The 140426-nt window shown below is 47.5% G+C and overlaps 6 protein-coding genes and 1 non-coding gene across 8 annotated transcripts; 3 read left to right on the forward strand and 4 right to left on the reverse strand.

The window, feature by feature from the left end:
- Positions 1–3541: 3541 nt before the first annotated feature.
- SDE2 (SDE2 telomere maintenance homolog) lies at positions 3542–17619 on the forward strand. Its single transcript, XM_007672396.3, has 7 exons — positions 3542–3688; positions 7563–7680; positions 10134–10245; positions 12233–12402; positions 13313–13424; positions 15209–15692; positions 17279–17619. The coding sequence occupies exons 1-7, from the start codon at positions 3581–3583 to the stop codon at positions 17498–17500; spliced, it is 1326 nt and encodes a 441-aa protein (XP_007670586.1). The 5' UTR covers positions 3542–3580; the 3' UTR covers positions 17501–17619.
- Positions 17620–19470: 1851 nt separating this feature from the next.
- Positions 19471–23465, reverse strand: LOC107548055 (left-right determination factor 2-like). The gene is made up of 4 exons (XM_029047559.2): positions 23207–23465; positions 21779–22034; positions 20784–21026; positions 19471–20284 (listed from the first exon to the last, which is right to left on the reverse strand). Exons 1-4 carry the CDS (start codon positions 23457–23459, stop codon positions 19960–19962), a joined length of 1077 nt encoding a protein of 358 aa, XP_028903392.1. The 5' UTR covers positions 23460–23465; the 3' UTR covers positions 19471–19959.
- Positions 23466–29000: 5535 nt separating this feature from the next.
- LOC114805778 lies at positions 29001–29138 on the reverse strand. The gene has a single exon (XR_003753801.1). It is a non-coding gene; the product is annotated as a small nucleolar RNA SNORA7 (small nucleolar RNA).
- Positions 29139–38561: 9423 nt separating this feature from the next.
- LOC100082000 (left-right determination factor 1) lies at positions 38562–43787 on the forward strand. Of its 2 annotated transcripts, XM_001512658.4 has the most exons (4): positions 38562–39771; positions 40828–41080; positions 41325–41564; positions 43043–43787. In XM_001512658.4, the coding sequence occupies exons 1-4, from the start codon at positions 39522–39524 to the stop codon at positions 43407–43409; spliced, it is 1110 nt and encodes a 369-aa protein (XP_001512708.1). In that variant the 5' UTR covers positions 38562–39521; the 3' UTR covers positions 43410–43787. The 2 variants fall into 2 exon arrangements, with proteins under 2 accessions (XP_001512708.1, XP_039770673.1); XM_039914739.1 differs by lacking the exon at positions 43043–43787 and having other exon boundaries at positions 41325–42052.
- Positions 43788–45796: 2009 nt separating this feature from the next.
- On the forward strand, positions 45797–68920 carry TMEM63A (transmembrane protein 63A). Its single transcript, XM_001512638.4, has 24 exons — positions 45797–45911; positions 48939–49106; positions 50724–50929; positions 51734–51813; positions 53155–53221; positions 54338–54375; positions 54994–55136; positions 55719–55770; positions 56304–56412; positions 57134–57204; positions 57651–57731; positions 58129–58252; positions 59851–59984; positions 60691–60828; positions 61611–61764; positions 62778–62884; positions 63060–63146; positions 63534–63596; positions 64122–64284; positions 64447–64552; positions 65436–65603; positions 65926–66041; positions 66661–66723; positions 67877–68920. Exons 3-24 carry the CDS (start codon positions 50738–50740, stop codon positions 68024–68026), a joined length of 2406 nt encoding a protein of 801 aa, XP_001512688.2. The 5' UTR covers positions 45797–45911; positions 48939–49106; positions 50724–50737; the 3' UTR covers positions 68027–68920.
- A 1399-nt stretch (positions 68921–70319) lies between these two features.
- EPHX1 (epoxide hydrolase 1) lies at positions 70320–90723 on the reverse strand. The gene is made up of 9 exons (XM_029047572.2): positions 90589–90723; positions 80791–80978; positions 78858–79038; positions 77153–77380; positions 74384–74513; positions 73186–73397; positions 71815–71923; positions 71520–71645; positions 70320–70920 (listed from the first exon to the last, which is right to left on the reverse strand). Exons 2-9 carry the CDS (start codon positions 80971–80973, stop codon positions 70716–70718), a joined length of 1374 nt encoding a protein of 457 aa, XP_028903405.1. The 5' UTR covers positions 80974–80978; positions 90589–90723; the 3' UTR covers positions 70320–70715.
- Positions 90724–95463: 4740 nt separating this feature from the next.
- On the reverse strand, positions 95464–103858 carry SRP9 (signal recognition particle 9). The gene is made up of 3 exons (XM_001514315.6): positions 103736–103858; positions 98997–99065; positions 95464–96653 (listed from the first exon to the last, which is right to left on the reverse strand). Exons 1-3 carry the CDS (start codon positions 103805–103807, stop codon positions 96534–96536), a joined length of 261 nt encoding a protein of 86 aa, XP_001514365.1. The 5' UTR covers positions 103808–103858; the 3' UTR covers positions 95464–96533.
- Between the last annotated feature and the right edge of the window lie 36568 nt (positions 103859–140426).

A 140426-nucleotide genomic window follows, 5' to 3' on the forward strand; every position in this document is an offset into this window, starting at 1 on the left:
CCTGGAATGAAAGACACCCAATTTTTTTAAATTGTATTCGAGGCACAGAGAAATTAAGTGACTTGCCCAAGACCACACAGCAGACAAGTGGCAAAGCTGGGATTAGAACCCAGGTCCTCTGACTCCCAGGCCCATGCTCTTTCCACTAGGCCATGCTGCTTCTCCTAAATAGTTATGTAAAATGGTCAAAATTTATCAACAGTGTTAGGAGGAATTAACCAGTAATATTTGCCTAATTCTCCCATTGCCTAGTTTGAATCTCAGGTAGCTAGTTGAGCACTTTGGGGACTATTTAGTGCACTTATAGAAAATATGCATATTGTCTACAGCAATGCATACATTGGGTCTCTAGTGATGTATTATAATTGTTGCTCTTCCAAAATGCCCAACCTGCTATCAGGAAATAAATTTAGATTTTGGGAGAATTATGCTCTTTGGCTATAAATTGTGTGGTCAACAAAAGTGTTCTATAATTATTCAAAAATAAAACTAATCTCATTAGAGAAAACAATGTAGCTCTGTATTCAAAATAGAATTTTTATTGTATTTCAGTCTTTTTAGTAGCTTTTTTTTAAGGTAACATTCCACTCATATACTTCTATCTTCTGGGGATTGGGCATAATCACTAAAAGTGCCAGAAATATAATGGTATTACCTTATGAAAAGATAAGCTTTTTTCTTTGTTTTACTACCTCAAACCATGTCCTGCTCTGTTGCAGGCAGTGAAGCTGAACCAACTGGAATCACAATTTAAGACACCCTGAAAGTGCTGTCTTACTCCAGGCTCAGCATCAATCTACTCCTGAAATTTATATTTTGCCCTTTCTTATTGGAAGTAGGACTTGTGGTTTGCCAATTGCTACACCTCGTCTTCACCAGTATAGTATAATGCTTTTTGAAGGGCACAATGATGATGATGATGAAGATGATGTTCTAAGGGCTGGGATAAATAGATGTTCATCAGATTGGACACAGTCCCTGACCCACATGGGGCACGGTCTAAGAAATAGGGAGGAGAGTTTAATCCCTCTTTTACAGAAGAGGTAACTGAGACACAAAGGAAGTGAAATGACTTGAACAAGGACACAGAGCAGATACGTGGCAGAGCCGGGATTAGAACCCACATCCTCTAACTCCCAGGCCTGTGCTCTTTCCACGCACAAGATTTGTGTTTAAAATGCAAATCATTTTGAGACCAACGACTGTCATATAACCTTTGTTTTCCCGGGTGTAATTGGCATTTTTTTAGAAATAGGGCATCTTGAGCACAGTTCATGATATATCCAGATTTCTGTGTGCTCTCACGATGCGTAATTGAAAGAGGTATATAAAGTTGGTTTGCATGTACAGTGTATTGCCTTTTGTACTCAAAAGTAGATACCACTGATGTTGAAGTTTACCTCTGGATGCTTATGTGACTGAAAAGATTTGCATACACTCTTTTAGCAAAATACCACCTCTTCTTCTTCCTCTTCCACTTCCTCCCCCTCCTCAGTATTTACTGAGTGCCTGCCAAGGTTTTCAGGGTCTATTATACATGAGGTTGAAATGGTTGAGGAAATAACAGATCTAGGATCGTGGGAAGATTATCGAGACTCTGGAAATTCCTCATGAAGGAGACAGGTTTTTAGAAGGGCTTGAAGGGAAGGCAGGGATTGGAGGAAGTTGACAGGAAGAACATCAACTTTCTTCTCATCACCAACAGCATTTATTTAGTGCCACTGAATGCAGAGTCTCTTCTAGGTGCTTAGGATTTACAACACAATCAAATTATCAGACCTTTTATTATTATTCATAATAATATTTTAGTGATTACTGTGTGCTAGGCACTGTACTAAGCAGTGGGATAGATACAAGATAAACAGGTTAGACTCAATCCCTGTTCCACAGAGGGCTCACAGTCTTAATCCCCATTTTACAGAAAAGGCACTGAGGCACAGAGAAGTTAATTGACTTGCCCAAGGTCACTCAGCAGGCAAGTGGCAGACAGGATTAGAATCCAGGTCCTTCTGATTCCCAGACCCGTGCTCAAACCACTAGGCCACAAGAACCTAACAGCTCCCTCTCTCAAACTACAGACTCACACCACGGTGATTATAATTCCTTTGAATGATTTAGACTAAATGGAGATACCAGAGCAGAAAGCAAAGGATGAACTGGTAGATATAATAATAAAGAGTCAGGGTCCCGTGTGGGGAAAAAAAACAAAAATTGGGAACTGAGGAGAATGTTAAACTAATGTGGAGGAGAAAACACTGGGGTTTCTCTGAGTAGAATCTCAGGGGAATACTTTGGAGCTAGGGGAGCCACACTTGTGACTCCTCAGTTCTGGGGTCCCTATCCAGTGCCTCAAGGACTTTCCCTAAATACTGGAGACATTTCTGAGATCTGGGGATTCCTTTAGGAGCTCATACCTCACCTCCCCAGTAGTACCACACACATTGCCTCCTTGGGTCAGCCCCATACTCCGTCTCAAGTGCTAACAAGACACTTGGAGGAAAGATGTGTGGTCACACCCTCTTAGTCCTCTGTCAGAATTGGGGAAGTACCTTCTGTTACTAACTATAGTATTGAGTAAGTGCCTCCACCCCTAAGTTCTCCCCTAAAAGCTTCAGTGCCCCCAAAAATATAGACACAGTACATGACTGTCCAGCTTAAGTTTATGATGGGCAGGGGACGAGTTTAATTCTGTTCTATTCTCCCAAGAGCTTAATACAGTATATAGGTACATATTTTTCTGTTTATTTTTTAATGCTGTGTATATATCTATAAGCAGCCCGTGGCTTAGTGGAAAGAGCCCGGGCTGGGGAGTCAGAGGTCATGGGTTCTAATCCCCACTCTGCCACTTGTCAGCTGTGTGCCTTTGGGCAAGTCACTTAACTTCTCTGGGCCTCAGTTCCCTCATTTATAAAATGGGGATGAAGACTGTGAGCCCTACGTGGGACAACCTGATTACCTTGTTTCTACCGGCTCAGTGGAAAGAGCCCGGGCTGGGGAGTCAAGAGGTCACGGGTTCGAATCCCGACTCTGCCCCTTGTCGGCAGTGACTGTGGGCAAGTCACCTCTCTGTGCCTCAGTCTCGTCTGTAAAATGGGGGGGGGGTGAAGACTGTGAGCCTCACGTGGGCCCACCTCATCCCCCTGTATCTACCCCGGCGCTTAGCACAGTGCCCTGCACGTAGTAAGCGCTTAACCAATACCAACGTTATTATTGATAGAGAGTGGCGGGGCGGGGCCGGCTACGGGCTTATCTGGGGAAGCAGGAAAAGAGGGGGAAGCGACGGGGGGGGGGGCGGGCAGAGCGCGGGGCTTCCCCAAGGAGCTTGGGGAGCCCCGCCTCAGCAACCTGCCGGGGAGGCCGCGCCCTTGTCCCCGCGGCGCTTATCGGCCTCCTCCAGCGCCTTCCGGCGCCCCTCCCCCTCCCCCCCCCGCCGCCCACGTGACGCAACGCCAGCCCCCCCCCCCCCGCGAGGGCGGGGCCGGAAGTGGGGCCGCCGCCGCTCCGTGCGTCATCAGCGCGCGCCTGCGCACTGGCCCTCCCGCCGGCGCGCGGCCCGCCAGGGAGGGAAGGGAGGAGGAAAATGGCGGCGATGCGGCTCCCTGGACCCGGAACCACCCACCGGGCCGCCCCGTTTCTTCCGCCCGGGGCCTCGGTGGGAGAGCTCGTCCGCACTGTCTGGGGGCGGCAGGTAAGACGTGCAGCCGGCGTGAAGGGGAAAGGAGCGACCCTGCCCCCTCCGCTCCCCCTCCTTCACCTCCCCTCAGCTAAGCCCCCTTTCCCTCCGCGCCTCATCTCCTCCCCTCAGCACTGTGCTCATCTGTATAGATTTTTATTACCCTATTTAAGGATGAGGTGTCCCTCTCTTTGATTCCATTTATCGTCATGACGTTGTCTTGTTTTTGTCCGTCTGTCTCCCCCGATTATAATAATGTTGGTATTTGTCGGCTGTGTGACTGTGGGCAAGTCACTTAACTTCTCTGTGCCTCAGTTCCCTCATCTGTAAAATGGGGATTAAGACTGTGAGCCCCACGTGGGACAACCTGATTCCCCTATGTCTACCCCAGCGCTTAGAACAGTGCTCGGCACATAGTAAGCGCTTAACAAATACCAACATTATTCAGCGCTTACTATGTGCGGAGCACTGTGCTAAGCGCTGGGGGGAGATACGGGGGCATCAGGGTGCCCCCCGTGAGGCTCACAGTTAATCCCCATTTGACAGATGAGGGAACTGAGGCCCAGAGAAGTGAAGTGACTTGCCTAAAGTCACACAGCCGACAAGTGGCAGAGCCGGGATTCGAACCCACGACCTCTGACTCCCATGTCTAGACTGTGAGCCCGTCAATGGGCAGGGATGGTCTCTATCTGTTGCCCAATTGTACATTCCGAGCGCTTAGTCCAGTGGTCTGCACATAGTAAGCGCCCAATAAATACTATTGAATGAATGAATGACCCTGCCCCTTTCTCCCCTCGCAGCCCTTCGGCCCGGACCGTTGCGGCTGAGAAGCAGCGTGGCTCTGTGGAAAGAGCCCGGCTCGGGGAGTCCGAGGTCCTGGGTTCAAATCCCGACTCAGCCGCTTGTCATTTGTGTGACTTTGGGCCAGTCACTTCACTGGGCCTCAGTTCCCTCGTCTGTGAAATGGGGATGAAGACTGTGAGCCCCTCGTGGGACAACCTGATCACCCCGTATCCTCTGCAGCGCTTAGAACAGTGCTTTGCACATAGCGCTTAACAAATAATAATAATGTTGGTATTTGTTAAGCGCTTACTATGTGCAGAGCACAAATGCCATCACTGTTATTATCATAATTATTGTTGCTCCTGGGAGAGGCCGGACTACGCGATTTGGGGGGCACTTGGTAGTAGCCGTCGTTTCATTCATTCAGTCGCATTTATTGAGCACTGACTGTGTGCAGAGCACTGTACTGAGCGCTTGGAATGTCCAATTCGGCAACAGATTCAATAGTATTTATTGAGCGCTTACTATGTGCAGAGCACTGTACTAAGCGCTTGGGATGAACAAGTCGGCAACAGATAGAGACCATCCTTGCCCAGCAACGGGCTCACAGCCCAAAAGGGGGAGAGAGACAGCAAAACAAGTAGACAGGCATCAATACCATCAAAATAAGTAAATAGAATCATAGATATAATAATCACGTTGATATTGGTTACGCGCTTACTACTTGCCAAGCACTGTTCTAAGCGCTGGGGTAGATACAAGGTAATCGGGCTGTCTCACGTGGGCTCACGGTTTTCAGCCCCGTTTTACAGGTGAGGGAACTGAGGCCCAGAGAAGCGAAGTGACTCGTCCAAGGATACACCACTGACAAGTGGCAGAGCCAGGATCAGAACCCACGACCTCTGACTCCCAAGCCCGGTCTCCGATATTTACAAGTCGTTTCTACCCACTCTGTTGTAGCCGACTTCCCCAAGCACTTAGTACAGTACTCTAGTACAGTACTCTACACGCCGTAAGCGCTCAGTCCAGGTGATCAATCGATTGATTGATCAAACATCTGCAAGGTGATCAATGTCCCAGGATGAAAGTTGGGCTCCCCATCTTCCCCGGCCCCCAGAGGATTCATCAGAGCTGCCGCTGCCCACCCTGAGCCTCAAAGTCATCCCTGTCCCAGCCTGAGGTGACAAGTGAGGTCAGGGTAATAATAATAACAATAATAATGGTATTTGTTAAGCGCTTACTGTATGCCAAGCACTGTTCTAAGCGCTGGGGTAGATATCAGGTTGTCCCATTTGGGGCTTACGGTCTTAATCCCCATTTTACAGAGGAGGGAACTGAGACACAGAAGTTAAGAGACTTGCCCCAGAGTCATGCATCTAACAAGTGGCAGAGTGGGGATTCGAACCCACGACTTCTGACTCCCAAGCCCGTGCTCTTTCCACTAAGCCATGCTGCTTCTCAGAGAAGTGGGTGGAGACGAGCATTTATGCACCTCGGGCAAAGGGGGAAAGGGGCTGTTTGCCCCCCACCTCCCTCCCATTCCCAGTTCTCTCTGATCCACAGGGAGCCCACTCTCCTCGCGGTACTAGGACATCGTCTCTGGGTTTGAGTGAGCCAGTAGGAAGCAGAACACAGCATTTATGATCATTCATTACTGGCTTTCAGCTCACTTCCATTGTGAATGCAGTTTAAAGCCTCTACGGCCTCCTTGGTATTCTGATTCACAGGTTTTCCCGGTGGTAGTCGATGGGTTGAAATCTCGTCATTTTGTGCGATTCATACTTCCCAATTCCTGGGAATTGGTACTTCACTGCTTAGTATTTGACAAATGGTGGGTTTGCCGTCCAATTAAGCTTTAGAGAACTTGGACGATATCCATAAAGAGGAAATGTCTGTTTGCAAATATTGTGGTTTCTCAGCTTCCCCTTTTTCTTCCCACACTCAATTCAGTCTACAAAATAACAGACCTGTTCATTTGCTACCATCTGAAGTGGGGGAAGGCTTCCAAAAAAATGAAACACACTCTAACTTCATCATATCAGTGAAACTTGTTTCAAAAATTAATCCAAATGAGAAGGAAAAAAGTCAAAGCCAAATGAGAAGTACTGGTTAATTGTTAAATAGGAGACAAAACTTGGAAAACTAACACCTTGACAATAGTAGCACTTACTAAAAGCTCAGTAGATCATGGAAATGGGACCACTTAAAGTACATCCAATTGAAACACTTTGGATAACTTTGTTTCCTCCGAGGTAAAAAATTGTGACTTTTTTGTAACTGCTCAGCATCATGCAATGTAGTATGTGTCAGTGCTATTTTCCCTCATTTGCAGCTACTTTCTAAAGTATTTACTACACACTCTTTCGTGAGTTCCCAAAATACTTTCTCCTTTTTGAAGCTGGATGGAGTAAATAGATAGGTGTCCCCTCTTGAATACATGCCCTTGTCTCTGTTTACTTGTCTCTACTACTTTCAGTGAAGCTTTTGGAATTTTTTTATGGTATTTAAGCACTTACCATCTGTCAGGCACTGTACTAAGCGCTGGGATAGAAACAAGCAAATCAAGTTGAACACACATGTCCCACATGAGGCTCACATTCTTAATCCCCATTTTAGAGATGAGGTAAGAGAAATTAAGCGACCTGCCCACGGTCACACAGCAGACAAATGTTGGAGTCGAAATTAGAGCCCAGGCCCTTCTGACTTCCAGGCCCTTGCTCAGCATACTGTTTCTCAATACAGAATATGCAAAGCAGTTAGGAATTTTGCCACTTTTGAACAGAAAGGCCCAGTTTTAAGTTTCATTTGGCTAAATGGTGTGTCCTGTCAGGAACAACAGATGAGCCTTGGTTCTAGGGTTTCAGGATAGAGAACCTGTGCAGAGAAATTGATTCTAATGCTAGTCTTTTGCCTAGTGCCGCTCATCCTCATCCATGCCAGTCATCATGTTTCCTCTAGGTGAGCCAGAAGGGAACTGAAATTCTTTTTGGGGTACACTAAGCAATGTCTCATCTGTCGCATGTTTTAAAAATATGATTTCTTGATGCTATACAAAAGTAATTTCATCTGAAGGCATGTTTTAAATAACAATTTTATTTATCTTTAGGAAATTCCTGTAGAATGTTTCTATGTGAAATGTAATGGGCAGCTGGTTAGCTTTGAAGATGTGGTCCAAGATGGGGCCATTTACAGTCTGGAGCCTAGACTCTGTGGAGGGAAAGGAGGTGAGTAACTACATCTTGACAGTTGCAACCCCTTGGACTCGCTAGGTTCAGTTAAGCTTATGCTTGTTTTAGTTTGCCAGCATCTTTCGTCTGATAATCTACTTTGTCTCTCAACGCTTCTCTGCTTCCTATGCGTTTGTTTACTCATGACCACTATAAGTATTCATTTGTCTTCACATCCATTTTTCTTTTTTCCTCCCTGTGAATGATTTTTGTATCTGTCTCCTCTGCTAAAATCCCCAAGGGCAGGGATTATCTACTAATTCCTGCGCTTTCCCAAGTGTGCTTAGTACAGGGCTCTGTGTGTAGGCTATTAAGCTAATAATTGCTACTGCTTATAGATCATTGTACTGGTAATACATCTCTCTCCAGTTAACTTATTTGCCTCGTGTCTGCTTGGGGCAAAACACACATGGTCAGTTCTGCTATAATGAAAGTTTTTGGCTAGAATGCTGTTGAGGAATTAGGAAGCATTGTTCCGATGACATACATTTGTCTGGATAGAGCACAGGGTGGTTTCAGAAGAAACAGATCTATTCAACATTTACTTAGGCAGAAGTACCAGGAAGCAATGTGGCCTACTGGAAAGAGCACAATCCTGAGAGAGGACTTGGGTTCTAATCCCCGCTCACTTCTAGCCTGTTGTGTGACCTTGGGCAAATCACTGAACTTCCCTGGGCCTATTTCCTCATCTGTAAAGTAGGGGTTAAATCCTACTCCTAAATCGTACTCCCTCCTACATATACTGTGAGCCCCATTTGGGACAGGGACTGTCTGACCTGATGATCTTGTATCTACTCCAGTGCTTAGTACTCGGCACATAGTAAGCACTTAACAGATACCTTTAAAAAAAAAAGTACTGCAGTCTGATTTCTCCATAATATAAGCTTCTGCAAGAACCGCTACAGGCGAAATAATTAGAAATAAAAGGACAGGACATGAAGGGATTTTAACAGCCCAAAAGTATCTTGCCCAATAAAGAGATCAAGTACAATGTAATACAACTACAAGAAAAAAAATGACATCTACACGATGAAAAGCTCAGAGCCCTCCGACCTGACTTGAGATCTCAGAGTCATTGTTGGCTGTTCTTTTCAAGCTTTGGTCCAGTATGTAATGATAGGTCCACAAAAATTAGCCGAACCCCAGATTTCGTTTTTGTCACTTTATAAAATTATGGTGTGCCCATACTTGAACTATTGCAGGCAATCTGGTTTCCAGATTTCAGGAAGAACATAATAGAACTAGAGAAGGTACAGAGAAGAGCAACTAAGTCGATCAGCGAAATGGGGACACTTCTGGGAGAGAATTCCAGTCTGGAGAGAGGCAGAATGAGAGGGGACGTAATTGAAATCTACCAAAGTGGGAACTAGGGGAATTTAGGATTTTCTCTTCACCAAGTCCCATAGCACCACAGAATGAGGGATCACCCTTATTGAAGCTTGGAGATGGAGTTACAAACAAAATAAATCACTTCTTCAACCATTAAGTTTTAAGCAAATAACATTTGTTTCATTAAGTTGTGCAGGCTGATGTTATCAGACAGTTCAAAAAGGGATTGGACAAATTAATGGATGAGAAGGCCATAATGGTTTTCTCTAGGGAGGACTTAAGAATGCCAAGGGATAATAGTTCAGATATTAGGGTGGTTGCCAAGGAAGGCAACAACCTCGTGATTCCTCCAATTATCTTTTGCTACTGTTAGAGAGAATACTGGGCTAGATGGACTCTGAGTTTAACTCAATAATGACCTTGCTTAGATTCTTATGTTCTTAATTGGATTGGTCCGAACATCAGGTTTCACCTGTGCAAATACAAGTCATAAAAAGAACACTGTACTCTACTAGAAAAATCAGATTCACACCCTAAAGCTCATTTCCCTTAGCTATGCTATGCCTCCTGTGGTAAGTACTGTCTGAGTTCTGTTAGCAGCAAGATTAACTTCTAACCGTCCTTGTGTCCTCTCTCTGAAATGTTTTCCAAATTCTTCTAAATTTACAAGGCTTATTTGACATCTCAGAATGTTGACTTAATCAGAGCCTGTTGGAGAGCCATCTACTGCTTAGTATTCTGTTTCCTGTAAAGTCTCAGCAAAATCTAGCAGATGATTATCAGAGTGATTCATTTGGGAATCCCTAGAACTAACAAACGCTAGCAAACCTTTTTTACTGGTTTGTGGTTAACCGGGAGAGCTAAGGTGAAGTAGGGTTAGTGTTACACTGAAATTTTTCATTTTCTCCTTTTTTCAAAAACATTCTTAGTATTTTTAATCTGTATCTTTTTCTCAGAATATTTAAATTCTTTGAATAGCATTCCAAAGCATCATACAGTGTGTGACCATCTCAGTGTCAGATAGTAGTAGTTTAAGAATTCATTCCTGGGTATTTACTCTTGTTCTCTCGGGTACCAACAGGACCCATCATGGTTTGATTTCGGTTTACATTTTCCCTTAGGTTTTGGGTCTATGCTTCGAGCTCTTGGTGCGCAGATTGAAAAGACTACCAATCGAGAAGCTTGCCGAGATCTCAGTGGAAGGAGACTGCGAGATGTTAACCACGAAAAAGCGTAAGATACTTTTACGTTTTTTGAAGCCGCCTTAAAGCTGAATGTCAGCAGGCTTGTGTTCTCCGCACAGGCAGAACTATAAACCTACCATATTTCCTCTCAAAACCTTGGTGTTATCGGGTTAATTTTGCTGTTTAAATGTGGGGAAAATTAACTCTTGAATCAATTATAGGCCTGCAGTAGGGACCTAAAATGAAGTCTGGAGCTTTATCTTCTAAATGTTTTTGGCAAAAGCTACCCTAAACTCAGTTTATGTAGTTTGATTTCCTTGGGGAGAGAGGCAGTGTCATCAGTACAGCGCCAAGAAACCTCATTTTGGTAAGTCCCCTGACCTTAAGATGGGCTGAGCGTATACACTGGCCTCCTTCCCTGCCCCCACCATCACCAGCTCAATTCACTTCTGGGGAGAATTGAAATTCCCTTCCACCTGGTGAAAACAACGTCACTTTCCCAGCCCGGTGCCCGACCCCCAGCCCAGTGACCGGAAACTGAGCGGTTTCCCGTGCCTGAGCAGCAGAGTGACGATATGAGCAACCAGCCTTTTGGAAGTTGTACTAGTTGGAGAAGAATGAAATCGCAATATGGGCAGGATGTGGGGAGGAGCGGGTGACCCAGCAAAACCGCTTCAGACCCACCGCTCTGTATCTGTTGCCATTTCCCCTGCTGAAAATGGGAGTCATCTTTCCGGTTTGAACATGGCTTTCATTGGGGTCTTTCAGCACAGCAACTACTTTTGTCAGGTAGCTGAGCACAGGGGTGGTCCTTCTGTTCAAGTCTCTGCCTTAAGTGGAAAGGACTGTGAGGCTGCTGGATTTCAAACGGGAGTTGGGGAGAAAAGGCTGTCTCACTAGCCGAGACCTTGCTGAGAGAGGGCTGCAGATCTCTGGAGCAGGTGGGAGCTGGCAGGTATTCAAGGAACAGCGTTGGCTGCAGGGGTTTAAGGTTCGCCAAATGGAAGCACTTAGAGTTGCCATTTAGACTCGGATATGAGAGAAGCAAATGAAATGAGATTGTGCCTGCTTGTTTTTGTTGCTGAAGCAAATGTGTTTTGGGGTGGGGAAAGGCCTAACTTTAGCCACAGTAAATTGGCTTAAAAACAGAATCAAAAGTTGAGCTATTTTGGCTGTATGGCGTCTAAAGCCAGGTAATCGACTTTTAAGCTTTCATTGGGTTTTAACTGGGGACTCCTAGAACTCAATATTGAAGTGTGCGGGGGAGGAGAGAGAGATTGTGAATGCAGCGTTGCCTCAAAAGTCAATAGAAAACAATAAGCCATAATTTTGAGTTCTATCCATAACATCGAAATGGGAAGGGGAAGTTGGTGAGATCCTTCGCTCTTGCTGCCTGGAGAAGGAGCTAGTGGGAAGAATCAACACTTAACAGGAGGGCAGAGAGTAACACTGGGACAAAAGCAAAGAAGGTCTGGGTGTCTGTTCAGAAGTGGTGGTGGGAGGGGAGCACGGCATAAACCTTTTAAAAGGTAAAGCTGAGGCAGGATGGAAATGAACCTTGAGGTAGGTGCCATAGACTAATGTAATGATAATCCCCAGCAGTACCAAGCACTGATAGCTGTTTATTTTGTCTGCCGCTTTTTCCCAGTGAGTGATTGCAGATGGAGGTTATTTCGGGGGGTCCATATGAGGCTTTGCCTCAGTTTCTAATGTTTCTCAGTTTGAATGAAGGCGTTAAGCTGGACAATGTTATGTCCTTAGAGCATTGTGTACGGTTTTCATCATTTCTCGGTAAGGTGAAGAAGCCATAGAGTCCCCAAAAGAGCTTCCAAAATGATTAATAGGGTGGAAAATCAGAAAAATGGAGACTTAACTGTCTAACCTAGCCCCCCCTTAACTGTCCTCAAGAAAATAAAAGTGTTTTTATGAGGCAGATGCAGACGAGTTGTCCCAAATCTCCTGCTGCCTGAACAGTGCTCTGAGTTAAGCATTCCTCTCTCTTTCTCGTGCTCTTCCCCTCCTCCCCCACCTCACAGAATGGCTGACTGGGTAAAGCAGCAAGCAGAAAGAGAGGCTGAGAAGGAGCAGAAGCGCCTGGAGAAACTGCAGCGGAAGCTCTCGGAGCCGAAGCACTACTTCACCAGCCCTGAGTACCAGCAGCAGTGCCACGAGATGGCCGAGCGCCTGGAGGACTCTGTCCTGAAAGGTGAGAGGGACGAGTCCTTGGGGCCGCACTGCTGCACCTCCCCCTGCCGCCTCTGGGCCTTCCGGCTGAACCCTCCCTGAGGCATTTAGCTTGTAACAAGTGCTCCTTTCCGAATTTTCCTGAATTCTCCCTGGAAAGAAACACTCTGTTCTTCCATGATACGTGTTTTGGATAGAATACTGTTAGGGAATGCTTTTCCAACATCATGCTTCTGTTTTTACTTTCCCAAGGGCCTGTATTCTATTAAATACGACTGAAAGGTGATACTGGAATAAACGGTGGTGAGCCGGTGCGTGGCATTGATCAAGGTGCCCGTCGTCCTAACCCGAGTTGGCCTTCAGTCAGGGTTTGTTAAGGATGAACCCCTGTGTTACAAGAGAACTGAACGGCCCTTGAACCGAACATTTCCTGAGTGACAATGTCCTGAACAGTTAGCCTGACTTTTTCATGACTGTGATTGCCAGGTGCTGGGCCAGAGATTCTCCACAGCTGAGGGAAGTGGCAGCGGGGTGTGAGCGAGCCCTACCTATCTGTCTGCCTGCAAGACCCTTCCCCTAGGGAAGAGACTTCTACCTCACTGCCCACAGCAACCTCTGTGTCCCTGCCCCACACTCAGTGGTCAGATTTACATGTCCATGGCCAGAGACAGAGATCTCAAACTGTGGCACACACCAGCAAGCACTCAGTCTAGTTCAAAAGTAAACAAGAGCTAACCCAGGGAGGAAGAACAGATAACAGACTTCTGGGTGCAGACCAGGAATGTCTGCTAGGCATCATTCTGAAATCTCAAGGCGAGTTAAGTCCTGGAGCTTTTCACAGTGCTCGGTCAATGTCTTAGTCTTCCAACATGACCAGGTTTGAGAAGTATTGCTCTTGATCTAGACCACTGAATTGCCCCATCTCCCATTAGGCATGCAGGCTGCCTCCAGCAAGATGGTGTCACCAGAAACCGGGGATAGTCGGAAGCGGCCGACCGAATCCGAGACGACCGGCGCAAAGTCAGAGAAGAGGAAGTGCTTCTGGTAAGCGTCCTCCACCTAGATGCCGGTTGCAGCTTTTGGAAGTTGAGGTAGCTTAACAACATATATCTTTGGGCTAGTTTCTTCCCCATCCTCCACCCCAGCGTCAGCTGAATTTATAGTGAAGAGAGCTTCTCCATCTCAGCGTAGGCTTACACTGCAGGTAGTGGAACTTCCCGGTTTGGGCTCAGGAGGCTCCATCATCATTTCTCTTGGTACTTCTGCAGCACTCCTGCCCTTTAGTCCTTTCAAGGCAGGTGGGGGATGTGAAGGAGAGGGAATCACTAGTTTCATTGCAGTGCATATGTGTGTGTGCACTGTAGTGGGAGTGTCTGAATGAGAGTTTGTATAGGTATGTGGGGGATCCAGACCAAAGGGTGTGTGAGAAGGGTGGGAATCCTGGAGAAGCAGAATGCTAGGGGGGAGGGGAGAAGACCAAGCCAAGGGGAGATCATGAGGAGGAGTAGAGTTGCGGTGAGGGGGTGGAACCTGGTGGAGGTGAGTGAGAGAAGAGAAATGCCTAATAGGTGAAGACCAGGTGCTTCTAGAGTTTTGTGATTCTCACTTTGTGCACTACTATGCAAATTATAGTTTCAAGGCTACTGTAGAGATCTTAAGTTTTGCTGTAGGTACAAACTAAACTGTAGACAAAAATCAGTCATCAAGCTGCTACAGCGCAAGCACTTGGAGTATATATAGACAGTTGGCACTATAAAATGTTATGCAATTCTTTGTCCGCTCTTTTGTCTTTCTATGTTGTTCTGTCTCCTGAGTCTGCTGTTTGTCTTCACTGAGGTCACCACACCACCTTCTCTCCAAGTAATTGTTTTGGATATTTCAGCTTCATTTAACAGCCCTTGTCCTCCTTCCTCCTTCCTCTGTTTCCGCCTCCCGGTGTCTCCCCTTCAGTCTCTTGGGAGGGATGGGTAGGGAGCAGCTTGCTTCTAAGCAAGTAAATCCTGCTTTTCCTTCTCTTCCTTACTCTCTTTCCCCACTTCTTGTTCTGGCACTCCAACCTTCTCCATCCTGGTTGGTGTTTGAACATCACATGCTCTAAAGTCACACATCTTCCCAAGCCAAATCTGCTCATTGTCTTTCGACCTTGCTCACAGGCAGTAAGTGATGGGATCAGGACTGGAGAAATGATTAAATTATTGAAGAAAGAGTTTAGCCATCAGGGTTTGTATCTTTTGTGTGAGCCTCATCCTGAATTTTTCTATTATTTGGAAATGGGTAGATATTCAGTAGAGGAAAAATCATCTGGAGTAAATATTGGTATCACTTCCTTTTAACTTTTTCCTGGGGTCAGCCTGGTTCTCTAAAGTGGAAATTTAGTAGCTTGGTAAGAGAAGCTTTGGGAGACAGTGGGATTTAGTCAACATAATCTGGAACTGGGAACAAGGAGATATGATTCTCATCCCAGCTCTGCCATTAATCTGCTGTATGACTTTGGGCAGGTAGCTTCGTCTCTCTGTGTCTCTTCCATCATCTGTAAAATGGAGAGGATAATGCCTGCCTCTCTATGTTTTTGTGTTTTTTTCCCCAAGACGTTTCTCTATTTCGCTAAGATTCTTTCTAACTGAACTCTAGTTCCATTTAAACTATGTCCTCTTTCCCTGAGGTCCGTCCCCATCGTCTTCCTTAGCGGATCCTTAGCCACAGTGAGGAGGGGAAGGTCCCAGGGGGTCCATCCCCATGATCTCTCTCCCATTGACAGTGCCCAATGTGTGATTAGGGGTTCCAACCTGAAAACTGTCAGCATTGAAACCTCCTGTTCCCCCTGGCAGGTTGGGGATCGAAGGGCTGCAGGATGCCGGGAGCTCCGAAGATGATGAAAGTGAAGGTGACGAGTCCCCAGGCACTTCGGGAGCGAGCTGCCAGCCCGCTGGAAGCCAGATGGACCTTGCCGTGACATCAGCTGGGTGGTCCCAGGACTCTGAGGGGTCTGTGGGGCCCAGGACTGATGCGGGAGCCACAGAGGAGCCCCGGGAACCAGTGCCAGGGGGGCATGCCGAGGCGGTAGAAGCAGAGGCAGACCAAGGGCTCCGGGAAGGACCAGCTGAAAGGCCACCTGCCGAAGAAAAGGGTGAGGACCATATGGAGACAGAAGAGGGGGAAGAAACCCGTACAGGAGCAGAAGCGAAGGAAGAAACCAGAGCAGAGATTACCGAGGAATCTCTCGGTATTACGGAGGAAGGGACTGAGGCGGAAACAGAGGCCCGAGCGGTCGTGCAGGAAGAGGAGGGAAAAACTCCAGTTGCCAAGCAGGAGGTAAGCCAGTTAGAACTTCCAGTAACAGCTCTGCCGTAAACTTCCGGAGGGGGATTTATCCTTGTCCCTGTCGACCGTGGCCGGAAATGGAGTTCAGGGTACTCCATTTGTGGAAAGGCCTTTCCGTTCCAGGGATGCAGTCAACCATCTTGGCTCTGAGAGCCCCTTCGGGGAACAAAGCCCTGAAGCATTGGCTCTTCACCACTAGGTGGTGGCCGTGGACTTTCCCATCGGTGACCGGTGTTTTTGTTCCTTAAACCTACCGCTAGCCACCTCTTTCCCCTTCCGCTGCAACGGATGCCCAGCCGCCGTCTTGGAGTGGGTGACCAACTGTGTACTCCCCCTTGTTCTCTGTCTGTGATAGGGCCTGTTCCTCGAGCGGCAGTGAGAGATGACTGCGCTTCGGAGCACGTTCCAGCACTTGATCTTAGAAAGGAAGGGCTGGCCTCCAATGCGTGTAGCTTTAAAACGGCTCTGGGTGATCAGTCGCCGTCCCCCTTGGGCTGACGTGAGAGAATCTTGATCAAAGGTCACTCGTTGGTCTAACTGTTCCCTGCCCAGAACAGACAAAACCTGCCCTGCCGGTCTTTCCCACGTGGCTTTGCTCGGCATAAACACGTTCCGTCGTCGTGGCCGCTCTGCGAGCTTCTGGGGAAATGGTGGGATTCCTTTACGGGGTGAACAGCTTTGCTGAGCGCTGGCCCGCCCTGGGGTCCCACTGGGGAGGGCGGTGGCCTCTTAATGGAACCCTGGGCTCTGAGGAAGCTAGGGGCGGGGGACCGGAGCTCCCTGAATTTGAAGTGGCTTCAGACTCTTTGGAGTTGGTGGGAAGTCAGGATTGGGTGATTTCTGATGGAGTTATTGTTGGTCTTGCTCAAGGCTCTCTTCCCCAAATGGTCCTTTCCACAGTTGCGAAACAAGTGAACATAGCTACTGGTTTTTCATAAGAGGTATGCATTCAATCGTATTTATTGACCGCTTACTGTGTGCAAAGCCCTGGGAGATTACAGTATAACAGACCACATTCCTGAACACAGTGAGCTCACAGTCTAGAGGGGGAGACAGATACTAATATAAGTAGATAAATAAATTACAGATATACAGAAGAGGTAGCTGGTAATGGTGGCTGTGGAAAAAGGAGTGAAAATTTAGCAGATAGTTTAGTGAAACTTGAAAGATGAGGTGAACCAAATGGCAATTATTTTGTAAAGAGTGAAATGCAGTTGGTTAGAGGTCAAGCAGGTCTGCGTTACTAAGAAAGGGGATGTGGGGAGCAGCATGGCCTTGTGAAGAGAGCCCAGACCTGGGAGCCAGCTCTGTTGCATACCTGCTGTGTGACCTTGGGCAAATCACTTAACATCTTTGTGACTCAGTTCCCTCATTGGCAGATGAGGATTCAGTACCTCTTCTCCCTCCTACTTAGACTGTGAGCCCCATGTGAGACCTAATTATTTTGTATCTACCCCAGCAGTTAGGATAGTGCCTGGCACGTAGTGAGCACTTAGAACAATTGCCACTATTGTTATTATTTGTTTAAAGACTCTTCACTTGTTTTATCTTATTCTTTTCTCCCCTTCTCTTCTCAGGAGCCTGAGAAGAACCCCTTAGACCTGCTGGCATTTCATTCAGCTGCAGAAATGGAGGCTCTGGGTTTGGACAGACTCAAGTCTGAATTGCTGGCGCTGGGATTGAAGTGCGGAGGCACTTTGCAGGAGCGAGCAGCCAGACTCTTCTCCGTCCGAGGCCTGGCCAAGGAGCGGATAGATCCAGCCTTATTCGCCAAACCTTCTAAAGGGAAGAAGAAATGAAACCCAGAGTGGCTGGTTTCTCAGTGCTCTGTAGGCCAGCGCTTCTTGGAAGGACTTGCTCGCCTTGGAATATTTTCTTTTTTTTATTATTTAATAAAATTACTTAATGACCTTTCTAACTTTCATTTTGCATTTATTACATTAAAAGGGTATCTTACGAAGAAAGGACTGGAGCACAAAGCATTGTTGATGTACATCCAACTTTTTTAAAACAATGAGAATATTTTTGTACTCTCCACTGTACCTAATTGTGGAGGCCGATCTGTGTGACTTAGTAGTAACAGCATTTACCGAATACCCAATTGGAATGGAGTGCTATATTCCATGCTTGGGAAGTACAGAATAAGCAAGTGACACCTTTCCAGCCCATAAAGAGCTTCCACTCTAATGGGGGAACTGAACATAAACATTTTTACAACTAGAGTGATCAAAATAGAGTAGCAAAAGATATGGAATGGTTTAATCCCAAATTTGTGTCCATACATTAAAGGTAACAATTTGAGGTCTCTCCGGATGTAGGGGTAGGTTCAGGCCCAAAAGAGAAATTGGGTTTTTCTGAAGTCTCTATCTTTTCATTATATAAATATTATTTTGAAAAACTGAAATTAAAACTCTTATTCAAAGAAAGTGAAAACCAGTTTTACAAATGCAATGTATGATGTTCAAGATTGTTTTGATAGCTATTTAAATATTTATGTCTTCTAAGGATTCTTCTCTATCAAAGGGAAAGTGACCCAGACCCTCTTGAGCCAACAAACACCGAGGAACCTTTCTGATCCAGTGCACTCATAGGTAGGTTCAGGTATGTATAGATATAGCTTCTCATACAAGGCAGTTAAAACGCTCGTGAAGCGTGGGGTGCTAAGTATACACACAGGGAGTAGTTATAAAAGGAGGAAAGAGTGCAGAAAAAATGATGATGAGGCTATTCTACTTGTCTGTGAGCCCCAGGACTTAAGTGATCCACAAAGATAATTGCCCTAAAACAAGGAATGGACTGGGCTCACTGAAAAAAAAAAAAGTTGGTATTTAAGTGATTACTCTGTGCAGAGCACTGTTCTAAGCGCTGGGGTAGATACAGGGTCGTCAGGTTGACCCACGTGAGGCTCACAATCTAAATACCCATTTTACAGATGAGGTAACTGAGGCACAGAGAAGTTAAGTGACTTGCCCACAGTGTCACAGCTGACAAGTGGCAGATCCAGGATTCGAACCCATGACCTCTGACTCCCAAGCCTGTGCTCTTTCCACTGAGCCACGAAGCCACTTGCAGCATCTTGGGAATATAGAAGTTGAAGAGAATTAATTATCCCTGAGTCCAAACAAGTGGAACAAGAATGAGATTGACAGGTGAGCAGTAGGGAGGGTGTTACTCTTCCATGTTTCAGAAAGGAAAGACATGGCCTGACCAGCAGGAGTAGAGAGGCCACAAAGATTGAGAGGGAGGAGAAGGAGTTCTGACCTTGATTGGGGAATCCTTTTAGCCATAAAATGCTCATCAGTTTTCTGCCGATTGTCTTCTGAGCAAACAATCGTATTTATCAAGTGCTTACTATGTGGAGAGCACTGTATTAGGTGCTTGGGAGAGTACAATACAACAGAACTAGCAGACATTTCCTCATGTATTAACCTGCTTCCTAGCCTCTCAAAAAGCCGTTTCTTGAATCCTCCAGTGTTATTTGAAAGCACTGTTAACTCTGGGACAAGTGAAGTGACCTAATGGGTTAAAAAAAAAAAAATTTCAAGTAAATACTTTGTCCAGAGAAAAGTCACGTGAAGCCATCTCACTCCCAGGCTTATTCAAGGGTTGGTTAGATGTAAGCAGTATTGGCTTTGGTCAAATGTTAGAGATAGGTTTTTCTGTACCAGAGGGCCTACACCATTGCATATGCTGAGAAAACCCAAGTGGTCAGCCAGACAAGGCTAATGGGAGGTGCTGGGCAGGAGAGGTCAGGAAGGTGGACAGTGTGATCCCACCCCTTCCTTGCCTGCCAAAGAGGAACAGCACCTCATGCTCACTGTGGGTCTTAAGTCATATTTGCACCCACTGAATTTGTGCTCTACACTGGGTGGGGAGGGAGCAGGAAGACTTTTCTGAAGGGAAAAGATCAGTGGTCTCTGGGGTGCATATAGTGGCAAAGAGGGAAGGGCTGAGGTGGAAAAGGGACAGCTTTGGCGAGGGCTAAGGGTCCCCAAAATGTAGTCAAAAGGGGTTCCTGTGAGAACATGTGAGTGCCACAGTTGCCCAGATAGAGCCATGGACCAAGGGCCACTTTGGCCCTTAACCAACATGTGACTCCTGGGTGTTTTGGGTTACATTTATTGCCCTGAAGTGGCACATAAAGTTCACATTTTATACACACACACCCCTTTTTCCAAATTCCCCCTAGAGCCTGGGCAGGCTGAGTGCTTTGGGGGCAGCTGGGTTCTCGTCCCTCCCAGGCGGGGAACGTGACATGTCAACGTCTCCGACAGGTGCACTTCTCTACCCTCATGTCCAGTAGCTTGCCCAAGACGACCTGAACGCCCTCGCTGTCCGGCGCCTGGATGACATACAAGACGGGCACGGAAGAGGTCTCGGTGGGGACGCAATGCCAGGATGAGAGGCGGGGCAGGGACCCCGGCAGACGTTGGCAGCCCCCAACACACTCGGAGGCCTCAAAGCCAGGTGGGTGCAGGATCCAGTGGTCGTCCCAGTGCATCTCGGCCAGGTTGATGTATTTCTTCTGCCGGCAGCAGTGGGTGGAGTTGGAGTCGTCTGCAGAGTTGCAGTCTTCAGAGGTGCTAGGTGGGTGGAGGGGCAGAGAGACATTTGTGAACAGGGTTAGGTCTGAAGTGCTCTGGAGAGCATTGGTTTTCCTGATGGGTGGTACGCGGTGCCTCAGCTGTTATGTGGAATAGGTGCTAGCGTTGCCTAGTAGCAAGAGTATGGGACTGGGAGCCTGGAGGCTCACATTCCTTTCTGTCCCTTGCCTGCTTTGTGACCTTGGGTGAGCCACTGAATTTCTCTCTGAACTAGCACAGTGCTCTGCACAGAGCGCATTCAATGAGTACTGTTGATTGTGCCTCAGTTTCTTCATCTGTAAAATGGGGATCAGATACCTGTTCTCCCTCTTGGACTGTGAGCTCCGTGTTAGGTAGGGGCCAGGTCTGATCTATACTGTGTTGACCGCAGCGTCTGGCCTATAGTAAATCCTTAATAAATCCCATCATCGTGATTATTTACAGCGTAGGACAGGATCCACTGGTCCCGGCAAAACTGTCCCACCTAAATGTGGCCTACCCATAGCTGCGGAGGTCCAGGGTTTGCAACTCCAGCTGGGGCTTCTGCAGCGGATTATCGAATGGGTCCTGGGAGGCAAAGCGGACGACTTCGGTCAGGTCAGCGGACATGTGGCTGGCGCTGTCCCCGTGGACAGAGATCTCCAGCACCAGAGGCTCGTCCTCAAGGCCCTGCTGCTGCCAGTGGTGCACGGCCTCTGTTACGTCAAAGGTCACCCAGCCGGAATGGCCGACGGCCACTTGCCTGAGGGGAAAGGAGAGGTCAGTAAGTCAGCGGGCCCTGCTGGGGCACGGAGAGGGACTTGAGCCACTCCAGTTCCTGAATCCTAGTGCCGGACACGTTGCAGAAAGAAGGTGGAGAGCTGGGGGAGGGAGAGAGGGAACTGAGGCAGGAGTGGGAGACCAAGTTCTGGAGTTGGAAGCTTCCTCCAGGAGGCCTTCCCTTGTTGATTTTTCTTCTCCCTTGCTTATATCCCCATAACTACCATCCATCCTTCTACCCACATAGGCACTCACACCATCCCAGAGCCCTTCTGTACCTAGAGACTTACACACCCCATTATCTGATCTGGAAACCTCATATCTGCCTTGACCACAACGTTTAGTGCATAGTGCTCTCTAGACCCATTGTTGCCACTGTAGAACTGTCATTCTACTCTCCCAAGGCCTTAGTATAGTGCTCTGCACACAGTAAGTGCTCAGAAAATACCATTGATTGGTAGTAAGTGTGTAATAAACACCACAATTATTACTATTTAAGCATCCATCTACATAACCATTTTTCCTTTCTCTTCTGAGTAAATTTTGTGCTCCCTCCCCCTCTAAGCTCCTTGAGGGCAGGGGTTGTGTCCTCTAATTCTACGGTGCTCTCCCAAGTGCTTATCAAAGCACTCTTCATGCAGTAGATGCTGGATAAATGTGATTGATTGAGTTCGCTACTGGAGTGGCTCTTCCCAGTAAGCCACCCTGCCTTTCCGCTAGCAGAGCCTGAATCACCTGGAGTCGATCAGCGAAGTGCGGTTGGCCCCATCCACTTGCAGGCGCAGCCAGTAGACGGTGACCCGGGCGTGGGAGACGGAAGAGCTCGGGTGGAGCTGCTGCAGCACCTGGCCGAGGGCTGCCCTGGGGGAAGGTTTCTGGAAGAGCTTGATCATGGCCTGGCTCACCTCACTGTCCTGGGGAATCTGGGCCGTCAGGTTGAACACCAGCAGCTGGTTGAAGGTGGCCGTGTGCAGGAAAGAGCCTGAGATTTCTGTTCCATAGTAATAATAATAATTATGGTATTTGTTAAGCATTTACTATGGGCCAAGCACTGGGGTAATCAGGTTGTTCCATGTGGGGCTCCCAGTCTTAATCCCTGTTTTACAGATGAAGTAACTGAGGCACAGAGAAGTTAAGTGGCTTGCCCAAGGTCACACAGCAGACAAGTGGTGGAGCCAGTATTAAAACCCACATCCTCTGACTCCTAAGCCTGCGCTCTTGTCACTAAGTCATGCTGCTGTTTTAGCAACTCGGTCAGCACCCCTTCACATAAGAGATGCCCTGGGCTGGGGCTGGACCCTCCCCTGTGGGTCCCCTCTGGCCCCTTGAGGAAGGATGAGCAGGCAGTTGCTCCCTATTTTACAGATGAGGAAACAGACACGGAGAGGTGAAATGACTTGCCCCAGGTCACACAGCAGCTCTGGGACTAGAATTTAGGTCTCCTGGCTCTCAGTCCCAAGCATTTTTCCACCGGCATACTGATTCCTACTAGGGAGGGGTTCAAGGGCTCCCCCTCCCACTCCATCCCCCCTACCCAGAGTTTTTGGGGAAAGCAGTATGGGTAGAAGACCCTCTATGCCAACTTGGCCCCTCCTGGGAAGCACAGGAGAAAGCAGCCAGAGTTCCAGGGACTTGGGACCAACTCTCCCTCCCTCTGCACAGTGGGAAGTCAGAAGTCCATCTGAGGGTGGAGTGCAGTCTGGACCAGGACCCAGCCCCTGCCCCTTGGGGAGAGGCCAGAAAGGGGTCTCTTGTGGAGCGGGTCTGAATTTGAAGGAGCTGCCTCAGACCAGCAATAATAGTAAGTGTTGTATTTGATAAACACTTTACCATGTGCAAGCACTAGGCTAAACTGGGGCAGATACGGTACAAACAGATCAGCCACAGTCCTTGTCCCCCATGTAGTTTAAGGGGAAGGAAGGACAGGTACTTAATCCCCATTTTATGGATGAGGAACTGAGGCAGAGAGAAAAGTGACTTGCCTAAGGTCACATAATAAGTAATGGAAAGAGGAGCTCCCTTTCCTTGCCACGCGCCTCCTGGCATGCAGGGCCCCATCCCTGGCGAGCAGAGCAGCTCCAGCCCACCTGTGTCCGTCACCTTTCCCAGTCCTGATTGGCCCCAGATGAGCAAGCAACCGAGGGACCAGAACTTCCGAGTTACCTGCGATGTTCTCGCTGTTGTCCGCCACATTCCTCTTTCTCCTCCTGGTCAGGGCTTGCCTCCCCCAGTACTGCTTCACCAGGCCCACGTACTCATCCTTCAGGGCGTTGGGGACCACCACGGCCCTCCTCGGGTCGGCCTCCCACTGGGCAGCACCCTCTCTGAGGCTCTTCTGGAGCTTCTCTGCCTGGTGTGTCCCGGCACAGGCCAAGAGCAGCGCACCCAAGGCACAGCTGAGCCATATGGTGCTCATCGTGATGGTGCTCCTGTGCTCTGCCCCAGGTGGGTTTGGGAAGGAAGCCCCTTGGGCCCCAGCTGGCTGCTGCAGAGAGAGAGAGAGGGAGGCTGCAGGCCTGCCTTTATACAGCCAGCCAGCTACCACCATGGAGGGGAGGCCCCAGAGGAAGAAGAGAGGAGGAGCAGTCACACTGGGGAACAGAAAGACCCATCAAGAAACATGGGGATACAAAGGACACAAAGGCCTTTCAAACTATTCTGACCTTTGGCCTCTCAAAGGATTTTGCAGGCTTCCGCTCCCCCTCAGCCCTCCCCTCACCACCACCCCCTTTCCCTCACCTCTCCTCCCACCTGGGTCACCGAGAAATCAGGAAAGCCAAACTAGAAATTGCAGGGTTTCACTAGAGGACACTCCCAGCATTTCTGCCTCGGAGCCACCTATATTCTTCCTCCCTCAATTCTTCCAGCCTCAACCCTGAGAATTAGTGGGGAAGAGAGAGACTGAGGGATTCAGTTAAGGGTTGTCACTGAGACTCCAAACACTGAGAGTTTGTGCTCAGCCTGAATCTTTTGCCATGGAACTGGAACCTAGTAGTAGTTTATTCGGTCACATTTATTGAGTGCTTATTGTGTACAGAGGACTGTACTAAGCACTTGGAGGAGTACAATATAACAATTAAACAGATACATTCCTACCGACAATGAGTTTACAGTCTAGAGTAGTGGTGATGGTGGTAGAAATAGACATAATGATATTTTTTGAGAACCCCCTGGGTGCATTGCACTTCACTAATTCCTTAGGAAAGCACAAGATGCATTCCATGCCCAAAAGGACATTCTAAAACTCCCTGCCCATAGGAGTTTACACTGTGCAGAAAGAAGCAGTATGAACCCACGTGTTGGCATCATTATTCCTGAGCGCTGAGTGCTCTGGTAATATCCCTAAAAACACCCTCTGGCTAAAAATTCACTTAATAATGAGAAAGTGAGTCTTAGCCAAGAGAAGACAGGACTCATAATTCGCCTCAATCACTAAAGACAGAGATGAGGAGGGAGGAGAGAGGCTGTTGGCTGGGCTGGGAAAGGCCAAGCAGCACAATGGTTTCTGACTGCACAAGCCCTGCTACCCAGCTACAGTATCTTATGGAATAATAATAATAATAATAATGATGCTATCTTGTTTTTAAAGCACTCTAATTTTTCCAATGTGCTTTCACATTGATTATCTCACTTGATCTTCACAGCCCTCCTGTGAGAGAGGCAGGTTTTAATGTCCCTCTTTTACAGATGAGGAAACCGAGCCTCAACCTAGCAGTCCCTCAAACATTTCCCATCCCAAGATATTATTAAGTGCCATCAAGTTGCTTCCAATTCATAATGACTCGTCATGGATATACTTTCTCCAGAATGTCCTGTCTCTTTTCAGTGCAGAAACAGGCTTGCCTGGATGTGGATGGGGCTGCCCATCAAATCCCTGAGGAGTCTTGGGACTTGAGGATGGAGAACCCAGAGAAAAGGTGCTGGAGAATTAATGATAGTGCTAGTGGCTTGTGTAGCAACACTCGCAAGCTCCTGGGGGAAGCCAGCCAGGCTGGCTAAAGGGATCCAGCTATAGGTGATTGGGAAACTTCATTTCCTTTGGGTGGGGGCAGGGGACAAAAAGGGACTTCCTGACAGGGTCATCGGGACTGAAAAGACAGGATGTGTTTGGCTTTTGCAGTTGTAAGGCAAAGAAAGGGAAGGGGAGCACCTGAAAGCGATTGCCCGAAGGTGCTCCTTGACCCTTCCCTCACCTGCAAACCCAGAGAGAGCCCAGATCAGACTCAGATCAGAATTATATTATGTCTGACCAGATTGACTTGTACCTATCCCAGCATTTAAAACAGTGTTTGACAGAATCAGTGCTTAGATAATAATAATAATAACAGGCAGAGCACTACTCAGATTTTTTTTTGCCCCCTCCTGAAAAATACATAATGTCATTGGACTTCTTTAGTGAACTTCTCCATTATCTTAAATGGACTTTCTCTTATTTCAAAGGACCTGGATTTGGGGGTGAGAAGGCTTCACTGAATCAGACTGGGCTTGTGTTTGTGGCTGCTGTGAATAGAGGGCTTGGCCTTTCTTATTCAGGCTTAATGGAATCTTTCACCTGGGAGACATAATTCCTACATTAGGTAAATGTATAATTATAGTATTTGTTAAATGCTTACTATGTCAGGCATTGTTCTAAGCACTGGGGAGAGTACAATGTAACAGACACATTCCCTGCCCATAGTGTGTTTACAGTCTGCATTCTGCCAAGTGGCCTCTCCCTGAAAAAAATCTTGAAAGTAGTTGGTTAGTAATGGCTACCAACGTGGCTACCCTGGCAACTACCTCCTGGGTCCATGGCTCTGCAGCCCATTGTCGCCACCCACTTTAGCTACAGATCAGTTTTGTGTCTCCAGCTCCTGCAGGAATTTCATAATGTGTTGCCCTCCTTCCCACTTGCTCCTTTGTTGCATCGCTGCCTCCAGCATAACATGACTGGCAGGCTGAGAGAGTGCGGGTGGGGCTGTGCATCCCACTAGCGTTATAATAATAGCAATATTCGGTGCTTGCTAGGTGCCAGGCATTGGGGCAGAATCCCAGCTCTGCCACTTGTCGGCTGTGTGACTGTGGGCAAGTCACTTAACTTCTCTGTGCCTCAGTTCCCTCATCTGTAAAATGGGGATTAAGACTGTGAGCCCCACGTGGGACAACCTGATTCCCCTATGTCTACCCCAGCGCTTAGAACAGTGCTCGGCACATAGTAAGCGCTTAACAAATACCAACATTATTAGATTGGACACAGTCCTTGTCCTATACTAGGTCCACAGTCTGAAGAGGGAAAACAGGTATTATCCCCATTTAACAAATGAGGAAACTGAAGCAACAGAGAGGTTAAGTGACTTGCCTGTGGTAGAACAGCAGGTAAATGGCAGAGCCGGGACTAGAAACCTCACACCTAATCCCATGCTCTTTCCACTAGGCCATGTTGCCTCCCTAATAATCAGTTCTTTGCCCAGGTTCTTATCGATCAATGGTTTTAAGTGAGCTTTACTAAATACAGAACATTGTACTAACCACTTGGGCAAGTACAATGTTCTGCAGTCTGCAGACACGATTTTCTTGATCCTGATAAGTGGCCTGGGGTTCCTCAGCCATCTCTGATGGGTGACTCCGTCCCTCCATCTGTTTTCATTTTGTTAGAAACCCTTGCTTGAAACAGAGAAATTGGTCAAAATCCTGAGCCTCCAAATCAGAATGATATTGTTATGTCTGACCTGATTGACTTGTACCTATCCCAATACTTAAAACAGTGTTTGACACAGTCAACGCTTAGATAATAATAGTAATAATAGCTGGCAACCTTTTCTCACACTATAAAGCAGAAACTCCTCCTTCCTTCCTTCCCTTTTCCCTTTCTTCCTTAATCCCTCTACTTCCTTCCCCATCTCTCTCTCTCCCTTCATCCCTCTCCCTCCCTCTCTCTTTTCCTCCCTTCTCTCCCTCCCTCTCATCCCTCCTCTCTCTTTCTCCCTTCCCTCCCTCACCTTCCTTCTCTCTCCTCTTTCTCCCTCTCCCTCCCTGTCTCCTTTCGCCCTCACTCTCTCTCTGCCTCCTGTTTTCTCCTCTCTCTCTCTCCCTTTCTTTCTCCCCCTCCCTTCCTCTCCCTGCCTCTCGTTCCCTCTCTTCTTCAGTCCATTTTTCTCTCCTGTCCCCACTGCCCAATAACAGGCCTTCTTGCACTTTTCCCCACGAGTAGCTCTCCTCCCTGTGAATATGGGCCACCTTCCTTCACAACTCATTAGCTGGAAAGAAGCCTCTTTGTGCAACATTTGGGCACTGAAATGACACCAAAAGGTGCAGACTGCGGGTGTCGCCTGTAGAGGAGTCTCTCCCCCTGGACCGGAGGTTCTGAGTCTGTTAACACTGTCTGTGCCCTGGTGTCTCATAACAGAGGCGCTGGTGTGAAAGCTCAGTGGAAGACAGGAGAGTTGAATGCCCAAGGGTGTTAAGGAAGGGGTGAGCCAGAGCTGAGTTTAGGAGCGGGCAGGGGAGAGCAGGGGTAGGGCAAGGAGGGAAGGAAAGCAACTTGGCCTAGTGGAAGGCGCACTTTTGCCTGCCATGTGACTTAGGATGATTCAGCTTCTCTGAACCTCAGTTTCCGCATCTGTACTTGTTCTCCCTCCCTCTTTGACTGTGAGCCCTATATGGGACAGGGACTGTGTCTGATCTGAGGGTGGGAGGGCAGGTATCTTATCCCCACTTTCCATCATCAATCTGTCAGTGGTATTTACTGTTTGCAGAGCACTGAACTATAACAACTTGGGAGAGTACAATACAACAGAATTAGTAGACACAAAAATTGCCTGCAAGGAGTTTATAATCTACAGTCTTCTCCTACGTATTTCTTTTCAATAACAGTAGTAGTAGCGTTTACCGAGTTTTTACAAAGAGAAAAGTGAAACCAAAGCGGTTAAATGACTTGCTCAGGGTCATAGCCAGCTAAGGGTAGAGCTGAGACTACAATCCACATCTCCTTACTCGCAATCCGAGCTCTTTGTATTTCGCCACACGACTCCCAAGCAGTAACCACCATGGTCTTCATTGCCCATGCAGGCCAGCTACTTTCAAGACTCCTGCTAAACCTGTCTACCACATGATACCTCAGACTTCACCGCTGATGGCATGGCCCCACCAACGGCTGTTTTGTACATTCCTCCTTACTCCCACTGACCAGGGGGAAGTATGGAGTGGACTATAAGAGGGGACAGTTTGATAGTCCAGGGAAATGATAGGCCTTGGAAAGAAGTTCCCATTTGTCCCAGGAAAGATAACCCGATAGCCTGGATAGCACAATTGGAAGTGGGATCCCTATCTTGGCCCCTTTTAGGGCATTATGGGAAAACTGGCCGCCTACGATGGTTTGGGAAGCTCTGACTGGACACCTGGGAATAAAAGTCAGCTCTGAACTTATGGGGAAAATGTCTGGGCAAAATTGTAGGTGAGGTTGGTGTGGGAAGGGGGAATCAGTCCATCAGTGGTATTTATCAAATGTTTACTTTGTATGAAGCACGTACTAAGCATTCAGGAGAGTACAGTAGAGTTGGTAGATGTGGATCCCTGCCCTCAAGGAGTTTACGATCAATATAGTGAGGGATGGAAGAGATAGAGGGAGGACTCTGGGAACCTGAGTCTTCCCCGGGTTGTACATCTGCAGGGTAATTGCCCTTCCTCTTCAAGGATCTCAGGAGATGGTGGAGAAACTGAGGCGCAGAGTGGGTGGGACCACTCCAAGACCACAAAGAGCAAGGCAGAATATTAGTAATTATGGTTCTTAAGCACTCGCTATATGCTAAGCTCCGAACATCTCTCCCAGAATGCCCCACTCCCCATCTGCAATTGTTCTAGTAATGCATCTTTAGAGTTTTCTTGGTAAATAAATAGAAGTGGTTTACCATTGCCTTTTTCCATGCCTTCGACTCTCTCCCATGCTGCTGCTGCTGCTGCCCAACACAGGTGAGTTTTGACTCGTAGCAGATTGCCTTCCACTCATTAGCCACTGCCCAAGCTAGGAATGGAATGGGTATGCCTCTGCTTGACTCTCCCACCCATAGCCGAGACCGATAGAGTACTGGAAACTCTCCAGGTGTGATCCTGGGAGGTGAAGTACTGGAGTAGATACAAGATAATCATCTTGGTTAAGCACAGTCTCTATCCCACATGGGGCTCATAGGAGGGAGTATAATTTAATACCCATTTTACAAATGAGGAAACTGAGGCACACCTGAACACCTACCCTGTGCAGAGCACTGTACTAAGGCCTTAGGACAGTACAATAGAATTGAACCCCTGCCCTCAAGTAGTTAATTCTCTAGGGGAGGAGACAGACAAAAAAGCATTTATTCACAGAAGAGGAGAAAATAAAAATGGATGAGTAGGTGGCCAGGCCCTAGGGTGGGAGGCAGAAGAAGCTTTTACGGACATTTTGGCTACTGCACACATTTCAGTTGCCCGGGGGGGGTCCTTGTGCTAGCCCCCCAGGGATTACTTCTCGTTCCCTCTGGCTGGCTGTGAAGTCTGGGCAGGGCTGTCAACTCAACCACAAATAATATCGGAGCGACTGCCTGTCTTCCTCTAGCCCTCCAGCCCTTGGGGCCTTGACTGGGGACAGAGAAATTTGGAGCTTAGCAGGGTATCACGCTCCCATTATTTCTGTCTTTGCAAAAGCCTGAGCTCAACCCATCCTCTAATTCTTTTTTATCTCCTCATCGCGGCTGGGGATCTCCTGGAAATTACCGACGTTAACCCTTTGTCCTGCGGCTTGACATTCCTTCCCGCCCACCCCCAGCACGAAATCTAACAAACAGCAGCTCTGTTGTACTGAACATCCCCTTTGTGATTATAAGGAGATGCTGAACAGCTGCAGCAAGATGGGCTATTGTCTCAGAAGCAGAAACCCACCCCAAGACAGCCAACCCGGGAACTGGACCCCAAAGACCCAGAAGGGTTCAGTCCCTTCCTTTAGTGATTCATTTTCCCACATCCCTGTAGAGTTCCCTGCTGGATTATGCTCCAGTAAATTTTGATCCCCGTGTGGGGCAGGGACTGGATCAGTTTTGATTAGCTTGTATGAATTCCAATGCTTAGTACAGTGCCTGGTGCATAGTTAGAACTGAATAAGCACCCTAAAAATGGTATTTACTGAGTGCTTACTGTGTGCAGAGTTGTTTGGGAAAAGCACATTACAACTGATTTGGTAAACGTGATCCCTGCCCACAAGGAGTTTCCACTCTATAGGGGGAGACAGACATAAAAATAGTTTAGGGATTGGGGAAATAGTAGAGTAATTAGAAGGAAGGACCTCTAGTCAGGGCTTCTTCAGGCTCCTCCTCTCCAGGCTCTGAGACACTGCATGTGTCTAATTACCAAGATGGGAAGCTTAGAGATGTATTTAATGTCTGCCCCTGCTGCTAGACTGAAAGCTCCTTGAGGGTAGGGATTATTTCTACTAACTCTTTTGTACTCTCCTAAGTAATTGGTACAGTGATTGATTAGGTTTTAGAGAATTTTTAACCAGTAAAATAGATGTAAGCAGCATTGGCCTAGTGAAAAGAAAATGGTCCTGCAAGCCAGAGGCCCTGGGTTCTAATCCTGCCTCTGCCACTTGCCTGCTCTATGACCTTGGGCAAGTCACTGAACTTCTTTGTGCCTCAGTTTCCTCATCTGTAAAATGGGAATTAAATCCTGCTCCCTCCTACTTTGACAGTGAACCCCATGTGGGATGGGACTGTGTTCAACCTAATTCTTTTGTATCTACTTCAGTGCTCAGTATAGTGCTTGGCACATAGTAAGTGCTTAATAAATATGATGATTATTCTGCAAGGAGGATAACCATCCCACAATCCTTCTTAGTGTGTGGTGGTGTTGCACAGGAGTCCAGGCTGGATGGACCACTTATCCTCTAGACTGTAAGCTTGTTTTGGGCAGGGAACATTTTTATCAATCCTGTTGTATTGTATTCCCCAAGTTCTTAGTATAGTGTTCTGCACGCCATAAGCATTTAATAAATACTATTGATTATGAGATTCTGTCTTCTGTAATGTCAGAAAGAATAGAAAGGGGGAGATGGGAATTTTGAGGATTTGCCAGGATTGGGGAAAGGAGAGAAATGGATGTTTTTGACTCTCTCTTTCTCCACTAGTAGTAGAAGTAATAATAATAATAATGTTGGTATTTGTTAAGCGCTTACTATGTGCAGAGCACTGTTTTAAGCGCTGGGGTAGATACAGGGTAATCAGGTTGTCCCACATGAGGCTCACAGTTAATCCCCATTTTACAGATGAGGTAACTGAGGCACCGAGAAGTTAAGTGACTTGCCCACAGTCACACAGCTGACAAGTGGCAGAGCCGGGAATCGAACCCATGACCTCTGACTCCAAGCCCACGCTGCTTGGTTATAGTAGCATTGGGTTTTATTAAGCACTTACTGTATGCAGAGCACTGTACTAAACTGTAGCTTGAGGGGGCAGGGATCAAATTCTCCTCCTCCCGGAAGGAAGGCCCAAGGGCCGCCCATTACCAGAAACAGGATGGCACAGTCTGGCTGGGATAGTAGTTCCTTTAGGCACAGTCTTGCCACCTCAGATACCACCCCTGCCCCCTCAAGCTACAGGTGGGGGTGTGTGTGCTGAGGACCCTGTTGACTAGAGTCTGGCCAGCAGTCCCTTAGACTGCATGAGAAAGGAATACCAGACTGGAGAAGGTGAACAAATGCAATCCTGCAATCCGCACCCAGAGGAGCTGAACAGCCTGTTTATTTGGATCTTGTCTTGCCCTTCTTTGTCATTCTCTCAGACTGCAGGATTGATGATGACATCAGAGAGCCAAGCCATAATGCTCTTTGTCAGGCCTTAATGGCCTGTGTCAAGTCATAATGTCTCCCATGCCCTGGTTCTGACTCTGTCTGGGACATATAGGCCCTGGGCAAATATTTGGAAGGAGGGATGGGAAAGATGTGTAAATGGCTGAAGGACAACTCTTTCTTTGACCTCTCAGTCTCCTCTGGATAAACCACTTGGGTGCAATAAAGATTCCATTAGAGCTGGGATCCACAAAACCTGGGTGCCCCAAGCCCCAGTTCAGTGTTTCCCAAAAAAACTAGGGCTAGGAGACATGGATAAGTTTAGAGGGAGGGGTTGGGATGGGGACTAGGAACTGGATGGGGAGGAGTTGGGGCTGGGGTGATTTGGAGTGAAGAAGGGGAAAAGGGTATAGTAGGGGGAATGGAAGGGAGGAGAAACTAAGAACAAAAAGGAATTAGAGGCCCAGGGAAAAATCTCAGAGTCCAAAGCCCCACTATGGATTTACCCATAAAGGCCAACCGTTTGGGTTCTCTGGGGCTTAATCTCCCTGTTTTCTAGAACTGAGACCTAGAATAATAATTATGGTATTTAAGTGCTTACTACATGCCCAGCACGGTTCTAAGCACTGGGATAGATACGAGGTAATCAGGTTGTCCCGCATGGAGCTCACAGAGAAGTTGTGGCTTGCTCAAGGTCACACAGCAGATAAGCGGGGAAATCGGGATTAAAACCCATGCCCTCTGACTCCCAAACCCATGCTCTTATCACTAAGCCATGCTGCATCTCCACATTTTCAATGTGCCTAAGACACCCCTCTGGAGGCCTCAGACCTCAACCCTAGGGGACAGGGAGAAGCGGTGGCCCACAGGGAAAATTGTGTAGATTGTTGTTCCTGGCTCTTCAGCTTCCTCTTTTTATGGGAAAGACTGCTTGTCCTGGGGATCCACATTTCAGGCAGCTAGGCCTGCTGGGTGAGGAGGCAGATGAGGCAGAGGTCTGGGGAGCAGTGGCTCGTCCTTCATTTTACCCTTACAGGCCAGGGCACTCCTTGGTGAGTGGAGCTCTCTCTCCAATCCATATTCCCAGTTGAGGAGCCAAGGTCCAAATTTCAGACCCGGGTGGTATTGTGGTCTGGGCTCTTGGAAGTCTGGGATTCTACCCTCTGCATCACTGCTGACCAGCTGGCCTCGCTTCAGCTAAGAATTTGGCCCAGGACCTTTCCCTCCAAGTGCTTCAGTTTCCCATCTGGAAGACCCCTACCAGAAGACAAGGTGGAAGGAACACAATGGGGACCACAGGTTAGGACTGAGTTGTGGGAGGCAGCCAGCAGGAGCTTGGAGCTGGGTTCTGGAAAAACCTGGGTCTAATAGTCAGAGGTCCTGGGTTCTAATTCTGACTCCATCACTTGTCTGCTGTGTGACCTTGGGCATGCTACTTAACTTCTCTAGGCTTCAGTTTCTTCAACTGTAAAATGGGGATTGAATCCCTGTACTCCCTCTTATTTAGACTACGAGCCCCATGTGGGTCAGGGATTGTGTCTGACCTGATTAAACTGTACTTATGCCTGCACATAGTACAGTCAATGCTTGGGACAGAGTAAGGGCTTAACAAATATAATAAACAGGGGACACTCACCAATCCAACTGAACTATATGCTCACTATCTTCCCTGATCGCTGTGGAGAGTTTCCAAGAAAGGACAAGTTGTGGCTTTGGGCCTTGAGCATACAGCCCAACAGGAAACAAATGCTCATAAAATCCAGAGGCCAGATCCCTATAAAACAACTAAAGCTGTGCAGAGACAGATACCTAAGGGCTAAGTGAATTCTTGGGTGATTGAGGACCAGCGGTGATATAGTGGAAAGATCAGAGGAAGGAGAGTCAGGAGACCCTGTTTCTAGTCCTGCCTCTTTCACTTGCCTGCTGTGTAATGCTGAACAGGTCACTTCTCTTCTCTGTGCCTCAGCTTCCTCATTTGCAAAATGGGGCTAAAATATCTGTTCTCCTTGCCTCCTAGACTGTGGACCTTACATGGGACAGGATCTGTGTCTGATCTGATTAATCAGATTGGATGCAGTCCCTACCCCACATACTCTGAGTGAGGCAAGGCAGGTATTTTAACCCTATTTTGCAGTTGAAGTAGATGCACTGAGCAATTAACTATTAGTAATAGTAACAGCATGTATGGAACACACTATACAGTACATGGGAAGTACAGAATAATGAAATGACACATTTCCTGCCAGCAAGGAGCTCACACTTTAATCAAGGAGACAAACATTAAAATGTTAACAAATAGAGTGGTCAACAAAAATAAATTTAACAGACGTATATACATGAGGGCCAAGGAGGGTGTAAATCAATCAATTAATAAAATTTACTGAGTGCTTACTGTGTTCACAGCATTGTACTTAGCACTTGGAAGAATATATTACGATAGAGCTGGTAGATAGGATACCTGCCCTCAAAGAGCTTTCAACCTGAGGGGTAAGTGCCCAAGTGCTTCAGAGTTAGCTAAAGGGATGCTATTCATTGGAAAATGAATTCTGATTCCCCTTAATTTGCACTACAATTTTCCCTAGGTTTATTCTCCACAAAAAAGGTTTACTTCTGAGTTAATATCAGAGACCAGCACCAAAGGAGTTTTGACTCTGGGCCTGGGTTGCCCAAACATCCCTCCACCCTCCAGTAAAACGTGGGCCCATTCAATCAGTCAGCCAATTATATTTATTGAGCACCTTCTGAGTAATAAGCACGGTAGTAGACATTTGGAGGAGTACCACAGAAGCAAAATGCATATTCTCTGCCCTCAGTGAGCTTGAAATCTAATCAGGGAGTCATTCAAAGATGACTTTCACATAGAAAAAGCAGGAGGAAGAACAAGGCTATAGCAGGAAGTAACATAGCTACAACAAGATGAAGTAGATGAATGATTAAATATGCAAATAAAACATGCATATGTAAATAAAGGTTGAGGATAGGCATACAGTACTTAAGTGTTATGAATGGCTATTGGGTTGATATTACTTAGGGAGATGGGAATTAATTGGGATAGGCCTCCTGGAGGAGATGGGCTCTTAGGAAGGTTTTGAAGCTTCAGAAGAGCTGTGGTCTGGTGGGTTTTTAATACAGAGGGAGTTCTAGAATGGTGGAACGATAGGAGTGAGGGATGGGAGGGAGTGGGGTGGAGAAGGGGTACAGTTAACAGGTGAGCTTGGGTCCATCTTTTTTTCACTCAGCTGCAGTTCCTCTCTATCCCTTCTCCTCTGGGTCCCAGAGCTCCAATACACAGAGCCCACAGGGAGCTGGGCAGGAATCTGATTCCCCTCATTTACATGACAAAGAGGGTAGTGGTTTGAGCCAGGATGATCAGCCCCATTGAAAAGTCATGCAATCCACATCCCCTTTCTTCTTCCCTCAGCAACTGACTCGCCACTGTCTGTTTGCTCAATAGCTTTATTTCCCTAGCAAAGCCCATAAATCTGCCCCAATCCACATTCGGGGAAGGGGCCTGGCCTTAGGCCTGGCTGGTCATTGCTTTCCCCCAGGGGAGAATGGCTCCTCTATCTCCAGATACACACCATCACGCAGATGCATTCATTCATATTCTGTCTCTCTCTGTCTCCGTCTCTCTTCTTCCCACCCCCCAATCTCTGGTGGGAAGAAGGACTTTAACCTGCCTGGCTGTCCAGTCCCCAGTGATGCAAACACTCATCACCCTTGCAGAAATCTCTCCTCTGTACTTTCCCCATGCTTAGAACAGTACACTGCAGAGAGTAAGGAAGGGCCTCATAAATACAATTTTTACTGCTCCCCCCATCATGGAGCCTCAGACCCGAACCGAGAGGAGGATAGGGGTGAGTTTCTCACCCTGCTGGGTCCATATTGTTGGCAAACACCTCCATCAGCCTTCCCCGACACCCCCCTCGCAGCCCGAGCCTTCCTTCTTTTCCTGGTTCTAGGTTTCTGAGACCCTTAGATTTTTACCCTCCCTTGGGGCAGTGACCGCAGTTTCTTCCTCCATGACTTTCTGGGTCGTCCCTTACACCCAGGAGACTTTCAGTGAACATTTGTTTTTGGCAATGAGTACTATGAATGAAAAGTCCAAGTGTGCACTCCCTTCTCCCTCAGGCACTCTTCCCTGGCCCTGCCCTGTCTTGCCCTGGTAACCTTCCAGAGGGCAAGAAACTCCACCAACCAATGCCATTGGGCCCATTTCCATCCCTTTCAGATGACACTGTTCTGGAAGAACTGGACAGTCTCAAACAGTAGGCTGACAGGGCATGTTGCTTTACATTTCACCGTCATTAGGGAATATTTTCGTTTAGTTAAAAAAATACTGATTGACCAGCATTTCCAACCCCGTGGGAGGGGAAAAAGCGTGACCTAGTGAATAGAGGGTGAGCACAGGACTGGGAGTCAGAAGGCCCTATGTTCTAATCCTGGCTCCACCACTTGTCTGCTGTGTGACCTTGGGCAAGTCACTTAACTTCTCTGTGCCTCAATTACCTCATCTGTAAAATGGGGTTTAAGACTGTGAGCCCCATATGGGACATGGACTGTGTTCAACCTGACTAGCTTGTATTTTTCCCAGTGCTTAGTACAGTGTCTGGCATATAGTAAGCGCCTAACAAATACCATACAAAAAAAAGAAGAGTCCATTGTCTTTGCACACTGTCGCCTAGGCGGGAAGCCATTCCAAAGACTCTTAGCAGACAGACTTTTGGACCAAGACAGTACTCGGGAGACTTGGCTTGACTGTGAATCAATCAACCCTCTTTTTTTTTTTAATGGTATTTGTTAAGTACTTACTATGTGTCAAACACTGCTCTAAGTACTGGGGAATGTACAAGCTAATTAGGTTGGACACAGGCCCTGTTCTGTAAGGAGCTCATAGCCTAAGTAGGAGGGAGAACAGGGATTTAATTCTGTTTTTACAGTTGAGAAAATGGAGGTAAGGTGAAGTTAAGTGACTTGCCCAAGCAGTTGGCAGAGTTAGGATAAGAACCCAGGTCTTCTGACTCCTAGGCCCATGCTCTTTCCACTAGGTCACACTACTTCTTGCAAGCAACCAATCAGTCGTACTTATTGAGCACTTACTGTGTGCACAGCACTATACAAAACACTTGGGAGAGTACAATAGAGTTGGTGAACACAATCCCCGCCTGCAAGGTGTCAAGCAAGTACAAACCAGGAACCCTGACATGTCCCCCATAGCCACTTGGGATTATTTACTCTGTATGAGCACCAGAGGCAGGCAAGGTGCAGTTTTGCAGGCAGGGGTGGGGGGATAAGGGTTACCTCAAAATGCCTCTCCATTCAATGCTGAGCTGCCGGGATTGTATAGGGAGTTCCTGTAATGTGGGATGTGTGTTCTGGAAGAACTTTATATCATGAGAAAATCAGATCGTAGTAACCTGATTCCATAATTCCATCCCCATGATTCCACGAGAGTTCATGAGTTAAGGGGTGGAGGGTTCAAAGTCACCACCAGGACTGCCATTTTTTGAAACATTCCTGCATTTTTGCTATGTCCACCACTAGCAGAAAAACTTCACTCCTTTGCCACTCATTGCTAGTTTACTGTATTAAGCACTGCAAAGTTGCAAAAACATAATTCCATGCAGTACACAGCAGCATCACGCCTGGACCACAGGCATGCTTGCAACTGTTTCTCTCTACCTCGAATATTCTTTGTGTCAGCTTCTGGTCAAGCTGACCCAGAATGAACTTGTGATGTGGGAAGAAAGTTCCCTAATTTTTCCATCGTGCTCTATCCAAAATGAATAACTCACTGGGTGGCTTTGCAGACTGATTGGTCAGTACTTAGGAGCAACAGAGGCCTAGACATTGTTCAAAGGTTAACAGCTGCAGGACCAGGGACAAGTCTCCTCTACAGGCGACACTGGCAGTCTGCACCTTTTGGTGTCATTTCAGGGCCCACATGTTGCTCGAAGAGGCTCCTTCCCCGCTAATGAGTTGTGAAGGAAGGTTCCCCTTTATTCATGGGGAGGAGAGCTGTTTCAGGGGAAGGCAGACACTGGGAAGATGGTGGGGGGTCAGGGATAGGGAAGAGGGAAAAAGAGCCATTTATTTGGCAGCTGAGAAACACCAAGAAAGGAATCACAGTGTTCTGGAGCCCTGGGTCCCCGTCCCCCACTGATGGGAAAGGTCTTACCAGGGGAGGAGGAGGAAAAGCAAACCTGCTTTAAATCCCAAGTTTTCCTAGCTCTGGCCCCCTTCCCTTGAGAATTATAGTCTTCTCATCAAATCCTCCAACTGGCTGCCATTATCTTTTTCCATTGCCTCCGCCACTAACACCTTCTTTCCTTCTAGCCAAACTCTCCAGCACTAGTCAATCAAAGGCATTTATTGAGCCTGTGTGCATAGCACTGTTCTAAGCACTTAGGAGAGTACAATATGATGGAGTTGGTAGATATAATCCCTGCCCTCAAGGAGTTTATGATTCCCAGATTGACAACGAGCCAGGGGGATAAGCAAGGCCTATACCTAAAGGTTCAGTCCTGAGGTATGGTTTATCCTGCTTTGAGGCAGGGGAATGGCCTTAGTGACCCCTCGATCCCCTTTGACACTGTAATTTTGGGGTAATTGAGGGCGGGGGTAGTAGGGAACTACTGCCTTGCTTATTTTAGTGGGTGACAGCCAGGGATTTGCAAGGTTTTAACAGGCAGAATCCTGCCAACCATTCCTTGCTCTATCTGGGTCTGAGGTGGAGGGGGGCCAGAAGAAGAGGGGTCAGCAGCACCTGGGCAACAGCTTCGAGGGGTCCTGCCTCCCAGTCCTTGCCCCCAAGTCGTGACACCACTCTGTGCCATTTCAAGACCCAGTGGCCTGTCAAATAAAGCCTTTGGGGCCAGGACCGTGCAGCCCTGGGCAGGGAGTATAAGTGGACCAGGGATGCATTAGAGGATATTGAAGTGGGGCTTCTGACCCTGGCATAACTTTCCAGGGGCGCCCTCCCAAGTGGGCTGGTTACCATGATCACTGCTGGCAGGTGTTAATTGGCCTAAGAGCTAGTCTAGAAATCCCTTTCCATCTCTTTTATTAGGGGACCTGGGAACAAATCCAAGATTCCCCTCCAACCCCAGTCACAGGAGAAGACTAGTTTCCTCATCAGTGAAAAGGGATCCCCAGAGGAACCTAGGAGCTCCCAGTCCCCTGTCCGGCTCTGTAATAAGTACATTTGTTATGGGATTCACACTGCAACTTTTGGACCCAGAGCAAGGGGTATGGGCTCTGAGGATCCCAGAAGACTCAGTGATATCCCTTGCAATATCCTCTGGTTGCGTACTCCTAATCTGCGAGGAGCCTAGAGGAGAAGAATTGGCCAGTTGGTGTCTATTTATAGAGACTTGTTCTGAAATGAAGGGGCAGGTATCCATGAAGCTGATCCCTTATTGCCTATGATGGGTCCTTTGTGTTCCTTGTATATTCCTGCAGGACACTGATTTGTCCTATCCCCAGGGGGTAATGAAGGGGGTGTGCTCTCTTATCTCCTCCCCTGCTGGCCCCTGGGGCCCACAGCTCCTGGGCTGGCTGTATAAAGCCAAGCCGGCAGCCCCTATTGCTCTCATTGCAGCAGCCAGCTGGGACAGAAGCCGGTCCTGACAGTCCTGATACAAACCCTTGTCATCACAACCTGGAGAGCACAGGGGCATCTTCAAGATGGGGACAGTGTGGCTCAGCTGCTCCCTGAGCATCCTATACCTGGCCTGTGCCTGTGCGATCGAGGCTGACGAGATCCAGAAGGCCTTGCTGAGACACCTCAGCCTCAAGGAACCTCCTGTCCTGGACAAGGCTGAGCTGGGCAGCCTCGTCATCTCCGATCCCCTGAGAAGTGATTACCTGAGACGTTTGAGGCAGAGCCGGGCGATGCCCTTATCTCGGGGGAAGAGGAGTCATGCCAGTATAAGAGGTATCGTTCCCTGACTGGGGCCCTGGGCTAGGCTGGACTGATGGAGGGAGGGCTGAGTGAAGTAGTGTGGGCCAATGGAAAGAGCATGGACCTAGGAGTCAGAAGGATTTGGGTTCTAATCCCAGCTCTGCCACTTGTCTGCTGTGTGACCTTGGGCAAGTCACTTAACTTCTCTGTGCTTCAATTACCTCATCTGTAAAATGGGGATTAAGACTATGAGCCCCATATGGACAGGGACTGTGTTCTACTTGACAGCCTTGTATCTATCCAGAGCTTAGTACAGTGCCTGGCACATTATAAGTGCTTAACAAATACCATAAAAAACAAATAACAAACAAAAAAACTTCTGTGCCTCTGTTTCCTCATGTGTAGAATGGGGATTCAATACCTGTTATCCGTCCCTTTTGTGAAGGAGACTGTGAGTCCTACATGGGATAGGGACTTTGTGTTTTCAGGTACTATTGTATTTACCCCAGTGCTTGGCCCACAGTAAGCACTTCACAAATACCATAATTGTTATCATTATTATTATTATTGTTTGGGCTGGTGAGGGGTGGTGGGAGGGCTAAGTGTTGACAGTGCAACATTTCCACTGCAGGAAGCAAATGGGACTTCCTAGATTTCCACAGCCTCCTTTGAAATTTCCCACTTGGCCAATTTAAAGCTGTAAAATTATGGTAAACCCCCCTCTCCACCACCTTCCCCTAGAGACCTCCTTCTCCCCCCTGGACCCGGCACAAGAGGTTCAATCCTCTGCCCATATTCCCTTCCCCATTTTAGCAACAGACATCACTACCCTTTTTCAAACCAGACTTCAACAGCTCTGGTAAGAGGAAGGTTTAGCCAAAGGATTTTTTTTTTTTTTGGTCTTCCCCTTGGACCTCAATTCACTAGGTTAACACTATCCTACCTGGGAGCAGAGGGAGGGGAATGAGTTAAAGTGGTGCCTACTGGTGCCCACGCCTGAACGGTTTCAGCTGAGCAGTGGCCCTGTGGATGCCCCTAGGACTGTGGGTCTCTGGGTTCCTGACTCTTCGTTCTGCTTATGTCGCCCAGAGATTGTGGGCAGAGTCACCTTCACAGAGGTCAACGTTCAGCTACTGACCTTCGACATGATGGGCCGGATCCCCTTCAACAGTGAGGTGCAGCGAGCCTTGCTGAAGCTCTACAAGAAGCAGCCCCGGAAGGCAGACATCAAGCGGATCCACCGGCTCCAGCCCTACTCTCCGGTGACCCACGTCCGCGTGGAAATCCAGTGGGTGCACATCCGAGCAGATGGTACCAACAGGACTTTCCTGGTCGACTCCAGGTAGGAACAGTCCAGGGAGGTGCACCCAGGTGGTCTCTCAGAGGCCAGAGGATTCTGCTGGGAGGGCAAGGGTCTGGGCTGAGGGTGGCTGGGCAGAGGGAGGTCAAGGGGAACCTCGGTTTGATGGAGATGGACCCTCAGTTCGAGTTGTGCTATCCCCCAGCAGAAGGGTCTGGCCCAGGGATCCCCCGACTCCAAACCTTGTCCCCGCCCATGGGGTCCATCAATCCTGCATCTCTCCTAGGCCGCTGGATATATTCGAGTCAGGCTGGCTGGACTTTGACGTGATGGATGCCGTGCAATACTGGCAGCAGCTGGCTCAGCCCGGGGATCCGATGCTGCTGGGCATACGCATCAGGGGAGACGGGGCGGGCAAGGAGTACTCCAATTTGGTCAAGGCTATCCACTTTGCCATCGAAGACCCTTCCGACAGACACTATGAGCCCCAGCTGGAACTGCATACTCTGGACCTGTCAGAATATGGGTATGAAGTGGGGAAGCCCACTCCCTCCACAGCTGGGAGAGGAGCGGGAAGGAGGAGGGAATCCTGCAGCTTCAAATATCGAAATCTGAACTCCCAGCCCTTAGTACCTTGCCTGGCCCATAGTAAGCGCTTAACAAATACCATTAAAAAAAGACCCAAAAAGCAAATGAAAAAACCCCTGCTTATTGCAGTGAGGCTTGGTTGGGGTGGTGAGAATAGGAGTACAGTAATTATTGAGCATCCACTTGATGCAATGCACTGTACTGAGCACTTGAGATCTACAAAAACAAGCAAGCGACACATCCCCTGCCCACAAGGAGCTTACACTGTAATGGAGATGAGCAGTTGTAAAAATTACAAAGTAAATAACTGAATGTACAACTGAATAAATGTAGGTAAGTGCTGAGGAGGACTGTAAGTGCTAGAGATGGTTGATATGTTTATAATGCTTGGGATCTGGGAAAGGCATGTTGGAGGAAGTGGGCTTTCTGGAGGGTTTTAAATATGGAGAGGGCTGTGCTCTGTCAGGTTTTATTGGGGAGGGTGTTCTGGGGAGCAGTGGGGAGGTCAGCTTGAGTGAGGGGATGGGAGCAGGAGAGTTGAGAGAAGATGGGTTAGAGGGCTAACTTGGGAGGCAATGTGTTTAATGGAAAAAGCATGGGCCTGGGAGTCAGAGGATCTGGGTTCTAATCCTGATTCTGCCACTGGCCTGCTGGCCTGCTGTGTGACCTTAGGCAAGTCATTTCACTTCTTGGTGCCTCAGTTTCCTCAACAGTTCCCTCCTACTTAGACTGTGAGTCCTGTGTGGTACAGGGACTGTATCCAACCTGATTATATTGTACTCACAGTGCTAGACACGTAGTAAATATTTAACAAATACCACTATTACTAGTAATAAAAAGAATAGTTTAGGGAGCAGTGGATGAAGAGAGCATAAGTAAGATGGGCTGAGAGCCTTGAAGCCTACATAGGCATAGGAAATTTTGGAAAGAAAGCTTCTCCCTATCTGTAATTTATTTTAATGTCTGCCTACCCCACTAGACTGTAAATTCCCTGAGGGTAGAAATCATGTCTAACAAATCTACTGGAGCAACTCTCTCAAGTGTTCAGTGCAGTGCTCTGCACATGGTAAATGCTCAGTAATTGATTGATTGATTAAGGTCGATCCCTCTCAGGAACAGAGGTTCTTCTGGAAGAATTGCAGCTGCTATTGCACTTCTCATCTGCCCCCATCCAAGGGCTGAGCTGGGCTGCTAGTTTCTAGGCTGGTGAGGAAATTTTTGTGCAATAGGGAGCTGCTTCCTTTGAGCTGCAACTCCTGACCTCTAGTCCTCTAGACTAAGCTTGTTGTGGGCAGGGACTGTGTCTGTTTATTGTTGTATTGTACACTCCCCAGTGCTCAATACGGGGTGCTGCACAAAGTTAAGTGTTCAGTAAATATGACTGACCGACTGATTGGCCTCTCTGCCTCCCACAAGGGCCCAAGATGACTGCGGCGGCCACGGCGTCACCCGCTGCTGCCGGCAGTTGAGATACATCAACCTCCAGGAGCTCCCCTGGGCCCACGCCTGGATCCTGGAGCCCCCCATCCTCCAACTCTACGACTGCGTGGGGAGCTGTCGGCAGCCCCCGCCCCGGGCCCTGCCGTCCGCTGAGCGAAAGTGCATCCCTGTCGACACCAGATCCATGCCCATGATCGTCGCCCTTAAGGACGGAAACCACGCCGAGGCCCAGGTGGTCGAGTTACACAACATGAATGTGCTCAAGTGTGGATGTGTCTCCAGTGGCTCACGGCCCAGGGTCTCCGGAGCGGCAAGTGGCAAGGCGGCCCAACTGGCCACGTAGGCCTCAGACCTGATCTGCTCTTCCTCATTTCTTCAGTAGGGAACACCTAGAGAGTGGGAGGGGGTGTGAGTCACTGAGAGTCTTAGGAGCTGGAAGGGCTAGTGTTGGGAGCTTTCTTATCCTACCTCATACCCTTCCCTGAGGAACCACCCCCTCTTCTAAGCACTTAAATGTGTAAATGCAATAGGAAAGGCATGGGCTTGGATTGTTCCCTGCCAGTCAGCACTCTCTCCTAGTAGCATCCTTGATTTGAACTTGGGTAGCTGATCTTCAGTTCCAAGTGTGTCAATTCGGGGCTCAAGTTGGGGTGTAGATATGTCATATATGAATTTTTTGTGTTCTGACCAGCCCTTCTTCAGGGTTAATAGCAATAAAATATTGATATAGTCCAGCTGTTGTCCTGTGAGTACCTTTAGGTTGGGAGAGGTGAATGGGGTGGGGAGGGAGTTGAAATTGTCAAAAGAATGAAGCCTTGGGTAAGTCTTCTTTATGAGGCCGGGGAGAACTGGAGTTGGGGGGAATCTCTGTCCTAATTGTTGGTAGGTATGATGAGAGATGTCTGTGTCGGGGAGAGTGTGAAAAGCTTGGCAAAATCCATCCTGGATAAACTCTTGAGTCGTTTTAGAGTAAATCCTACTTGATGTGGGTTTCCTCGTAAAAACCATTTGCAGGAGGTCCTGGGGCTTTGGCTGACTGGTGGCTGAAGCAGCAGTAGGATCATGGTGACCTAAGCAGCCCTACTTAGGAACATGCCCTGTGCCACGCTATTGTCATTTTATGCAAGCAGTAGCAGTATCTAGGTTTCTCTGGTCCCTCTAGATTGTAAGCTCACTTTGACAGTGAATGTGTCTGCAGTATTTTCATATTGTACTTTCCCAAGCGTTTAGTACAGTGGTTTGCACCCATTTAAGCCCTCAATAAATATGATTTATTGGTCCCTGTAGAAAGAAATCTACTGCTGCAGGATTCTTCAACTTCTCCGCTTCCCTTCCTTTTCTCCCCTAACCTAGCCTAAAAACTGAGAAATTTTAAAAATGTTCATTATGTGCCTAACAATGTGCTAAGTACTGGGTAGATACAGGATAATTAGATGGGACACTTCCTGCCCCCCTCCCTGCCCTTCTCTCTCCCTGCCCTCTCTCTCTGTTCATTCAATTAATTCATTCGATCATATTTACTGAGCACTTAGGGTGTGCAAAGCACCGTACTAAATGCTTGAGAGAGTACAACACAACATATTCCCTGCCTAGAACGAGCCCCAGCCCCTCTCCCCTCCCTGCCACCCCCTCCTGCCCATCTCTCCCTGCCCCGCACCCCTCTCTGTGCCCCTTTCTCTCAACTCATTCAATAATAATAATAACGATTATTATTTTTAAGCACTATGTGCCAGACACTGCATAATAATAATAAAGATATTTGTTAGGTGCTTACTAAGTGCCAATCACAGTTCTAAGCGCTGGGGTAGATGCAAGTTGATGGGGTTGTCCCACGTGGGGCTCCCAGTCTTAATCCCCATTTTACAAATGAGCTAACAGGCACAGAGAAGTGAAGCGATTTGCCTAAGGCCACCCAGCAGACAAGTGGCAAGGCCAGGATTATAATAATAATAATAATCATAATAATGGTGTTAAGCACTTACTATGTGCCGAGCACTGTTTGTTCTAAGCGCTGGGGTGGATACAAGGTGATCAGGTGGTCCCACGTGGGGCTCGCAGTCTTCATCTCCATTTTCCAGACGAGGGAACTGAAGCCCAGAGAAGTGAAGTAACTATCAAAAAAAGCCACTTGGCTGATAAGTGGCGGAGGCGGGATTAGAACCCACAACCTACTGACTCCCAAGCCCGGGCTCTTGCTATTAAGCCACGCTGCTTCCCCAACTAACTTGCCCCAAGTCACCCAACTGCTAAAGTGGCGGAGGCCGAATTAGAACCCACGCCCTCTGACTCCCAAGCCCGGGCTCTTGCCACTAAGCCACGCTGCTTCTCCAACTGACTTGCCCCAAGTCACCCATCTGATAAGTGGCGAAGGCGGAATTAGAACCCATGACCTTCTGGCTCCATCCATTATTGATTGAGCGCTTGCTGTGGGCTAAGCACTGTCTTAAAGGTTTGGGAGGGTCCACGACCAAAGTGACATTCCCCGCCTCCTATTGCTGGGGCGCTTAGGGGGCGCAGAGCACTGTGCTCAGCGCTGGGGAGAGGGCACTAAAGAGCGACGATCCCAGTCTGCGATGAGCTCACGGTGGGCTGGGGGTGGTCAGGCGGGGGTTCGGCGTGTTTGGGGGGGGCCGGTGGGGGGGCCGGTCCTGGGGGGGGGGCGGTCAGCGGGAGGGCACAAAGTTGAGCGAGGGCTGGGACGCCAGCGCATGCGCACTCGGGACCGCTGGAGTTTCACTTCGGAAGTTTGGAGGGGTCCGGTCGCTCGCTCGCCCGCTCGCCTGCTCGTCCACCCGCTCGCCCACCCGCCCCGAGCCTTCCCCGGGGGCTGCAGCCCACGCCCCAGGTACAAGGGAGGGAGGGGAGGCTGCCGGTCCCCGCCGGCCGGAGCTGGGGTCACTCCGGGGTCAGTCCTCCAGGCCTGCTGGCTTCATTCAGTAGTATTTATTGAGCGCTTACTGTGTGCAGAGCACTGGACTAAAATTGCCTGCGACCCCCTCCACCCCCCACCCCTCTCCTCCGACCTCCCGCACCCACCCTAACACCGAAGGGAGTCCCTGGGCGGGCTCGGCCTTCCCCTATGGCGTCCCCTATGGCGTCCCCCATGGCGAGGGGCACCCCTGTAGCTCAGCCCCCGAGGGTGGAGACGGGGAAGGGCGAGCAGGGGGCGGCAGGAGCAAATGGTCCGAGCCTTGGTGTTGCAGAGGAACGAAACCCACAACCCCGAGGCCGAAATGGAGGGAGGGAGGCCCTGCCCTTCGACCGGCTGGCAGGCCCCTTGATGGTCGCCAACACAAGGCGGGGCCTCGCCCCCTCTCCCCAATGATGTGTATATGCCTATGATTCTGTTCATCTATTTCGATGCTATCGATGCCTGAATGTTTGTTTTGTGGTCGGTCTCCCCCTTCTAGACTGTGACCCCATTGTTGGGCAGGGATTGTCTCCATCTGTTGCCGAATTCTACTTTCCAAGCGCTCAGTACCCTGCTCTGCACACAGTAAGCGCTCAGTAAATATGATCGAATGAGTGAATGAATTGTGCCAGCCAGAGGCTTTGCCGTGGGCCTCGCTCATGGCACTCTGGTGTCGGGGCCGGGAGCCAGGAGTCCCCGTTTTCCCGTGGATCCTAGCAGGCTCTGGTGCTCGGGAGACCAGACCCCCGCGGAAATCTGCAGCCTTTCACAAAATGCAAAACCGTAGGCAAACCCCCCGAAGTGTAGAAATGCCCCAAAAGAGGAATCTCACGAGTCTTATGCCCTTTGAGTCAGTCCCATCACATCCACAGGTTAGGGTGAGGGCATTCATTCATGCAGTCGTATTTATTGAGCGCTTACTGTGTGCAAAGCACTGTAGTAAGGCGGAGATGAGCCTCCACCTCACAGCTTTGTGGGCTTAAACTTGGGTGCTTTTCACCAGCAGTCAGTGTCCCCATATGTAGCTTGGGGCGTTTATCCAGTGTTCTATCAAAAGGTCCATTCTTCAGCTGGTCAGTGCTGTGTTTTTGTATGTGTGTGGGTCTGGCAAAGAGACATCAGGTAGTTTTGAGTGCCAACGGTGGTATTACTGAGATATATTAGAGAACTGAAGGAGGCAAAAGAACCAAGAGCCCATGGGTGCTCCTGGGGAAACTAGCACCTGCATCTCTTTCTCCCCGCCTGGGCCCCTGGGCTGAAACTCACTTGTTGACTTTGCTCCATTGGTAGCTGGTCTTGCACAGCTGGGTCCTGGAAAATCAGATTTTTATCCCACCAGTGATCACCCTACGAGGCTTGCTGCTGGAATCAGGGTTGGGGCCCTCCCCCCCCCCCATGGCTGCAATTTTAAGGTTGATGGAGCCTAGGGAATGTGTCTGCTACCTCTCTTGTATTGTAGTCTCCCGAATGCTTCTTACAGTGCTCTGCATGTAGTAAGTGCTCAGTAAATAACCGTTGATTGAATGAAGTGTAATTTACATGTCTGGCCATAGTATTGGAAGCAGCATGGCCTAGTGGAGAGAGTGCAGGCCTGAGAGTCAGAAGACCTGGGTTATAATCCACTCTCTGCCACTTGCCTGTTGTGTTACCTTGGGTAAGTCACTTAACATCTCTGTGCCTCAGTTTCCTTATCTGTAAAAGGGGGATTCAGTGCCTATTTTCACTCCTACTTAGGTTTTGAGCCCCATGTGGGACAGGGATTGTGTCTGACTTGATTAACTTGTATGTTCCCCAGAGCTTAGAACCATGCTTAACACTTAATAAGTGCTTAACAAATACAATTTATTTATTTATTCATTCTTCAGTGTATTACCTGCTGCCTTTTTGTGGATTCTCTGTCTTGTTTGTTTTGACTATATCGTAGTGTGCTGGAAATTAGAGCTCAGGTTTCATAATGCGTCTTTTCCCGGATCACTGTGGGGTCTGAGGGTGATGCCAGCCCTGTCCAGATCCACAAATCCGGATGTAAGGCTGCTACTCCGGCAGTTGGGCATTTGAGGTTATCAACAGAATTCCGTAGGGTAGTCTTGAGTGGGATAACAATAATAATAATAATAATGTTGGTATTTGTTAAGCGCTTACTATGTGCAGAGCACTATTCTAAGCACTGGGGTAGATACAGGGTAATCAGATTGTCCCACATGAGGTTCACAGTCTTAATCCCCATTTTACAGATGAGGTCACTGAGGCACAGAGAAGTTAAGTGACTTGCCCATAGTCACACAGCTGACAAGTGGTGGATCTGGGATTCGAACCCATGACCTCTGACTCCCAAGCCTGGGCTCATTCTACTGAGCCACGGATGTCTTGAAGGGCTGTGTGTGTGTGTGCGCGCACACACACTGTGTACATTTTTAGGAATCTCCATTTGAATGATGGATCAGGGTGGCAATCCCTGCTGACCTGCCTAGTGCAGGGCTTTCTGGTTTGCTACTCCTGTTGCAGAGCGCTCGTATGAGTTGAAAGGGCCTTTCCCCATTATAGGCTGCCTTTGCAAGGAATGCCCTATTAAGAATGGAATACTCCCAATTTCAGAGTACAGGGAGTCTGGGACAAGGGCTTAGTATAATGCTCTGCACCCAGGAAAGCACTCAATAAATGTCATTGATTGGGGTGGGGGTGCAGATTCTGCCACTTTAACGGCTCCCTCTTGGAACCGAGGGTGCCAGGGAATGAGGAACTTGAATACGTGGCAGTGAACTTCTGTTCTAACCACAGCTCCTGTTCTCGCTCCCAGCCATTCCAGCCTCCTGTTGTCAGACTCAAATCCTGGGGAGGGGCTGGAGTTTAGAAAACTTGACAAATTAAACTGCTGGGACCAAAAAAGTGGGAGGTCCCCCTAGCCAGGAAAAGGGCAACACCTGTCCCTCCCCTGCCTTTATTTCTTCCTGTGCACTTTAGAATCAACCAGGAAGCTTCGAATTTCTCAGGAGCTCACTGGCCTGAAGAACCCGGAAGGAAATGATTTACTGAAGTGTTGTTCAGCTGACAGCCCCAATGCTCCCTACCCTTCTGGGTTTGTGGACACCGGAGTCGTCACAGGCAGAGACCGTTTTTTCAGGATCCACGGTACTTTTTTTATTCACTTAAATTCCTGAGCTTCCCCCACTGTATGCAGAGCACTGTATGAGTTTGGGAGAGTACAGTCCAAGTGAAATCCATCAATCAGTAGTATTTATTGAGTCCCCTCCGGTTGAGAAACACTGTACTTGGGATTTGGGAAAGTACAGTAAAAATAAAAATCAGTCAGTAGAATTTATCAAGCATCCACTGTGTGAGACCTCAGGAGAGTATATATTAAATGTAAAATCAGTCAGTCAACAGTATTTAAGCCCTCTCTGAATGAGGAGCACTATATTGGCTGTTTGGGAGACTACCGTAAAAGCCTTAGATGTGGTTCCTGGTTCCCGACCTTGATGGTAATAGACTGTAATGTGAGAGACAGGCAGACCTTAAGCCTGGGAGTGGGAGGAAAAACAAAGATGCAACTAGTTACAGCAAGAATTTAGAATTACAGGTTAAGTGCATACTTGTTAGGAGCAGGGAACGTGACTGTTAATTCTGTTGTAGTGTACACTCTCAAGAGCTAGTATACAGTGCTCTGCACATAGTAAATGCTTAATAAATACCACTGATTGAATGATAAATATATTTTCTATGTCCAGTTACTGAGTAACTGCAGATACATTGGAGAGGGAGTAAGCTGAGTCAGAGGTCAGTGGGTTTGACATGAGTGTTTTGGGCCAGGCAACAGGATATGGTCTGTCTGACCCTGAGCATTCTGACTGTAGCATCCTCCCCTGTGCTGCAGCTGCTGTTCTGGGCACTATCAAGCCTTACAGAGGGATGAAAGAAACACTTTTGCTGAAGGTTCCAGTCTAACACCACCCTGGGCAAGTCCCTACATGGGATTGTCCATACTGGCCAAAGTTTGGGCTTGTCGAGGCACGTGGGTGGGTCCCTGGCTGGGCCTCCCCGGGGTTGGGTGCTTTGGTTGTCTGCTTGTTCACCTGGGCTGCTTCGGCTGCCCTCCCTGTCCTGAGACCTTTGCCCTCCCCCGATTGAAGGTACCAGGTTCTGCTGAAACTTGTACTCTCCTAAGTGCTTAGTACAATGCTCAATAAATATAGGCGATTGTTTCTCAGTGGGATTTTTTTTTTTAGTCGTGGGTTGCAGTTTAATGGGAGTTGGAAGCAAGGGGACTGGAGCATTTCTTTTTCCTCCTCCAAAAAAAGTTGCATTTGTGTAGAGGGCTGGTGATCTCAGAACATGATCAGCACTTTTCCCTGGCATTATTTTTATTATGAATAATAATAACTGTGGCATTTGTTAAACTTTTGTTATGTGCCAAGGACTGCACTTAACACTGGCTAGATTCAGGATAATCATGTCGGATACTGTCCCTGTCCAACTTGGGGATCACAGTCTAAGAAGGAGGGAGAACAGGTATTTAAGCCCCATTTTACAGATGAAGTAACTGAGGCATGGAGTAGTGAAATAATTTGCCCAAGGTCACACAGCAGACAAGTGGCAGAGCAGGGATTAGAACCCAGGCCCAGATCTTTCCCGTGGCTTTCTGTTCCCCATCCCCTGTTTGCCCCCTGCCCCCATCCTCCTGCGTTCATGCTCTTTCTCTCTCTGTCTCTCTGTCCCTGCCCCCCCTGCCACCACCCCCTGCCACCATAGAGAGGAGCAGAAAGATGACTGGCTTTCCTGATCTGAACCTCTGGCGTTCACGGGCGGTCTCCATCTGGAGCCGGGAGAGCCTTGGCGTCGGGGACAAGCCCAATGAGAGCTATTGCTATAGCACGGCCCGGGAAAGCACGGTGCTCCAGGGAGTGACCTTCGGTGGAATTCCCACTGTCCTGCTCATCGACGTCTGCTGCTTCTTGGTACGTTGCTCCCCCATTTGTCACCAAAGGACCTGCATCCTCTTCCCCACAGAAGCCTGGGGGCTGGGGGGAGTTGGATGGGGTTAGTGGGTCCAGAATTTCCTCTAACAGAACAATCTGAGCAATGTCTCCCTTACAGCACTCCTGACCGGTAGGAGGGAAAAATAGGTTGCCACAACCCCTGTGCCAAGGGGAGGGAGTGAGAAGGAGAAGATAAGTGGGGAGCAGAAGGTGAGGAACAGAGGGAGGAATGGGCTGAGGGGAATTCTGAGAAGAGTCCCAGCTCCCTCAGCAATTTCAGAGCACATCGTGGGGCCTCATATGGGATCAGATGGGCATTTCCCTTTTGTAATAAAACTGTTTACTTTCAAAACTCTGCAGGAATTAAGCACTTAGTACGGTGCTTTTGAGTCAGAAAACACTCAGTAAATATAATTGAATCAATAGCTTAGAACCCAGGGTAGCGGGCTGGTCTCTCCCCTCCCACCACCCGCCGGATGGGGAGGGGAAATCGCAAAGGCCAGTTCAAGGAGTGGAAAGCAGAAATGAAGAGGCACAGGCAGTGGAAAGCTTGGAGGGCATGGGGATGTGTGGATTAGAGTAAGCAAGCCACCCTCAGCAGCACCCAATTCCAGCTATTGCTTGTGGGGGAGAGGATTTGGTGTGCCCTAAAGACTTTTGTCCATTGCTTGGGGATGGGAGCCAGTCTTACTGGTTGCCTGATTTCGGTGGCAGTTTCCAAGAGCCTGAGGAAGATTTGATTTGAGTCTTCTACTTCAATGTTGCCTGCGTTCCCACTCCTAGATTTTAATATTCGTGTTTACCGTCATTCGGAAGAGATTCTGGGATTATGGCCGAATTGCCCTTGTTTCAGAAGCGGAGAGGTAAGAGGAAGAGTTCACTTCATTTGGGTAGGTGAGTGTGAGGGTCCTTATTGGTCTCCACTCAGTTGTTGTCGACATTTGAATTGACTTTTTGAACCACACCCCATCCATCCCTGACCCCTCTCCCTATCCAGAGTCCCAGGGGTCAGAACAGGACCCTACCTTCCTGGGGTCTCCTATCACTGGAAAGGGTAGAGTACGGGCAGTTGGTAAATGGGCTTGGGCTTGACACCTGGAGGAAATATAATAGCTTCCATTTGCTGTAGGTTTGTTTGGTGAAGGATCTGGGCCTTGCCAGTCAGTGCTTACTCTGATCAGAGCACCGAACTCAGTGCTTGGGAGAGTACATGTCAGAGTTGCTGGACACATTCCCTGCCCAAAACAGACATACAATCTACGGGGGGAGATAGACATTAATATAAATCAGTTGTGAATATGAACTAAACTACTGTGGGACTGAGGATGGGGTGAATACCAAATGCCGAAAGGGTGTAGATTCAAGTGAGTAGGTGACCGGAAAGGAGAGGGAATAGTGGAAAGAGGGCTTAATGAGGGAAGGTTTCTTCGAGATGTGCTGTTTAAGGCTTTGAAGCCTTCCCTGGCTTGTTGAATCTGTGGAGCTTTCGGCTCTGCTTCTGTTGAGCAGTGGTTATCATGTGGCCTCCGAACTGGGAAAAAAGAGGCAGGGCTGAGTGACCTGTTTGGAAACAGTGAAGGGATTGATATCCAATTAATACCACTGGCCTCTCTACTGCCCCAGGGCCTCCAGGAAGAGGTGATGCCCTTGGGCTCGCTGTGTGTGATCTTGGGCAGACCCTTTCCCTCTATTGGCCCCTCTACCTAGCCTACCTCTCTCCACACCCTCACAAGGCCATGTTTGGGAAGTCCAATTAATGCCTTGCGGAGGGAGTGGCCGTGATCCCAAGTTAGGTGGAGTGGTAGTTATATTATTCCTTAAGTGTCTATGCAAAGCACTGTCCTGAGTGCTGGGGAAAAAAGACAAGGTGGGGATTTAGAAACAGTCCCTGGATCTCTAAGGGCTCAGAATCAAGGAGTAAGATGGAGAGGGGCCTGGCAATGAAAAAGATCAGTAGGGAATTTACCTTTAGAGTGTGAAGCCTTTTAACAAGATTATGAGAAGGCCCTTGAGGAACAGTCCTGCTACGGGCTCAGCTGCATTGGTAGATCAGGTCTCTGATCTTTAGGGGCTAAGTGTTCTGCAAGTCACTGTAGTGGTCAGTTCGACCCAGAGGCAGCTCCCTCTTCTTCTCCAAGACTCAAGAATGCCTGGGACGTGTCACTCTGTGGACTAACCCATCTTCCTTCTCTCCTTTGCCCCAGTGAGTCCAGTTATCAACGATTGTCTTCCTCCTCCTCCTCCTCACATCTAGACTTTGAAAGTGACTGGGTAGGTAATGGATTAGTGAAGGAATTCAATGTGGGCATGGTGGGGTGGAGGAGAATTTAGGCTGGTGGACATAGTGGGCTTACGAGTCAAAAGGACCTGGGTTCTAATGCCAGTTTTGCCACTTGTCTGCTGTGTGACCTTGAGCAAGTCACTTCTCTGTGTCTGAATTACCTCATGGTAAAATGGGGATGAAGACTGTGAGCCCTGTGTAGGACAGGGACTGTGTCCAACCCGATTATCTTACATCTATCCCAGTGCTTAGTACAGTGCCTGGCAGCATGTAGTAACTGCTTAACAAATACTGCAGTTACTATTATTATTAGGGGAGATTGGGTTGGTGGGCATTGGGTTGGTGGTGAGAGGAGCCTAGAGGGAGTGCAGCACTGAGCTTCTGGGGCAGTGGGCCACTGCTCGGGGTCGTATCCGAAGGTCCAGTCGCCGTGGGGTGAGGCCTTGTTGAGCACCTAACTGTGTGACCCCAGGCCTATGAAATTTTAAATAGCCCAGACAGGGGTATGTATTTTTGTGTGTGCAGGGGGAGAGGAAGAGAGAGAGAGATGTTTAAAGAAAAATTGCTTATTAGCCAAGATCATGACATATTTCTGTAGCGTTTGGAGTTAAAAAGACTCCACACAGTATTCTTCCCATTTCCTTCCTCCCTCCCTGAGCTAGGAGAGGTTGATTTTTTTTTTCCCCACTCCTATTTCTCCCATCCTTCCTCAGTCTCCCTCACCCCACAGTCTCAGCTGCAGCTCAAATATTTATTTTCCAATGTTTTAAATATTTTAAAATATCCTAATTAGACTCTCCATTAATGTCTCCCCACTGTTCTGGGATTTACCCAGCTTTATTTAAGTTCTCTGACTGGGTCCCTCAGGCTCTCCGTTTGAAGCATTGTGTAGGGTGAAAAGAACCGTTTTCTCCAGGGCTCTGTCAACTTGGCCCATACAGCGACTTCAGGGGAACATCTTCAGTCCAGGTGGCAGGAAGTGGGGGTTTGTGAGGAAGCATTGATGAACAGTTTTTAACTTTGCAGGAGGTTAAATTGCTGTTCAATTTAAGGAAGGTGAAGACAGCTGTCCCCAGAGACCTAATCAAAGCCTTCTTGGTTTGCAGGGGTGGTGTTCATGGCTAACTGCTGTCTTCCGAATGCAGTAAGTATATGGAGCACTATCTAGGTGACTGCCACGGCCAATCCTTTGGGCAGCGGCAGAGCCTGGACTTTCCCCCCCGCCCCCTCATTCTCCCATCCTGAGAACATAGCCCTGTTTGCTATTGGGGCCCTACTCAAAGCTGCTGGGGCCCACAGGAAATAGTTGTTGCTGGCAGGTGTGAAGGAGGAAACAGCTGAGAAGCATGGAGGGTTGGAGACGGGCGGAGGGGCACCAGTCTTCTCTTGCAGGGTCTTACTGGTGACCCAGAAGGAGGGCCAAAAATTGGTAGGGGATATGGCACTGCCCCCCGGGCATGTAGGGAGCTTCTTGTCTGCTTTTGTGATCCACAGTGGGGTTTCAGATCCAGCCTGAGGTGGGTTTGGTGAGTCCTACCAGCAAAATAGGACTGTATGTAATCAGAGAAACTGAAAAGTTCCTCTTGGCTCTACACATCCCTCCACAGTACCCCATCATCCAACCCACCACGGGCCACTCCCACAACACCCCAGGAGGGCTTTGACACCGTCGAGAGGCAGTGAGATTCTGGGTAGTAGAGGACAGGCTTTGGACTAAACCCCTGAGCTGTGCTGGGCTGACTTCCATGTCTCCTGTGTGCAGGGATGAGGAGATCCAGGAGCGGTGTGGAGATGATGCCATTCACTACCTGGCCTTCCAGCGCCACATCATCTTCCTGCTGGTGGTGATCAATGTCCTGTCGTTGTGTGTCATCCTGCCCGTCAACCTGTCTGGGGACTTATTGGGTAAGAGCTTCCCCCACCTCGGGCCACAGTGAGTAAGCTGGCGCCAGAGGAGTGGAGTATGCAGTCCGGGCTGTAGGAGGAGAGTAGTGAGGTGAGGTAGGAGGGGACCAGCTGATTGAGTGTTTTAAAGCCTATGGTAAGGAGTTTCTATTTGAGGCAGAGGTGGATGGGCAGCCATTAGAGGTTCTTGAGGAGTGGGGAGACTTCCCTAACTTTTCCTCTTAGCCGCAGTTACAGAGATCTTGGATAAGTTCAAACCCAGATAAGACTCTGAAAACCATTGTGGACCAATCATCGGTAAACGTAACCAAACACCTCTAAACCTGCTGAGGTTTTTGTGCTTGCAGACTTTCTTGTGAGGTCAAATTGCCACCTAATGTGCCCCCATTGTAGAAAACTCATTTTCCCAGACCTAGAATTCCATCTTTGTTTCATAGCTCTGCAGGGGGGGAATCTTCCAAATTTCCCAAAAAAAGTCCCTTGTGGATGGAGTCCATGAACACATTGCCTGTTGCTGATGTTTGGGGCGTGAAAGTCATGGTAGAGAGGTGCCTGGCCCCAAGCGTCTTTGTGTCTCTGCAGATAAAGATCCTTACAATTTTGGGAGAACAACGATAGCGAATTTGCAGACTGGGTAAGTACAGGGCTGGGAGATGGTTAGGCCAGAAGGCTCTGAAGGGGTGGTTTCTGCTGACCATATTTCCTTTCCGTGGGGAGATGCTTTTTTCAGAGCCCCAGGATGTCCAGCGTGGGTTAAAGCCCATTGATTTCTGAAATCTCTTGGGTGGGTAGCAATGTCATCATGGCTTGGGCTTTTCAGGCATGGTGTGGGCACTGGTATCCCTCTCCTTCTCAACTCCCATACTTCACTCTTCTCTCGGTGGGTCCCACCTGCTTCTCCTGGCCGGTCACTGAGCTCTCCAGCCTGGCTCTGGCCCCACCCTCCATCTCCCTGGTCAGCCCGGCCTGGAGCACTGGGAAGGGCTGGGTGATTCAAAGCCCTGTTGGCTGCCGGGAGCACATGCCCAAATCCCCTGCAGCTTAATGCATTTCTTTATGCACCCCATGCATCCCACCTGAACTCAACTCCCATCCAGCCCACCTCCAGAGGTGGCCCGGATTGGCTGCTGCCATTCTAGGCTTGTCTAAGTGGCCTTCTGTCCACAGCAATGACCTTCTGTGGCTGCACACCATCTTTGCGGTGGTTTATCTCATCCTCACGGTCCTCTTCATGAAGCACCACATGCAGTCCATCAAGTACAAAGAGGAAAGCCTGGTGAGTCAGCTGGGAGCCTGGGGCTCTACATGGGGGGCACTCTGGAAGGGGGAGTGAGAGGCCAAGAGATGGCAACAGCTGGGGCCAGCGGCTGTGTCCATCAGGCAACTGGTTCCATTGAGAAGCTCTTACCATAGGGTGCCCTGATGTGGCTCACAAATTTGCACCCACACCTTTTCTGAAACTGCTTTTGGTTTGGAAGATTGCGTCATTTTTTTTCTTTGTGGTGTAAATCCTGTGGAGATTTTTGGGTACTTAAGTTTGGTGTTATCCCACATTTTTGCTCCCGTTTTGATGGCTTTCCATAAATCCCACGTGGCAGAGGGCTGCCACTGGCCTCTCTACTGCCCCAGGGCCTCCAGGAAGAGGGGATCCCCTTGGGCTCACTGTGTGTGACCTTGGGCGGACCCTTTCCCTCTGTTGGCCCCCCTACCTAGCCTACCTCTCTCCACATCCTCACAAGGCCATGTTTGGGAAGTCCGTGAGGTCAGGGTTGGATGGGCCACAAAGAATGGTCAAGTCTTGTGGGAAGTGCCCTTGCCCAAGCTAAATGAAAAGACAGCTGCTCCAGTTCGGCAGCTGCTTAAGAGTTGTAGCAACTTTAGGTCTAAAGAAAAGTTTAATTTTTAAAAATTATTTCTTTCTCCCCTCTGCGGCTCCTGTGCTGCTGCATTGCTTCCTTGCCTATGACTTTGGGATTTTGGGGCTCTTTGTCCCGAAGGTGAGGCGCACCCTGTTCATAACGGGGCTCCCCAGAGATGTCCAGAAAGAGGCGGTCGAGAACCACTTCAGGTGAGGGAACAAGGGGGAATGGGCTGACCAGGGTAAACTGCCTTCCAGAGCCCGGTCCCGAAAAGGCCCTTGTCCTTTAGGCCTGCCCTGGAGATGGCCTCTCACCTCCTCTCCACGACGAGTAGACATTCATGTAAGAAGATGAGGATTCTGGGTTGGGAGGCCTGGGAAGGTGGCCGGCCTGGAAATGTGTTGGGCTGGTTCTTGTTTGGCGGGCTGAGGGAGTAAAGAAACTGGCTTGTTTGCCACAGAGCATTTTGAAATGCATCTGTTGGTCGGGGTGAAGGGGCGTTGTCCTCTCCACAAGCCTCACCTTTTTTTGGAACCTTCCAATGAGAGGCTCCCGGTTGACTGTGGGGATAGAGGAAGGCCCTCCCTGATTTAGCTTTGCTCTTTCAGAAAGTGTCGGCTATTTTCATTCCCCCTGTCTTCCCTGTGTCCTCCAGGGATGCCTACCCGACCTGCAGGGTAGTGGAGGTCCAGCTGTGCTACAGCGTGGCCAGGCTGATTTACCTGTCCAAGGAGAGGTAAAGCCACTGGTGGGTGGGGGTGGGGTGTGGGAGCAGGGCCGCCCAGGGGTCAGAGGCCAACTGGTGACTCCCTCCCCTCCTCGGTCCTTCCGTTTCCCTTCTGTATCTCTACCCCTCCTCCTGGCGGGCTGAGCTCACAGCCCCAGTCCCGCAAGCTCCGTCGGGTCACACAGCTCTAACTCTGTGGACATCCCCTCAGAACTCCCCTCCCACCACCCGCAACACACATCCCTGTAAACTCATCGTTGGCAGGGAATGTGTCTGTTTATTGTTATATTGTTCTCTCCCAAGCACTTAGTACAGTACTCTGCACACAGCACTCAATAAATACGATCGACTGACTAACTCTGCTTCTCCCCACCCACTCCCTCCCCACGCCCCTCCTTCTCTCCAGGAAGAAAGCCGAGAAAAGCCTGACCTACTTCACAAATCTGCAGAATAAAACCGGTCGGCACACCCTGATCAACCCGAAGCCCTGTGGTCAGTTCTGCTGCTGTGAAGTTCAGGGATGTGAACGGGTGAGGGGGAGCAGGAGTGGGGAGGGAGGTTTGGTGGGGTCTGCAGGAAGCCTGGCAGCACACTTCCCTCTGTGTGCCACCCCCCGCCCCCCCGCCCCAGTTCCCCAGTGCCTTGGACCTCTGGGTCCCCCAGTGAAGCATCCTCTGGGTAAGCTCTGAGTCTACCAGTGGTGTTTACTGACTACCTTTTTGGCGGGGCAATGCACTCAGCTTTTGGGAGTGTTCAGCAGTAGCAAGACAGATGTACCTGCTCTAGGAGCTTGCCACCTAGTGTGGGGGTGGACTACGATTCTTTGCAGGTGGTGAAAGCTGAAGGAAGAACAGGTATAAAGTAGGGACCAGTGTTGACTCCTTGTGGGCAAGAAATGTGCCATTACTTCAGTCTGCATTTCCCAAGGGTCTGGTACAGGGCATTGCACCAAATGGGTGCTCAGTAAAAACTCCTCCTGCTGCAAACACATCAGAAAGAAAACAGTGAACAAAACAGCGTGGCTTAGTGGAAAGTACATGGGCCTGGTAGTCAGAGAATCTGCTGTTTGACCTTGGGCAAATCAGTCAATGCTGTTTATTGAGCACTTGCTTTGTGCTCAATACAACAGAATTAGCAGTCACGTTCCCTGGCTGTAATGGGCTTATGGTCTAGAGGGGGAGGCAGATATTAATATAAATAAGTAATTTATAATACATAATTTAAAGATATGTATAAATCACTTAACTTCTCAGTTTCTTCAACTGTAAAATGGAGATTCAATATTTGTCTTCCCTCCTACTTATATTGAGAGCCCCATGTGGGACAGGGACTGTGTCCAATCTGATTAGCTGATTAGCCCCTGTGCTTAGAACAGTGCTTGACACTTAGTAAGCACTTACCAAATACCATGATTCTAACCCCAGCTCCGTCACATCTGCTGTGTGACCTTGGGCAAATCACTACACTTCTCTGTGTCTCAGAGAAAAATGGGGATTAATGTGAGTCCCATATGGGACGTGAACTGTGTCCAACCTTGTATCTACCCCAGCGCTTAGTACAGTCCCTGGCATATAGTAAACGCTTAAGAAATACCATTAAAAATAAAGAATGGGCATGCAGAAGGCTTAGACTCAGATTTGGCTCCCTTCCCCCTCTTTCTTCCCCTCCCAACCTCTGATTTCTGTAGGCAGTGTTTGTTCCTCTCCTGTCCTTCCCAGACATACTTACTGGGAGCATGGGAGTCTTCAGGATAAAGTGAATTAACCACTTCCTGCAACAAGTAGGGAAACGAGTTTTTCTATTGCTTTTTTAATTCATTGGGAAACTCACTGAGTTTTCTGGGTAGAGCCTTAGCATTCAGGCACCTCTGGAAGCCCCTCTTTTCCCTGACTTCCCTCTTCTCAGTGTGCCAGAATGATCAGCAGGCTAGTAGCCAAAGTGACCAAAGTGACCGTGCTCTGGCTGGTTAAGAGACTGCTCCAGGATTTTGGAGGGGATGGATCCCCAAGGGCACATGGCTGCTCATCCCCACTGTCCCTCTGCCCCTTTGGATCCCCCCTTCCCCTCGTGACTGAGTTAGGAGGAACTGGCCAGGGGAGGACCTGAGGCTCTGGGTTGTCGCTGGCAGGAGGATGCCGTTTCCTACTACAGCAGGATGAAGGATGACCTCATGGAAAAGTTCTTGCAGGAGGAACAGGCTGTTCAGAACCATCCCTTGGGAATGGCCTTCGTCACCTTTCAGGACAAATTGATGGCCAAATAGTGAGTGTGCCCCGAGGCCGGCATGGCCCCACTCCGGCTCGCCTCTCCCTGGTACCCTGCCTCTGGCTCCTTCGGATGGTGGATGAGGGGTCAGTGCCCGGAGCCCTCCTCCATCCAACCTGGGCTCCCATCCCTGTCCCACACTCCCAGCAATTAGCAGCAGAACTCTGGCTGCTCTCTCTGCCCTCGTCTACCTCTTGGGGACAGAGGTGCCACTGACCTAAAACGGCTCCAGGAAAGCCTCTTCTAAGGCAATCCACAGAGAGCCTGCTGTTATTCCGAGCTGGGTCTTTGGACTCGGTAGATGCCAGGGCTTAATTGGGGGTGGTCCGGGCCAGGGAGTGAATGAGCAGGAATAGTATCCTGGGGATGTTATTGAGGAGGGTTGGGGGAAAGGGGATCTGGCATGAATGGAAGTGGGGTGGAGGGATCCCTCAGGTTAAGGGTTGGTCACAGGACTCTGAGGCTGTGGTGCTGAGCACCATTCTTTGGGGAGGTGTGGAGCCCTTTCAGGTGAGGTCAGAGCTCCACGTTCTGGTAGCTGGGAGTAGGAAGAGCTGTGGAGGGTCATGTCTGTGTTCCCCACCCCCTGGAAACCTCAGTTGGTCAAAGCAGCCTTCAGAAGGGCTAGTGCTGTAGGGGTAATTATGTGCGTGCGTGTGTGTTCGCATACGTGTGTGCAAACTTTCCCCCTGCCTCTTGTCAGCATCCTTAAAGACTTCAACGCCTGCAAGTGTCAAGGCTGCCTGTGCCAAGGAGAGCCTCAGCCATCCTCCTATAGCAAAGACCTCCACATCTCCAGCTGGAATGTCAACTTTGCCACCTACCCAGAGGATATCTGCTGGTAAATCCCTTTAAGTTGTGGTCCAGGGCTAGCAGGGAGCAGGGCCATGAGGCTTGGGTGGAGGGGTGGAGTCACTGGGGACTTGGGAAGGGCCTTGTGCCGGCCTGGGACTTATCCAAGTGCCTCGAGGGTGAACTTCTCCTCTGGTTTAACAGTCCTTCACTTTCTAAGTGCTCAATTCCTGGTTAGGAACTGCCTGACTTGCAACCTGGATAACCCTTGATTCTGCAGGTGAATTCACACTGAGCACCCATCACCAGAAGCGTCCACCCCCTCTCTTCTACTTCCGGGGATGACACCGAAAATTCTGAGAAGCTCTATGTTCTTCCTCCTGACTCAGTCCAAAGTTGCAAAACCAGTTCAGTCCATTCTGGCTCCATTCTGATTCCAGCGCTTTAGAGAAGGAAATGAAACAGAGTCTGACCTCATTTGCCTTTTTTTTTTTATGGTATTTCTTAAGTGCTTACTATGTGCCAGACACTGTACTAACCGTTGGGGTGGATAAAAGCAAATCGGGTTGGACACAGTCCCTGTCCCACTTGGGGCTCACAGTCTCAATTCCCATTTTACAGATGAGGTAACTGAGGCCCAGAGAAGTGAAATGACTGAGTCACACAGCAGAGAAGTGGTAGAGCTGGGATTAGAACGCATAACCTTCTGACTCCCAGGCCTGTGCTCTATCCACTACACCATGCTGCTTCTCCTCCACCCTGATGCGTCTCTTGCCCGTTAGCAAGAGACCTTCCTAATGAGCTTCTTTTCTGCTCCCTCCCCACTGGCAGGAAGAACCTCTCCATCCAGGGCCCTCGCTGGTGGCTCCAGTGCTTGGGCATCAACTTCCTTCTCTTCGTGGTGCTCTTCTTCCTGACCACACCCTCCATCATTATCTCCACCATGGACAAGTTCAACGTCACCAAGCCCATCCGCTACCTGAACGTGAGTTCCGTTTTGCCAGGGCCCACTCCCCAGGGAGAGCCTGGGGCACAGGAAGCAGTCACTTGGCAGCTGCGTGGACCAAGTGGGGGACTCTGCTCTGAACCTGGACTTTTAACCCTGCCAAGAGAGAAACAGCAAGGCCTGGTGGATAGAGCACAGGCCTGAGAGTCGGAAGAACCTGGGTTCTATTCCTGGCTCTGCCACTGAACTTCTTTAAGCCTCAGTTTCCTCATCTGTTAAAGTGGGGATTAAGACTGTGAGTTCCATGTGGGCCATGGACTGTGTCCAACCTGATTAGCTTGTATCTACCCCAGTGCTTAGTACGGTGTCTGACCCATAGTAAGCACCTAACAAATACCATTTAAAAAAAAGTGACCCAAAGGGATGAGATAGAAAACTGTTGTTTCCCCTACCACTAACTTATTTTAGTGTCTGTCTCCCCCACTAGATTGTAAATTCCTTTAGGGTAGGGATCGTGTCTGCTTAATCTGTTGTACTCTCCCAAGCACTTATACAGTGCTGTTCACAGAGTAAGTGCTCAAAAAATATAACTTCTATTCTCCTGGTTAGGGCCATGATCCCCTTCCTAAGGACTTGAATTCCCTGAATGGTGTTGGAATTGTCTCTTCCTTTCCCCTTCACTATTTTCCTCAGCCCATTTCCTCCCTCCCAATCCTCTGGACTTTCTTCCAGTTTCACTTTTATTCTCTGTTTATCGTCCGGTGAAAGCTGTAGGCTATTCTGTAATGAACAGTGCTGAAGAACTGCCTGGCTAGAAAGAAGCCTGGGTTCAATCCGTCATATTCACTGAGTGCTTTCTATGTGCAAAGCACTATACTAAGCTCTAGGAGGAGAACAACAGAGCTAAATCACACGGTCCTGGCCCTCAAGGATCTAACAGTCTAGTGGGGGGCAGTGGCTGTCCTAGACGATTTTGGTGTCCGCCCCCCCCCAATTCCTCTTGACGCTTTGGATGTGGCAGCCAATCCCTGATGGTCTGTGTTGTTTCCCAGGATCCGATAATCAGCCAGTTCTTCCCAACGCTCCTCCTGTGGGCCTTCTCAGCGCTGCTGCCAACCATTGTCTATTACTCCACCCTGCTGGAGTGCCACTGGAGCAAGTGAGCAAACTGGGCTCCCCGAGGGGACGACCAGCTCTGCGGGGGAGATCACTGCAGCTGGGGGAGGCTTGAGGACTTTTAACTCTGATTTTCATGTGTACACCCTCCTCCTCCCTCCTTCCTCCCCTCTCTCCCCATTCTCCCTCCCTTTCTGCCCTTCTTCCCCTTCCTCCAGATCGGGAGAAAACCGGATCATGATGACCAAAGTCTACATTTTCTTGATCTTTATGGTGCTGATTTTACCTTCCCTTGGTTTGACCAGGTAATAACCACCCACCTTCTGCTTCAAAATTTAATCCCTTTGGGCTTCCCCAAAATCCAGCACTTAATCCTTTTTCTTCATTGTGTTCGAGATTCTGTCTTGACTTCTGCCACAGTGAGTCCCAAGAGCTCTAAGGCTTGTAGCTACAGGCAAATCCCCTCCATTCCCATTAGTCACTGTCCACGTCGCCACATTTGGGATGGCCCAGTTAATACCAACTCCATTTAGGAGGTCCATTGCAGTGGGTATGAGGAGGTTGATGACATTGTTTCTCCTGTCTTGCTGGGTCGGACATGTGTGTGTTTGTGTGAGAGAGACACACAGACTCCTCCCCTTTGGTGCAAACTCCCCACCTGCAGCTCCTCACTGGATCCATTTCTTTTTCAGTTTGGACTTTTTCTTCCGCTGGCTGTTTGACAGAGCCTCAGCCGAGCCGTCGGTTAGGCTGGAGTAAGTCCTCGGGGGAAACTGGCTCTTGAGCACTCTTGTCCCATGGTCTGGGTCAGGCCCAGCAGCCACCAGGGGCCTAAGGAGGAGCCTGGGACTGCAGCCTGCTACTCTGAGTGTCCTTCCCTAAACACCCCACAGACTGCTCCTCTTTTGCCCTGGCCCAGTGATCCTGAACCCCACCTGCAACCCCACCGTGGCGCCTGCCTGGAAATGCCCCACTCAGACACACAAATTGGCCTTGTGCTGCTTTGCTGAAACACGTGATTCATTTTCTGAGGCTGAATCTCCATCTGCAGCAGGAGCCTTATCTCTTCCTAGAAAGCAACCCAAACAGGGCCTCGCAGGGGCCAGAAGGGTCTGGGGGTTGGGGGCAGGAAGGGAAGATGAAAAATAAACTGTGAGCTGAGACTCCGGCAGCTGGGTCGACCTCTGCCCCGTACCAGCCCCTCCCTTCCCCTTTCCCCGGCCCGCCCTGGGCCCCCTCCCCCATTTCTGCCCTGACCCTGATCCAAGCCTTTCCTTTAGGTGTGTCTTCCTGCCCGACCAGGGGGCCTTCTTCGTGAACTATGTCATTGCCTCTGCCTTTATCGGCAATGCCATGGAGCTCCTTCGCCTGCCCGGTCTCATCCTCTACACCATCCGCATGGTCACAGCCAAGACCGCTGCGGATCAGAGGAACCTCAAACAGGTACAAGCGGCATCTGCTCGGCCAGTCCTCCCAACCACCAACCGCTGCTCCTGGGCCTCGACCCCTGCCCATCCCCTCATCCCAGAGCTGCGGGACGCGGTTGGCCACGGTTGAGTCACCCTTTCCCTCTGGGGGCTGCACCCCCACCTCTCTCCCTTCCAGCACCAGGCATTTGAGTACGAGTTTGGGGTGATGTATGCCTGGATGCTGTGTGTGTTCTCCGTCATCATGGCCTACAGCATCACCTGCCCCATCATCGTACCCTTTGGTGAGTGTTCTTGGGGGCGGGGAGAGGACTGAGGGGGACCTTGAGGCCCAGACACTTGAGGTGAGGGTGGTTGGCCCCCTCTGCCTCAGCCTGTCTCATTGTTCCAGGTGACTGTGGAAGAGGTGGAGCAGTGACCTTCCCAGCTCCTCCATATCAGGAGTCCTTTTCCAGGGCCCATTTGCTCTCTGTGGTGACTGAAATGGTGGCTAAGGAAATGGGGGACCATTTGGCAGCTGTATTTCGAGTCAGGCGAGCAGGCAGCCTCCTTCCCCTCTGTCCTTGTTGTGCTCCATGAGTAACGGCAAGCCTGGGAGCCGCTTTGAAGTATGAAATTCCTCAGAAGTCAACCCCCACCTATGAGCCTAAACCTACCCGTCGGGCCCACTTTCCCATCTTGCCCTTCTTGGGCCACTCTGCCTTCATTCATTATTTATTGAGCACTTACTGTGTTCAGAGCACTGTACTAAGTGCTACTGTAGACCAATACACAGACCCAGTCCCTGCCTACAAAGACCTTACAGTCTAGAATCTAGTCATGGAGAAACAGCATGGTCTAGAGGAAAGAGCATGGGCCTGAGTGTCAGAAGGCCTGGGTTCTAATCCCCACTCTGCCAATTGCTTGCTGTGTGACCTTGAAAGGCACTTAACTTCTCTGTGCCTCAGTATCCTCATCTGTAAAATAGGGATTAAATCCTATTCCCTTCTCTTTAGACTGTGGGCCCCATGTGGGACAGGGACTGGGTCCTACCTGATAAACATGTATCTACCCCAGCGCTTAGAACAGTGCTTGACACATAGTAAGTGCTTACAAATACTGTAAAAAAAGTCATCACTGAGTCTGCATCCATCTATCTCCCCGCTGGCTCCCACCTCTTCTCCTCAGGTCTCATCTATATCCTGCTCAAACACATGGTGGATCGCCACAACCTATACTTTGCCTACCTCCCCACCAAGCTGGAGAAGAAGATTCACTTCGCAGCGGTGAACCAGGCCCTAGCAGCCCCCATCCTCTGCCTCTTCTGGTTGTACTTCTTCTCCTTCCTCCGACTAGGTGAGCCTGATCCTGGCTTCGACTGACCCAGGCTCCTATTGCTCCCGTGGCAAACATGGTGTCTTGAAGTACTGAGGGTCCCTGCTGACCCCCTCCACGAAGAGGGGAGAGCAGACCATCATGGCTCCCTCATCCCCACCCCAGCCCACCTCCCTTCACAGAAGAAGGGGGCTCGTAGAGACCTGGGAGCTGCTCTGGGACTCCTCGAGGGCAGAGAGCAAGCTGAGTCTCCGGGCTCTCTACTGTTGAAGGGCCTCATAGCATGGACCAGGGCTGCCCCCTCCATGGGTCTCCAGAGCCTGGGTTTTTCTCTTTGTTTCAGGCTTCAAAGCTCCCACGTCCCTCTTCACGTTTCTCGTTGTGCTCCTCACCATCCTCATTTGCGTAGCCTACACCTGTTTCAGCTGCTTCAAGCATCTGAGCCCTTTGAATTACAAGGTGAGGAGACCCTTTCAGGGAGGTGAGGGATGTTGGGAGAGGGAAGGGATCCTGCAGGGTTGTCTGGGGGTACAGACCAGGTTGTCTGGTCTGTACCCCTGCTCTTCATTCAGATTTCATTTGTCTGGGATGGGGAAGGAGAGAGGAGCATGAAGGGAGTTGGGTAGAACCAGAGGTGGTGTGATCTTTGTAGGAAGTGCTATACTGGGAGTTGAGAGACCTGCGTTCTTCCCTCAGCTCTGCCACTGACCTGCTGTGTGACCTTGGACAAGGCACTAAACTTCTCTGAGCCCCCGGTTCCTCCTCTGTAAAGTGGGGATAAAAATAGCTACTTTCTCCGACTCTTAGATTTTTAGTCCCACGTGGGACAGGGAATGTGTCCAGTCTTTTATCTACTCCAGTGCTTAGCAAAGAAAAATCACTTCATAAATACCATGGCTGCTATTATTGTTATTCCTTCCCTCTCTCCCCTTCCCCATGACCTTGTGCTCCGGCAGAGAGTGGAGAGCATGCTAGCGCTGTTATTCCGAGGGGCAATGAGCCGTTTTTGTGGAGGGTGTCACATAGGCACAGTTTGGTCCTCTATTGTTCCGACTTTTCTTTTTGTTGTTGACTGCAGATAGATGACTCAGCAAGCGACCGAGGAAATGAAACAGAAGCATCAACAGCTCCACAATCAGCTGTAAGCTGCAGCCATTAGTAGTATTATTCATTTTCATTGCTCAGATGAGTCTGCTCATTATCTGTTCTATAACCAGAGAGGCACTCACCAAACTGCTTGTAATAAGAGAGATGAATCCAGAAGCCTCACCAGGGTGTCATGAATCCCCTCAGTCTTTTGATATTTAAGCTAACATACCCTCCAGCCCAAATCCCTGAGGCCGTGGGTTTCCCTTAGCATTTTTCAATCTCCATGGGACCCATGGGCTTTATTTATCCTCTCCTCTTATCTGGAAGCGGGTCTGTTGAGAGGATCGCCAGATCAGGAAGCTTCACTGCCTATTAGGCCCAGCGGGTCTGACCTCTTTGCTGTTAGTGGACCACTGTCATGGCTGGTATCTTGGCTCTCCCCAGTAGTCAAATCCCGCTGGCTCAGTTTTTTCAGGACTGGTCCCCGGGCCAACTGGCCCCAGAGGGAATCCTGACCACTCCTAAGAGGGCTCGCTCGGTCTGCCATTTTACCTCTTTTCCCTTAGGGTGGGGGAGCCTGGCACTGAGGCAGGGGCTGTGAAACACTGGGTGTGGTGCAGCCTCTTTCTCAGGAAATGTTTAAAGCAAAAGACCAAGCCAGTGATGCCTCAGGGGTAACTGAGGTGCAGACTGGCTCCAAGGCAAGGGTGGACCAGATGGCCTCTCAGCCTTACACTTCTGGGCAGAACTGGATTTTCTTGGTCTCCTCCCTGGCTTAGCGGGGTAGGAGGGGAAGCAGGCCATGGCATCTGCCCCCCTGCAGGCCTTTTCCATTGCGCCTGTTCCTCAGAAGGCCTAGGCCCAGCCTCTCCCTCTCAGCGTATTTGCCGCCCTCCCTCACGGCTCCGGAGAGGCCAGCAGCTGCAGTGTGGGCTGGATCTGACCGTAGGAGTTCAAAGCCGTCACCCCTCTCCGGCCACGAAGCACCATTCGCATCATTCCCCGGGCTCGGGGTGGCGGCCGAGTCATTCTGCTCTTTAGGATTTTTCCAGGGTGGTCCCTGCCGACCCGCGGGTGGCCAGGAACATGGGGAGGGGCTGAGGCAGGGGAAGAAGAGGAGGAGAATATAAAGGAACCCTCTTCCCCTTCCCCCAAACCTTGAGGATCAACCCTCTCTCACCACTGACTCCCGTGTCTGTTGACAGATGTACGTCCCCCGAGTCCTGTTCACTTCAGAGAAGAGCACCCTGGCCCCTCAGGAGCAGCTGACCTACGGCGCCATCAGCGAGCCCCCGGCCAGCCGGGCCAGTCCCACGAGGCCTGGAGACTTTGGGCCGACCTTCCAGAAAGCCTAAAAGGGATCCGAGCTTCCCAGGCTGGCCACAAGGTGGAGAAGTGGGTCTGGCCGGGGACAAGAAAGTGGCCTCGGAGCCCCAGAAGCTCGGGGTCCTGGGTTCTGGGCCGGGCCCTTTCAAGTTTCCTACCCTGCTCAGCCCTGCTCTGCTCTGCCCTGCTAAGGGAAGGCGCAGCAGTAACAGGGTCCGAGGCTGAGACTTGACTGTCTCCATATCCCCCTTCTTCCTCCTGAGCTGGACGGAGGGCTGGCTGGTGGTGGGCTTTCCCCGGGGGATGGAGGGCAGACACCCAAAAAGCTTCCACCCCTTGCCCCCACACCACCCCTTCAGGGCCAGCTGGGATGATGCCTCCTGGCTTTTAACCAGACCCATATTTATTTTGTCGTCTGCCTGGGTGGGATTGCCAGGGCCGTAGCCTGTGCCAGAAGTGGAGGAATCGTTGGGTGAGAGTAGAGCTGTCCGAATGCCTTCCTTATGGGCAGCTTCGCTCCCCCTTCCTATCCTTCCCCCGCCCACGCATCCCCACCCAACCCGTTTTGTGGCCAAGGCCCCTCTGGACCAGTGAGGGAAACGAGACTCTTCTTCCCCCATTTCCGGCGAGGGCTGCCCAGCCAACTCAGGACCAGCCCGGCCCGGGCCATCACTAGTGAAGAGTGGAAATGTTTTCTGCACTCTCCTTTTCTTTTTAAATTCTTGGATTACACCAAAGACTGCACCTGTGTCTGCCAGCTTCCAGCCTAGCCGGTACGTGGGCGGCAGGGGTCGGGGGGGGGGCTTACTGATGCTAGACATGTGTGGGTTCAGTCTGCCAAAAGCCTGTATTTTTGCTAAAAGGGAATTGGGCATTAATGCTAATGAGTGTCACTTAATAAAGTACGTACATGTGAGAGATTGTGTGGGGCCTCTGCATCCCCTTCTTCACCCATGGGCGCGGTCTGTCTGACTGGTGAGGCATCTCCATTCAGGCTGACTGCCCCCTCCCACTTCAGGCCACTGGAATGGGGCCAAGAGCATCGGACCACAGTGCCCTCTGGGCCCTAGGTGCTCTGCGGTGGCTGACTGCTCTGCAGGTGACCCTGACACTTGTGGTTGAGGGTCAAGGAAAAAATCCTTGGTCCTTATTGGCTGCAGAGGTGGGGAGGGAAGGTAGTATTCCTGTTCTGGGGATTCAGGCAAGGGAGCTGGGGCAGTTCCCCTCTGGGCAGGTGAGATTCCATTAGTTAAGTAATTGCCATGGATACAAGGTCCCAGCTGAAGTGTGAGTTTATTGGCCCAGGAAGCATCTCCATTTCCCTCCTTCCCCAAGTCACAGAGGGAACAGGACAGATCCTGTGGTAGCCCAAGAGGTTGACAGGTCATGTGGGTCAGGGGAGAAGTGGCACCCTTCCCGCCCCGCCCCCCCCCAACCAAAACCTCCCTTGTAATTAAATGGGTTGGAGTGGATGTGGATGGTGTTCCTGGATTGGGTCTGACAAGGAGCAAGGTAAGGAAACCAGCTCCTTTTCCACCACCTGCAACCTTTCAGAAGCAACATGGGGCTTAGGCCCACCCCTCACCATGCAAAGCTGAAGCTAAGGTAAGAGATGTTGGTTTCTTTTCCCTTCATCCACCCCAACACGCCCAGCCAACAGCCTGACTGCCCCCATTCTTCCTCCGGGGCACACCTCCACGCTGACCCTGAAGCTGTTTCTCCCTCTGGGGGGCTATACTGGTCATAGCTGGGAGTTCCTCCTGGTTGCAGCTGTTTTTGGGAGGGGCATGAGTACTGGATTGGAGGTGGGAGGGAGGGCGGGTTTAGGTGTGCTGTGGGGAGGAGTTGAGGGCTAAGGATCTTTTGTTTATGAGAGGAAAGAGGAATCTCTGCTTGGGAGAGGGCATGTTCATTTCTCCTCCTGGTCCAGCAACAGCCACACACTTCCTTCCTCTTGCTCTTCTCCCCAGTGGGGAAGGGATTGCTCATGTTGGCTGGGAGATGGCAGAGAGTCCAAAGCAGACGGCCCCCACCCCCTTGCTCTCCCTTCCAGCTGGCTTCTGTCACCTAGTTCCAGTCACGGGATCCTCCAGGCTGGCAGTTCCACTCTTTAAAAGGATGTAGGAAATGCCGAGTGGGGAAGGGTGGCGGTGCTAAGGTCTGGGGCATGACTCCCATCTAGTTCCACTGGCTAGGTCAGTTGGCACACATCCAAGCCCAGCTGCAGTACAAGCTTTCTGGTCCTGCCCTCGGTCCCCATTCACTAACCCAGAACCTGGCTGCTGCTCAGTAACTCCCCTTCCCCCAAGCAGCACCTGACCATTTAGAAAGCAAAAGCGTTTATTGCAATTGATCTTTTACAGAAAGGAAAGCAAGCATCAGTTCCCCACCTCCCTTTGCCCTCTATTCCTTCCTCCCTGCAAGCACCCTGGAAGAAATTACTGCAATTACAGTGAGCCGGGGAGATAGGATAGTGGAAACAGCTTGAGGCCACGGGGTGGGCAAAGGAAGAGGGCTTGGCCAGGGCTTTAGGCAGCCTTAGCTGCAGCGGCTCAACTTCCCTGCCCTCCTGTATCTCAGGGGAAGAGGGGAGAGGCCACACTCGAGCCCCAGCCAAGAACAGCAGTCAACAAACCCGGGCCCCAGAAAGGGTGGCGGGAAGTGCGTTTGGGGAAGGGGAACGGGAGCAGCCGCTGCTGCTCAGTCCCTTCTCTATCCTCACTCCTGCTGCTCCACTCTTCCGATGAACTGGCGGATGTCCTGGGCTAGCAACGCGGGCTCCTCGAAGGCAGCAAAGTGGCCACCGCGGGGCATGTAAGTGTAGGAGACGATGTTCTGGTACTTCAACCGGGCCCAGGAGCGTGGGCAGTGGAGCAATTCATTGGGGAAGGTTGCTAGGCCCGTGGGGACGTACACTGGTATCCTGCAGGTCACAGAGATGTGGTTAGGGCTGGGCTGGGGGTCAGACTCCTCTCCCCTGCCTCCCAAGGTAATTTCCTTCCCTCCTTGACCAGGGTCTGGGAGCAGAGCAAAGAGAACCTCAGGACCAAAGTGACTAGATCCCAATCTCGTTTCTCCTCATCTGCCTCACTCCCCTGCCTGCTTTGTCCCTGGGGGTGGGAGGTGGGGGGCTCCGGTACACTAAGTGCTAGGATGGGATGGAGAGGAGAGGGGTCGAGGCTGAGAGGAATAGGTGAATCTGTTATAAACCCTTCTCCAATGCCCCCCCCAAATGCCTTGAACTGGGGGGGTAGTCTACTTCCAAGCACTAACCCAACCTCATCCCTCAAGACATTCCCAAGTAGGCTGAACCCTCTATTAGGGAAAATCAGGGGACCCTGGCCCTCCCACCCGCCCTGCCCAGAGGAGGCAGACCTAACACCTTCAGCACCTTGCACTCTGGCAGAACTCTTTAAGGCCTCTAAAGAAGGGGTGGGGGTGGATCAAAAACTTGGGCTGGCCCTCCAACCCCCCCCACCCCTAGCCTGTCCCAACCACCCCCAGCTCAGCCCCAATGCTCACTTCTCATGCTTCTCGTGGCCCAACCCTTTCATTAAGTTCTCCCTGTAGAAGCGCTGGGAGGACACGATGGTTCCCGACACCCAGTAGAGCATGACGTTGGTCAGCAGGTCATCCAACGAATACTTCCTGCCAAGACAAAAGCCCATTGAGGGGGCCAGGGACCAGGGTTCTGTGCTGGACCCCACCGGGGTCTCGATGATGACAAAACCAGGTCTGAATGGACTGGCAGCTCCCTCCTTTGTGTGGTAGGGTCATGATTTGAGGCCACCGGTGGGCAAAGGAAAGGGTTACCTACTTCTCCAGCCCTCCATCCTCTAGGTTCCTGAATTCCAGATCTGTCCAGGAGGAGAACTTCTCCAGGATGTAGGCAGCCAACCCTACTGGGGAGTTGTTCAGCGCACAGCCTGGAGAGGGAAAGAACAAGACAAACTCGGGTTTAGCGGGGTTTTTGTCCTCAAGGAATCCACCTGTCATCTCCACCATTTTTTTTCTAAATGGTATTAGCCAAGCACTTACTGTGTGCCAGGCAATGTATTAAGCACTGGGGTAGATAGAAGCTGATCAAGTTGGACATACTCCATGTCCCACATAGGGCTCATAGTTTTAATCCCCATTTTACAGATGAGGCCCAGTGAAGTGACTTGCCCAAGGTCACACAGCAGAGAAATGGTGGAGCAGGGATTACAACCCAGGTCCTGACTACCAGGCCTGGCTCTTTCCGCTAGGCCACCCTGCTTCTCCAGAGAGTCAGTCGAGCAATAGTATTGACTGCGCATAAAATGTTTCTCCTTTGGGGTGAGAGAGATTATGCCAATGCTATGTAGAATAACTAGATGAGTGATGACTTTTTCCCAGATCTCATCTTCCCATCCTATTTCCCTATCTACTGCCCCTTTAACATTTTCACATCACCTATGCATGAGTCCTCACCCTGAAAGCAGTTGGGTATCCACTTCCCCTAAAGTATTCTGGTACGTATCTTTAATTCCATTGCTTCCACTACCTGAACTCTACTACTACTACTACTGATATTTGTTAAGTGCTTTATTAAGTGCTTCCAAGTTGCCAAGGACTGAACTAAACTCTGGGGTAGATACCAGATAGGTCAGACACAATCTCAGTCCCAAATGGGGCTCAAAGATAAATTGGGAGAGAGAATGGGTACTGGCATCTCATGGGTATCTCATGACAATGGATATGGTATCTCATCCATTTCACAGATGAGGAAACTGAGGCCCAGAAGTTAAGTGACTTGCCCAAGGTCACAGACCAGGCAAGTGACAGAGCCGAGATTATAATCCAAGTCTTCTGTCTTCCAAGTCGGGCTCTTTCCAGTTGGCCATGTTGCTTTTAATGTTTCCCCAACGAGATTATAAAATGCTTGAGGGTGGGGATTATTTCTACTAACTCTACTGTACTTACCCAACCACTTAATACAGTGCTCTCTAATTGATTGATAAAGTAACCATGCAAGGGATCAGGGCTGGGAAGCTAAGATGAGCACAGGTTTTCATACCCCTGTAAAGAGTTTTCAGTAGCCTCTGGCCTGGGTCAATAAAAGCTGAACAGAACCCCCGCTCTCTCCCCCTTGCCTGCCCACCTCCTCCCTCCACCCTCCACACATACACTAATCCAGCACCCTGAGATCCCTGCTCACGTGACTTACCTACAGTGTCGGGCTTTGTGGCCTGGATGTGGAGGTAGCCACTTTCCTGAAAAATTGTAGACCAAATTCTCTTGACTGGATAGAGTAGCTGGATGTCTCTCTCCTGAAAGCCAACGAGTCCAGGGAACCAGCGGCCCAGCATGAGAGACGTTATCCGGAAGAACATATTGGTTGTCAAGAAAGCCATATTTAAGTGGAGACCTTTCACGTGCCTAAGAGCAAAGAGAAAAGGAACTGAGCTACACCGTATGTAGGGGGACATTCAGAAAGGCCGATGGGAAGGATGCAAACAAGGCCTGGTCAGCTTTACAAAGGATGAAAACAAGGCCTGGTCAGCTTCAGATTACCAAATTTCCTTGTCTTCCCCCCACTTTTTATGGTATTTGTTAAGCGCTTACTATGTACCAGGAACTGTTCTTAGGACTGGAGGAGATACAGAGAAATCAAGTTGGACACAGTCCATGTCCCACATGAGGGTCACAGTCTTAATCCCCATTTTTAATATCTCTCCCTTGACTGGGGAGATGAAGGATGGAGGTGAAAAGGTCAAAGAGGAAGCCATTCCTATAGTAAAGACAGGGCCACTGTGATAGCTGTTTGGGTGGAGAGGAAGGGCTTCCTTTTTTTATGATATTTGTTAAGTGCTTACTAGTTGCCAGCCACTGTACTAAGAGCTGGGGCACATACAAGCTAATCAGGTTGGACACGTCCATGTCCCACTTGGGGTTCACAATCTTAATCCCCACAGATGAGATATCTGGTTCATTCTGGAAAGAAGAAAGGCCTACCATGATTTGGTGACTGACTAAAAGAGAGAAGAGCCAAGGATAAAACCAAGGCTGTGGGCTAGTTACATATCTAACTTATTTTTATTAATATCTGTCTCCCATTCTAGACTGTAAGCTCACCGTGGGCAGGAAACACATTTACCAACTCTGCTGTACTCTTCCAAGCACTTAGTACAGTGCTCTGCAAACAGTAAGTGCCCAATAAATACCACTGGTTGAGAGGTGGGGATGATGGCAGTGTTGTCAACAACGATAGGAAAGATCAGGGGAGGAGAAGGATTGGGGAGGGCAGAGAAGGATTAAGGGATACCCACTGAAGCTTTTCAGGGAGTATCACTTAGAGGGAAAGTTAGAGATATTGAAGGGAAAAGTTAAGGATGAGAATTGGTTAAAAGGAGTGTGAAACTCACTTGGGTGCTATCTGGGCCATTACAGTGCCAATTGATGATCCCCAGTCGCCACCCTGGACGTAAAATTCCTGAAAGCCCAGTCTGAGCATCAGCTTGTAGAAGATCCGAGCGGCAGCCATGGAGTTGAAGCCTAGAATGTTGCAGGGGAAGCAATGTAAGGCAGAGGGATCCCAGATTCTTTCTGCCAAGGGTATGCCTCAGAAACCCTCCCATGGATGGGCCACCAGACAAATGGATGGACTTCTGCATGAGGGAGATGTTGGAGGGTGGTGGCAGCAGCATTGAGATCAGCTATACTATCGAGTAGATGGGACTCACACCGGCTCTCAGAGGAAAAGAGGAGCTGAGCACTCATTGGCACCAACCTCCTCCTCCTCCTTATCCTCTGCCTCCCCTCTGCCCTTTCCATCCTCTTCTCTGTAAAGCCAAGGTGTCAGTCTTGGACCACAGGAATGGAGCAGATCAGCCCGCACTGCTCTTTCTCCCACTTCCCCTGGTCCTCTAGTCTTCCCAATCTCCTTCTGTGCCTCACAGTCTTGGGTGTGATAGAAACCAAAATGGCACTAGCAGAGGACCAGCATGAAACTTTCTGCTGCTCCCTCAAGCCACCAGCTGGTAGTAACAAAAAACCTCCCAGAGACACTTGTCTGCTATGTGACCTTGGGCTAGTCACTTAACTTTTCGGTGCCTCAGTTACCTCCTCTGTAAAATGGGGATTAAGACTGTGAGCCCCATTTGGGACATAGACTCTGTCCAACCTGATTAGCTATATCTACCCCAGTGCTTAGTACAGTGCCTGGCACATAGTAAGCGCTTAACAAATACCATTAAAAAGCTTACGCAGGAGGGGCAAGCTGGTGAGAAGTGTGATGTGGGCTCATGTGTGTGTGTGGGTGGGTGTGTGGGTGTGTGTGTGTGTGCGCTGGTCTGGAGGAACCCAGGTACAAGTGGAATAGAGCCAGGTAGTTCCGAACATATACATGGACCTCTCTGGGGCAGAATACAGAAGGGGTGGCCTCTGGGGGGAAATTAAGGATCTCAAAGGTGAGCAGAGAGATATTGCTCTGAAATGGGACACAGTCTCAACAAAGGAGAAGAAGATCAAAAAGTGGAGTCTCAAGAGGAATAAGGCCAACTGTCATACTGGAGAGGCACAAGTTGAAAACAAAATGTGCAGTTTGTTACCATAAAAGGACAATTTACAATTCTATAAACTTCAGACTAGCACTTACGTTTCTAAATACCAGATCTTGAATATTCTTTACTACTTAGGTAAAATGCAGAAAGTTATTTTTAAGAATCTTTTTAAAAAAATCAGAACTAATTCCAGAAATAGATTCACTGAAAAACCCTCCAATTCTGTTGAATGAAAGCTGAAGAATGGTTTGGATAAACTCATGGATGAAAGTTCCAGAATGGTTTTCAAGAAGGAAGACTGCAGAATGTCAGCTCCTTGTGAGCTGGGGCCATATTCACCAACTCAGTCGTATTGTACTTTCCCAAGTGCTTAGTACAGTGCTCTGCACAGACTAAGTGCTCTATGTTAGATGGTCCATCCCTAACCACTATGATGGACAGAAATAACTGGTATTTGTTAGCACTCACTGTGTGCCAAGCACTGTGCTAAGGGTCACATGGCTAATATCACATGGCTATTCTAAGCATTCTATTACCCCTGGTGGAGACAGAATACTAGGCTGGAATGGACCTCTGACTAAGCCCAAGAGTGGCACAGGTTTGGTCTAACAGAATGCTCCACAAGGAAGGATAATGACTGTGATATTTTTCTGCAACTAAATCAGGGTACCTCTAACTGGAGAGCATAAGGGAAAAAAGTTATTACCACTTTACATTTCCAATTCAAATGGAGATGTTCATTTCATTTGGCAAAGGGAACCCAGAAATGGTGTGCATTATAATTACAATCTTATACTGCAAAAATGTAGGCGTATGAAGTTTATACTCTCGTAGACAGGTTTAGTATGAAATGTAAATCTCTCCATACAGTGAGGTTGGGCATGTTTAGTCTAAAATGAAAACCTCTTTTCCCTTGAGTATAGTACTTTACAAAGGTAAACATAGGCATAACTGCTTCTTCAAGTCGCCCTAAATTAGGCTCTTACGAAAAGCTCATTAATTATTGACAGCCAACCTAAGAAACCTGGCCATTGTCAGTTTACCACTTAAGGGAGCCCTTCCAAATTTTAACCCAATTATTGTTATGTGGTAGAAAGAGTGCAGGAGACAGAGAGAAGGGAGGAGCTTTGGGGATAGGTCCTGGATGAAAGGAAGAAACAAGAGAGGAGTAGAGGGAAAAAGGGGAGAGAAGACAAGGCAGAATGAGAGTTTGAAGAACATGGCGGGGCAGGGGAGGAAACATGCTGCCAAATCGTGAGCCACACTCCCCAAAAATGTTATGTCCTGGGTCGACCTGGACCTCCTCGGGTCTCTGCAGGGCCCACTTCATCAGGATCCACAGGGCTTTCTGGTCCCTCAACTGTTAAGGCGGGGCAGGGCCCCTCTAAGGGCCTGGACACAGACCCACCCATCTGGCTGGTCTGCCCTGACCTCACCTCCTTCTGCCCTGACAAGATGCCAGCCCCGGCTCCTTCCAACTCCCTGCTGGACCATTTCCAGATCCTTCCTCCTTGTCAGCATCAAGGACCCCCTGCCTAAATTACAGCGGACTTCCCCAACCCCGGAACAGATCATCAGGGCAGGCAGGCGGGCGGGCAAAGGCTTTCCCGCTCCATGGGCCAGCCACTTTACCTTGCTTGTGAGATGCCTCGGAGAATCCATAGCCAGGAATGGAGGGACAGATGACCTCAAAGATGTGCTCGTCGCTCAAGCCGTGACTCTTGGGGTCGATCAGGAGGGGAATGATCTTATAGAACTCATAGAAGGAACCGGGCCAGCCGTGCAGCATCAGCAAAGGTTTTGTCCTCTGGCCTGGGGGCACGTTGGGGGGCTTCGCGTGGAGAAAGTGGATGTCGATCCCTGTGGGGAACAGAGCACAGTAGTAAGGGTCCTGGGACAGATGGTCTCAGAGGTAATAATAATAATAATAATGCTGGTATTTGTTAAGCACTATGTGCCGAGCACTGTTCTAAGCGCTGGGATAGACAAAGGCGAATCAGGTTGTCCCACGTGGGGCTCACAGTCTTAATCCCCATTTTACAGATGAGGGAACTGAGGTACAGAGAAGTTAAGTGACTTGCCCACAGTCACACAGCCGACAAGTGGCAGAGCTGGGATTCGAACTCATGAGCCCTGACTCCAAAGCCCGTGCTCTTTCCACTGAGCCACGCTGCTTCTCCTAAGAGGTCCGGCCTGTGCCTGGGTAAGAAGCACCAGATCCCACTGGGGCCCTGGGGTCGGGGGGGAAGGAAAGGCGGGGGAGGCAAGACCACTGCCACCCTGAGGGTAGAGCATTGTTCCACCAAATGGGGAGAATTCCAGAAAACACTTTCCTGGCAGAACGCTGGTAAGATGTGGTAGAGAACGCTCTCCAGACGGGGGCAGCCTCTAACTCAATGGGAAAAGCGGGGAGGGCTGGCAACATGGGATGGTCACATACAAAGGAGTCCCAAAAATCAAGGGACAAATGGAAATACTGTTCTTCTGGGGAGTGCTCCACAAGCCCTTTTCCAGAGAAGCCACACACAGGTTAAAGTTGCAGGGCATCTGGGTTCTAATCCCGACTCTGTCATTTGCCTGTTGTGTGACCTTGGGCAAGTCACTTTAGCTTCTCAGAGCTGCGGTTTCCTCCTCCGTAAAATGAGGGTTTAATACCTGTTCTCCCTCCCATCTTAGACTGTGAGCTCTCTATGTCCCACCTGATTATTTTATATCTACCCCAGTACTTAGTACAGTGCTTGACACACAGTAAGCACTTAACAAACACCACATTCATTCTTACCCAGGGATGAGGGAGACTTCCCCGACTGTGAGGATTGTTAAGCCTGAAGATTCTTTGCTGAGAAAAACTCTAGATTACTCCACCAGGACACTTCCAACCCTGGAGGTCAGTAAATTTCTCAATCTCTCATGAGAAATAGTGTGGCCTCTAAAGGTTAGAGCACAGGCCTGGGAGTCAGAAGGACCTGGCTCTGTCACTTGTCTGGTGTGTGATCTTGGGCAAATCACTTCACTTTCTGGGCCGTAGTTACCACATCTGTAAAATGGGTATTAAGCCTGTGAGCCCCACATGGACTGTGTTCGACCTTGTATCTACCCCAGTGCTTATTACAGTGCCCGGCACATAGTAAGCACTTAACAAATACCATTTAAAAAAAAAATCTGGTTGAAAACCCAAGTGTCTGAGGAGCTGGGGTACGCCATGGCTACAAGGGCCTCCAAGAGGTTTGTACCTGGACAATTGACTCGCATCTCCTCCCCTCTCCTCCAGCTGCCTGTTGACTCTCTTTTGGGCCTGTCTTTAGTGAGGGGTTGGCGGGGCACCCTGGACACCTACCCTCGATTTTGGTTTTGAAATGGGGGTATTGATTGAGAATGTCTACTTGTTTCTTCCAGTCAAATGTATTCCTCCAGTAGTCCGTGACCTTCTTGAGGTAATCCAAGTTAAACCCGCAGCGGAAGCTACTGTCCTCCAGGGGTGGGGTGAAGCGGGTCTCATCGATCCTCCGATGTAAATCCTAGAGGGAAACGACCCAAAGAAGGGGACAGTGATGCAGCAGAAAATGTCCTTGGGGACCAGTGACCAGGCCCCAGTCAAACAACTCTGGTGAGGAAAAGGCCGACTAGATGTCCGACCATCTCAGGCAGGTCACGGCCTCTGGGTAGGAGGCCCTATTCTGGAAGTCCACAAAAAAACAAGTAAGTTCAGTGAATATCTTCTTTCTTTAAAGTACACTGGTTGTTTGAAATGTGCAAAGCACCAGGCTGTTAGAGATTACACCAAAAGCAATCCACATATTTTATTGCATTCTACACTTTGGAATGTGTATATTTCACTTGGTGTTTTAACTCTTATAATCTCCAGGCAAATAAAGTGAACAGCACTAAATTACACCTTAACCCTGGTCCAGGGAAACCAGATATTGAGGGAGTCAGTGATCAGGGCAGATGAGGTTAACCTGGCAAGGAAACCAGTTACCAGGGGTCAGCAACTTTGCCACTCAAAATTTGTTAGGGAGGGAAGGAGCTGCAAAGATATGTGAAATCACAGAAAATAACCTCCCAGAATTCTCTTCTGAAATCTCTGGCTCCCACTTCAGAACATAAATTCCTTGCAGATAGGGGAACAGTGTGGCCTAGTAGGAGTCAGAAGGACCTGGGTTCTAATTTTACCGCCGCCACATCTGCTGTGTGACCTCTGGCAAGTCACTTCACTATCTGTGCCTCAGTTACCTCATCTTTAAAATGGGGATTAAGATCGTGAGCCCCATGTGGGACAGGGACTGTGTCTAACGTGATTATCTTGTACATACCCAAGCGCTTAGAACAGTGCCTGGCACACAGTGCTTAACAAATACTGTAGGGAAAAAAAATAAATCTTGTGTTTCTGTTCTACTTTCTCAAGCCCTTAGGACAGTGCATGGTCCCAAGTAAGTGCTCAATCAATACCTTTGTTATTGCCTTACCTCCCTTTGGCTGCCCTGGGAAATTACCCTTTTTTATGGTATTTGTTAAATGCTTATTATATGCCAGGCACTGTACTAAGCAGTAGTGTAGATCCAAACTAATTCAACTGGACACAGTCCATGTCCCACATGGGGCTCACAGTCTGAATCCCCATTTTACAGATGAGGTAACTGAGTCACAGAGAAGTGAAGTGACTTGCCCGAGGTCATACAGCAGACAAGTGGCAGAGTCAGGATTAGAATCCAGGTCCTTCTGTACCAGCAGCCTCTGATTTCTCCCCAGCGGATCTGACTTCTTTCCCTTCCTCTTCATTCAGTCAATCAATGGTATTTATTGAGCACTTACTGAGGGCAGAGCAGCATACTAAGAACTTGGGAGAGTACAGTATGATAGAGTTGGTAGACACGATCTCCCCGCACAAGGAGCTTCCAGTCTTGATGGGAAGCAGACAATAAATTACAAAGGGGAAATGGCAAAAGTATAAGGATCTGAACATAAATGGTGAGGGACAAATATCAAGTGCTTAAAAGTATAGATCCAAATGCATAGGCAACACAGAAGCGAGAGCAAGTAGGAAAAATGAGAGCTTAGTCAGGGAAGACTACCTGAGGGCTTTGAAAGGGAAGGGAAGAAGGGGGTGGAGAGGAAGGACATGGGCAAGAAGTTGGCGGCAAGACAGAGGTACAATGAGTGGACCGGCATTAGGAGCAACGAGGTATGTAACAGGAGATGAGTGAGAGTCTGGAGCAGAGGCTGATTTTCTCCTTGCACCGTTCCCCACCCCAGCAAGGACATCACCTTACCTTGATCTCCTCTTCTGAGGTTTCCACGGTGAACGGGCGGATGCTTTCATCTTCAGCTATGGTGGGCTTCTTGCCTGCCCCCCACCACCCATCTCCAATGAGCAGGGTTTCCTCCTTCTTCCTGGACACAAACAGGTAAATGACCAGGCCCAGCACCGTGGCCAAGAAGATTTCCAACCACATGATGTCTGAAAAAACAAAACAAAAAATGAGGAGGTTAGGCAGAGACACTCTGCTCAGAAAACACTCTGCTCAGAAACAGTGGCTCAATTTGATGGGCACAGAGGTTAAATTGAATGCTTACTGACTGCAAAGTGCCACTGTAACCTCCTTGTAGTCAGGGAACGTGGCTACCAAATCTATAGTACTATACTCTCCGAAGTGCTCTGTACACAGTATGCACTTAATACCACTGATTGATACAACAGGAACAAGATCCATTTCCCTGTCTTCAAGGAGCTTAAAATCAAATGGGGGAAATGGATGAACAAGAGCCTCCTTGCTGGCTCATTCCAATTCCCTTTCTTGGTCAGGGAAGGTTAATGGGGAATGCTGGGTAGGGCTGTGGTGATGCAGGAGGGACGAGTCCACATCCTGCTCATCTTTGGCAGCCGTGGTGGTCCCTGTGGCTACAGTTGTGACCACTGGACTCTGAGTCACAAAGAGCCTGAAATTCTCTTCCTCTAGCCTCAGTCACCTACTGATTTCTGTTTTTATTGTGTGTTTTTGTCTGTGTCTTTATGAAGCCTTGATGTTTTGCTTCATCTCTCCTTATATAGCTCCACTCTCTACTCCTCCCTTATAGTTTAAAAAATTATTATTATTATTATTATGCTATTTGTTAAGCACTTACTATTAAGCACTGTTCTAAGTGCAGGGGTAGATACTAGATAATCAGGTTGGACACAGTCCCTGTCCCACATGGGACTCACAGTCTAAGGAAGAGGGAGTAAGATTTAATCCCCATTTCACAGCTGAGGAAATTGAGGCACAGAGAAGTTAAGTGACTTGCCCAAGGTCACACATTAAGGAATTCATAGAGAATCCAGGTCCTCTGACTCCCCGGCTCATGCTCTTTCCCCTAGACCATTGTGAGCTCCCAAAGACCAGGGACCATGTCTAATTCCCATTCTTGTACTCTTTCCCAGCGCTTAGTATAGTGCTCTGCTCCTAGTAAGTGCTTCATAAATATGATTGCTACTTTTAAGTGGTTTGGAACTAGACAGAACAAAACCAAGAAGTTCTGACTTGGGAAAGTTTACTCTTTGTCAGGAATCCTTTAAAGCAAGGGGTCATTAGCCACCCAGTGGCTTAAACTCTACCTTCCCTGGCTGGTTGTCCTGGCTTTCCCTTGCTTTCATCTTTTTAGCCAGAGTTTGGGGGGGGGGGTTATCCAACACAACAATGCAGAGAAAATTAAAAGGGGCCAGGAGACTAAATAAGTTGTAACCTCCCCCGTTTCTACCCAGCAGCTAGAATGACTTCAGTCAAACTGAGCACACCCAGACAGCCACTCCTCATCCTCATTCAAAGGTCTGGCACAGTGTAACCTTATGCTCCTGGGATAAGGCACAGGAGGCTCCCCAGCTCTGGGCTATTGGGTTTCCTGGGGCTGAGGTTGCTCAACAGCCCAGGCACTCTCTCCCCATGTTGCCACTGGCTCTGAGCTTCCTCAAACAAAGCAGTTTGGCCCAAGGGAGTCCAGGGTCAGCTGTGTTGCAAGAGCAGCATTATGGCATTTGTTAAGCACTTACTATGTGTTGAGTACTGTTCTTCAAGTTAATCGAGTTGGACACAGTCCCTGTCCCCGTTGGTAGGATGGGGAACAGTATTGAATCCACATTTTACAGTGGAGGAAATTGAGGCACAGAGAAATGAAGTGACTAGAACCCAGGTCCTCTGACTCCCAAGCCCGTGCTCATTCCACTAGGTTGCACTGCCCAAGACAGAAATGTGCTTCCCATCAGCCACGCGCATGGTGGCAAAAGGTTCCCAGCGAGATAGGGGCTGCAGGTCTCCTGTAACCTCCTCCTCTCTCTGCCTCCAGGGACATTCAGCAGCATTTCTGCCCTGACTTCACAAAGGTTTTCCAGGCAGCATTCCAAGCATCATAGAAAAGGGGACTTGCTATTCTCAAGATCCCACGCCCTTTCCTGAAGTCTCAGGACACAATCCTTTCTTAGACTGACTTAAAAATAAAAATTAATAAGGCTCAGGCTTGCTTCCCAAATCCCACTCCCAACTTCAGACCAATGGGGCAGGGAGAATGACTGGCAAGTGCAGCAGGCTATGAAGTGCAGGAGAGGAGAGAAAAAGGGGGAGAGGGGAGAGACAGAGGGTGGTGGGTGGTGGGATCAGAAAGGCATGTATCACCGGCTAACGGGCTCATCAAACACTGGAGCTTTTGCTGTTTTTTTTTAAGTAAGCATTTATTATCTGCCATGCACTGTTCTAAGCCCTGGGGTTGATACAAGCTAATAGGTTGGTCACAGTCCATGTCCCACATGGGGTTTGCAGTTTTAATCCCCATTGTACAGAACAGGTAACTGAGGCACAGAGAAGTTAAGTGATTTGCACAAGGTCACACAGCGGACAAGTGGTGGAGCCGGGATTAGAACCCAGGTCCTTCAGACTCCCAGGCCTGTGCTCCATCCATTAGGCCTCGCTGCTTCTCGTCTCTCCTGGCCTGAAATGTGTCTACCAACTCTGCTGTATTATACACTCCCAAGCGCTTAAATATAGTGCTCTGCATTCAGTAAGCACTGATTAAATACCATTGATTGATATTTATTTTTCCAACAGTGCTATATTTCTCTCCACAACCCAATTCAAAAAATAATTTCTTCTCTCCCTGGATTTCCAAAACTCTCTTTCTCACCCCGGCTGCCCAAACACTAAGCTAGACACCTCACAGATCCCACAGATAAAAATCCAATACATCTTTGGTGGTTATGTGGCCCTAAGCCCCCAGTTGCAAGATTACAAGTTTGAGAGAAGAACGCAACAGACGTTTCCTTTGTCACCTGTGGGATCTGCTTCCAATAAGGACCCACAGTTGTTGAGACCCAGGGCTTTCTGAGCCCTGGTGAAATTCAAGCAGGTTTTGGGAAAATAGAACAACAAAAGCCTGCTTTAAGTCCACTGAGTTTCCACTCACTTACTCCCTGCAGCACTGGAATGGAACTGTATTTCAATACTACCGCATCAACAATTCATTACAAGGGGTGCTTATAACTGCTTTAAGTTCACTGCTCATTGGAAATAGTGAACTTTAGTTACAATACCAAAATTATTATTATTATTAGCTAGCTCCCTCTGCAACAAACTACTTTAATTACCCCGAAGCACAAAGCACCCCCAGATTTTGGTGGTTTGAAACGACAGGTAGTACTGAGTTGGCTCAAAACCAAAGTCAAAAAGGTATTCAGCAATACAAACAAGTATAAACAAAACTGCATTTTTGGTTGTTGTGAAATTTGCACTGGCTTATTTGCCACTGTGTCGCAACGTAGGACCACTGAGCAAACAGTCCATCTCCTGCCAAAGAACACCAGATAGGAGGGTTTGGAATTAATGGTTTAATGGCTAACTGAGGTGGCTGATGGGTAATGAGGCAGTGGCTCCAGCACCATCCCAAGACAAGTCCACTGAGACAGTGGCTCCAAGCTGGGCCGTTTAGGTCCTGGAACATTCCAACTTCGCCTTTCCCAAAGTGGGTTTAAAGACTCAACTGACTCCCTGATATATAACATTCTGTTGCTTTCTACCAAGGACAGAAAAATCGCAGGGGACCTTCCCAATCCCCCTAGGCCCCACCTTCAGAGAACCTTCTGGGTCTTGATTATCCCAGTTCTGGGACAAGTACTCTCCATATCTTTAAGTTATATATCATGAATTATTTATTCATACTGATGTGTGTCTCCCCCTCTAGACCGTAAACTCACTGTGGGCAAGGAATTTATCTGCCAACTCTTAAGAATCAGCGTGGTCTGCTGGATAGAGCACAGGCCTGGGATTCAGAAGGACCTGGATTCTAATTCCGGCTCTGCCACTTGTCTACTCTGTGACCTTGGGTAAATCACTTCACTTCTCTGGGCCTCAGTTACCTCATATGTCAAATGGGGATTAAGACTATAATCTTAATAGTCTTGGCACACAGTAGACACTTAAATACTATTTACAAAAAACCCAAACCCTCTGTTGCACTCTCCCAAAAGCTTAGTACAATGCTCTGCACATAGTAAGCACTCAATAAATACCATTGATGATGATTATGAGAATGAGAGTTTCCAGGCAGGGCTAAAAAAGGCAGCTTTTTGCTGTTTAGAGAGCATAATCTGCATAGGTGATATCATTTTAAATCAAAAGTTCTAAAGCGGCCATTATAAACTTCCGCTACACTGATAGATTTCTAACCTGTTAAACCTATATGGCCTCTTTTTGGGGAGATGCATAGATTTTGTACAGGTTTTTGATCTGGGTAGTTGTATTTGTAATTATATTTTCTCCTCCTGCTAAGTGAAAGAGAAACTGGCTTCACATGGTTACAGTAGCCACTGTACTCCACTGCCTATTAATCCTGACAAGATGAGAGGAAAAAAAATACCTTTCTAGCCTACCTTTGGAATTTTGATACTCAAACCAAGACTTTTCCATGGAAGCATTAAATCCATCAATGCCCACAGAAGGTCCTCCCCCTCTCCCTTCCTCTCCCCTCAGCACTGTGCTCATTTGTATATATTTTTATTACCTTATTTATTTTGTTAATGAGGTGTACATCCCCTTGATTCTATTTATCGTGATTAAGTTGTCTTGGTTTTGTCTGTCTGTCTCCCCCAATTAGACTGTAAGCCCGCCAATGGGCAGGGATTGTCTCTGTTGCCGAACAGTACATTCCAAGCGCTTAGTACAGTGCTCTGCACATAGTAAGCGCTCAATAAATACTACTGAATGAATGATTCAGATTTCAGAGAATAGTATGTGGCTTATACTCTGCTAGCTTGGCTTCCTCCCCATTATTAATTTACCCCACTCCACTCCCCACCTTCATTTTCCTCCAGCCCCAAACCATGAGCAAAATTACCCAGGCAATTTTCTGTGTTGGGGTATTAAAAGCATGTTTTCTTAGTCTGACTGAAAGAGATAGAGAAAGAGAGAGAGTGTGTGTGTGTACACACACACACACACACAAGGCATCAAAAGGTCTGTGGAGATAGGGCAGCATTATGGGCAGACTTTCCCATGCTTTTTATTTTGTGTCAGACTTTCTGTGGTTTTAAAATTAGAGATAAAGTTAAAAAAGGCTAAATACATTAGCGAAGCTGGGTGGCCTGTGGCCTGGTGGAAAGACCATGCTGGGAGTCAGAGGATTGAGTTCTAATCCTGGCTCTGCAAATTGCTTGTTGTGTGACCCTGGGCAAGTCACTTAACTTCTGTGTGCCTCAGTTTCCTCAACTGTAAAATGGGGATTAAATATCTCCTTACTTAGACCATGAGTTGAAACCCATGCAGGACAAACTGTGTCCCACCTGATTGATTTGTATCTACCCCAGCTCTTAGAACAGTGCTTGACACATAGTACGCACTTAAATACCATAATAATTAATGGGCTTAGGCAAAGTACTGTGAAGCCAAAGCATTTTAAATATTCCACATGCCACTCTGATCAGGTATAATATGTAGATTGTCAGCCATGGATAAGTACCCATCAATATCTGGAGGACTGAGATGTACTTTGATTAGAAAAAAGGTTGAGGAAAGGGCTTTCACTTATTGTTATTGCATTTCACAGTTTTACTTTGCCATTACTCGAAGGAACAGCCTTGTATGCCAAGTTTACTTTGGGACAGAGGTCACTGGGTTGGTTGAGTCAGAAATGGACTGATGTTCCCCTAGGGTGGACAAAGGGTCAGAAGTCTTTATAATCCTCACCCCCTCTACCCACCCCTGCAGGAGTAAATATATCTATAAAGATTTTTTTTTGACCTGGTAATATTGAAATCAATTAAATAATCTTATTCTCTGATTCCAAGTAAATACCAAATCTAGCAGTCGTAAAAATGCTAATGCTGAACCATTCGCTCACTAGAGAAGCCGGGTAGCCTAGTAAATAAAGCACGGGTCAGGGAGTCAGCAGGACCTGAGTTCTAATGTCCGCTCTGTCAGTTGTCTGCTGTGTGACCTTGGGCAAGTCACTTCACTTCTCTGAGCCTCAGTTACCTCATTAAGACTGTGAGCCCACCCGATTAGCTTATCTACCCAGTGCTTAGTACAGTGCCAGGCACATAGTAAGCACTTAACAAATACCATAAAAAAAGCTGGAGGTGTTCCTTTTTACAGTGGGCCAGAAGTTCAAGGCAAACCACTCAAGTGTGCTTGGAGCGAGGGGTCTCCAGTTTACCTTCCCCACCAGAATTGGGAAGCACAGTTGATATGCCCTCATTCCCAATTCTGTATAGCATTTATGCTTTCAGTCCCAGGACCGTGGGTGACCCTGAAGGCAAAGGAGGGGGGGACTATCTCCTCTTGGCAGCCCAACTCTGGGTTACAGGGATCCTTAAGGACAGGGCTGTCATCTACAAGTTCTACTGTACCCTCCCAAGAGCTTTTAGCACCCTGTTCTGCACAGAACAGGAGCTCAATAAAGACTAACGATGCTGATCAAGCCCAGGTGTGTGCAGGGCCCAGCTCCGCATCTCTCCTGACTCCGTTCAGCCTATTTTCCCCACAACCCACCCACAATGGGGAGGATCAGAAGTTAGAAAGCACCCTGAAGTGAGTTCTGCCCCTGAGGTTTCACGATGCAAGGGAACGTTCATGACTTAGGCGGGGGAGGAGGCGGCACACAAAATGAAGAGGTAAGGAAAAGTTAGGGGATTTAGTCCCCCTTTTTTATGGTATTTGTTAAATGCTTACTCTGTGTTAGGCACTGTATTATATGCTAGGGTAAATACAAACTAATCAAGTTGGACAGAGTCCTTGCCTCACATGGAGCTCAGTCTTAAACCCCATTTTACAGAAGAGGTAACTGAGGCATAGAGAACTGAAGTGACTTCCCCAAAGTCACACATTAGATAGATGGAGGAGGCATGATTAGAATCTAGATCCTTCTTATTTCCAGGCCTGGGCTCTATCTGCTAGGCCCGCTACTTCTTGCATCTAAATAGCAGTTTATTCTCTTACCAAATTTTCCATGCCAATGAACACAAAGCCCCCACCCTTACAAGAATTAAATTTCAATCATAAGGACAATGAAGGATATCTGTATTTATACCAGTAAACCAGCACAGAATTAACCCTGCTCTTGACCAATGGGATGGAAATTGGCTGAAGATTGCTCTGTATGAAGACAATACTTCTGTCCTACCTGCTGCTTAGACTGAATTTTTTTCTTAAAGGGATAAATGTTTCTTTTTAAATTTAAAGGGGAGTGTACTGTAGTTCAGAAACAAACATATGCTGCAGTGTTTGCCTGTCTCAATAGTCAATGTTATTTATTAAGCACTTACTGTTTACAGAGTACTGTACTACATGCTCCAGAGAGTACAATTCAGCAGAGTTAGTTGATAGACACATTCCCTGCCCTCACCAGCTCCCAGTTTAAAAGGGAGCTCCAATTCTAAAGGAGAACGTTGTTAACATCTTAAAATATTGATTCTAATGAAACTATGAAGACAGCTCAACATCAGTAATTGTTAAACAACCGCTGTATGCAAATCATTATGCCAGATCTGGAGAGGAATAAAAAAATAAACTCAAGGTCCCTACCTCTAGGAATCTGCAACCTAATATGGCAGACAAAAATAAACACACACACATATATATAAAGGAAATATATAAACATATATTTTATATAAATATATACTTTTTAATTTATATTTAAATATATATTTATATAATATATAATGGATCACATCCAACAGAAGCAGTAAGGCACGTTAAAGATGCATAAGAACATGAACACATTAATTCAATTGTATTTATTGAGCACTTACTAAGTGCAGAGCACTGTACTAAGTGCTTGGAATGTACAATTAATTTACAGTGCTGGCTGGAGTGTACCAAGCAGAGTGCCTGTGGCCAGCTGAGGGTAATGCAGGAAGTCTCAGGGTGCAGATTAGCTTTTCATAGTTTGGAAGCAAGGAAATGGCTTGGCAAAATGGATGAAGGAGAACACCCAGCACTGGAAAGAGCCCAGATGGAATTGTCCGCACATGCTGACATAGGCATGGCTCTGCAGCAGAAGAGGACAGAATGCAGGCTGCTTGGTGAAGTGGAGAGCAGGACGGAGAGAGAATAAGTCTGGAAAAAGACTCCTAGCCGGTGAAGAGCTTTAAAGTCCGCAGATGGAAGTTGTAACTTGTTACTCAGAGCAATTACAAATCATTCCAGACTTCTGACATGATGAGAGAGCGTTTCAGATTTTAAAAGTGTGTGGGGCTGGGGGGTTGGAGGGGTGGGGGAGAGACAGGGACAGGAGCTGGGAGAGTAATCATCTGATGGTGTTGAAGTTGATAGAAGTAGAGGATTTTTTGTGGGGGCGGGGGGTGGAGGACTTGATGAGTCCCATACGGTTGTGGATAGACAGATTCAGTATTATGTGGCAATATCTGATGTATTTCAGAAAGAAAGAAATGAATAATGGTGGGAGGGTGAGAAGCTAGCTTAGCTTAAAAATACATCATTGATCATGTAGTTAAGTCTACCAACCCTGTAGTATTGAACTCTCTCAAGTGCATAGTAAGTGCTCTACCCCACCGTAAGTAATGAATACCACTGACTGAGTGAGGTAATACGTTAGCGATGGTGTAAACAGATGTGATTTTGCGACTTTTGGTTAGAATGAAACACGTTTCTCTAAATAAGGTAGACCATCAGTTTACACCCAGTTCTGAATATACTGGTGACAGAGAGCAGTGAAGAGAGTTCTCAAAAGGAGCTCCAGTGCTAGCAGGGGAGAGTAAAATCAAAATAAATTAATTTCAAATGAGTTTAATACATAGATTTGTAAGAAGGCATTTACTTTGATTTTCCAAAAAAGCTCCCAAGTATTGATTCACTAGCCTTAACACTGTGTAGAGAGAAAAAGTATAGTACTCTGCACAAAGTGGTCAATACATACTGTTGACTGATATATTAATTTTGGCCACGGACTCTAGGATGCCTTCCGCTAGACTGAACAGAAAAGCAGCCTTAATATTTGAAATAAATTGTTGGAAGGCTACCCTGGCATTCTCCTTAAGTTCCTGATGGAAAAGGAAGTGGGTCCTGTTGTCCCTCCTACAGAGACTGTGTCCAACCTAATTAACTTGTACCTACCCAAGCGCTTAGAACAGTGTCTGACACGTAGTAAACGCTTAACAAATACCTTAAAGAAAAAAGGTCGGTGAAAGGAGCAGGAGGGCAAGAGAGGGGAGTGTTGGGGAGGGTAGGGGTGCAGGGAAAGGGGAGCCACAGGTGGGCAAGAGAGGGGAGTGGTGGGGGGAAGGGGGTGCAGGGAATGGGGAGCCCACTCAGGAAGGGGGGTAAAAAATACAATTTTTAAATGGTAGAGAAGAGGAGGGAGGAATGCCAGCTTCCCAGATGGGTCCCCGAGGCTGATGGCTACCCCTTGCTCCCCTATTTGAGTTGGTCCCCCGGTCCCCACCCCCATCCCAGCTTTTTCCTGGAGGTGGGAAGGAAGGGCACAAACTCCCCTCCAGCTCCGGCCCCGAGTGGGCCCCGCTCTTCCCTCCTGAGACCCTAACCCCGGGGGGGGGGGGCCCAGGAGCAGGAAGGTTTCGCTCCTCGAATACTTACGGTGTTGTGGTTCCCTCGGAAAGCCACGGGAAGGCTGCCACTCCGGACGAGCGGGTTGCAGCAGCAGCTTGCAGCGTGCAACGGCAGCTTGCAGCAGCAGCTTGCAGCGTGCAACGGCAGCTTGCAACAGCAGCTTGCAGCAGCTCTGCTCCGCCCCGCAGAGCCGCGTTGCGCCCTCCTCCCGGGAGGGTTGGTCGGGGAGGAGGGGTCGCAGGGCCCGCCCTGGGCCCTGGGACAGCAAATGGAGGAGCCTGGCAAGGGCAGTTTTGCAACCCGAGCGTTGGGAAGTGGAAATGCAAACTTGAGAGAGACCGACCTGACGTGCTCAGCTTCCCCAAGCCCTTCCTAAATGGCTCTGTTTGCCCTGGCCATCCTCTCCTATGTTCACTTTCAACTCAACCTGCACCTTATCTTCGTAGTGCCCCTTCACCCCCAAATTGTTAGGGTTTCATTTTTGAAAAGACACCGACTTTGAGGTATATAATTCCATTTTATTTATATTAATGTCCGTTTACTTGTTTTGATGTGTATATATCTATAATTCTGCTTATATCGAGGCTATTGATGCTTCTTGTTTTGAGGTCTCTCTCCCCCCCTTCTAGACCATAAGACCGTTCTGGGCAAGGATTGTCGCTCTTTATTAATAATAATAATGTTGGTATTTGTTAAGTGATTACTATGTGTCAAGCACTGTTCTAAGCGCTGGGGAAATTAGGCAATTAGGATGTCCCACATGGGGCTCACAGTCTTAATCCCCATTTTACAGATGAGGGAACTGAGGCACAGAGAAGTTAGGTGACTTGCCCAAAGTTACACAGCTGACAAGTGGAGGAACTGGGATTAGAACCCACGACCTCTGACTCTCAAGTCCATGCTCTTTCCACTCAGCTATGCCGCTTTATTGCTGAATTGTACTTTCCAAGCGCCTAGTACAGTGCTCTGCACACAGTAAGTGCTCAATAAATACGAATGAATGAATGCACAGGCAGGCGCCAGCACCTGCGGATGAACAGTCCGCCAAGCAACAGTGCCAACTGGGGACCTTCCCAGTGCAGATTATTGTAATAAGCACTGGGGCATAGTACTCTGGAAGCACAGTGGTCAGGGGTTTGCACTTGCTTTCTCTTGAAACCCTCCCCTTGGAGCTGTTTTTCCTCCAGGCCGGGTTGATGGCCTCATGGCAGGATACTCAAGGGAAGGACATCATATACCCTATCTCCCCATGGCCATTTTTGCCTATCTTATCGGGGATATGAGCATATCAACTCAAGGTGTAAGCGCATATGGGCAGGGAGCATGTCTGTGAATTCTGTTATTTTGTACTCTTCCAAATGCTTCGGGTAGTGCCCTGCACATAGTAAGTGCTCAATAAATGCTATTGAATGAACTCTTCATTCATTCAACTGTATTTATTCAGTGTTTACACTATACATATCACTGTATTAAGCACTTGGGAGAGTACAATAAACAGATACATTCCCTGCCCACAAAGAGCTTACAGTCTGAGGGCAGGGGAGATGGGGGACACACAGGCATTAATATAAATAAATAAATTACAGATATGTATATAAGTGATGTGGGGCTGGGAGGGGGAAGAACAGCGGGAGGAAGTCAAGGTGACAGAGGGGAGCGGGAGAAGAGGGGTCTTAATCAGGGAAGGCCTTTTGGAGGAGATGTCCTTCAATACGGCTTTGAATGGAGGGAGAGTAATTATCTGTTGGATATGAGGGAGGGTGTTCTAGGCCGGAGGCAGAACTTGTCCAGTGGGTCAGTGGCGAAATAGATTCAAGGTCGGGTCCCCTGGCATTGTTTACCAGTGGTATTTGATCAAAACAGGGCCAGGACTGGAAATTTAGTGGGAATTTATTGTTGCTTATCTTAAAGTAAGTATTGAATATTGTGCGCTCTGATTACATGTGGTTGCTGTACCAACTGCATACATGGAAGCCCTGCATTGCATAGAGTTGAGCTGGCCTTGGATAGTAAACTCTGCCCATTAACCACTGCTCCCAACTAGTGCTAGCAGAAGTGCTAACAAACTTGTCTCTGACATGGCCGTTTGAACACAATGCAGAGTCTGTGACATTTTCTTTGACGGGACTAAGTCCTGCCACTCCAGACCTCAGATGAAGCTGGAATCCACTGAGGTGGTGGTGGAGGACCTCTTGGAGTGTTTCTGATTTACAGAACCAGAAATCCATCCTTGTTCTGCAAGCAAGAATTCTGCTGTTCTCAAGGCAAGTTGGTGGATCAGGGTCTAACTCCTTATTGCTTATGTACTTATACCCAGACAGAATTCTTTTGAATGTTTTATTTATTCAGTTTCATTCTGGCATTGCACTCCTACTTTATCCTTGTTCTTTTTACCATTTGTTAATCATTTTTGTCTGCCTTCCCCTTTGTTTATAAGCTTGAGAACAGAGAATGTAGGTTTTGTTTCTAAGGCACTCTTCCAAGTTCTTGAAACAGTGCTGTGTACTCATTAGCTGCTTACTATAAACCATTGACTGATTAGGGGAAGAGGGTCCAAAGATGAGAAATCTGGAAGAATTCCCAAGCCAGGGGATCTTCAAGGCCCCAGATTGGCTCCTGTTGCTCTCTCCACCTATAAGAGTTTTGGAGTATAAAAATGACTAGACACATCTAATACTGGTAAGAAAAGTCATTAATTTATTAGCCCTTCACAAAGTGCTTAGGGAGTAATGGGCTTTTGATTTGCCGAAAACAAGATGGATGAGTTGAATGTCAGGATAGCTAAATTAGAGGGAAGGAAACCACTCAGAGCCCGGATTTCCATGTTTCAATTTTGCTGTCACTCAGTTGTGCTATCTGCAAGGATTACATTGGAAATACAATAGCTTGAAACAGACTGGTCAAAAAACAGTAAGTACAGAGTGCTTTCAAATTCTGTGCCCCACACAACAGTCATACAAATCATAACACACCTAAAACCTAATGCTTTCACTCAAATCCAGTCTGTTTGGGGGGGGAAGATGTGGCCCAGTAATTTTGAATAGCCCTAAAATTCAGCCATGTTGGCCCAAGTCTGACTACTAATGAAGTGGTGATATTTTTCTCCAGAAACCTCACCAACAGATTTGACCCCTGAGGGCCTCTTAAGATAGTTGTTATCAATGTTTACTGTGCAGTGAAAGCAGAAATTATCATGAGGCTTCAAGAATCTTCCCACAGCTGGACTTGGCATATACAGTCAGCTCAACTAGAAACTGCAAAATTCTCTTCGAATCTGTACTAAGGGGATATATATGTCCAATAATGAATTTCGTCCTTTAACTTGTGTAACCCTTGCTCTTTTTCCAAAGCGTTTTTACATTACTCATCTCATTTTGGAGAAGCAGCATGGCTCAGTGGAAAGAGCACAGGCTTTGGAGTCAGGGCTCATGAGTTCGAATCCCAGCTCTGCCGCTCGGCTGTGTGACTGTGGGCAAGTCACTTAACTTCTCTGTGCCTCAGTTCCCTCATCTGTAAAATGGGGATTAAGACTGTGAGCCCCACGTGGGACAACCTGATTCCCCTATGTCTACCCCAGTGCTTAGAACAGTGCTTGGCACATAGTAAGCGCTTAACAAATACCAACATTATTATTATTATTTTGTCCCTTCAACACTGCTTTCAGGCAGGGAGAGAACAAAAGTTACTTTGGCTTCACTCCTATTTCAATTAGGACTTCAGGTGACCCATTGACCATAGTCATCCTGGGGTTTCAATGGGAGAGGAATGACAAAACTCATCAGCTCCTCTCCCAGCTCCCATTAAATAACATTAGCCCTTCCTGGGCAATTCTTTTCCATTATTAATACATACACAGGAGAACCAGTGTATATTTCACTGAGTGATAAGGCCCATTACTTCTAGAAGGTATTCATCTGGACTTGGAAAATACAAAGAGCAGCTTCTTTTTCTCTCAGTCACTCCACCAAAAAATAGGGGGAACACTTGGGGTTCAGATTAAAGAAAAGGCAAATATTTTGCTTATAGCAGCCTTCTACATTACTTGCAGTAAAGTTATCAAAGCCTTCAAGGCCAACTTTTGTTTTTTTGGAATACTTCATTGACTTTGCCTGTTGACCACTCTTCCCTCATTACCTTCAGTTTCAAGGACATATTTTTCAACTCTGAGCACAAGCAGATGATATTAACTTAAAGAAGGGAAAAACAGGATGGTGACCCAAGAGACTGATTTCTAGAGAAGGGGAATTTGATAAAAGGTATTCTGGAAAAATGGAATTTCTCTGTAGTAAATCATAACAGGTGGAAAAAAACTAGCAAACTACTGCCCGTAAGTATAGTTTCCAGAAAAGTCAGTTCACCTTCAGCCAACCTAAAACTGATGCTTTAAAAGTGTCAGTTTGTAGATAAATGGTACACTGCAATATTTTAAAATGATTTTAAAATGTATAAATCCTCAACCACTTTTTCCTTTGAAATTAGTTGCTGTTCAAATTGAACTTCAATGATTGAATGTAGTTTGTACCAAGTGATCTTTTCAAGATCTGAAGATTTGGCAGAGGGAGGGGAAAGATAAAAAGGAACTCACTGACCCCAGCTACCTATTAAAATAATTTCAAATTACACTTCATAGTAGAAATAGCATTATCTAGGACTGGAGGAAAGAGGAGAGGGAGAAGTAAAAAATGAGAAAAATCTTGCTATACAGAAAAATTATGTAAATGACCAATTAAAACTGGAAGTATAAAGTATAAGTTTGGGACTCTATGAATCTTTCATTCATTCGTATTTGAGTACTTACTGTGTGCAAAGCACTGTACTAAGTGCTTTCAGATCAAATCTACTCAGTTTACTGTACACAAGAAATCACAAACTGCTGAAAAATGAAAGACTTCAGTAAAAGCATTAGAATGTCATGTATTGAATATTTTTATTGGCTTATCTCTTTGAAACATGCCAAACTCCTAAGGCTAATAAATACTATAGCATTTTGAACAAGAATAATTTAAATGGGAATTTTCAAAACCAAAACACATTTCTTACTTGGACCAATTTCTCTTAAGATAAATTAATTTTATTTGATGTTACCAAAAAAAAAGTCAGATGGTATTTTCCTCTAATTCAACTACATACCACAATTATAGGAGGGCCATGATTTTAAAGTCTTGATACAGAAAAAGATTAACAAAGGAAAAAATGCAGTAACAGGAGCTTCATTTCAACTCAACTCCTCAGTTCTTTGATGCTTCCTGTAGGCATTACAAATGGGATAGTTTCAGCCCATTTTTAAGAGGACAGCGTGGACATTGAGACTTTATCCTGGATTCAAAGTTATAACTCATTATTACTCTGAGCCTGACACTCTAGGTATTGATATTTTAAGGTTACAGTACAATAGTCTGTGTGTGTATGGAAAGGTTAGGGTAAAGAATTACTTTACATAAATGCCTTTAGAGTTTTTAGAATATTTGGGACTGCACCACATTATTGGGAATACTTAGATCTAGTTTTTTTTAATATTTCATAGAATCATATATTGTGTTCTACGAGTTTATATTTAAAGAGAAACACATTTGATCAAAATGGAATGAATAAGCACATCTAGCCATTTTAAAGGATGGCTGAAATTTCTCAAAGGAATAAATCTGGTTCATCATCCTTCCAAGTTAGTAGACTGCAAGCTTACAACAAAAAATAGTTACAAATTTTTGTGCCACATCAACTTGTCCATGGAGGATACGTTTCCTGCTCAAATTTCAAAAATAAATAGAGGCTTTCAACTGAAAGCATACAGTTTTATAGCATATTTTATACCATACAGTTTTACAGTTTTTATTCTATGGAAGAGTCTGAAAGTTAAAAAAACAAAACCGCTCTCCACTTTTCAACAACCTAGTTTTCTGTCCCAACATATTGTTTAATTCAAGTGATATTCTCTTCTCAAAAAACACAAACTGCAGAGCTTTCATTTTAATTCAGTCCGTTTCCATGGCAGCACTGCGGGACTCCTTGGCTACCATAAGTCGCATTAGTTGACTGTGGAATTTCTCAATCTTCTTTACATCTTGGGCCTGGTCCGTTCTATACAGCAGACACTGTCACAAAATTTAAAAGCATATATTAACAAGAGGTCAGGTTTTCATCCTAAGTGGCATTTAAAATTGACAGAGTAACTTTGCTACATACAGTAGAATCTTGCATAGATTGAGTTGCTCAACAGAATTTAAACATAACCAGCTAACCCTCAGCCCCACAGTTCTCAAAAGAAAAGGGGATTCCCTGTCTTGGGTTGTTTGCCCATAGCTTCCCAAAGGAGAGCTCTGCACGCAGTAAGCGCTTAATGAATACTATGATTACTTCTGCCTCGAGGAAAGTGTTTGTGCAACCCTGTCCTCTCTAAGGTCACCCAGAAAGCAGCATGGCCTAGTGGATAGAGCCCGGGCCTGGGAGTCAAAAGGACCTGGGTTCTAATTCCAGCACAGCCACTGTGTGACTGTGGGCAAGTCACTTAACTTCTCTGTGCCTCAGTTCCCTCATCTGTAAAATGGGGATTAAGACTGTGAGCCCCATGTGGGACAACCTGATTCCCCTGTGTCTACCCCAGCGCTTAGAACAGTGCTCGGCTCATAGTAAGCGCTTAACAAATACCAACATTATTATTATTATTGTCTGCTGTACCCTTAAATGACTTGATATTCAGCCCACCCTCCATCCCACAGCACTTACTAACACCTGTAATTTATGTATATTAATGTCTGTTTCACCATCTAGGCTATAAGACTGTAAAGATCATTGTGGACAGGGAACACCTATCAACTCTACTGTATTGTACTCGCTCAAGTGCTCAGTACAGTGCTCTGCACACAATAAGTGCTCAATAAATACCATCGATTGTTTGCTGTTTGCAACAGGTAGGTATAAGTCAAAGTTAACTGTGAACTGTTCCTGCTGTACAAAACTGCAGGGAGAGAGGGAGAACCATTTCCTGTTTGGCATTCAGAATCATCACTGATTAGCTCCCTAAAGATAGCCAGTTGACACAGTCACGCAACCAGAAAAAGGGATGGTCATGCATGTATATGGCATCACGTGCAATAGACATTCGCATGGACTTTTATCCCCCTGTTTGTCTCTGCCCAGCCTGATCCTGGGCAGTAGTGACTCTACATTAACCAGAATTTTTGACTAATCAACACATTCCTTTCCCAGTCTGTCATACCACAAAGCTTTCACTGTGATCCCAGCTCTGAGCACATAGTAAGCACTTCAGAAAAGCCCATAATTATTAAACATTCTTCAGGACATGAAAAATCCAGTATACTGTATAAAGGATGGAGGGTGATCAATTTGACAGAATTCACTCAGACTTCACCTTGTTCAACAAACTCTCTCCACTAAATGGAATCAAGCCTTCACCATCTGAAACAAAACTATTAGCAGGTCAGGTCTTTCAGGGCAGAAATTGATTCAAGTATTATTCCTTTTTTAAAAAAAGGTATTTGCTAGGCAATATGTGCCAGGCACTGTACTAAGCACTGGGTAGATCCAAGGTAGCCAGGTTGGAAAAAGTCCCTGTCCCCCATGGGGCTGACTTAATCCCTATTTGACAGATGGGGTAACTGAGGCACAGGAAGAGAAGTATTTTGCCCAGTCATCTAGCAGACAATGGCAGAGCTGAGATTAGAAGCCAGATCCTCCAACTCCCAGGCCTGGGCTCTTTCCGCTAGGCCATGTTGCTTCCAGCAGCATGCAAAATAAACGCGGTTGTCCAGCAAATGGTGAAGCTGGAGTAAGTGAAACTGGCAAAAAAGCAAAGCCAACAATATACATAGCTGCTGCTCTCCTGCTAGGAGTCAACAAGATGGAGAATTTATAATCCTTGGCAGCTGCTGCAAACCTCAATATAACTGGCATCTGAGATGTGGTGGAGGGAAGAAAGCCGAGAGGGAACAGTACTTCCTTGCAGAGGTACCAATTTTCCATTTTGAGCTTGGGGGACAAACAAGAGCAGGGATTTTAGAGAGAGATGAGAATTAGGAGAGAGCTAATACATCAGAAAGCCACCATCTTGGGTCTTTAGCCCCAATTGGGAATTCTCTGGATTTGTCACAGACCTAGGATGAGCAAGTCTAGGAGACCAGCTCAGAAAACTGAGGGGGGGGGGAACAGGACACGCACTGCCCCATCATCCCACTACAGTGGGCATGCCACTGGGGTCCTCCTAGATAAAAATTCCAAATTTACACAAAACTGTGTAGTAGGACTGCTCTACAGACCACCTGCTCACGGTAAGGACTGTGAGCAAGCGTGGTTAGAGGCTGAAGAAGCTGGAAAACTAAGGCAAGCTCTACTAGTGGGAGATGTAATTTTGCATGAGAGTAATGATTAACACAAGTAAATCTCAAAAGTTATACAGTGCACTCAAAATTTATACTTACAACTAAATCATCTGTTACTTTGATACAAAGATTGCCATCAGCATGTCTATACTTCAGAACCACACGTGCCTGAAATAAGAACACAATTTAGAAGTGGAAAGTCAATATTATTCTTGGGGAATCTGGCATCAACAAAGTAGATTAACAAAGATTTCCTGGGTATCAACAGATTATTAAAATCAAAACTTCTACAGAAATCTTCCTGCATTTATGCTATTTGAATGAGGTGAATTATAGTTTTTTTTCCTCATTTTGCTCTATTAAAGTGCTCTAATTACTTCATTATCCTTTTAGAGAGAGAGAGAGTGTGTGTATGTGTTTATGTGTTTTTCTTGCAGATTACTGTTTCTGGGGAAGATTCAGAGCCAAACACAATATCATTTCCAAGGCCAGCACTGAATACAGTGGCAAGAAAGATAGGAATACTACACTATGGGAGTTAAAGAAACAGTTTGGAGATATGTACTGTTTTACTTGGCTGCTGCTTCAGGGAAGGGGGCATGTAATATCTGATTTCATTATTTGGGAGGGCGTGTATTGCATGGTCCAATAGATTTGCTTATCTATTAATTTTAAATATATTCTCACATTACCTTGACAAAGACGACACCCAGATTTATTTTGTCTACAAAGGAAAAATGAGAACACCCACCTGGAAAGGCTGAAATCAAGCCAAAAAACAACCACCCTGTTCCATTTAGGTGTAAACAAGCCCTTTATAATTTCATCCATCAAATTTCTAAAGTTCCACTTCATGTCGAGTTTGTCAGCTTTGGCACATCTCTGTGGCTTGGTGAAAAATTTGTGGCTCTATCTACATGGATGAATGAGTGGCATGTAGATCTGTCTCCCTGCTGGGTTTCTTGAAGGGAGGCACGCATTCTCCTGGAAAGAGCATGAACTTGGGAGTCAGGAGTCCAGATTTCCAATTGCTCTACAACTGGCCTGCTGTGTGACCTTTGGCAAGTCATTTATTCTTTCTGGGTCTGTTTCCTCAGCTGTAAAATGGGAATAAGATACCTGCTCTCCATACCTCAGGCTGTGAGCCCCTGTGTGGAACAGGGACTGTACCTGGCCTGATTCTCTTGTATCTACCCCAGTGCTTAGTTTCTCAAAGCTTCAAAGAGAAATAAGGCCATGAGTTCCAATTCTCTTTGCTAAATTGCTGGGAATGGAGTAAATGAGGAGTGAGGGCATCTACTTGGGACTACTGAATTGGTCCAGGGTAGGAAGGCTGGGGCAGTGATGATTTTGACAGCTGAACTTCTAGAAAGGATAGATGCACTCTGATGAAAAACCCTGGAATAGAAAACTGGCCACTGCCTCTGTTCTATGAGCCAGATAAGCCTGAAACTTTGCTTCAGGGGATGGAAGTAATCTTTATTGCTGTATTGTACTTTCCCAAGTGCTCAGTACAGTGCTCTGCACTCAGAAATCGCTCAATATGACTGAATGAATAATACTGCAGTATTTGCTATGTGCCAAGGACTGTGTTAAATGCATGGGGCGGCTCAGTCTAAAGGGGAAGGATAACATGTCTTAGACCCATTTTTACAGAGTAGGAAGCTGAACTACAGAGAAGTAACTTGCTCAAGGTCACAGAAGACAAATGTCAGAGCCAGGATTAAAACCCAGGTCTCTTGACTCCCTGGCCTTCTACGCTTGGGAAAAGTTGTGGGGATGTGGTGGTGACAGGAAAGTGTAAGAAGCTATTAGAGGGTAGCTCCTAAAACATTCCCCTACCCAGCTTCCCCTCATCTCTTTCTATGCACTTGTCTGTGTACCCCTTATGCATGTTTATACTCACCCCAGCCCCAAATCACTTATTTACAGATCCTTAAATTATACTGCCTCCCCCTGTAGATGGCAAGCTCCTTCTGGACAGGAACCAACTCTACTGTATTATATTTTCCCAACCAATAAGTACAGTGCTGTGCACACAGTAAGTACTCAAAGACCATTGATTGATTGAGGAACCATACATTTGGGCTCAAACTTCGGGGCACTAGCTTGGGACTCACTAAAGGACTGAATCCCTGGGAGGATCTCTTATCTGATGCCTGTGGCTCAAGGAGTCAATCAGTTTTCCTATCTCATCTTCCTGATTTCCTCTTACAATCCAGCACTCTATCATCACTCCTTAACACCGATCTGCTCACTGTACCTCGATCTCGTCTCACCACGGACCCTTCGGTCCATGTTCTGCTTCTTCACTCGTTCACTCAGTCGTGTTTATTGAGCACTTAATGTGTGCAAAGCATTGTACTAAGAGCTCGGGAGAGTACAATGTAACAACAGACACATTCCTGCCCACAATGAGCGCTCAGTCTAGAGCTGGCCCAGAAATCCCTCCCCACCCCTCGATCTCTACAGTCTATTGCTCTTTGTGGGCGGTGAATGTATCTGCTTATTGTTGTGTTGTACACTCCCAAGCGCTTAGTAGAGTGCTCTGCACATGGTAAGAGCTCAATAAATACGGTTGAATTAACTGAGCCCTTACTGAATGCAAAACACTGTAGTTAAGCGCTTAGAATACAATATAGATGACAGACCACAGCTCTCCCCACCTTCAAAGCAGCATCGCATAGTGGATAGAGCACGGGTCTAGGAATCAGAAGGCTTCTAATTCCAGCTCCACTGCTTGTCTGCTGTATGACTTTGGGCAAGTCACTTCTCTGGGCCTCAGTTACCTCATCTGTAAAATGGGGACTGAGACTGTGAGCCCCATATGGGACAGGGTCTGTATCCAACTTCATTTACTTGTATCCACCCCAGCGCTTAGTACAGTGCCTGGCATACAGTAAGTGCTTAACACACACCCTCATTATTAAAGCCTTATTCAAGTCATCTCCTCCAAGAGGCCTTCCCCGATTAAGCCCTCCTTTTCCCTATTCCCTCTGCCTTCTGTGTCACCCTAGTACTTGGATCAGAACCCTTTAAGCACCTCTTAATTCACCTCTCCTCAGCACTTGTATCCATCAATTATTTATTTTAATGTCTGCCCACTCCCCTTCAGTTACTTCATCTGTAAAATGGGAAGTAAGCCTGTGAACCCACGTGGGACAACCTGATTTGCTTGTATCCACCCCAGCGCTTGGAACAATGCCTGATGCATAGTAAGTGCTTAAATACCATAATAATATTATTATTATTACAGACCGTAAGGTCCTTGTGGACAGGGAACGTGTCGACCAACTCCGTTGCATTACACTCTCCCAAGTGCTCAGTACACTGCCGTGCATCCAGTAAGCACTCAGTACGTATCACGGATTGACTGAGAAGCAACGTGGCTTAGTGGAAAGATCCCAGGGTTGGGAATCAGGAGGTCATGGGTTCTAATTCATTCAATAGTATTTAATAATAATAATAATGTTGGTATTTGTTAAGCGCTTACTATGTGCAGAGAACTGTTCTAAGCGCTCGGGTAAACACAGGGGAATCGGGTTGTCCCACGTGGGGCTCACAGTCTTAATCCCCATTTTACAGATGAGGGAACTGAGGCACAGAGAAGTTAAGTGACTTGCCCACAGTCACACAGCTGACAAGTGGTAGAGCTGGGATTCGAACTCATGAGCCCTGACTCCAAAGCCCGTGCTCCTTCCACTGCACCACGCTGCTTCTCTGAGCGCTATGTGCAGAGCACTGAACTAAGCGCTTGGAAATCCCAGAGCCGACCCATGTCAGCTGTGTGGCTTTGGGCAAGTCCAATCACCTCTCTGTGCCTCAGTCACCTCATCTGTAAAATGGGGATTAAGACTGGGAGCCCTACGTGGGACCCGATTACCCTGTATCTCCCCCAGCGCTTAGAACAGTGCTTTGCACATAGTAAGCGCTTAACAAATACCATTATTATTACTTCACTTCTCTGGGCCTCAGTTACCTCATCTGGAAAACGGGGATTAACTGTGAGCCTCACGTGGGACAACCCGATGACCCTGGATCTCCCCCAGCGCTTAGAACAGTGCTTTGCACATAGTAAGCGCTTAACAAAGAGAAGCAGCGTGGCTCAGTGGAAAGAACACGGGCTTTGGAGTCAGGGCTCATGAGTTCGAATCCCAGCTCTGCCACTTGTCGACTGTGTGACTGTGGGCAAGTCACTTAACTTCTCTGTGCCTCAGTTCCCTCATCTGTAAAATGGGGATTAAGACTGTAAGCCCCACGTGGGACAACCTGATTCCCCTATGTCTACCCCAGCGCTTAGAACAGTGCTTGGCACATAGTAAGCGCTTAACAAATACCAACATTATTATTATTCTTTGTGCCTCAGTTACCTCATCTTTAAAATGCGGATTAACTGTGAGCCCCACTTGGGACAACCTGAAGACCCTGTATCTCCCCAGCGCTTATAACAGTGCTCTACACATAGTACGCGCTTAAATACCAACATTATTTTTCTCTGTGCCTCAGTTACCTCATCTTTAAAATGGGGATTAACTGTGAGTCCTACCTGGGACAACCTGATGACCCTGTATTTATCCCAGCACTTAGAACAGTGTTCTGCACATAGTAAGCACTTAAATACCAACATTATTATTATTCTCTGTGCCTCAGTTACCTCATCTGTCAAATGGGGATTAACTGGGAGCCCCACCCCGGACAACCTGTTTACCTTATATGTAGCCCAGCGCTTACAACAGTGCTCTGCACGTAGTAAGCGCTTAAATACCAACATTATTATTATTACCACGGTTTGACTGCATGAGAAGGGGTCGGGGATCCGAAGGCGGCTCCGGTTTTACCTTCATGGGGTCGGCGAGGTAGAGCTTCTCGGCGGCGCGGCTGAACTCCTCCCAGGTCTGGTACTGCGGCATGGCGACGGGGGCCCAACCAGTCCCGCCTCAGCGCTCGCCTCGCTGCGGCAAGATGGCGGCGGCACCCCGCCAACAACGCCCCGGCCCATTGGACGGCGCCCGGCCGGTCCCGACCAATCGGCAGGCGGCATGTAGACCGAGGGGGGGCGATGAGGGAGGGGGGACTGCGCCCCCTACAGGCCGGGCGGCGCTGAAAGCTCTCTCCTCTGGTAAACGCGAGGGCCCCAATCCAGTCATTCATTCAATAGTAATAATAATGTTGGTTTTTGTTAAGCGCTTACTATGTGCCGAGCACTGTTCTAAGCGCTGGGGGAGATACAGGGTCACCAGGTTGTCCCTCATGAGGTTCACAGTGAATCCCCATTTTACAGATGAGGGAACTGAGGCCCAGAGAAGTGAAGTGCCTTGCCCACAGTCACACAGCTGACAAGTGGAAGAGCCGGGATTCGAACCCATGACCTGTTGCTATTTCTTAAGCGCTTACCATGTGCAGAGCACTGTGCATCCCCTTGATTCTATTTATTGCTGTTGTTTTAATGAGATGTACATCCCCTTGATTCTATTTATTGCTATTGTTTTAATAAGATGTACATCCCCTTGCTTCTATTTATTGCTATTGTTTTAATGAGATGTACATCCCCTTGATTCTATTTATTGCTAATGTTTTTGTCTGTCTCCCCCAGTTAGACTGTAAGCCCGTCAATGCGCAGGAATTGTCTCTATCTGTTGCCGATTTGTACATTCCAAGCGCTTGGTACAGTACTCTGCACATAGTAAGCGCTCAAAAAATACTATTAAATGAATGAATGAACTGTTCTAAGCACTGGGATAGATACAGGGTAATCAGGTTGCCCCAGATGGGGCTCACAGTTAATCCCCATTTGACAGATGAGGTAACTGAGGCACAGAGAATAATAATAATAATGTTGGTATTTAAGTGCTTACTATGTGCAGAGCACTGTTCTAAGCGCTGGGGGAGATACAGGGTAATCAGGTTGTCCCAGGTGGGGCTCCCAGTTAATCCCCATTTGACAGATGTGGTAACTGTGAGCCCCACTAATGATAATAATAATGTTGGTATTTGTTAAGCGCTTACTATGTGCAGAGCCCTGTACTAAGCGCTTGGAATGTACAATTCAGCAACAGATAGAGACCACCCCTGCTCAATAACGGCCTCAGTCTCCTGCCCCCTCTGCCCCCTCTTTTCCCCAGCCCTGGGCAAGGCAACAGCCACTAGACTGCTGTGTGACCTCAGGTAAGTCACTTGACCTCTCTGAACCATCCCTACCTCATCTGGGGAATAGAGGACAGACTGGTTTTCTGGGGAATAGAGGGTGGTAAGAGGACAGACTGGTTTTCTGGGAAATAGAGGGTGGTCAGAGTACAGAATAGTTTTCAATTGGCCACCTGGTTCTGGATCCAAACGGTTTTATGTCCTTTGTGTTTTTGGTGACAGCTGTTTCCACCGTGGCTCCCCCTGTTAAGTTATTGGGAGAGGAGACGAGGAAAGGGACAGGCAAAGGCTCTGGAGGAATGCTTTGAATCTGCCCTTTCCTCGCTTTCCAAAATACCATTAAGCTGACCCACGCGTGTATCACAGCCTACCTTGACTACTGCATCAGTCCTGTCTTTTCCCTACTCCAGTCCATACTTCACTGTGCTACTTGGATCACTTTTCTAAAAAACTGTTCTGTCCATGTCTCCCCACTCCTGCAGAATCTTCAGTGGTTGCCCATCAAATAAACTCCTCATTGACATTAAAGCCCTTAATCAGCTCTCCCCCTCCTATCTTACCTCACTGATTTCCTACTACAACCCAGCATGTTCACTTCACTCCTCTAATCCCAACCCACTCACCACACCATGATCTCCTCTAGCTTGCTGCCGGCCCCTTTGTATGCAAGAGACCATCACTCTCCAGATCTCCAGAATCAAGTGTAGCAGCGTGGCTCAGTGGAAAGAGCATGGACTTTGGAGTCAGGGCTCATGAGTTCAAATCCCAGCTCTGCCACTTGTCGGCTGTGTGACTGTGGGCAAGTCACTTAACTTCTCTGTGCCTCAGTTCCCTCATCTGTAAAATGGGGATTAAGACTGTGAGCCCCACGTGGGACAACCTGATTCCCCTATGTCTACCCCAGTGCTTAGAACAGTGCTCAGCACATAGTAAGCGCTTAACAAATACCAACATTATTAAGTGTAAAAAAAACAAAATTATTTTGCCCCCACGATGGTGTCTTGCACCCCCTCATGTCCCCTAACATGGCCCTAGCACTCTCCCGTCATTGATACTAGATCATTAGTGCCCACCTGGGCAGTAAATTATTCAAAATAGGATCCAAAATGTCTCAAATTAGTGCCAGGCCAGGGAGCATGCACCTGGAGCCAGTTTAGGGGAGATACAGGATGCAGCCCTAGGAACTAAATGATAATCTTACTCCTCTAGTAGCCCATGGGATGGCCCAGTCAATCAGTGGTATTTACTGAGGGTTTATCAGGTTCTGAGGGAGTATGATCCACCTTTTATTGCCCTCACAGAGCTGGCAACCATGAGTGTAGGTATCTGATTTCTTCTTCCCTAACATACTTGCCCTAGCCCGAGATCATTAAATAACCCAGTAACTCCCTTCCTGAAATTCCTCTAGGGCTGTAGAGAGAACCAAAGGTAAAAGAAAGGAGGGATCCAAGTGGCTACCCCTACAGACACTCGAGCGTCTTCTTGGTTCTGCCTGCACTGTGCCCTAACTCGCCTATTCTCCAGTGATAGAAATTGAAGCTTTTGACAAGACAGGCATTCTTTAATAGTATTAATTGGTTTATGTGGTATGCTTCCCAGATCTCCACTTTGCAACACCAAGGGCCCGGGGAAAGTCACCTGACATTCTAACAGGGGCCTCCTACAAGTGGTCTAACCCGGTAGATGCACCAGGAAATAGGAAGGTAAACCCCAGCAGCACTGGTGCAGAGAGAAGCAGTGTGGTGTAGGGGATAGAGCATAGGCCAGGGAGTCAGAAGGACATGTGTTCTAATCCTGACTCCACTTGTCTGCTGTGTGACCTTGGGTAAGTCACTTCATTCCTCTGGGCCTCAGTTGCCTTATCTGTAAAATGTTGATTGAGACTATGAGACCCATGTTGTCCAATTCGATTTGCTTATATCCACCCAGCGCTTAGTAAAGTGCCTGACATAGTAAGCACTTAAGTTTCATAACTACTATTATTATTAGTGGAGGCAATTACCCTGGACAGCTATGGCTTTGTGTGCAAGAATGCACTTGCTTTTAATGGCTCATGGCAACCAGCAGAGAGCAGCAATGCACTGATGAACCGAATCCTTAGTCTCAACCATTGAGGATTTTACCCCAAAACAATCCTTCCTATATTTCTTTTCAAATGCAACTTTTGGGAGATGTTTTCTTCCTCTAGAACTTCTGCTTCCCCAGCATCCTGGGGGGAGACTTGTTGGCTGTGGTTCTGTCTGTTTAGTGTTGTTTGGACTGCCAACATGTAGCAACCTGTCAGTCTACCTGCAGCTTGGTTAAGGAGAATAACACAGTGTGACCTTTCACCCAATCCCCATACACCTGCCCATGGCACGCAGTCATTCAATTAATGGCATTTATTGCGTGCTTACTGTGTGCAGAGCACTATATTAAGCATTTGGGGAAAGTACAACAGAGTTGGTGGGCATATTCCCTTCCCACAGGGAGGGAGGAGATAATAGAAATGAATTATGGACACAGTTGTTGGAAAAGGCATTGCATGCTGTTTGAAGAACAATCCTTTGCAGTATCTACCTAAAATGTGAAGTGAAGACCTCAGTTGTGTAAGTGAGTGTACTGTTGATTGAGTCAATAACTTCTTGGTTCCGAGGGTTAGAGCAATAGATCAGGGCACTAGGTTGGGATCTCAAGGTTTAAGCATCTATAAGAAAAGAATAGACAGCCCTCCCCTCATTAGCCATTCAAAAGAACCCCCTGAAAGCTGCTTTGGGAGATGACATGTCCTTAGAGGACCCTTCCAGTCTTCAGATTCTACGGTCCCATTAAAATCCTGATTGTTCTTTGATTTCTGACTTCCCGCAGCTGCTTCTTGCCCCTGTCCTCTCCTTCCTTACTGCACTGATCTTAACATCCTCTAGAGCAGGCACATCCAACTCCCAGACTGCAGAGTGTGTGACCCACTTTCAGTTTCTATGTGGCCCACAGGAGGAGACCAAGAGAAAGAGACACAGTCAAGGCCATTCCTATCCTACCTCTGCTCACCACTAGGCTTCTTGGTCCATACCAGAGGGGCCACTTCTTGCTCTATTATTCCTGGGACCAGGGAGTGGGGCACCCTGAAGATGTCTCCATCACCCTGGACATGACAGAGAGATGGCAACCAGAGGTGCTATCTTTTCAGTTTGAGCATGGAGGGGAAAAGGGGAAGCAGCAAGGCCTAGTGGATAGAGCATGTGCCTGGGAGTGACCCTGAGCAAGTCACTTAACTGCTCTGTGCCTCAGTTACCTCATCTGTTAAATGGGGATTAAGACTGGGAGCCCCATGTGGACCGTATGCAACCTGATTAGCTTGTATCATCCTTTGTGCTTAGTACTGTGCCTGGCCTCCAGTAAGCTCTAAGCAAATACTGTAAAAGTCAGTGGGGTATGGATTTTAGAGGGGATGAGGACAAGAGGAGACAGGATTCAAAGAGCTAATCAGTCTGAAAAACTCTGAGGATTTTGCTGCCCCAGTTGGAATCCCCTAGGTCTCACTAGAGATCTGGATGAGCAAGGTAGGGAATCTTGTTCAAATATCTGTGCTGGTGTTGTCCTCCTTGCCCCATAGAGAGGGCCCCTACACTTCCAATACTGGCCCAATTCTCCAGAAACAGAATATCTGCCAGACGTCAATACTGGTGGTCCAGTTCACCAATATCCTTTTCTTTTTTCTCCTTAAAAATAATGTTTGAGTTTCTGGTGTTTTTTCAAATTTATTAGTAGTTTGCAGCTGTTTTAAAATGTGTGCCCCCCCCGACCCCAGACTTTGACTGGTGCAGGTGAGAGTTTGAGCCTACTCTGTCTGCTATGCCCTCTTGCTGTCTTTCCATTCTCCCAAGCAGGCAGCTTGCTCCTTTCAGGTAAAGCAATAATAATAATAATTGTGGTTAAGTGCTTATTAAGGACTAGGCACTGGGCTAAGCACCGAGGTAGATACAGGATCATCAGATCAGATGATGTCAACTTGAAGAATTAAACCCCTTTGTTAACCACCCTGCCCCAAACTGTCTCTTGGTGATAGAGAGAAAGCCAGGACACCCAGGGTTTGAGACCCACCTCCCACTTCTGTGCAGCCACCTCTAACAGGGGCTCTGCAAAGCCTGAGAATGGCCCCCGCCCCTGGATGCATGGACCCGAGGCTACCCGGCCAGGAGGATTACACAGGTTCCTGACTTCTTTTTTTCATCTGAAACTGATTAAAGAGTTTTGAGAAACAAAAGTACTGTAACCGGAGGAAAAAAACAACAACGCTGGAGCTTTGTCTCTCTTCCCCGGGCATATTGAGCCCTGGCCCAGTGCCCACCGGGGCCTGGGGCCCACCACGGCCTGGGTCAGAACTTTACCGATCAGGTTCCCTGAGCCCCACACCCTGCGCCCTGTCAGCCTGGCCCGGACCACAGATGGTGCAGAATGGCTCCATTGTGCACAAGGCCAATCAAAACAGCACCATCTTTTGCTTTCAGCCTTCGGGGGATTCATTTAACCCCCAAGTCCCTGATGGGCGCTTCAATGGCAGCTGTTGTTGAGAATTAGTGTATCCTAGAACAGGGAGCGAGGAGAGCCTCCCATGTGGCAGTGCGGGCAAGGCAGGTATTGTGCCATTCAGTTCTCGGAAAGCAGCCAGCAGAGAGGGTGAGGCAGAAGGGAACAATCACCCAGTCACTCCATTAACCCAATTAGCAAACATTGGCAGGAAACCTCTCCGACTCCAAGAAGCACAATGGGGGAGATGGGGAAAGGGGACAAAGAGGGGGCTGGTGGAGAGGAGGGACAAAGACTAAATAAACTTGGATGAAGACTTGTGAGATGGAAAATATGAGTTGGATCATTTATTTTAAAGGGTTTTGAATGTGAAATGAGCCCTGGGGCTTGGGGGTGTTTGAATGAATTCATAAATCAAGGTGACTCAGAGCCCACTGTTCCCCTGGGGCCTCTGGGAAACCTCAGCGTGGTTTTTTGCACCCTAGTGAGGAAAGATGGTCGCTGTGTGTTCTTGGTGACTGGTCCCAGCAGGCCTGTTCCCAACAGTTGCTTTGTCTCTTGAAGTCAAGCCCTGGGCTAGTATATCACCAAGCCTAGAACTAGTGACTGCCAGTCCACCTGCTGCCTCAGTTTCTCTGTCCACAACTAACTTTCTCCTACCTAAAGCTTCTTCCTGTGGCTTAGGAGGGTAGGGAGACCATGTGGTCCAGTAGAGAGATGTGGGCTCTAAAAGTCCCTGTTTCCTCATCTGGAAAATTGGGGGAAATGATACCAGGCTCCCCACTTCACAGGGATGGGTGAGAATGCAATGAGATCACTGATATCAATCAGTCAATTAATAGTAGCTATTGATCCCCTACTCTGTGCAGAGCTTTGTCCTAAGCAATTAGGGAAATACAGTAGAGTTAAAAGACACAAACTCTACCCTCAAGGAGCTAACAGTCTTGCAGGGGAGATAGGGAGTCATTACAGACAGGAGAAAAAAGAGAATGGAAAAATCAAGATGTGGATGAGTAAGGGCTTAAGTAGTTGAGTATGTAAGTCTGTGTGCCAAAATGCTACAGTTGTGGTGTAAAATGCTGAAATGGTTGTTGTGGGATGACTTGGAGAGAAGGGGAATGATTCGGGAAAGACTTTGGAAAAATAAAATGGCTGTACAGAAAACAAGATATTATTCCAGGGTCCTGTGAGGAAGGGTGCTTAGAAACTTAGCCTTCAATTTTACTTCTCCCTCAGCTCGTAACAAGCAGGCAGCACTGTGTCCCGTACCCAGATACTTTCCGCAATGCCTTTATCTGAGCCATCTTTGTTTGGAAAAAGCATGAAAGAAAAGCCCTGCAATATGGAATGTTTATTTCCATCAAGCTTTCATCCAGCTCTTTCAAACATTAACCCTTACCCAGTGCTTAATTTGTCCTGGGAGAGGTGCCAGGGCACTAGAGAATGGCAAACAACGTTTCTCCCAGGACAGATCAGCCTCCTCCCAGATTTGGGGGAGAAGGGGTTGGAGGAGCAGGAGAGAGGAAGACAAGGAGGGGAAGTTGGGCAACGTCCAGCTGAGGGTGCAGCCACGTGCCTCTGGGGGCTCCTTGCTGACTCTGAGGCTACTGGTTCACTGGGGACCCTCCTTACCACCCTTCCAAAGCTAAAAGGTACCCGATCTCCAGAACAGGTCTCAGGGCTCTCCCAACATGTCCTGGGGCTGAGCCCTGGTCCCAGTTGAGCACTATCCTAGTACACTTACCTCCAGTTCAGTTGAGAGATGGTTGTGGTACAGGCCCAGAGGAGAAATCAAGGCTGCCCAACAGAGTAAAGTAGCCCCTCATTCTCTAATTTTCACCTTTGACCCAAACCTTTGCAGGTGGCTTCATCCAGAAGCTCAATAGTAGATTTAGTTTGCCTGGGAGGAAGTTTTCTGGCTTTTGCAGCAAAACAAAGAGGATCCAAGGGTCATTGTTTCCATTTCCAGAATTGCTAGAGATCTAATAATAATAGTAATGATATCTGTGGTATTTGTTAAGCACTCACTATGTTCCAGGCACTGTTTTAAGCACTGGGGTGGATACGAGTAAATTGGGGTTGGACATTATCCCTGTACCACATGGGGCTCAGTTTGAATCCCTGTTTTACAAATGAGGTAACCGGTACAGAGAAATTAAATGACTTGCCTAAGGTCACACAGTAAACAAGTGGTGGAGGGGACATTAGAACTCAGGTCCTTCTGAGTCCCAGGCCCATATTCTATCCACTAGGCCATGCTGCCTCTCATCTCCAAGTCTTCTTCCAAAGTTACCTCACATCCAGCAGTGGAGATTTGCTCAGTGATCCGAACAAGTCACTTGAAAAGAACATGGGTTTTCCCAGCCATTAAAACAAGGTGCAGGTGAAACTGGATACACTGAAGCAAAGCCCAATCAGGAGTCTTTCAGGGCTCTACATGCACTCAGTCATGATGATGGTAATGATGGAGCCTCCCATCAAGAATAGCTGCGCCTCAGTCCTCAGACTTTGAGACCAAAAAGCAGTGTAAAGGAACAGATTATAGTGCTTTAAACTCTGTGAGGGCAGGGATCATTTCTACATACCCTATTATACTCTGTCAACCACTCAGTATGGACAGTAAGCACTCGATAAACGGCATTAATTGATTACTTGTAGTTTGTACAACACCATCTCCATTCTCTCATCCCCATCAGTTGTGTTTCCACCGTCAAAGAACGCAACAACCGACAAGGTAGGTGGTGGTACATCCCACACTGGAAACTGTATTAAAGGTCTTTTTTACTTTTTATGGATAGGACCCATTTATAGTCCAAGTGACCTCACTTTAGTACCAATGCTGAGTCATAGCACCATATCCCAGTAGATGTTATCTTGGTAGCTGATGCCCATGTCAACCAGCTATTTTTCAGGGATTCCTGCTGAGCCCAAACTACCTCATGGAATGCCCTGGGTTGCTCTTTGCTCAGAAACCTTCATCACCGATGGCAGAGCCCCATCAGGGCTTCCCCTACTTGCAAAATCGAACCTGGAACTCGGGTTTCTTCTCATTGGGCTAAGAGGGGGTTTACTACAGACACACACATTCATTGGCATGTAGATATAGAAAATTTCCTTCCCATTCATTCATTCAATTGTATTTCTTGGGTGCTTACTGTGTGCAGAGTACCGTACTAAGTGCTTGGGAAAGTACATGGCTCAGTGGAAAGAGCATGGGCTTTGGAGTCAGGGCTCATGAGTTCGAATCCCAGCTCTGCCACTTGTCGGCTGTGTGACTGTGGGCAAGTCACTTAACTTCTCTGTGCCTCAGTTCCCTCATCTGTAAAATGGGGATTAAGTCTGTGAGCCCCACGTGGGACAACCTGATTCCCCTATGTCTACCCCAGCGCTTAGAACAGTGCTCGGCACATAGTAAGCGCTTAACAAATACCAACATTATTATTATTATTATTACAATACAACAATAAACAGTGACATTCCCTGCTCACAACGAACTTGAAGGGAATACCACTAATAGTGTGAACCACCTCTAACTATCTGGGTGGTTGTGGCTGAAGAGACCTAAGCCTGACCACTAGTGTTCTCTGTACCATTACACACAGATACTATTGTAGTTTGCAGCTTTCACTTGGAAAATCACTGATGTTTTCAGTCAGTCAATTAATGCTATTTATTGAGTGCTTACTGTGTGCAGAACATTGAACTAAGCACTTGGGAGAGTAAGTAGTAAATACAGTATAATTGATAGGCACGATCCCTGCCCTGGAGGAGTTTACAGTCTGTGTTTTCATCTCTGCCTGTGAGTCTGTCTTTTACGGGCCAAGGAGCAGGAGATGGATGGCCCTGGAGAAGAAAGACCATGGACTGGGGAATATTTTTTAAAAGGAGCAGGAATTTTTATGCCTTTTCACATTAAAAATAATGTCTAAAATACAGTAAGGACAAATAACCATGTCATTATTTTAAATTAAACTGCTCTGGCATGATTTAAAATAAGACTGTGGCCCTTCTCACGATAGCATATATCAAAACTGTGGTAAAATAAATGATCATAAAGTGCTTTCTCATAAAGTGATCATAAAGTGAGAAGCAGTAGGGATAGAGTATGGACCCGGGAGTCAGAAGGACCTGGGTTCTAATCTGAACTCCTCCACTTGTCTACTGGTGTCTTTGAGCAAGTCACTTCACTTCTCTGTGCCTGTTACCTCATCTTTAAAATGAGGATTAAGACTGTGAGCCTTATGTGGGACAGGGGCTGTGTCCAACCTTGTATCTTGTATCTACCCCAGTGCTTACTACAGTGCCTGGCAAATAGTAAGCATTTAACAAATACCACAATTACTATTCTTATTTCATTCATTGTCATATTTATTGAGCACTTACTGTGTGCAGAGCACTGTACTAAGCGCTTGGGAAAGTCCAATACAGCAATAAACAGTGACAATCCCTGCCCACATTGAGCTTCTCCACATGATGTTCCTTTTACCCTGTTCAAACTTAATATGACCCTCTACAACTCTCCAGAAAACCTCCCTCGGTGACCCATGTCTTAATGTAAAAGTGACAACTTACTCAAATTGGACTCTCCTTTCCGGCCCCCCGGCTCCCCTCTCCCTCCCTCCCCTACATCACACCACACTCTCTGGCTGTCTTCCTCGGGACAACCTTGTTTATACATTAGCCAGTGGACTCTGAGAACACCCCTCTGAATTAGAACAGGACTATTTTCCAGGTGCCAGCAGGAATTCCAGTGCTTAGAACAGTGCTTGGCACATAGTAAGTGCTTAACAAATATAATCATTAATTACTCCAGCCTCTGGCCCCTTTTGCCCAGTGAGTGGCATCAGGCTCTCTCTGCCCCAAGGTGGTGGAATTTACCTCTTCAAAGGTGGCCCCTGATTCCCATGTAGACAAGACCCAGAGATCAACAAGGTTTGGAATCTGACTCATGCGGTGTGAATTGTCTATGGACATGACGTCTTTGCTTCATTTTGGAGTGAGTCAGGAAGGCGAGCTTCAGACTTGCTTCTCTTTGCTCCTGTCACTTCCCCAGGTAACTATGGGACCGAATGAGCCATGTGGAAAGCTGCTGGAGCTGAACTTCTTCTCCCTGCAGTCCTGTCCCCTTTCCGCTGACTTAGCAGGCACATAATCAGTGTTGGGGCTTGAAGCAAGTTCTGACGTGCAGTCATCGAGTTCTGCGTGTTCCTGAATTGAGATAGCTAAAACATCTCTGTAGGCAAAAACAAAGAGCTCTAGAAAAAAAAAGTTGAAATCCTTGCCGTTTTTAGCCTTCTTTTTTCATTTTGCGGGTCCAGATTGCAGGCGCCTTATCCCCCTCATGCAAATGCTGCCGCTGTCCTTGGCAAGGGGCCCAGCGGGCTCCTCTGAAGCCTCCAGGATTTGAACTCTAGTGCCCTGCCTGGGTGTTGCAAAGCTCCACAGCTGGTCTGGGCAGGCAGGGCCTTCTCGCTGACTCCGGGGTTTAGGAACAGGGTGTTGGTGGAAAGGAACTTTGGCAGAGGTTGTGGAAGCTTCTGCCAACGAGGAAACTGGAAGGAGCTAATTAGGCCCGGTAATTGGTTGTGTGTTTGTTTTTTTGAGGTCGGTGTAGAGCAGGGAGAGGCAGAGAAGGAGGGGCTGGCTGTAATTTTCCCTACTGGGGGACACTCAGTGTATGACCCACTCTAGTTTGTGGGTCATGAAAGTTGCTACTATCATGCATCCCCCTTTGCTCTACCTCCCACCCCCACCACTTCCCCTGCATAGCACCTGTGTATACATATGTTCATATCTATAATTCTATTTATATTAATGCCTGTTTAACTGGTTTTGATATGTATATATCTATAATTCTATTTATTAAAAATAATGCCTGTTTACTTGTTTCGATGCTTATATCCCCCTTTCTAGACTTTAAGCCCGGTGTAGACTGGGAATGTCTCCCTTTATTGCTGAATTATACTTTCCAAGTGCTAAGTACAGTGTTCTGCACACAGTAAGCGCTCAATAAATACAATTAAATGAAGTGATCACAGTGGGATTCAAAGTGGAATCATGGTATAAGATTAGGGGAAAGGAAACCATGACAAAGAGAAGTTGAAAGAGATGGACAGATAGGCAAACAGGCAGAAATTGGGGTTACTGATGGCACTTGAGAATACCAGACATTGAAATGCCCATGAGAGCGCAAACATTTTGCTTGGCATATGGCTTATAATGTTGTTGTCACACATGCAGTTTTGCAGAAGTATGCAACTCGCCCTATACAAGAGTGTTTCTTCTGCATTATCATCCAGCAGCGTGGCTCAGTGGAAAGAGCACAGGCTTGGGAGTCAGAGGTCATGGGTTCAAATCCCAGCTCTGCCACTTGTCAGCTGTGTGGCTGTGGGCAAGTCACTTAACTTCTTGGTGTCTCACTTACCTCATCTGTAAAATGGGGATTAAAACTGTAAGCCCCACGTGGGACAACCTGATCACCTTGTATCCCCCAGCGCTTAGAACAGTGCTTTGCACATAGCACTTAATAAATACTACCATTTTTCCCCTTCTTACCCACTCACTTGCTCTGGAACTGTCATATTTCCTTCCCAGGCCCGAGTGAAAAATACTAGACCTGAAGACAGCTGAAAGCCCGCTCTCCAGGAGAAAACTGAACAACTGATCATCTTGGGCAAGAGAGGCAAGTCACAAGCGCACCCATGCATCTGGACACCACAACACAATCATGCGTTCATTCAATTGTATTTACTGAGGGTTTACCGTGTGCAAAGCACACAGACAGATCGCTCGCTCGGGTGACTTACCCGCTCAAGGCAGCTACTTTTTAGCAGTAGGGCAGCAAAGAGCAGGAGAGGGGCAGCAAGATGGGCCCTTCTCACTGTTGTCTCCTTGCTGGTGCCCTGTCCATAGTTCCCTCTCCATTGAAAGCCTCCAGGGGTGTAATATGGAAATAGTCATGATGCCAAAGAATGGGGTTGTTCTCAGAGTTCTTGTTTTTATTGAGTGGCGGGTGAGGGACAACCTCGCTGGATCTCTCCCTCCTTACTTGTTCTCGCTTGTTTATTAATAATAATCATAATTGTGGTATATAGTGCTTACTCTGTGCCAATCACCATACTAAGGACTGCTGTAGATACAAGTTAACCAGGTTAGACACAGCCCCTGTCTCACATAGGGCTCTCAATAATGTTGGTATTTGTTAAGCGCTTACTATGTGCCGAGCACTGTTCTAAGCACTGGGGTAGACACAGGGGAATGAGGTTGTCCCACGTGGGGCTCACAGTCTTAATCCCCATTTTACAGATGAGGGAACTGAGGCACAGAGAAGTTAAGTGACTTGCCCACAGTCACACAGCCGACAAGTGGCAGAGCTGGGATTCGAACTCATGAGCCCTGACTCCAAAGCCCATGCTCTTTCCACTGAGCCACGCTGCTTCTCAATAGGAATAGGCTCTCAGTAGGAAGAAGGAACAGGTATTGAATCCCCATCTTACAGATGAGGAAACCGAGGCCCAGAGAAATTGAGTGACTTGCTCAAGGTCACACAACAGGCAAGAGGCAGAGCTGGGATTAGAACCCAGGTCCTCTGACTCCCAGGCCCGGGCTCTTTCCACTAGGCCATGCTGCTTTGCTCTGGGCTTTTACTGCTGCCATTCTGGTCACTCTCAACATTCTGTCTGAAATTGCAACTTGTCAGGATCCCACCGGCTATTTAGGGGTAGTTGGACAGGAGGCTAAAATGTGGAAGTTATTGCTTTTGTTTTTGTCTGTCTCCCCCGATTAGACTGTAAGCCCGTCACTGGGCAGGGACTGTCTCTATCTGTTGCCGATTTGTTCATTCCGAACGCTTAGTACAGTGCTCTGCACATAGTAAGCGCTCAATAAATACTATTGAATAAAGAACCCTAGTTGACACAGGACTGTTTGTGGCCAGAATTTTCAGGTTTTTTATTCCTTTTCCTAATCTGTAGCTCCTTGTGGGAAGGGACTGTGTCTACAAACTCTATTATATCGTACTCTCTCAAGCGCTTAGTACAGTGCTTTGCACACAGTAAGTTCTCAATACCATGAGCCTCAATGCAGGTTCATCCTCAACAGAACAAAAGTTTCCTGGTCGAGAAAAGGGGAAGACCTCAAAGTTCCCTAGTTATCACACTAATGTCTGTCTCCCTCTCTAGACCGTAAGCTCATTTGGGCAAGGACTATGTCTGACAGTTCTGTTGTATTGTACTCTCCCAAGTGCTTAGTACAGTGCTCTGCACATAGTAAACACTCAATAAATACAATTGATTAAGTCCAAATTTAAATCTAGGACAATTTCTCCCCATGCCACCCCAGGACTGAAAGAGAAGGACTTTGTTAAAGATTTATGCCTGTAGCAAACACTTTATTGCCCAGGGACCAATGACCCCATTTGTGGATTATCCAGGCCTTTGACCTCTCTCTCTTTTTTTCCTCCTCTTGCTTCCTGACTTTTAGTCTACTTCTTCTTATTAGGCCCTCCACCAGTTTATGGTAAGCACGGTGGGCAGAGAGCATAAATTCAAATGAGCCGGTATGGCTGCTTGGGAGCAGTTCTGATAAGAGATTTGGCAGGAGAGGAGTGGAAAACCTGTGGCCAAAATGAAGTTTTTGGTTATCTGAAGCCTTCGATTAACTGTGTTCCTCTGCCCCCTTATGATGGGTAATTGAGAGTTGGCTGTATAGTCCCATGGGAGCCCCATGGCAATCATTTTCAGAACCTACAAATGTTAGTAGTGAGCCTTTCTCTTCTCCCTGTGGAGAAGTCTTGTATACATACCCACAGAGTCTGTAGAGTTCTTCAGATTTTCCCAGCCTTTTAATCACCAATTATTTAATCCTTGTCACACCACAGGATGCTGGATATTGTTCTGATTCCAAGAAAATGGAGTCACCAAGAAGTAAAATGGCTTCCTCATGCTGCCAGAGCACAGTGGAGAAAGGGCAACTGGGGCTTGCTATTCCTTTTTCCTCTCCTCTTCACTTCTGCCCAGTCATATGACACTCAGTCGTTCTTTGTTTTGATTTAAAGTTTGCAGTACTTGAAGTTTTACCATAGGAGCATAGCAAGATAAGATCTACAGTCAAACAATTAAAAGTAACATTTGATTCCATTTGATTCTCTATTAATGTCTGTTTCTTCCTGTAGACTGTCAGCTCGTTGAGGGTAGGGAACTTGTCTATCAACTCCGTATTGTACTCTCCCAAGTGCTTAGTACAGTGCCCTGAATACAGTAAGTGCTTAATAAATAGCATTGGTGATGATGATGCTCGAGGCTGCATAGCTTCCTGGGCCAGGACTGGTAGGGAGGACTCATCTTTATCGTGGGGGAGAGATGGGCAAGAAGCAGATTCCGCCTGCCAGCAGAGCTCTTTGCTTCCTTTCATGTGCGGCTGTCACTAGAAGGTCCATGCCAAGGAGTGGAATCCCTGGCAGGGTTTGCGAGCGTGTTAGTTACTAAGACTGCATGGCTGGCTGGCCAAGGAGACCCGATGGGGAGGAGTCGTGTCTGCCAGCAGGCTGGCCAAGTGGCAGTGGCGCCTGTCTGCTTGGGAGGGAGCTCACCATTCAGTAGATGACTCTCCCCTTTCCCGAAGTTGCCAGGCCCACCGGTGACGGAGGGACTGAGAGTGATCAAGAACGCCTCAGAGACCCTGCCCTTTCCGGGTTTGCTGAAGCTGTTTGGAGAACTACGTTCATTCTGTTGTTGGAAACCCTGGCTACCTTTGTGGGTGGGAGATGGAAGGGTCGTTAACAGTCCAACAGGTGACTGATCAGGAGCGGAAAATGCTCCCCTCCCCACCTCCCCCATTTTCCTAGTTTCTTGCTGGACCTTAGGTACCACTTCCATTTAAATTTTTGTTAAAAATGACTGGTTTATACCAAGTTAGTATAATGTGCTAATATGGGTGTGATGTTCCCAACATTGGTTTCTCAGACATCCCACGGGCCCCTGTTCAAATCCCTTTCCCGCTTACTGCAGGGTCCATTGATTACCCACTTCCAGGGAGTTCCATCCTAGCCTGATTCTGGATCATCCACCAAATGAATAGCTTTCACTGCATTTGTTCTTTCCTTAAGTTTATACAACATTTTCATTCTTCCAAAACGTTTCCACATTACTTTGATTTTTTTTAATGGTATTTGTTAAGCACTTACTGTGTGCCAGGCACTGTATTAAGTGCTGGATTAAAAACAAGCTAGCAAGATTATAGGGAGTCCATGACCCGAAGAGGCTGATAGTCTAAATCCCCATTTTATAGCTGAGGTAACTGAGGCACAGAGAAGTTGTGACTTGCCCAAGGTCAATGACTTGCCCAGTAGACAAGTAGTGGAGTCAGGATTAGAACCCAGGTCCTTCTGAGTCCCACTGCTGTATCCACTAGGCCACACTGATTCTCATAGATCTCATTTTGTCTTCACAACAGGTTTGTGAAAGGCAGAAATTATTATCCCAATTTTACAGATGAGGAAACTCTGAGAGGTTACAACCAGGGTCGCCTAGCCGGGCAGTGACAACTGACACTGTGACACCTAGGCCTGTGCCCCTTCCATTAGACCACACTGCCTCCCAATGGATGGAATGATCATTATGTGGGAGTAATAAAACCCATTGATTTACATATATCCTCCTTTCATCCTTGGTATTACCATCTACATTTAGCATTTGGAGAATCTGAGGGAAAGAGCTGTTCAGTGCTTCCCTAAAGTTCCATAAAGTAATTTAGTTAGGAATCAAACCCATCTCCTGGCACTCTGTTCTGACTTTTCTTTGGAGTACATACTTCACTCATGGATTCTCCTGCCCCATGCCCCACTGTGGCTAGCAAGCAGCTATCCCAATCACATCTGGGGCATCTCATGTGAGTTGGTCAGCATCAAGAGGCAGAGGTTGCTTCCTGGAGAACTAGAACCTGTGAAGTAAGCCTGAGGATACTCTTCTCAAAATCTTCCCTCCTGCTTCAGTGCCACCTCCTGGGTCTTGTGCCTCCTCTCAACTCTCCAATCCCTCTACCCACTCCCACACTCTGCGTAGGCAAAACCACCAGCCACAGCTTCTCCAATCCACTGTCCCCTTCCTTGCCTGCCCTTGTCTGTTTCTAGGTATGCTCCTGCCTAGTTCCCTGCCTGATTAGGGCAGCAAATCCCTTGGGATAGGCTCTGGGCCCTTCCTTGCCGTCTGTCTGTGGTACAGGGCTGTGAGGTGGGTGGATCTCCATAAATAATTAACAGCAATAATCGCCACAGCAAGGCACTATTGGGAACAGAAGCAGTGGAGAGAGGTTTACAAAGAGGCAATGATAAAAACAAGATGGGCTTTCCTGGAGGCTTTGTTACTTGGTTTACCCTTTTGCTTTTCTTGTCCCTGCTTGCTTTTCCTGGCCTACCATCCCCAGAGGCCAAGACCGATAGCTCTCACAGCTGCTTCAGCTGGCCTCGCTCATCCAGACCTCCGATCAGACCAGAGAGCTTCTAAACAGAGCTGAAAAGCCCCAAGATGCAGAGTAGGTTGGGGGCTCCCTCCAGAGTCACTTCAAAGTGGCTGCGGCAGGAAGGGAAGGAGGTCACTGGGGCACAAGAGGGATGTGCTGCTCCAGAGAGGTCCTAAATAATAATTACTGTGGTATTTATTAAGAGCTTACTATGTGCCAAACACTGTTCTGAGCGCTTGGATAAATATAAGGATATCAGTTTGGACACAGTCTGTGTCATCCTATATGAGGTTCACAGTCTAAGTAGGAGGGAGTAGGATTTAATCCCCATTTTTACAGATGAGGAAACTGATGAACAGGTTAGTTAAGTGTCTTGCCCAAGGTCATACAGCAGACCAGCAGTGGAGGCGAAATTAGAACCCAAGTCCTCTGACTTCCAGGCCTGTGCTCCTTTTTTTAATGATATTGGTTAAGTACTTTCTAAGTGACAGACACTGTAATAATAATAATTATGGTATTTGTTAAGCGCTTACTATGTGCCAGGCACTGTAATAAATGCTGGGGTGGATACAAAGCAAATTGTGTTAGACACAGTCCCTGTCCCACATGGTGCTCACAGTCTCAATCCCCATTTTACAGATGAGGTTACTGAGGCCCAGAGAAATGAAGTGACTTGCCCAAGGCCACACAGCAGGCAAATGTACTAAGCTCTGGGGTAGATACAAGATTGGACACAGTCCATGTCCTATGTGGGGCTCACAGCTTTAATCCCCATTTTACAGATGATGTAGCTGAGGTTCAGAGACATAAATGACTTGCCCAAAGTCAGACAGTAGAAAGTGGCAAAGCCAGGATTAGAATCCATGTCCTTCTGACTTCCAGGCCTGTGCTCTATCTACTTGTCCACGCTGCTTCTCTGGTCAGCAAACAATAGCACAAGCTAGGTTTGATGGTGTGTTTGTGCAAAAACCTGGTCAAAAGGAGAACAGAGCTCGCAGAGTTGGAGAGGGGCAGAGAGGCTTCTGGTTACAGAGGTCCCAGGCAGGGAAGAAGCATTCATAAAGGGTCAGTGAGCAAGACTCAGCGAGCATTATTTGACCTTTGGGTTTGCTGTTTTCTCTCTGCCAAAACCACCCAGGGAGGAAGCTGGTGAGACAAAGAACTCACAAATCAGAATGGGTTTCTATTCCTAGTTTCTTACTGGCACGAGGTGATGGTGGGCGGATCCCTTTCACCTTTCTCTGGGGAGGAGAGCACATAATGGGATGTTGTAAAAGGAAATAAATGAAGATTCAGTACTGTTGGCTCTTGGAGATCTTAGAAGAAAGGCTGAGAGGAGAGAGAGGGAGTCTGTGAAAGAAAAGAAGAAAATTTTCCTTCTGGTCCTGTGTTCATGCTCATCGTGTCATGGGTCTGTGTCTCTGTTTGCACTGCCTGGTCTCCGCCAGGCTTTGTTCAGGCAAGTAGCTGCCAGAAATGCAGTCTCTTGGAAATGCAGCCTGAATAGCCTTTTCCCTGCTGGGCGTGGGTTTGACCCCCAGAGCTGGATTCCGTGATTCTGCCTGGGGTGCAGGTCTGCTGTGACCACAACTGCTGTTGAGGGACTGGCACATGGAGCCCGACTTTGGATCTGATCTTGGAGGAGAGCTAAGAGGCCGGAGAACTCTTGAGGGGGTCAGTTAACCCTTTCTCTTCAGTCAGTCACATTAGCTGGAGGATAAAGGGATCAAACCAGAAGCATTATTAAGGCCATGGTGAATTGAACCAAGCACACCTAGACTGTAGCCCACGGCAGAAGAAATATGGCCTAATGAAAAGGGCACAGACCTGGGAATCAGAGGACATGAATTCTAATTCTACCTCTGCCACTTGCCTGCTGTTGACCTTGGACAAATCACTTAACTTCTATGTACCTCAGTCTCCTTATCTGTAAAATGAGGGTTCAGTGTCTGGTCTCTCTCATACACAGACCTGGAACCCAATGTGGGACAGGGACTACGTTCAACCTTATTATCTTGAATCTTCCCCAGCTTTTAGTACAGTATTTGACACATATTAAGGTCTTAATAAGGAACAAAGTTTTATTATTAGGACAGCAATTTTCAAAGTAACCAGTGATGCAATTCTGGACTTGAAGATCTTAGTGGTATTTATTGAACAGCCTAGTAGGCATCAAGTATCTTACCCCAAATGCTTGTTAGTTCAGGTGCAAATCTGCACCACAGCAATCTGTAATTTGTGAAGTCCTGGGCCTCAAGGAACTCTGGACCACTTTCACATCCCCCATCTCCTCTGCATGAACACACATACACACACACACACACTCGCTCACACATGCACATGCGCGCGCACACACACACACACTCACACATGCACATGCGCGCACGCACACACACACACACACACTAAGGAGGGTAACTGCTTCATAGAGGCAGCAAGTGGTCAGTATTTCAAACACAAATGCTACTCTTATTATACAACTGACTTGTCTGTGAGATATATGATGTGAGACATCTTTCCCAGGTAGCTGGAGTATGAAAACCTCTTGCCAAACTACACTAGATGATAAACTCCTTGAGGGTGGACAACATGTGATCTGCTTCTGGAGCACTCTCCCAAGTGCTTAGTATGGTGCTTTGTGTTCAGTAGGCATTCACTAGATATTGTTGATTTATTGATTGAGTTGGGAAGACCACTCAAGGGTGTTGGGTGGGAATGAGGTGATGTAAAAGAAAGGAAGGGACAGTGGTTATTGCAGGAAAATTGGCCAGCTCATCTCTCCCAACCTGTATAAACCTCGAGATTGTGGGATCTCTGCCCCCAGGCTCTTCTGCTGCCTGGCAAAGACATTCTTCAGGTTACTGATTCCCAGGTGCTGATTTGGTGATGGGATGCTCAAAACTACTTCATAGCTGTTGAGCTCTAGGCTAATAGGCAGGCTAGCTCATAAGCTACTCAGCATTGTTTTCCCCCTCCTCCACACTGCCCACAATGGCTCTTCAGTGACTTGCAGCCCCAACCTCAGAGTGGCATAATGGAAAGAGCCCAGGCCTGGGAATCCAGTAACCTGGGTTCTAATCCTACTCCACGATTAACCTGCTATGTGACTTTGGGCAATTCACTTTGCTTCTCTGGGTCTGTTTCCTCCTAACTAAAATGGGGATTCAGCTCTTGTTCTCCCTTCTACTTAGACTGTGAGTCCCCTATCATAACAGGGTTTGGGTCTGATTTGATTATCTTTGATCTTCCCCAGCTCTTAGTATAGTGCTTGGCACATAGTAAGCACTTAACAAATACTACAATTATTATTATTATTGTTATCATTATTTCTTCCAAGGAGCCACAGGCTCCAGAACACTGAAAAGAGTCTCAGAGGAGACTCAAAACCAAAGCGGCTAATTGGGACCTCGCAGAGCATTCCTTGCTGGTCCTGCTTTGTGGATCAATAGAAGCCCTTTAACTGGATGTGTAATGGCTCTGTAACCCCCAGGGAGGGGCTGGGTGAAAAGCCCTGGTTTCTGTGTCTGCTGTACTGGACCAGCGTCCTGCAGCAATCTCTTCTATTCCCACTGAAAGACAGAATTTATTCTCAGAATTTGTGTCCAAATGTATATTTTTACTTGTATATTTATATATTGATTTGTACATTCAATGATTCAGCTCTTTCATTCTAAGGGGCTTTCTCCCCCCTCGCTTTACTGAGATCGATCTCTCCAATGACCTCATAATGGATTCTATCCGTCCTAATCTCCTTGACCTCTTCGGCTGCCTTTGACACTGTGGATCTCTTCCTTCTCCTAGAAACACTCTTTAAGCTTTCCTTTTCTGACCCAGTTCTCTTCTGGTTTTGCTCTTGCCTCTCTGGCTAATCCTTCTCACTCTGGCTCTTCCTCTGCCTCCTACTTCCTACTTCTTACTGATCCTTCAGTCATTCTGTGTCATCTCCTCAGTCATCCAAAGTCTCTAGTAGTTGCCTATTTCTCTCCACGTCAAGCAGAAACTCTTGAACATTGGCTTTAAAGGGCTTAATCAGCTCTGTCACGTATATCAACTCTCTTCTCCCATTACACTCCAGCTTGCATGTTTTGTATCTCTCAAATATCTCTCAAATTGTCCTACTTGCTTTTAGTCTGTTTAGTCTGTTTCCTCCACTCCTACTAATTCTATAGTACTCTTCCAAGTGCACAGTATAATTATTTGAACTATTTTGATTGAGCCTGATAGCATGGCCTAGTGGAAAGTGCTTGGGGTCTGGGAGCCAGAGGACCTGGGCTCTAATCCCAGCTCTGTCACCTGCCTGCTGTGTGACCTTGGGCAAGCTTCTTAACTTCTCTATGCCTCAGGTCTCTTATCTGCCAAATGGGGACTCAATACCTGTTCTCTCTCCTCGACTGAGACCATGTGGACCTGATTATCTTTTATCTACCTCGGTGCTTGTATAGTGCTTGTCACATAGTAAGCACTTCACAAACACCATTATTATTATTTATACTTCCCACCCCTTGCTGTGGCCTTATTCTTCTTCCTACTTCCCCTGTTGATAATTTTTTTCCTGTCTCCCCTACTCTAAACTCCTCAAAGGCTAGGAATGTGTATCTTTGCTATTCTCTCCTGAACACTTGGTACACTCATTAGCACTCAGTAGTTGCTCAGAGATTACTATTGACTGACTGACTGAAAGAGGGTCCAAGGCTACAATCTATTGCCTTCTGTGGAATTAATCAGCTCCCATCAAGAGTGCCACCTGTCACACCCATTAGAACAGAGAAGGAGATTCCCTGGGTAGAGGCGTGGCAGTCTGGCCTGGGGCAATGAGTTACATGAGACTCCTTGTCAGGTTTCATTCAGTGAAGCTGCAACATGGCTGTCCAATCGCAACCTTCTTCCTTGGAGCACCCAGAACATCTGCCTCCTTAGCACGTATGTTAACTTTGCCCCAGCTCTGCTCCTTGAATTGAAATCAATTGCTGCTGAGTTGGCCCATGGCTGCCTCGTAGCACGTAGGCAGCATTCTTCATTCTGCTTCTTTTGGTGTAAGTAGGACACAATCATCAAATCAATGGATGTGGCTGGCAAAATGGCCTTGCCCATTTTAAATGGGATTCTTTAATCTTGCTCCAGGAATCCCATTCTGCTGTCTCTGTTCAGACTATTAGCATGCTGGGCTTCCCAGACTGAGCTCCTCTTCCCCCTCTACTCCCTCTGCCATCCCCCCTTTACCTCTCCGCAGCTAAAGCCTCATTTTCCCCTTTTCCCTCTGCTCCTCCACCTCTCCCTTCCCATCCCCACAGCACTGTACCCGTCCGCTCAACTGTATATATTTTCATTACCCTATTTATTTTGTTAATGAATTGTACATCGCCTTGATTCTATTTAGTTGCCATTGTTTTTATGAGATGTTCTTCCCCTTGACGCTGTTTAGTGCCATTGTTCTTGTCTGTCCGTCTCCCCCGATTAGACTGTAAGCCCGTCAAACGGCAGGGACTGTCTCTATCTGTTGCCGACTTGTTCATCCCAAGCGCTTAGTACAGTGCTCTGCACATAGTAAGCGCTCAATAAATACTATTGAATGAATGAATGAATAATTTCTAGAACTCCAGGCTGCTAGATGGAACTTCTTTGAGCAAAGCTTCAGGGGATGGGAGACTTCCAGGGCCATATTTCACCAGGGAGTGGGAACAGTAACAGGCTAGGCAGGGGTTTGGAGGCATCCTGCCGTCTGTCAGCAGAGAGTGGGATCAGGGGCAGGCTGAAGGGTTGCTGAACTTCACCCCCACTCTGAGAAAGGGTGAAAAGTGGCATCCCCAAGGCATCTAGGAACCTGAGTAAATTCCTCCTGACATAATCTGATCTTGCACATCAAAGGGGAATGGGGAAAATACTGGGCTGTTCTGCAAGGAGTGGTCACTGCCACCAATCTTTTTTTTATGGGATTAAAGTGCTTACTAGGTGTCAAACACTGTTCTAACTGCTGGGCAGTACCTCCAAAAGAACTTGGCACAGCCCAGGGTTTGGTCAGGACCCATGAAACCCAAAGGTGCCTGGAAGCTGGGAGACTTGGGTTTCTTTCTAGCCTCCATCACTGCCTCACAGTGCTACATTAGGCAAGAGGCTTGGCTGCTCCCTGATTTGGTTTTCCATCTGTAAAGTGGGGAATGGTACCACTCTGTGAGCAAGAAGGCATGTCGGGATTGGGGTTTGTGAGGTGATATTTGCAGAGGGCTCTGGGAGCTTCTTGAAAGGAAGACAGTATAAACAGTAAGATCAGAAAGCATCATCTGAACCCCTTAGACAAAAAGCTCTATCAAAACTCAGAGTCTAGCAATTAATAATGTGTGGTAGTTTTTAAGTGTTTTCTATTTGCCAAGCACTATACCACAAGCTGGGATAGATACAGGATAGTCAGGTTGGACACAATCCCTGTCTTACTCAGGGCTCACAGTCTAAGGAGAAAGAAACATCTTCCCCTTTGGAGCTGCCACCCTACGCAAGGACATGGATCCTGTCCGTTCCCTGTGCCGGGAGGAAGGCTCACACTCAAATAAGAGTGGGAATTTCTTGGGAAGCAGAAGTCTGTGTCCTTATCAGCCCCAACCTGGGGCTTGATGGGCCAACAGAAGTAGCCTTTGGCTGCTCAAGTAATTGGGGCAGGCCACACCTTGACCTGAGGTGAGGGAGAGCCAAGCTTCCACAGAGCTTCCCTGGCTGGGAGTGGCAGCGAGACCTCCCACAGTGGACGTGCTCGGGCTTTATTCCCTGCAGAAACTGGATTAGCTCAGCCTTCTCTGCATCTGGCCGGGCTTTGGGCTCAGCCCTCCGAGAAGAATCATGAGGGTTAATTATTTCCCGGCTCTGACTCAGACAGTGTTTTCCTGCCAGAGCATTCTGGCAGCCAAGTATGATCCCGCTGGTACCCCTGGTGAGGGGAGTCATTGTTAGGGCTGTTGAGGAGGAAGCAGCACTGACAGGAAGGCCTAGAGCCACCCAGCTCAATGCCGAGATTGAAGCTGATGGCAGTGAACGGCAGCAGGGAGCAGGCATCCAGGGTGAGGAGGGCTAGAGTCCTCTCATCACCAGACTTCTCCTTCAGGGAATCTCTCCGTGGGGACAGCTTTCTCCGATCAGTTTGCTGACTCCAGATTTTACTCCTGAGTAGCCTTGACTGCTCTTCCTGAATAGTGATTTTCTTTTCCTTTCCCTTCTTCATTTGTCTTCTCGGCTGTTTTAGGGACTGATTTGTGCTGTTTCCCCCAAACCCTCACAGGTGGTTTGGGGGCAAATTCACATTGCATCCCCATCCCTAAAGGCAAAGACAAACCCAGGTTTTTTTGGGTTAGAGGCTGGGTTTCATCCGGGTACATTCAATAGACAGGTAGGCCTGAGCACAGGGAAAGAAAAAGAAGCCCTGAAGACCCAGAGGTATTACCTAAAGGAAGTCAGTCGATTGTATTTATTGAGCATTTACTGTGTGCAGAGCATTGTACTAATGCTTGGGAGAGTACAATAGAACAGTGTAACACAGATCCCTGCCCACAACGAACTAACGGTCTACAGAGCAGGTACAAGATGACAGGGATGGGAGACTCCTGAGCAGATCTTAAGCATGCTTGAGGCACGCTGAGCTCTTAAATAATGATGATGGTGATTCTAGAAGTTGTGTATTTACAGGGAGTGCAGCTGTGAAGCCTGGGAAGATGAATGGAGATTTGAAGTGAATGTGAAGGAGAAGCTGGGCCTGTAGACTGTAAGTTCCTTTTGGGCAGGGGTCGTGTCTACCAACTCAATTGTACTCTCCCAAGGGCTTAGTACAGTGCTCTGCACCCAATAAGGGCTCAATAAATGCCACTGATTGATTGATTGAGCTCAGGTTGGAAGTAGGGTCAAGCTACCACTTCAGTGAGTATTTGGACACTTGCCTGGTAGCCTGTAGGATTGTCTGCACTCTCCTGAATAGGGTGAAGGGAAACAGTTCTACACAGATTCTTCTCCTGCCCTGTCTCAACCCCAGTGATGATAATCCCTGGAAGATCTTTCAAGGAGTGGCCTAATGGTATGCCTAAGTGATGAAGGACTCCCTGCCCTTGTTGTAAAATTCCACCAAGCATCCCACTTTGGTGCTGGAATAAACCATGTTTTTTACTAGGGTGCACTGAGATGCCTCAGCTTGGTTTGACTTTAGCCATATCTACATCGGATGGTCCTGATTGAATTAGTAATAGTAATAATTGTGCTATTTGTTCAGCACTTACTACGTGCCAAGCCCTGCACTAAGCATTTGGGTAGATATACAAATTAATCAGATTAGACACAATCCCTGTCCTATATGGGGTTCACAGTCTAGAGGAAAGGGGGAACAGGAATTTAATCCCCATTTGACAGAAGAGGAAACTAAGGCACAGAGAAGTTAAGTGCCGTGCCCAAGGCTACGCAGCCCACAGGTGCAGAGATGAGAGTAGAATCCAGGTCCTCTGGACTCCCAGGCCTGTACTCTTTCCAGTAAGACACACTGAAACTTTTTCCTGAGTTGGAGGGAGGAAATGTGGCCACTGTATCTATTCTCACTGCCTTTAGTCCTGGAAGAGGGAGGAAATTTTTATCTGCTCAACAGATTCACATCAGTCTCACAAAGCTTTCTGGCATGGGCAGGGTCAGAGTACCAGAGATCTTGCTTCCAAGATATTGGAGGTTAACTCCCTCTGATATGGCTTGTTTTCACTTATCTGTGAGGGTCCAAAGCAAAGCCCTTTTGATGCCATCAAAGAACAAGTGGAATGGAAATAAGCAGCGAAGGGGCATGATTAGAGACCAAAAGGAACACTTCCTCTAAGATTAGAATTTGCAACCACAGCACCATGGAGGAAGCACTTGGAGAGGAAATGGTGTGCACACAATAGAGTCAGATTCAACCTTCGGGCTAACCCAACTCTTTCTGAGGTCAGTGGAGGGTGGGGAGAAGGGGTGTTCTGGTGTGTTCAAGGGCAAGAATGGGTCTGTGGGAGGGCTGTGTGTGGAAAAATATTATCGATTCTGTGGCCAAAAGAGCTCTGAGAGAAGGAAAAGAAAATGGATTTTACTACCATCAAGCATTTATACAGAACTTTATATTTAGAATAGCACTTTACAGTCAGCTTTATTAGTGTGTCCTCCCAGCTTCCTTCTGAGGAAAGTCAGTGCAGTTATCCCACAGAGAAGTTAATTAACCTCCTAAACATCACACAGTAAAGTAACAGGAAGAGCCTTGATTAGAACTGACAATAATGATGTTTCTAGCTTGTGGCTTAACTAAGTGAGCCCCAGAGCTTCTCCTAGGAATGCTGGGCTAAAGGCTCCTTGCTGTCCCATCCCTGTATTTCACCCAGACCTGCTCACCAACTATCATGCCACAGAGAATCAGGGTATGAATGACTGAGTAGTATCTTGGGGGAGGTAGCATGACTTACTGTAAGGAGCATGGAACTGAGAATCAATAGACTGGGTTCAAGTCTTACTGTGTGACCTTGGCCAGTCACTTAACCTCTCTGGACTTCAGTGTTCTCATATGTAAAGGAGGCTAAAATACCTGTTCCCCACTCTTTTAGACTGTGAGCCCTGTGATCAGACTGTCTGATTTTATAATCTAGTATCTTCCCTAGTAAATTCTTAATAAATGTTATAATAACAATTGTTGTTATTATGGTTACTGTATTTCTCCAAGAAATTTTGGGGCAGGAAGTAATGCTAACTTTTCCAACCAAACCACCCATAAGTCTGAATGCAAGTATTGAAGCAGAATATTGGCATCCTTCCAGGAAGTCATTAAGTGAAGGCAAGGCAAGCCTGGGTAGAAGCAGAGGATGGAAGAACATCCAAATGAGACCCCCATTTTCAGCATTTGGAAAGAAGACAACAGGCTGACAGAGAGATTAGATAGAGAGCAGTGTGCCTGAGTGGATAGAGCATGGGCCTGAGGAATAAGAAGGACCTGGGTTCTAATTCCAGCTCTACCTCTTGTCTGCTGTGTGACCTTGGGCAATTCACTTCTCTGTGCCTCAGTTACCTCATCTGTAAAATGGGAATTTAGACTATGAGTGTAACATGTGTAACCTGAGTGTATTGTGTATACATGGCCTGTGTCCTACCTGATTAGCTTTTATCTACCCAGCCCACTGTATAGTGTCTTGGCACATAGTAAATGCTTAACAAATACCATTAAAAAAACCCAAAAAACAGCAAAAAGTTCAAGATGCAGGCAACTAGGGAAATCCCAAGAAGCGCAGGGAGCGTTCAAGTAGTGTTAGGTCCCCCAAGCCCAGCCAATTACTCAGTCAATAGTTATTTATTGAGCACTTACTGTGTGCTGGCATGAGAGCTGTAGAGGAAAGTTGGGAAGGACTAGGGAGAAGGCTTTCTCAGTGAGTTTTTCCTCCTCCACCAGAGACATGGTGACCAGGGCCTGTAATGGGCTATTCCCCCATATATTCCCAACTCCATGTTAATAGAACAAATCTATTCAGCTGAAAAGCCAGGCAGAAATGGGCTTCTCAACTAACAAGAATTTGCCTAGTCATAGCTGTTACCCAGGAGGGTGGGGTCTCTGGACTGCTGCCCTCTCCCTGCTGCCAGCCTACCTGGATACTGGGATAGCCTGAGGCCTTCCAGGGAAGCAACAGAATGGAAACAGGATTAGGGGCTGGAAAAGCCATCCTCCGGGACAGGACAGAGGGGCAGGGCTCAAAGACCTTATCCTGGCCTCCATGGCACTCTTCCCAGGGGTTAGTTTGCCCCAGTTAGAGGAGGGTCTTGAGAGGAATTTTCCACTCAAAAAAGATATCCAGTACAGCCCTGGCTTGTGAATCTGAAATGAGCATGAAAGCAGAGGAATGATCTCACTCTTCGCTCATACAGAACAAGGAAGAGGACTTTATTTGGTATTCATGCCAAAGAATGCCTTTTAAGATTTTTTTTTTCCTTCAGTTTTCCAGGGCTCAGTCTTCTCCCATTGCTTATTGAGACCTTCCCATTCCTCCCAGGCCTGGTAAAATCTTGGGGAACATCTGTGTCAAATTACCTGACGGCTTTCTTACTAAAGGCTGCTCCTTTGGCTTAGAGACCACTGTGTTCAGACTGGAGCGTTTGGACAAGAGGACTGAAGCCAGCAGGATGATTTCAATCCCCAAGCCTGTGTGCAGTAAAAGTTCTGTGATCTGCACACACGTCTGCATCGGCTGTGTAATCGCTGATCCTGGGGGGGGAAAATGCAGTATCTTCTACTCCCCTGCCCTTCCCTAGCCAGATCAGGCAAGCCGCAGTTCTCTCTGAAATGCTTCCATGCCGGGGAAGTAGAGTGGATTCCCTCTCTACACTCTCTTCCTCCGACCTCGGACAAAGCCATTGGCCAGCCTCAGAATGGAATGGGTGTCCTCGCTACAGGTGACGCTGAGAGTTCCATGCATGTCAACCGAGACCTCTTGACCAAGGTAAAACTCTAGGCCCAGAATTCCATCCTGCCGGCCCAAATACCCTCCAAACTGTCAGGAGGCATGGAGTCCCCTCCCAAACTGATGTACTGTGTGAGGCAAGTATCCGGCAGCTGCCATGATTCACTCCAGAGCTGGCTGCTTTTCAGTGGTGCAGAAAGTGGGCTTACCATATGTTTGCAAATCAGGCAAAGGCCAAAAGGATTTGGAAACGGTTTCATTTTCTATTCACCAAACTCCAATCTGGAAAAACCTCTGAAGTTGAATTTTTGAATCCTTTTTCAGGTGGTTGGGTTTTCCAAATTTTCTTCTTTTTATTGACCTCAATCCCTTGTACTCATTTTCCCTTCCAGATTTGGAAAATCCCACATGAAGACCTTCAACCGCACGTGGATTATGTCACTTTTAGACCCTAAATCATCACTTCTGCTAGCCACGTGCCAGTGTTCTGATTAGTATTTTCTTTTCCAAAGAGGAAGTTCTTCTTCTAGCCAGTAGGGAGCACATGTAGACAGCCACTTAGCATCTTCCCGGGACCGTCCAAGTTCTCTGGGCACCATCTGCCACTCCAGTGGCCAAGATGTTCTGGGAACTGGTACTCTGAGGTGCAAGACAGACCCAACTCTTCACATGGATCTAAGCACAAAGCCACTTCCAGAGGCTTACTAACCTCCCTCCCTGTGTTCTGCTTCTGTCTCATTTGCTGCCTTTTTTTTCCTCTTTCTCAAGGAAAATCCTCACTTTGGGGATTGATTGCCCTGTTACTACTCAGACCTCCCGGCCCCCCTTTTTTTTGCCTTCTTCATAAAATTTAACCAGGCAGTTAGCAGGCTCAGGGTTCTGTGTGGGTCTTGAGTTGGTCCTTTTAGATTCCTTTGTGGGGTCTGGCCGTTCAGTGACTTCGGGGCAGCTGACTCAAGGACCCACTAAAATGCGCCCTTTCCTCTCCATCCAAACTGCTACCCTGTTAATACAAGCATTTATCCTATCCTGCCTTGACTTCTGTATTGGCCTCCTTCAAGACCTCCTTACCTATAGTCTCTCCCCACGTCAGTCCATATCTGCTCCCCGGATCATTTTTCTACAAAACCATTCAGTCCATGTTTCCCCACTCCTCAAGAACCTCCAACGGTTGCCCATCCACCTCCTCGTCAAACAGAAACTCATTACCATTCAGTCACCGTGACCCTTCCTACCTTACCTCCCTGCTTTTCTATTACGACCCAGGCCGCAAGCTTTGCTCCTCTCTTGTCAACCTAATCCCTATACTTTGATCTTGTCTGTCTCTCTGCCGCCGACCCTCGTCTGCATCTGCTTCTGCCTGGAACTCCCTCCTCTTCATATCTTACTGATGATCACTCTCTCCATCTTCAAAGCCTTATTAAAATCACATCTCCTTCAAGGACTTCTTGAACTAAGCCTTCATTTCTTCATCCTCTTCCTTATGTGTCACCCTTGCACTTGAATTTGCGCTCTTTATTCACCCCTCCCTCTGCCCCCACAGCACTTATGTACCTATCTGTAATTTATTTATATAATGTCTGTGTTCCCCCAGACTGTGAGCTCTGCTCTGCACACAGTAAATGACCAAAAAATACGATTGATTGATTGAACTGGTTGAGGCAAGGAAGATAAAGAACCCTCCTGTCCTTAATCCAAGTACTTTATCTCTTCTCCTTCACAGTCCTACCTCCTTTCCAAAGCCTTTCCATCTTACATATTCTAGTGGGTGTAACTAAAACCTGGGCCCCTTGTCTTAAAAGCATCTCCCTAACCTTTGGAAAAATGTGGCTCCATCTGATAGGTATTTGGTAGACCTGCCTAAAATGAGTTGGGAGGCATCTATGTGCCCACATTGCCTGTCTGGATGCCAGCCCCAGACATGTGGCAGGAGTGGTCTGGGAGGCTTGGGGGTCCCATTACTTCTCTCATCTTTCAAGCATTTCCAGGATCTTGCCTTAGGCAGGACGGAACCAAAATTGGGACACCCACCCACCACCCAAAACTCAGCTGGTAGAATCTCCTAAATACATACCTTCAGAAACGGCAGGAAGGACCTGGCAATGTTGGGGTCATGGTAGTGGTGGTAGCATGGACCCAGTGGCCTAAAAATAGGTGAGATTGTGTACTAAGAAATTGCAACTGGTAGAGCTGGTACTTTGGTCCCCATTGACTCGGGCCCTACAAGCGGTGCATAGGACAGCCACACGTGGAAGAAACTCCAACCGTGGAGAAAGCAGTAGCCCTGGGTGAACTGGGTTGGCTGCCTGTAATCTCTCTACTCTTGGGCTTTCCAGCTTCTGGCTGCCCCACATAACGGCAGTGAGTAAAGCTTTTCCTGCACTGGGTGTGTGTCTGTGGTAGGGTCAATATGTGAGTGTGTGTGTGGTTGTGGGTTCCTTGTCCTTGATGAGGTCTTTTTCTCTGTCTATGCCTGTCACTCTCTGACTCTCCTTTCTGCGTCTCTTTCCTGCAATGCTTTCTCCCCATTTGGACTATGGGCATCCTGGCCATGATCCCATTTTGACCTCCAGAAAATATGGTCACTTTAATCAGATCAAAACTTGATCCAAATGAGGGAACAAGAGCAAAATTTTGACACAAAGGATGCCTTCTTAACCTAGAGAGGGTTTCTTGTGGTGAGGGAGTGAATCTGTTGTTTACTGTGGTGGAAGTTTGTTCTGCAGAATCTCATCTTGGCTAAGTGACCTTTGTAAATGTCACTCTTGCTGCTTTCACAAAATAAAGATTTATAAATTTAAACTGCTTTCTGGCAAGCAGTATGATCATTTCTGTTCTTTGTGAGAGTAAACCAGACTTCTCTACCCAAGACTTTTCAAGCCTTCTCGTATAGACTTCAGACACAAAGGGCAGGGTGTTTTTTGTAAAAGAAAGCACATTATTCAAACTAGAACTAGATTGGATAGCATTTTAAAAGTTCAGACCATAAAATCATAAGCCATGCCATTACTGGGAGGGACCAGTGGTGAGTCCAGTCCAGTATTCTGTCCCCAACAGTGACAGTAGGATGCTTGGAAGACCCGTGTGGTGGCCAACTTGACTTCCATCCTGATATTTAAGGGCTGTTCCATCTAATATCTTTAATTTTTTCCCTTCTAGGAACCCACTATGGACTGCTCATCCATCAGTTTACCAAAAATCCTTTTGAACCTGACGATGTTTTTGACCTGTACAACTTCTTGTGGTAACAAATCCTATTTTTTTATGCCCTCTTCCCAACCCCATGTAAAGAAGTGTTTCCTTTTGTTTGTTTGGAACTGTAATCAAAGAAAATTGCATGCCAGCCTCTCTGACCTAGCCAAACTCAATTGTGTTTCAATTACTTGGACTCAGTCCCAATTAGTTCTGATAGTCAGTTTTCTACTCTATTCGTCTAAATGTCAGGGAACACGCAAACCAGTTTGAGTATGGTTGTCCCACAAACTATATAGAATTAAAAACTGCTGAGCTTCTGACTGAGGTTTAATGTGATGTTAGAAAATGAAATTGTATAGACTTAGCAACAAAACTGTTATTGGACTCGATGGAAAACTGTGGGTATGATAATATTGTAGATTCTGCAAACTTCATCATGTTCCTCCATAATTTTCCAAAACCCAACAGCACTTCTGTTCCAACATGCACTACCCTTGGCAGGAAACCAGCCCCCATTTTTTTTTCACCCTGAGTCTGATTTATCTCTTCAGCCATCACACCTCAAGATGGTTCTTGCTCAGGTCTGAAAAATGAAGGGGTAGATAGCGAAAGATAAGAAACCAGGATGAAGGTAAGGAGGGAAATGATTGACAGCCCAAGGAAAAAGAGAATAACTACATGTAGAGTAGGGTGGAGAGGACCAACTATAATAAGAGAAAACTCTTGGTACAGTATAAAATAGCCATATTTTAATTTATCCTTCTTAGATTACATCCAGGGCTTTCTTTCTACAGAAAAAGCTTCCAAAATAGTCCACTTCATAGTTGTGAGTGAAGGGTGAGGGATCAGATTCTTAAATAGCACAGATCCTAGATTCTGGGGCTGGGGAACTCTTCCATGGATCTCTGTTGATGGGAAGACCTCTCCTTTTCCTAGCCTAGGTGTTTGTTTTCCCTTCATTGAAAGTGTGCTTATCACTCATTACTTATTACTTATTACTGTGTGCTTATCACTCAAAGAAACTGAGCGAGGCTGATGAACTGTTTCTTCAGAGGACAGAAAAGCCCTGTTTCACTTCTAAACTCCATTACTTTATTAATTTCATTTCTCTCCTGGGAGCAAGATCAATAGTGTTATTGCCATTTATTTAACCCTTGAGTTGAGGAGATTTACCCAAGGTCTTACCCCAAACCAGTGGCAAAACTTCAGTGGCAAAGCTTCAACTAGAATCCAGGGCTTTGGGGAGGAAAGCAAGGTGGGTCAGAAAAAGGAGGTACATGGGAAAGGAGGAGAAAACAGAAATTAGCAAAGAAGAAAAAAACAGTAAGCACATCTTGAATTTAGAGAGCACTTTCTGAGAAACTCCAAGGTCTAAACGTGGATTATTGTAAAGATCTCCAAGGAAAGGAAACGGATTTCCTATATCTAAAAGCTTTCTTTTTTAAGAACCATTTCCCACATTGGGGCTCAGAAGGCCTGGGTTATAGATTTACCTCTTTACTTATGTATATTATTTATATAATTTCTCTTCCTTATACTATTGCATATTTGCCAGTATATGTCTGCTGGTCTAACTTGTTAGATTGTAAGTATCGCAAAGCCAGGATAAGGTCTTCAATTTCTTCTCTGTGTTCCCCAAGCACCTAGTACGGTGCTCTCTCCACTGGAGGTGCACAATAAATATGATTGATTCTGACACCAGATCCTAGTTTCAACTTTGCTATTGCCCTTGTGACCTTGGGTAAGTCACTTAACCTTTCTATGCCATCTATAAAATGAGGATAATATCTGTTCCTTTTCTCATAAGAAGATTGTGAGAATAAGACAATGTCAACTATGAGTTCCTAGAAGATACTACTTCTACTTAAATCCAATTATTATTATCTCAACAATTCTCTGTGTGGAAGTTTAAACCCATTTCCTCTTGTTTTTCCATTAGTGCCAACAGAGAGCAGCTGGTCCCTATCCTTAATATACCCCGTGACATATTGAAAAACATTATTACATCAACATTATTACATCACCTGTTAGCCTTCTTGTCTTTAGGCTACATAATCCCAATTCCTTTAATTTACCCTCAGAACTCTTCTTTTCGAACTCTGTAATCATCTTTTGACTCTCCTGTGAACACTGTCCAAGTTCTTTCTGTCCCTCTTCGGTTGTGCAGGTCAGAACTGGACACACTCTAGTAAGTGGTGTTAAACATTTCCTGAATACCAAAAGCATAATGTTACAGTCTGGTGTGGGGCACTGTTAAATAGTCCTTTAGTTCCTCTCTGGCAGGGGGATCTCTAGTGATGTGTACAAATGCTCACTCTAAGGTTTAAAATATAAACCAGGCCTCACAGATTGTCCTATCCAGGACAGGAAGAGAGCTCGCTCTATGTTTCCTTTTGCTTTTGCATTCTGTTGGCATGATTAGAATATAAGTTCCCACGTATGCCAGCACCCTACCCACTCCAGCTCTCTGTATGGGTCCTCCTAACCCCATCTTTCTTAAAAGGCAGATGACGATGATGATGATGGGGTGATGGAGTCACCCATCATCGAGGACAACAGATGAGCCTCCACCATGAAATCTCAGGTCCAAGAAACCTGCCCAGAAGAATCTCAAGTGCACCAGTGGTTTGTCTAGTGTCATTAACACTTTCTTGTCCTTGCCAGTTTTGTCCCCACTGAAGCACGGAGAATAATAAGTGAGTAGGTGGGCTAGGGTATAGCACATTGTTAAGTGCATACCAAGTTGTTGTTGTTGTTTTTTAATGTACAGAAACCATCTTTGGCTGCAGTGATCACAGCACCATGACCATACTCTACCATAGCACCGTCAGATGGTTGCCACGGTAGCTGCTGGGGTCTTCACTGCCCTTATTAACACCTATTTTTCTGAATTCCTGCTGGTCCCATCCACCTCATAGAACCCTCAAGGTGGTTCTTTGATTAGAAACCCTCACCACCGATAGCACAGCCTCCAATAGGCAGAACCGTGACTTGAATTCAGGACCCCTGTTTCTCAGGGCAGTGCTCTTTTCCACCAGATCACATCAGGGCTTATGAGAAAAAGGGCTTTGAAGGACCAGAGCTAGTTAGCACCTGACTTCAAGCAAGAGCAGACAGTGAATCTCCCATTGTAGCCAATTTATCAGGGAAGGACTGTTGCTTTTCTTCTTACCCTGGCATCCTTTTACTCTACCCATTTGTGGAGACGTAATGAGGTAAGTAGGTAGTGCCTCATGTCCTTTGTTTCTCCTGAAGGAAAAGCAGCGCAATGAAGCTTCTTGTGGAAAATACTGATATGCAATCCCACATCAGAATGTGCTGTTCTCATTATTTTTTAATACAAACCCATCTTTGCATCTGGGCCCCGGGGAAGAATGGATGGTTACGAAATATTGGACGACTATGGTGTAAAGGAAGTAACTGACACATGGCAAAGGAATCCCTTCTTCAAATTACATAGGCTAGGAAACCACTGTGGTCCATGACACAGCTCCTCTGCATTTTTTCCATGTTTATCAGAGGAGCCTTAGTGAAATGGCTTGTGCATTCCGTTGGTTAAGGGTATGTGTAAAACTCCAAGACTTTGACTGAAAATCAGTATTATTAATATACCTTTGCCACTGTTTTTGTCTCCAACACTTGGTTCCTTTATAGTTTGGCGCAGTTGAGACAATCAAAACAATGCGTGCTGCATTAGTGCACAAGGGTCAAAAATGATGTGTGTTCAGAAACTATTTTTAGTTCAGAACCAAATCATTGGATCTTTTGGACATGAAACTGGGTGAATTCATAGGAACTCTGTGTGACAGGGAAAATGTTGTAATTCTAGGCACAATCTGTCATGCAGCCATATGTCGTAATGTAAAAAGGCTTTTAAGATTATAAACTGTCTTTCAAGGCAAACCAGTCCTTACTAAAAATAGACTATGAGATCAGACCAAGTGGGAAGAATGCTACTGGCTGATATCTTAGGGAGTAAGTTAGGAATCCAAACAGACCATAAAACTCATGCCTGACAAAGGAGCCTACATAAAGGACTAGCTGTCAAGGGGATAGACATGTTAAAGGAATACTCAAGAGATGGTAACTAAAATATACATAACACAGCCTAGACATAAGGGATAATGAAAAACATAATGAGGTTAAATATCGCATTGAAGGACTATATCCAGAGTTTTAAGGTAGGAGAGAGAAACAGCCGTCCTTATGACCTTGAGAAGTAAACCGAGTCTTAATATTTTGGAATCTCCTTCTTCTTGTCATGTTCAATATGGAGTGTGACTATTTCCCAGAAAGGTGATAAGCAGCTACCTGAGGCACTAGCAGCCATTGGTAACCACTGCAGAGTGATACTAGTGCTAGAAAAACATAGCCAAGGGATTTCGACTCCCATTGTGAGGCAGTGATGGAAACGAGATATTCTTCCAGAGTTTGTTGCCTCAGAAGTTGTGCGGTCAATGTTCTAAATGTATTCGAACCTCTGGTATTCCAAGGTTGTTTACTCCTGGACAAAACAGGTTTCCTGTTTTGAAGAGGAAAAAAACCAAGTCTTCTTAGACATTCAGTGACTCTGATAGTAGTCATGTGGTGCTAATGTAACTGAATAGAAAAAAATACCCAGATTGAATTTCTTTTAAAAACGTATTTGTTGTTAAAAGTGAAGGGGAAATGTGATAGGGGAAGAAGGGAGGCAAGTATCTCTGCGAGCCCCTGGCTGTGGCCAGGGTTGGGGTGGGGTTCTCGTCATCCCCTGTCCCACTGGGTACAGAAAGCCTGGGACTCTGTGATGTATGGGTGGGAGATGAGATTC

This window comes from Ornithorhynchus anatinus, chromosome 19, assembly GCF_004115215.2.
Source record: "Ornithorhynchus anatinus isolate Pmale09 chromosome 19, mOrnAna1.pri.v4, whole genome shotgun sequence".
NCBI classification, from domain to species: domain Eukaryota; kingdom Metazoa; phylum Chordata; class Mammalia; order Monotremata; family Ornithorhynchidae; genus Ornithorhynchus; species Ornithorhynchus anatinus.

Excerpts from the sequence above, each read along its gene's own strand:
- SDE2 (XM_007672396.3), top strand. The coding sequence starts at position 3,581 with ATGGCGGCGATGCGGCTCCCTGGACCCGGAACCACCCACCGGGCCGCC. Across the intron at positions 7,681-10,133 it reads ACTCTGTGGAGGGAAAGGAG|GTTTTGGGTCTATGCTTCGA; the intron begins GTGAGTAACTAC and ends ATTTTCCCTTAG. Across the intron at positions 10,246-12,232 it reads GATGTTAACCACGAAAAAGC|AATGGCTGACTGGGTAAAGC; the intron begins GTAAGATACTTT and ends CCCACCTCACAG.
- LOC107548055 (XM_029047559.2), bottom strand. The coding sequence starts at position 23,459 with ATGAGCACCATATGGCTCAGCTGTGCCTTGGGTGCGCTGCTCTTGGCC. Across the intron at positions 21,027-21,778 it reads ACTTCGCTGATCGACTCCAG|GCAAGTGGCCGTCGGCCATT; the intron begins GTGATTCAGGCT and ends CTTTCCCCTCAG. Across the intron at positions 20,285-20,783 it reads CTGGACCTCCGCAGCTATGG|CACCTCTGAAGACTGCAACT; the intron begins GTAGGCCACATT and ends CCACCCACCTAG.
- LOC100082000 (XM_039914739.1), top strand. The coding sequence starts at position 39,522 with ATGGGGACAGTGTGGCTCAGCTGCTCCCTGAGCATCCTATACCTGGCC. Across the intron at positions 39,772-40,827 it reads GAGTCATGCCAGTATAAGAG|AGATTGTGGGCAGAGTCACC; the intron begins GTATCGTTCCCT and ends TATGTCGCCCAG. Across the intron at positions 41,081-41,324 it reads ACTTTCCTGGTCGACTCCAG|GCCGCTGGATATATTCGAGT; the intron begins GTAGGAACAGTC and ends CATCTCTCCTAG.
- TMEM63A (XM_001512638.4), top strand. The coding sequence starts at position 50,738 with ATGACTGGCTTTCCTGATCTGAACCTCTGGCGTTCACGGGCGGTCTCC. Across the intron at positions 53,222-54,337 it reads TAGACTTTGAAAGTGACTGG|GGGTGGTGTTCATGGCTAAC; the intron begins GTAGGTAATGGA and ends CTTGGTTTGCAG. Across the intron at positions 60,829-61,610 it reads TACCCAGAGGATATCTGCTG|GAAGAACCTCTCCATCCAGG; the intron begins GTAAATCCCTTT and ends CCCCACTGGCAG.
- EPHX1 (XM_029047572.2), bottom strand. The coding sequence starts at position 80,973 with ATGTGGTTGGAAATCTTCTTGGCCACGGTGCTGGGCCTGGTCATTTAC. Across the intron at positions 79,039-80,790 it reads CCTCAGAAGAGGAGATCAAG|GATTTACATCGGAGGATCGA; the intron begins GTAAGGTGATGT and ends GTTTCCCTCTAG. Across the intron at positions 77,381-78,857 it reads TTTCAAAACCAAAATCGAGG|GGATCGACATCCACTTTCTC; the intron begins GTAGGTGTCCAG and ends TGTTCCCCACAG.
- SRP9 (XM_001514315.6), bottom strand. The coding sequence starts at position 103,807 with ATGCCGCAGTACCAGACCTGGGAGGAGTTCAGCCGCGCCGCCGAGAAG. Across the intron at positions 99,066-103,735 it reads ACCTCGCCGACCCCATGAAG|GCACGTGTGGTTCTGAAGTA; the intron begins GTAAAACCGGAG and ends TTCTTATTTCAG. Across the intron at positions 96,654-98,996 it reads AAGTAACAGATGATTTAGTT|TGTCTGCTGTATAGAACGGA; the intron begins GTAAGTATAAAT and ends ATTTTGTGACAG.